Genomic DNA, 144,179 nt, shown 5'->3' with positions numbered 1-144,179 from the left:
AAGCATCCTTAAATCTCAATGTGGATTATTATGTTTGAAAATAATAAAATCTAATTTAGTTATAGAAATATGGTTGAAGTATAGACTGCAGGCTGAGCAGTGTGCAAGATGCCCCCATGAAGCCAGAGGCTCAGAACACACTTCCACCTAGAGGATCCAAGAGGGAGTGACAGCTGTCCCAGCCTCCTACAGGTAAGGGGTATTTGGTCCCCAGGACAGAGCTGCTTTGTGGGCTCTGCCATCCAGAAATTCTATGAGGAGGACCTTAGCTGTCTCCTGTCTGTCAGTGGGCCCAGAAAGCTACCCAAGCTTGTCTGGTCCCCTTCCAGGGGCCCTTGCCTTGGTCTACATCCACAAAGAGGGTGTTTCCTTGTTCCCCTGGCTTGTTTTGCTTCTAAGAGCAATTGAGGCAAGGTGTTAGGCAGAAATAACTAACACAGTTTTAAAGAAGCCACCAGCCTGTCTTCATACTTGATCCACTTTTTAAGTTACATTGGAGTAAAACTGCCAACTGCAGAGGAAGGCTAAGAAACTTCAGTTAGAAGTATTTTGTTCTGTTTTAAGATTTATTTATTTTTATTAGAAAGGGAGATCTACAGAGAGAAAGAGAGACAGAAAAATCTCCCATCCATTGATTCACTGACCAAACAGTCCCAATGGCTAGAGCTGAGCTGATTTGAAGCCAAGCGCCAGGAGCCCACGGTCTCACGCACACAGGTGCAGGGACCCAAGGCTTAGGCCATCCTCCATTGCTTTCTTAGGCCATAAGCAGGGAGCTGGATGGGAAGTGGAGCAGTAGGATGTGAATCAATGCCCAAATGGGATCCCAGCATTTGCAGACAGATTAGTCAATTGAGCCATCATGCTGCCCTCAAGTAAGAGTTTTGAATTTAAACCTAAAATTACATGACTACACTGGCCATCCAACGTAGGTGGAATAAGATGAAATGGATTACAAAACACTTCAATAATATTTGGGAGATTTGCTAATAATGTCTATGATCTTGTATTTCAAAGCATCCCTGTTCCAAAAAAAAAATCACTTCCAATGATGTCTGCAGTGAAAAACTAATGTTTACACACACCCCATACATACATATATATTTTTAAGCCCTAGTAGTAACACTGGTTAAAACATGTTATAAGTAAAATGTATACAAATACTACTATGTAACTCACATACACGGCTCTTTTCTGGTAGATGCTGAATAGAGGCCAACTCATGTTTAATATTTTGCTTAAATTAAAACAAATCACCATTTGGCACCTGTCTAAAACTGCTGTGGGAGATGTAGGTAGAACCATTCCAGCTGGAAATGCTGGAGTAATTTGTTATGTACAGCAGGATGGAACGAGACACAACAAGACAGAACAAGTTAAAGTCAGCTAGGCTCTCACAGAGGCTGAGGAGAAGCACAGACTGGAAGGAACTGTCCCTCCTGAGCCCCAGGATTCTTAGCAAGTAGGCTCTTTCATTCCCTTTGGCAGCTAAACCAAACCACCACCAGGATTGTTACCAATATGCGACAGGGTGCATATACTCAGAATTCCTGGCACTCACACACACACACAGACACACACCCAAAGACATGCACACATGCACTCACACACATGCTTCAGTTTAGGAGTGCTGAGTTAAAAAAAAAAAAAACACAAAAAGGAAGAAGCCTCAACCACAGACAGCATGCCAAATGCATGCAGAAGAAAATACACGCCTACACTTCATATGGCTAGCTATTGATGTAAGCATATTACACAATGGAAACTAAGGGAAAGGGAAAAAAATACAGGAAAGTGGAGGGAAACATGACTGCAAGAATGGGGAGAGAGGGGGCCCGGCGTGGTGGCGCAGTGGTTAAGGTCCTCGCCTTGCACGCCCAGGATCCCATATGGGCACCGGTTCTAATCCCGACAGCCCCGCTTCCCTTCCAGCTCCCTGCCTGTGGCCTGGGAAAGCAGTCGAGGATGGCCCAAAGCTTTGGGACCCTGCACCCATGTGGGAGACCCAGAAGAGGCTCCTGGCTTCGGACCAGCATAGCATCGGCCAGACGGAAGATCTTCCTCTCTGTCTCTCTTCTCTGTATATCCGCCTTTCCAATAAAAAAAAATAAAAATAAATCTTTAAAAAAAAAAAAAGAATGGAGAGAGAGCACGAGAGAGCCTGTTGTCCCACAGGTTGGAGCCTCCTGCCAGGACTTCCGGCTGCCTACCTGCTCCCCACCGAGTACCTCTGGCCATTCCCTGTGGTCTCAGGTGATGATGCAAAATGATTTTTACTGCTACCATTACAACTATTACCATGATTTGCCACTGTTGATACAATGCACACTGGGCTATAAGAGCTTTTTATATCCTGCTCCCAACCCCATTTTTCAGATAAGGAAACACCTCCCCAGAAGGATAAGGGACTTGGCCAAAGACTCAGCAAGTAACTAAAATAGTCGCACTGAATACTGAACTCTGGCTCAAGACCACAGAGGACATCAGATGGTGTTTAATGGCAGAACAATGTAAGCATGCGTAAGTACTTAATTTATGCCTGTCAGGTAGTCCTCACAACAATCCTGCAAGGTAGGCTTCAGTGTTCCTGTTGTAGGAAGCTTAGAGAAGTTAGATAAAGTATCCAAAGTTGTACCTTCTAGTTTAAAAAGTGCCTGGGGGGCCTCGGGATACAAGAATTAATGTACAATGAAAAGTTATTCTCCTACAAGGCTGGGAGACACTCTAGAGGAAGAAAGATGGACTTGAGAAAATTCATGATGGACACACATTATGAACCTAGAGGGGAGAACAGAGTGAAGGGGAGGCAATTTGGGGGAAGGCGAGGGGAGAACCCACTGCCAACTAAATTGTATCAAAAAACAATAATAAATAAATAAATAGAATTTTTAAAGTACCTAGGTCTGGGGTTGGTGTTTGGCCTAGCAGTTAATACACTAGCTGTGATTTCTGCTTTCTATATCAGAGGTCCTAGGTTTGAGTCCTGGCTCTGATCTCATTCCCCATTCTAGCTTCCTACTGATGCTCACCGTGGGAGACACTAGGTGATGGCTCAAGGAGTTGTGTTCCTGTCACTCACATGCGAGACCCAGATTGAGTTATGGGCTCCTGGTATCAGCCTGGTCCCAGCCCTGCTTGTTGCAGGAATTTGGAATATGAAACGGAAAATGGATGCTCTTGGTCTGTTGATTTCTCTTTTTTCAAATAAATAACTTAAAAAAAAAAAACAAACCTCAAAACTCATGCTCTTTCTTATTTTTTCTTCCAAATTCAATTCCCAAGCAATTTCATGGGTTGGACAAAATAGCTTAAAGGTCTCTCCAATGGCTATTTTTACTTCTGCACATCCAAACAGGTATTATAATACCACAAGGGTATTATAAAGACAAACACCTGGAGAGCTTATCAGAATTTGAAAGAAGTCCATTAAAGACTGCCTGCAAGGTAACCACTGCATACATGTTGTTTTGTAAATTCTTCTGTTTTAGCTAATTATATTCTCTAAAGTTCAAAGAAAAAGACAGGCGGCAGAAACCACTTGTTAATGGCTTAAAAGTAGGATTTGCAAGCATGATGGGTTTTTTTTTGAGGGGTTGGTGTTCTTTGTAAAGTCCCTTCAATCATAACTTGTCCTTCAGGTATGAAGGGAGGAGTGAGCATAGCATACAAACCTAAGTGGCTCTGTAGGTCCAGACTTTAGCCTGGAATGCACTTGAAAGCTGTAATAAGTGGTGGGCATTTGTGGCAGATGTTGCTTGGGCTGCCTTTATCCATATCAAAGGGCCTGGGTTTGCATCCTGGCTTTCCTCCCATTTCCAGCTTCCTGCTATGCACACTGGGAGGCAGTCGTGATGGCTCACGTGGTTGGATTTCAGTCACTTACACAGAAAACCCAGCTTGAATTCTGAGCTTCTGGGTTTAACCTGGCCCAGCGCTGGCCCTTGCAGATAGAGTGAAAACAGAAGGAAGATCTTTTTCTGTCTCATGGCCTTTCATTAATGAAATGAAAATAAGTATTTAAAGACATTGACCTGTACAATTCTTTAAAAACGTAACGAAGGGCTTGGCATGATGGTTCAATTGGCTAAATTCTCATCTTGTGAGTGCTAGGATCCCACATAGGTGCCGTTCATGTTGCAGCTGATTCAGTTCCCATACACTCCCTGCTTGTGGTCTGGAAAAGCAGTCAAGAACAGCCCAAAGCCTTGAGACCCTGCACTGTGAGGGAGACCTGCAAGAAACTCCTGGATCCTGGTGTCAGATTGGCTCAGGTTTGGCCATTGCAGGCACTTGGGGAGTGAACTAGCAGATGAAAGATCTTTTGTATCTCCTTCTCCCTGCAAATTTGCCTTTTCAACTTTACAATAAAAATGTTTGAAAAAACAATGCCATGATGGGTCAGCAATGTGGCACAGCAGGCAAAGTCCTCACCTATGACATGGGTGTCTTATATGGGTACTTGCCAACCATGTAGGAGACTCAGATGAAGCCTCTGGCTCCCGGCTTTGTTTTGGCCTAGCCACTGCAGCTATCTGGGGAGTGAAGCAGCAGATGGAAGATTTCTGTCTCTCCCTCTTTTCTAACTCTGTGATGCAAATAAATCTTTTTTTAAAGATATAACAAAAATTCCAAAAGGTTGAATGATGGCTAAGTCACAGAAGAGAGGAAACTGAAATATGCATTTTCTGATTCTTTCCACATCGTAACATGTGCAAGAATCATGTGAGAGTCTATTCTGGTCTCCTTTTTTGAGTCAGTGTGGCAGAAAAATGTGAAAAAGCTTAAAGAAGCATTTTTTAAAAATCAAAAAAGAAAAACTACAGCACACTAAGAGTGAAGTTACTCTAGAAAGAAATGGAAAAGTTAATTTCAGAGGCTAGCATTAGTAGCGCACAGGAAAAGATAAGGACTTATCAAGGGCAATCAAGTAAGCAGGTAATTAAGGGCTTTTGTTACTGGTGCTTAAGTAAACCCTGTGAAATGTGTGTCCAAAAATCAGAACCTAGAAAGTGAGAAGCATCTAACTCACAAGTGGAAGTTCAATGTGGGGCAAAAGGAATTGGTGTTAATACTTCAACTTGGTTAGGAAAGTAAGCCAAAAGTAGTAGGTCAATTGGTGTTCTCTTAGGGTCTGGACATACAGAGTCCACTTCCTTGTTTTGTAAACATTATCTTGGCCTCAGTCTAGGCTTCTGCACTCTTGCTTCCATATGTGAACTGGGTTATTTAGCCACCAAGATGAGAGGAGGGGCTTACAGCCCAGGAATAGCAAACAAATCCCACTGGAATAGGTTGCATCACAACAACATTGTTCTGACATCTCCCTGACCTAGTCTCAGCTTCTCTTCTTTCTTTCCTCTCATCTCTTTTCTCCCTCTTGCTCTCTCTTCCTCCTCTCCCACTTCCCTGCCAGGATCAGGAACAAGGAAAACTCTTGCTCTGATCTCAAGCAGAACAGAGTTTTCCCCTCCTCTGAAGTCCCAGTCCTAATCCCCAAGCCCTCAAGGTCTCACCCTTCTGCAGTAGGCGGCTCCCTCCTTCTCGAAGAGGAATTGTAGGGCCAGCTGGTAAGATTTTTTTCCCCAAATATGTATGCATCTTTACACAAGATGGAATGTCTTTGAAGTTTAAAGATGATCATAGCTAACTGCACTGTGTTTATATTTTCCATTGCTTTGTTCTATATGTAATCTTATCACAACTGATAGTAATTGGGATTTCTCCAATTTAAGTCATTTTTTTTGTAAGAAGTCTTGGAAATTGCAAAGCGTTAACATCAAATTTAACCTTTATTATCATCTTCTGTCAATCATTCACACCCACAAGTAGTTAGATTGAGCAGTCTCTACTAAGGCAGCCCTGGGGCGGAGGGGAGGGGACAGAGTGGGGAAGGGGGAGTTCTCCTTCAGAACTGAAAGCCAAAGGGTGGGGTACAGGTTTGAGTTTTGGCTCTGTTTCCAATCCCACTTTCCTGCTAGGAGGCAATGATGATGGTCCCCACCATCGACGTGCGAGACTATCCAGCTCCAGATGGTACAGCCTGCGGGGGCATGAGCCAATGAATGGAACATTTCTCACTGCTCTTCAAAATAAAAATTTTGAAAATTAAAAATAAATAAAGAATTAAAAGCAGAAGAGGAAGTACTCTTTCAAACAGTAAAGCTTTGCATATTCAAAGCTATAGAATTATTACACTTGATTTTAGCTAAAAGGCCAAAGAGATGAAAGCTATAAAACTATTGAAAAACATGGCCAGTTTACTGTGAAGATGTGAAATGTTCCCCGAAGGAAGCCAGCTACAAGGCTGACAACAATAGACCTGGAGAGATGGCCTAAAGGACATTCTCATGGTGTTGGACTTTTTTTCTGCTCTTTTTAAAAGATTGATTTATTTTTATTGGAAATAAAGATTTACAGAGAGAAGAAATGAACGTGAAAAATATTCTCCATCTGCTGGCTCACTGCTCAAGTGGCCACAATGGCCAGAACTGAGCCAATCCAAAGCCAGGAGTCAGGAGCTTCTTCCCAGTCTCCCACACTGGTGCAGGGTCCCAAGACCTCAGGACAACCTCTACTGCTTTCCCAGACACAAGTGGGAGCTGGATGGGAAGTGGAGTAGCCAGGACATGAACTGGTGCCCATACGGGCTCCTAGTGCATGCAAAGAGATGATTAAAAAATAGCCATTAGTCTCCCGTGCCAGGTCCTCATGGTATTTTTTTATGCTCCTGTGATTTTTTTTTTCCCTCTCCCCTGGGAGAAAGCTTGAGATTCTCCAAGCATCGCCCAGTCCCTTTTCCAAAGGCTCCTGATGTTCAGGTCTCAGACCGTCTCCTTGTCACAGTTTAGTGCTGTCTCTTCCATTCTTGTTCTCCACATTGACTCCCCTCCAATTCACCTGCTTACCTGTTCCTCTGGTTCCTCCTGAAATACTCCTTCATAGAGCTGTCAAAATGATGTGGTAACTTTCTCTCCAATGAATCAAGATGTTCTCTGTGATTGGAATCACACCTGGGCTGTGTCTCCCCTTACCTATTACCTCCACCATGACTAATTATCTCTAGCACTGCAGTTATGAACATTGTACTCCCACTCTCTTTAGGTCTCCTAATTGGAGCTTCCCAATCCTCTCTTCTCCTGGGCTTTGCATTCAGCACATCTTTGTGCTCACAATCCTCTTGCATCACTTGGATTGCATATTTCCTCTGGAGTATCATGGAGGGCATACTGCCAGTCCTCGGAGAGGCGACTTGAACCCCAAACAGCCCCAAAGCCCAAGAAGCCAGGTTTGCCATAAGCAGCCAAGTCACAAGTGTGAGTCAAGAATCACAGCACACTCTTTGGGGGATTTAATGGAATCTTCTCTTAGTGAAAATGACTTAATATTAATAGTGACTATAATTGGCATGTTTACCAAAACAATACAAGTAGATCCATTCGTGTGCATCATTTGCTAATAGCTACTTGTTCTTTGTCATGGTTTAATTTACCCTGGCTTCTCATTCAGATTTAATTAGCACAACTTGTTATCAATTTTTAATTTATAATGCCTATTTTCATTCTAGCAATCCCTTCTAAATGTTAGACAGATGGTTAATGTCAAAAGCCTATGGCATGGCTTCTGGGCAACCTTTGGTGGTGTTTGTTCTTTGGTTGATTGGTTAGTTGATTTTTCATCTTGTTTTAAAGCAGGAGAACTCTGGCTGGGCTGATAATTTTTAAACACATATCACCATCAACTTCTACTATCCTTCAAATTCCTTGTTGTCTCTGTACTTCTATTCCTTGCCTAGCAGGGGCTGAAAACCAGGTAGAATCATGTCATGGGGTCTGGTGACAAGCCGTACAGTTATTGTCCTCAGTTCATGTGTTCACTGACAATGTTACTGTTTTGCTCCAGGCTTCCCTATTCCCTTGGGCAGCCTTACACACGTCCATGATAAGCCTCACCCAGTCCAAGGAAACCGGCCCTTCAGCATATGGACTTGTTGTGTTTTAAGAAGCTCCTCTCTTGCTCATTCTCTTCGTTTTAGAACATAGCACTTGAAAATACATCTAAACACAAAGCATTAGGCCTTTAAAGCACAGCTACAAAAGTGATTTATTTGTGAGTACATACTGATTCGTCTCCCAATTGGCATTCACTTTATATTAATTTTCCTTGAGTGTGTGTCCTAACCAAATTCTCTTGTATGTTGCTCTAAAAACTCACCATGCATTACTGAAAGGGATCCACTGGGGTTCGGAGATACGATTTGGGAAATTCTGTGAGAAAACGATAATCGTCCCTAATCACAGTTACTGACTTGACTGGGGAGTCAATTAGCTGTTTTCTAATTAGGGAGAGAAAAGTTTTTAATTCGCTTTCCTGGAATTACGTTTAGTGCAGTTTTACAATCATGTTTTGCTGGCGGCAGGAGAGCATGCCTTTCTCTTAGGTCTGTGGTGCTTGCACTCTAGAGAGAAGTGATTTCTGGTAGCTTCTACCTTAAAGCAACCAATGATAATAATACTCCCTTCATACTGCAGGGTTTTTAAGGTCATTTCATATCAGTTCATAGCCTTTAAAAAAAGGCAACTCAGAAAGGTTAAAAGACCGGTATCTTTAAAGTCACACAGCCCATCTGTAGGTCAATGTCAGAGCCTAGGATTTAAATGATCACTTGAGGATTCAAATAAAAACAGATTTGATTTTGCAAATAGCATTGAAGATGCAACAATTTTCATTAATCTTACGGTGGTGAATCTCTTATGAGCAATACTTACCAGTGACTGTGCTGTTTTTAGCCTGGCTCTGTCCTGTAACTTATTTTTCTTATCATGTGACTGTCGGCTGAATTCTGGGATCATTTCATTTCTTTTCCTCCTTCTGTAAATTGCAAGAAAGTAGGAAAATCACAAATGATCACTTTATCAATTTTGGTGGTTGACCTAGCCCTACGTGTATCTCACTTTGTTGCTCTTATGACTTAAAATACAGGTTTCACTGGAAATAAGCCAAATGTCTATCAATGGAGAGTTAGTTGAAAGTACTTTGGTCTATCCAACCAATTGCATACTCTGAACTGTGAAAAGGAAGGTGGATATTTCCAGATACAACAGTGGGATGATCTCCAGGATACACTGGCACATGAAGAAAGAAAAGTGGGAAAAGCGGTATGTATTGTGTGCTACTATTCATTTCAGAAAGGAGCTGTTAAAAATGTGTGTGTGTGTGTCCAGAAGAGGAATTACCAGAATTTACCAGCCTCTCCCCACCCCCTCCAAGATTTATTTTAAATGAAAAGGCAAAATGACAGAGAGAGATAGAGGGAGATACAGAAAGAGAAAGAAGTCTTCCATTCAGTAGTCCACTTTCCAAATGGCCACAACAGCTAGGGCCAGGGCAATCTGAATCCAAGAGCCTGGAATTCCATCTGGGTCCCCCATGTTACAGGCAAGAGCCCAAGTACTTGGGTCATCCTCCACTGCCTTCCTAGGTGCATTAACAGGAAACTGGATGGGACACAGAACAGCCAGGACTCAGACTCACACTCTAACATGGGATGTCGGTGTCACAAGCAGCAACTTATTTCACTGTACTACAACACTGACCCCTAAATGAACGTGTTGATATCTTGATACATTACAATCCAAATGTTAGAAGCTAAATCAAACTCTGTAAATATATATTACTATATTACTATCCTTCTTTTCCTTTTTAATCCAGGCTCCTCATTTTAGATGACTTTGAACATTGATTTTTTTGTTGTTGTTGTTTAAATAAACAACCTCTCCTATACAGTAAATGGTGAACAAATCTAGACCAAGAATAGAAAGAACACTATGGCTTTCATTTTCAGCCCTTTTCTGTTCAGGTCCAATAATTAACAGCTTTTGAATATGATTCTCAAAATAAATTAATAACACCATAGTCCATGTTTCATCACTTAGGATTTAATCATATCTTAAGAAACTGTTCAATATTGCACTAAGCCTGTGTGAACCACAGGTGTTCTCCGTTAGGTGTGTGCCAACATGTAGCCCCACCAGCAGTGCATGAAGGTGCCTGCTTGCCCCATAGTCTCACCAACAGAAAATAATGCCAAGTTTTAAGGTTTTTGCCAATTGGATTGTTGGAAAATGGTACCTCAATGTAACTCTACTCAAAAGGCAGCACAGAAAGGGTAAGTCACAGACAACAGAATGTTGTTAAGGTGAATGGGGTGGAAAAGATGATGGGGGTTGGAGTGGGGTGGAAGAGATGGGAAGAGTGATGTAATACTTTCCTTCCTGTGTACTTTAAATTTAAAAGCTATTGGAGGGCCCAGCGTGGTGGCGCAAGTGGTTAAGGTCCTTGCCTTACACACCCGGAATCCCATATGGGTGCCGGTTCTAATCCTGGTAGCCCCGCTTCCCTTCCAGCTCCCTGCCTGTGGCCCAGGAAGGCAGCAGAGGACGGCCCAAAGCTTTGGGACCCTGCACCCTTGTGGGAGACCCAGAAGAGGCTCCTGGCTTCAGATCGGCATATTATCGGCCGTTGCGCTCACTTGGGGAGTGAATCATCGGATGGAAGATCTTCCTCTCTGTCTCTCCTCTCTGTATATCCGCCTTTCCAATAAAAAAATAATAAAAATAAATCTTTAAAAAAAAAGCTATTGGAACATAAACACCCTGAAGAACACTTAAAAAAAAAAAGAACCCAGGAGCTTCCATTGCGGTTTAGCAAGTTAAGCTGCCAGATAAGTCTGGTTCGTGTCCCAGCTGCTCCACTTCCCATCCAGCTTCCTGCTAAAGCACCTGAGAAAGCAACAAAAGATGGTCCAAGTGCTTGGGTTCCTGCCTCACACATGGGAGACCCAGATGAAGCTCCTGGCTCCTGGCTTCAGTTTGGCCCAACTGAGTCACTGCAACCACTTAGGTAGTGAGCCTGTGGATGAACTCTCTCTAACTGTTTCACATAGATAGATAGATTGATTGATAGATAGATAGATAGATAGATAAACAGATCTTTTTTAAAAAGTTATAGCCACATAACTTTTGGACACAGTGTACAAGTTATAGCCACATAACTTTTGGACACAGTGTTACGAATATGTACTGTCAGAAATCATAATTAATATTGGATTCTTGTTAAAAGGTTTATTTCCATACTTCTATGGATTATTAATTCTGAAATTAATTATGGAATTTATACATAAATATCAATATAATAAACATATTACACATATGCATAAGTACACACACTACAGTATATATAATGCAGCAAATAAATATAATGGGAGCCAATTTTCTCACAGAGAAGAGAGATACAATTACAGAAAGGAGAAAGCCTAGAATGAACCCTATGTTGCTGGATTGGAATCTTAAGATACTAAAGGATGTAAAGTGTTAAATCATTATAGCTTAAGGCTCATCATTCCAATTTTAGTATATGTGCCGCTGAAGCGAGCACCACCAGTTTGAGGTTCAAACAAATCATAATGATCAGGATGAATTTGCCAACCCAGGTAGCAATTACTTTTGCTTCCATGCAGTGAAGTTTGTATATTTGACAGTAAATTTTATTTCCTACATTGAGGTAGCAACAACAACAACAAAACTGTTTCAAAAAACAAAGAAGTTGAGAGGAAGGAGGAGCTTCTTACCCCTGCCAGACTCTCTGGATGGGTTCACAGTTGTCAAGGTAATTGAAACGAATGATATCAGTTGGATGCTTATCAGAAGATCGCCAAGGTGGGAGTTCTTTCTCCCCTGCGGTCTTCTTTCTTGAAGAGGACCTAAAAGCTGATGAAGGTGACTGCTTTTGTTCTGGAGAACTGCTTGTAACTGGTTTAACATCAGCAATTACAAATCCATTTTTTGGAGGCGTCTAAAAGAAGAAAATGAATAAGCCTTCTTCTTACAACACTGCAGCTGGGGCCAGTGACATCCCATTGCATCCCATGGCATCCCATTTTGGCACCTGTTCAGGACCTGGCTGCTCCGCTTCTGATCTAGCTCCCTGCTTATGTCCCAGGAAGGCAGTGGAGGATGGCTCAAGCTCTTGGGCCCTTGTACCTATATGAGAGACAGGGAAGAAGTACCTGGCTCATGCCTTTGGATTGGTTCAGCTCTGGCCATTCAAGCCATTTGGGGAGTAAACTAGCAGATTCCTTTCTATCTCTCCTCTCTACAACTCTGCCTTTCAAATACAAATAAAATAAATCTTAAAAAAAAAAAACAAACCACCCACGTTAACAGTAATAAAAAATGTCAGCACTACCACCACTATCATCATCATGGCAATAATAATAGGGGATGATGACCACGGCAGCCATCCTCCTGGAATGTTTGCAATATAGCAGGCATTGCCTTGAGAATTTTTGGTGCATTATCTTATTTAGCCCTCACAATGTCACTGGTGGGAATAATAATCACTATCTCTGTTATATGGAGGAGGAAAATGAAGATAGTAGAAATCAGATCATTTGTCCACCTTCACATATATATAGATCTTGAATTTGAATCTAGAATTTGTGCCATCTCTGTCTTGCTTCAAGTACACCCACCTAGCCTCCTTACAACTGCAATGAATTTAGTCTTAAAAAGGATACATTTTAATGAAAGGACTTTGATCTTAGTGACCTGTAACATGCAGTTACAATTCTAAGTTGTATAAAGGTGGTTTATAGATTTTATCAAGAATCCAAATCTCAACTACTTTCAAAGAATACATCTGCTTAATTTCTCAGACTGAGTCTGTCTTTTGTGTGTGCAATTCATAAAGTTTTATGTGGTTGTTGCCTAAGGGAAGTGGTCCTGGTATGTTGAGAAGCAATTAAGGGCATAATTTTTGTTCATTAAGAGATTAGGGAAGCTTTTCTTGGTAAATTGGTTTGCTTCAAATGTTTGTGAAAAGTCAAGAATTCACCAGTCTCCCCAAGCATAATCAGTTAGTTTCTCATTTTTGTTTCAACTCTTTTAGTATATATTTTTACTGCAGGATGCCATTTAGTACTTAAGTCTTAAAATGATTTGTCTACTTGTCTATCTCCCAGGGTACTAAACCAGGCTTTGTAAAAGCAGGGTTAGGACCCTTGTACTCTTAGCAGGTAATGCACAACAATATTCAATCTATATTTACTCATTATGTATTTTTTAAAACTTTAAAATAATAATTTTTATTGTTTGAAAGGAAGAGTGACAGAGAGAGAAAAAGAAATCTCCCATTCACTAGTTCACTCCCCCAGATGACAGGCTGAAGCCAGTAGCCAGGGTCCATCTGGATCTCCCACAAGGGTGGCAGGGGCCCATGTCCTTGAACCATCACAAGCTGGTTCACAGGATGTCCATTGGCAGGGGTTGCATTAAAAGTGAAGCTGGGACTTGAATCCAGGACTCTGACATCAGAATTGGGCATCCCAAGTTATACTTTAACGTGCTATGCTATAACGCCTGCCCATGTATTTCCTTGTGGGCTAGTAGCAAATTAAGAAGGTATTTTATATTTATATAATTGGCATCTCTTTACAGTTGCAGTGTTCAGTGTTCTGTGAAGATTTCATTTAGAAGGACCATTCATTTCATTTCTCTGAGCTTATATAGAATTAAATGCTTTTGCTGGAGGAAGATTAGTTAACACTATTCAGTACAAATACACACAATAATAAAAACAAATTTGGGGGAAACACGAATTTGAAAAGTACAAAATGTCCAACACTTCCACAAAATAGATAATAATGAAATTATGACAACTTTTCTATATTGAGTAAACAATCTATTGTTCATATTATCTCAAGTATTTCTGAGAATTTTAAAATCATGAATGGGTGTTGGTGTAGGCTAAGTGCTTTTGTTGGCATACACATATTAAAATGCCTACTTTTTTTCTCTTTTATTAAGTGAATTATATTGATTGGGCTGACAATCTAAAAAATATATTTGAGAGGAAGGAAAATGTGGTAGAGAAAGAGTTCTTACTCATGAACTACAACCTCATGGTCCACTCCCTGGGTACCCATAACAGCCCCGAAGAACAGAAGCTAGGAAGTAGGGATTCAATCCAAGTCTCCCACGTGGGTGGAAGAAACCCACTTATTTGTACTGCTTCCTCCCAGAGTGTACATTAGCAGGAAGCTGGAGTCAGGAGCTAGAAGGGAATCAAATCCAAGTTACCTGATCTGGGGCTCTGAAGTGCCAGAACCACCAGTTTAACCATCAGGATAAATGCCCACCCCTGGACTGGTGTTCAACTGTTACGCCAATCTGACTTTCCTTGGATCCCATTAGGTCAGCATTATCATTCTTTTTATGTATTACTGGATTTAATTTGTTGATACCTTTAAAGGATTTTTGCATTCTATATTCATGAGGGATATTGGTCTATGGTTTTGTTTCCTTTCTTACAAAGTTTTGTTTTGTTTGATATAAGAATAATGGGTTGGGAATTAGTTCCCCTTCTGCCTTCTGCAAGAAGTTACATAGAAGTGCTATTATGCCTTCTGTAAGTATGTGGGAGAATTTGCCAATAAAGTGCTGGAATCTGGAGCCTTGTAGTAAGTTTTAAAAGTATGAATTCAATTTTAAATCAAAATAGATTTCTTCATTTAAAAAAAAAAGAGATGAATTAACTAATTTGAAAGGTAGTGTGACACAGAGAAAGACAGAGAGAAAGAGAGAGAGAGAGAGACAGATCTTCTGTCTGCCAATTCACTCCTCAAATGACCTCAACAGTAGGATCTGAAGCCAGGAACCAGGAACTGCATCTTGGTCTCTCACTATGGGCTGCACGAGCCCAGGTATTAGGGCCATCCTCCACTGCCCTCTCAGGAACATTAGCAGATAGTTGGATTGGAAGTGGAGCAGCCAGGATTTGAACGAATACTCTGATATGGGATGCCAGTATCATGGGCAGTAGCTTAAGCAGCTGAGCCATGCCAGGCTCTATTCATATTTTATATTACATACTGAGTCGGTTTCCGTAAATTGTATTTTTCAAGACTCTTGTCCATTTATGTCACTTAATTTAGTCATATAATTGTGTACAATTTTCTTTCATTTTTTTTAAGATTTAATTTTATCTGAAAGACAAATTTTTAGAGAAAAGGAGAGACAGAGAGGGAGAGATTTTTCCATCTGCTAGATAACTCCCCAAATGGTTGCAATGGCTGGAACCAAGCCAATCTGAAGCCAGGAGCCAGGAATTTTCTCCAGGTCTCCCATGTAGGTGCAGGGGCCCATGACTTAAGCCATCCTCTGCTGCCTTTCCATGCCATAAGCCAGGAGTTGGATCAGAAATGAGGCAGCCAGGGACATGAACTGATGCCCATATGGGATGCTGGCACTGCATGTGGAGGGTTAGTTGAAGTACCACCTCACGAGCCCTTCAGGATTTTTCTCATCCCTGATATTAGCATTTTGTGCTTTTGTGAAATATTTATATATTTATGTACTTATCTACCTATTTGAAAGGCAAATTAACAGAGACAGAGAGATCTTCAGCCCACTAGTTCATTCCCCCAAATGGTCACACTAGTCACATCTGAGCTAAACTGAAGTTGGGAATCAGGAATTCCTTCTGGCTCTCCCAGGTGAGTGGTAGGAGCCAAGCACTTGAGGCTTCTTCTGTTGCCTCCCAGCATGCACATTAGCAGGAAGCTGAGTCAAAAGTGGAGGGAGGACTTGAACTCTGGCACTGTGATCTGGGATACAGGTATTTCAGGCAGCAGCTTTACTCATGGCAGCACAACAACCCCTAGGGTCTTGTTGAAATCATGATTTCTGGCATAGGTAGAGTAGAGCATGCATATATCATCCTGTTTGGAGGCTGGGTACTAGTATTAGCCATTCCCATTTGTTCATAACATTTTTTAAACTATGTTGAAACACACATTGGGGTAATGAGGGTTAATTGTGCTGTATTCCTGTAGTTGCCTGTGTTCACATCATTGGAGTCATCCCAGGGACTTACACATCTTCCACAACTATGTCTAGTGCTGACAACTGACTTGATTAATCTTTGTCAGATGACTTCATTAACTTCTGTCTTTCTGACTTGGGTCTGTTTTTTTAACAAAAAAATAAGTTTCATATGATAAAGTATTTCACACAGAAATTTCATGCCAAACAAAAAGATGATATTTTTTATTACCCAAATTATTTATCATTTTAACACAGAATTATACACAAATGTTTTATAGGAAAGATAAAGCATTAATGTCACAGTTCAATGTGTAATACTCAAAACCTCTTTTGATTCTACTTGATTGATCAACTTTTTCTCTTCTGCCCCATAATAACTTGAACTTCAGCTATTGAAGGTTATTTCTTACTCCTCAACTTCAATCAAGATTCAAGAAGTTTTATGAAAGAGTCATAATTATTATAATTAAAAAATTTTTTTCAGGCCAGCATGGTACCCTAGTGGCTAAAGTCTTTGCCTTGCATGTGCCGGGATCCCATATAGGCACCAGTTCTAATCCCAGCAGCCCCACTTCCCTGTCCAGCTCCCTGCTTGTGGCCTGGGAAAGTAGTTGAGGACAGCCCAAAGCCTTGGCATCGTGAACCTGTGTGGGAGACTTGAGAGAAGCTCATAACACCTGGCTTCAGATGGGCTCAGCTCCTGCCTCTATGGACATTTGCCGAGTGAACCAGTGGATGGAAGCTCTTTCTCTCCTTCTTTCTGTAAACATCTGCCTTTCCAATAAAATAAATCTTAAAAAAAAATACAGAAGGGGAGAGGAGTAGATGGAAGAGGTTAATCAGTTGGCAGCTAAAGGCAGGAAAATACCAAAGGAGCATGTCACATTCCTGAAAGCAGCTTCCTATTAGGTGTCTTCATGTCTGAAGAGGCAGCTTCTACAGTGCAGCCTCCTGTTTCCAGGATTAGCCCTCCTGTTCTGTCCTCCTGAGCCAGGCAATCTCACAAGAACATGCCTTTTGGAGGGAGTGATTCTTTTTTTTTTTTAAATAATTATCTTTATTTGAATGACAAAGGGACTGAGAGACAAAAAAAAAAAAAAAAAGAAAGAAAGAAAAAAGAAAAACAAAGAGAAAGATCATCTCCCCTCACTGGTTCAGTCCCCAAATGCTCCAACAGCTGAGCTGGGTCAGACTGAAGCCGGGAACCCAAAACTCAATCCAGGTCCACTCAACATGGGTGGTAGGGACTCAATTACTTGAACCATCACTACTGCTTCCCAGGGTGCACATGAACAAGAAGCAAGGATAAAAAAGAGAACCATGATTCAAACCCAGGCACTCCAATAAGGGACACAGGTATCTTATTAACTGTGCCAAACACTCATTCCAGAAGTGTTGAGATTCTAACCAAACAAAGAACAGGGATTTGAACTCTGGTAAAGTAGATATTCTTCCAACTGTTACCTAGCCTTGCTGCTGAAAATTACAGAAACTTGTCCCCGGGTCCATCATTTGCAATAGCGCAACAGATTCTTTTAATTTCAGAGACCCCTAAGTTAAAGGAATCTTGGTTTTACAACTTGAAAAAAAAACACAATAAAATCTCAACCTGAATGAGCAGGTTAGAGTGGACTACTTGTGATTCCAAAAAATTCTTCATTTTTACAAGAATTCATTCTTTTTTTTTTAGTCAGTAATAACTCAGTGGTTTTAAAAATCATCTTAAAATTTTAATTTGCATATCATTTTTCAGGAACGTATCTATTATCCAAAATCATGCTCAAGACTGCATGTGTATATATATCATGCCTTGAACAAAGGGCTCATAAAAATTTTCCATAAATTATCTCACCAACAGTATCTATGAGAACGAACAGAGTGAGGGGGCTGGTGCTGTGACATATCTGTAAAGCTGCCATCTGTGATACTGGCACCCCATATGGGTGCCAGTTTCTGTCCCAGAGGCACCATTTCTAATCCAGCTCCCTGCTAACAGCCTGGGAAAAGCATTGGAGAACAGTCCATGTGCTTGGTTCCCAACACCCATCACAGAGACCTAGATGAAGCTCCTGACTCTTGGCTTCAGCTTAGTTCAGCCCTGACCACTGCAGTCACTCAGGGAGTGAACATACTAATGGAAAACCTCTCTCTCTGTAATTCTGCCTTTCAATTGGAAAAGTAGATTTACAGGGAGAAGAGACAAAGATCTTCCAACCACTGGTTCATTTCAGCCAGAGCTAAGCTGAAGCCAGGAGCCAAGGAGTCTCCTTGGGTCTTCCACATTGGTGCAGGGTCCCAAGGATTTAAGCTATCTTCCACTGCCTTCCCAGGCCACAGGCAGGGAGCTGAATAGGAAGTGGAGCAGCCAGGACACGAAAAGCATTTGCAGATGGAGGATTAGCCTGTCAAGCCACAATAAAAGCCTCAAATAATAAGGGCTCTCAAGGGAAAGCACTTCTCAAAAAGAGAATTTTGAAATCATGGTGTATTTCCTTTGAACTACTTCACTTCTATTTTGATCATTTATTTTTAGTTCTAGAATTTATAAATAGCTGGGCCCGGCGCGGTGGCGCAGGTGGTTAAGGTCCTCGCCTTGCACGCCCAGGATCCCATATGGGAGCCGGTTCTATCCCGGCTGCCCTGCTTCCCTTCCAGCTCCCCGCCTGTGGCCCGGGAAGGCAGTCGAGGATGACCCAAAGCTTTGGGACCCTGAACCTGCGTGGGAGACCCAGAAGAGGCTTCTGGCTTTGGATCAGCATATTATCGGCCATTGTGCTCACTTGGGGAGTGAATCATCGGACGGAAGATCTTCCTCTCTGTCTCTCCTCTCTGTATATCTGCCTTTCCAATAAAAAAAAAATAATAATAAAAATAAATCTTTAAAAAAAAGAATTTATAAATAGCTAATGTGTATAAGTCTGCTATTTTTTGTCCCAAACTTACTTTTGGCTTGGTAATATGAAGTTCTTTCACCATTTGAATGTAGTGCTTTTTCCATATGCCCTGCTCAAAGGGAGTTGGAGAGAAATTGATGTACCAGTTAAAGCGTAAGCATTTGAGCATCCAGATCTGGTCCAGCTCAGCCAAATTCTTCCAATGCCAGCTCACCTGAAAAAACAAGGACAATTAACAAAAACCAACAATAAAAAAACCTATTTAGTGCACATGTCCCTTTCCTTGTCACCTTTTTTTTTTTTTTTATCATTTTCCTTCAGTTCACAGCTCAGTTAACTCTGGCCTAAGGTGCTTTTTATCTAGGCAAGATATTTTATTTTAATTGCTATTCAGAATTAGAATGGTAGCCAAATAATGCTTATTGAATGCCTATTTACCAAGCTCATGGCAAACCTTGAGAAGTACACATAATTATTAGCTTTACATTGCATATTACAAGATGGAGGCTCAAACATTGGAGTTTCCTAAAAGTTCCTTGAATGTCATTTGAAAGTTATATATGAAGGTTATGTAAACTCAGATCTGTACTTCTGAAAATTCTTTGTGTGATATGCTTCCTTTTTTCTCCATTCCTTTACTAAATATAAATTTTAATTAAATACAACATAATTACTGCTGCTATCTGGAGTGTCATATGCAGCATTCAGGATTCTATAACACATAAAGATCTTGTTCTTGGGGCTGGCACAGTGGCTCAATTGGCCAATTCTCAGCCTGTAAGTGCCAGCATCCCATATGGGCATCAGTTTGTATCCTGAAGGCGCCACTTCCCATGCAGCTACCTGCTTATGGCTTGGGAAAAGCTTTGGGATCCTGTACCCATGTGAGAGAACCAGAAGAGGTTTCTGACTTCAGATTGCCGCAACGCTGGTTGTTGTGGCCAGTTGGAGAATGAACCAGCATATAGAAGGCCTTTCTGTCTCTCTTCCTCTCTGTTAATCTTTATTTCCAATAAAAATAAACAGCTCCTTAAAAAATAACTTGCTCTATACCTTCTATTTCCATTGTATTATGACCAACTCCACACATCTAGCCAACAGTGAAGGTGGCCCTACCATATGTAATGGTAGTTCTAGTAATTTGCCCCAAGTGGCCATGATATCTGAAGCAGAGCTGAACCGAAGTCAAGAGCCAGGAGCTTCTGCTGGGTCTCCCAAGTGGATGCAGGGATGCATGGTTTTGAGCCATCCTCAACTGCTTCCCCAGGCCACAAGCAGCAAGCTGGATAGGAAGTGGAGCAGCCAGATGGAAAAGTGGCACCTACATGGAGTCCTGGCACATGCAAGGCAAGGACTTCAGCCACCAGCCTATGGCACAGAACCCAAGGAATTCTCTTAATCATAAGCATTACAAACCCGGTTTCAATGTTAATTACATAATTGATAATTTTTGAGTGCCAAAATAACAAAAAGCCAACCCTTTAATGGTCTTTCTACCCACACATATCCATTAATCCATCCCTTTCTTTCTCCTTCCCATTCACTGTTTATCAAGTTTCTCCTGTGTTCGGGACTGTTTATGTGCTGAAGACAAGCCATCAAGGACATGGGGAGCTATTAGAAGAAATGAAAGGGTCATGAGCTGGAAGGAGAAAAAAGGTTAAAGGATTTGGCAGAACCCAACAGGCAGAAACAGAACTCACACCCAGTTTGTTCAACCCAGAAATGAAACAGCACTTGCCTTTATCTCCAAGTGGCAGCCTAACTGAAAGTTCAACAGAGATGGAGTTGGGGATGGGAGAGGGATAGATAAGGATGCGAACAATGTCTCTCAGTTCTCAGTCCTGTCCTCCTTTCCATTAGACCTTGTTATTTATTTATTTATTCAAAGTCAGATATACAGAGAGGAGGAGAGACAGAGAGGAAGATCTTCCATCCGATGATTCACTCCCCAAGTGAGCCACAATGGTCGGTACCACGCAGATCCGAAGCTGGGTACCAGGAACCTCCTCCGGGTCTCCTACGTGGGTGCAGAGTCTCAAAGCCTTGGGCCGTCCTTGACTGCTTTCCCAGGCCACAAGCAGGCAGCTGGATGGGAAGTGGGGCCGCGGGGATCAGAACCGGCACCCATATGGGATCCCGGGTTGTTCAAAGCGAGGACTCTAGCGGCTAGGCCATGCTGCCGGGCCCTAGACCTTGTTTTGACCTAAAGACTGAAGTTGCTTTTTTCCTCAAAGGCACATGAGGTTTTTGTTTTGTGTGTGTGTTTATGTGCACACGCACACACAGTTAAGACAGACAAAAGAGCTTTGAAAGGTAGCAGGAGCTTTCAAAACTGAGACAGATCTCCCTGGATTACCCATCTCATCTCTTTCCATCATTTACAAACAGCTCCCAGCTGTTACAGTGCCATGACTTTACTATTTACTCTAAATCGAGCTGAAGATCAAGGGGCTGTATCTTCCTCACTGGAAATGATGGGAATAAGACATGCTGTGTTCTTACAAGATAGGACATACAGGACACACAGCTGATTTAACTAGTGATTTTGAATTTCTAATGCTAACATTCTCATTATGAAAAATTGGGGAAATTCTGAAAAGTTTAAAGAAAAACAATAAGTATAACTTCATCTAGCAAAGATGACATGATTAAAGAAATAGAGATTCCTTTTTTTTTGTTTCAAGTCGTGGTAAGGAATAAAACTAGTTTTTTCTCTGTTCTTTCAAAACATGATTTTTAATTGCTGCTTAGTAATTTATAACAGAGCTATAAGATATCATAACTGTAGATTGCTGTTTGAAAAATTATTTCATTTTTTAAATAGGTCACATGAGTACATTAATACCAAATACAAAGGGGCACACAATTAAAAATATGTAGTTTATTTTGCATCTCCACCCCGTAGCCACCCATTCTCCTTCCTGGAAGTAATGCCTGCCACCAGTTTCTTCTGCGTTATTCCAGAAATATTTGAGCAGCTTATTAATGAATAAGTATGTATTCTTTTTCCAAAATAGTAGGCCAGTATTGCACATCTGCTTGAAAGGAAGAGAGACACAACACAAATCTTCTATCTGCTAGTTTGCTTCCTAACAACAGCCAGGGCTGAGTTGAAGTTAGGAGCCTAAAGCCAACTGGAAGTCTATCATGTGGGTGACAAGGAACTCACATGCTTGGGCCACGACTGATGCCACCAAGCTGTATTTTAGCAGGAAGCTGAGTTGGAAGTGGGGCCAGAACTCAAACCCCAGCACTCTGATATATGAGATATGGGGTTCCCAAATGCCTGCTACTATTTGCCCTTTTCACTGTAACACATGTTCGACTTTTTTTTTTTAATTGTTTATCTCATCCCCTCCTGGCGGACATTTCTGTTGTTTCCAACCTATTGCTATTACAAACAATGCTACAGTATTCTTACACAGTTATCAGACAAACCAAGCAGTGAAACTACTGGGTCAAAAGAATTTTTATCTAAAATATTACTACTACTGAGTAATTCTGCATAGCTGTTGCACCAGTTTACCTACCAACAATTTTTGTTTCCTTATGCTACTTCTAATATAGAATACTCATTGACTTCACAATGAGCCAGGGAAAGGGACAGGTAGTTTACAGAAACAGAAATGCAAATGTCTCTAAAATATGTAGGAAACTTAGTATCATCGTGGCATATATCTTCCATAACTCTGATTGAGATGCTATTTACAAAGCAGAGAGAATCTTCCATCCTCTGGTCCATTCCCCAAACGTCTGCAGTAGTTGCAGCTTGGTCAGGCCAAAGCCAGAATCAGGAAGTTCATCTGAGTTTCCCATGTGAGCAGCAGGGGCCCAGGTACTTAAGTCATCACCTGCTGGTTCCATGAGCTGGAAATTGGATCAGGAGTGAGAGCAGGACTCCATCCCAGGAACTCCAATATGGAATGCTGGCATCTAAGTGCTGGCTTAACCCACTGTGCCACCTCACTTGCTCCTAAACTTGTCACTTTTTAAACATTTATTTTTTTGAGCTACAGTTCCACACACTCAGGGATTCCCCCTTAAACTTACCTTTTAATTTTATTCTCCATGAAGTTTCTGCAGCACCTTCATATATGTGGGTTCTCCCACACCCTTTTCATTGCATTTCAGAGTGTCTTAAGGCTCCCCTTACAAAACGTCTTACCACTACATATAGGGCTTTACCTGTGCACAACGACAAAGGCTGCGGGGGTCCAGGAAAGAAAAGATGTATAACGATAACACCCTTGGAAGCTTGGTGGTAAAATCCAGAGCTTCTGCTGGGATTTTTTCCTGCAGCTTTCGACAGCAGAATTTCTGCTGTGACAGGGAGCAGCGCTCCAACAAGCCAGTGAGGATTCTTCTCCTTTGAGAGTCTGTCCACTTGTCAAACTGGAGAAACACAACACAACACAAAGAGCTCCAGGTGCAGTCTAATACCAGAGACTTGCTGCGAAGAAGTGACAAGAATGGCATCCAAAGCAAGTTTGGTCATTTGGTTCTAACACATATTATCCCTTTCTTTCCCCCATCAATGCATTCCAGGTTTTGCCACCTACCTGTCCTCTCTAGATTTACATGTTGGAGCAACTGCACAACCTGAATGTGTACATGGAGGTGCACTTGATGTCAGAACTTGCAGTTACATAAGAATGGTAAGTTGGGAGCTGGCCACGGGTGTAAACGAAGAAAATATGCACTTGTAAAATAGTTTTAAGAGAAAGCACCTGGGCAGCACCTCTCCCTTTGAATAGTTTCTCCATTAGCTCATTCTACTCAAAACTCAAGGCTAGATGTGAACTCCTGCATTTGTAATTGGATTTAAGGGATAAGACGGGGTTAAATATTTATAGGAATGGGTAATGACTGATATGATAGGAGAGGAAGTGTGGGTGGAGGAGAACTTGGAACAGAGAGTACAAAGGGGGGAATAGATGCCAAAAGAATCCAAGGCACCTCCAACAACAGCTCTGGCCTGCTGCACAGTTTTATCCAGAGGCTACTAACATCAGGGAACAGCTGACCAGCCAAAGTAAAAGAAAGGCTTTTAAGGGAACAGTTCCTACCTGCTGAGCCAGCCACTTCACCAGCATTCACATCTCTCTCTCTCCTTCCTCTCAGCCCATTAGGGAAGAAAAAGCAGAGAAGTTTGGGCTGGCTATATTTTCATGTATGAGTATTGCATCTCTGTATAGATACTTAGGATAATTACATTACAGTAAGCAGAATTTTATAGTAACTTTTATTTGAATCATGAAATATGCTGACTACCTGAACAGGTACAGAAAACAAAAACTATTTTTCAAATCTTATGACTTACCAGCTTTGTTATAGTTATATAATTCACTAAAAAACTTTTTAAATGTGTCTGAAGGAGATAGACATGGAGAGATTTTTTTCATCTGCTGGCTTATTCTCCAAGTGCCCAGAACAGCCATGGCTAGACTAGGCCTAGCCTGGAACCAGGAACTTCTTCTTGGCCTCTCATGTGGATGAAAGGGACCCAAGTCCTTGGGAGAGCATCTCCTGCTTCCCAGAGTGCACGTGAGCAGGAAGGTGGAAGCAGAGGCAGAACTCCATCCCAGGATCTCTGAGATCTGGGTAGAACGCCCCTTCCCTTCTAAATTAAAGCTATTCACTATTACTCATCTCTTCAGTGACCCACAAACCTCTCCTTAGAAATTTTCCTGAAATGGAAAAAAAAGAAAACTTGTACTACAAATACTACAGGAATAAAATCAATATATGCTTCCTGATTTATTTTTTCTTGGTTTTTGCACAATCCAGAGGTCCAACTTGTACAAAAGGTGACTTCTTTCCAAGTTTTTTTTTTGGGGGGGGGGGCATGTATTCTTAGGAAAACAAGTAAAGAGAAAGTAGATCAAAATGGCTGGGGGTAAGAGAAGGATCAAGTCCAACAAGCCAAATTGATCTATAAAGTGAAGAGCTAAGGGGCAGGTGTGAGGCTTTGGCTTAATGGCACTTAGGGGGGTTCACAGTCACTATGATTGCCTCTCTAATAGTTACAATGAGAGAAGCAGAATGAAGCAAAGGGATTTCGGGAGTACAGCTATAAGTTCAGATAGGACCTCCTGTGATTTTCTTCGAGAGATAAAATGAAGATAGGAATTAGTTTTTTAAATTACTTGGGGCAGTGCAATGTGACTCTGTAGAGACTAGTCTATGTGAGAACACAGGATGATAACAATTACAAAGGTTTTTATGAGCTAATTATTTTCCCTGTGAGAAATCAGAGATAACACAAAACACTTAACAGTAGGGGATCAACTAATCAAAATGTAAGGGTGGGTCTAAGAGTGGGCGATGGGAGCTTGGAATGAATATTAGGGGTCTTATTTCTAATTTCTATTATGTCTAATACTCACCGGAACTATTTCAGCTTCATCTTCTATTTATACATTTCCTATTTGAGGGCCAGTGTTGTATACTGAGTTAAGTCATAGCCTGCAATGCTGGTATCCCGTATCAGCAACCCAGGTCAAGTCCCAGCTGCTTTGCTTCATCTCCTCATCCCTACGAATGTGCTTGACAAAGCAGCAGCAGATGGTAGAAGGGCTTGGGCTTTACCATCCCATGGGAGACATGGATGGAGTTCCTGGCTCCTGGCTTCAGCCTGTTATTGATATTTAGAGAGTGAACTAACAAATGGACAGCTTCTGTCTCTCTCTTCTCCCTGTCATTCTGCTTTTCAAATAAATAAATTTTGAAAAAGAATCATATCAACATTGTAGTGAAAATCACACAACATAGCCAGCTGACTACTGCAGGCTAGATATCGGTTTGGATGTCGACTGTTCCTCCAAAGGCCCGGTTGTTAAAAATCTGATCCCCGCAGTTCTATGTTAACAGCTCTAAGCAGGGGGAGGTTGGAAACTGGATCCAATCATGGTGCCTGAAGGTGGGGCCTTTGGGAAGTGACTTGATTTGCTTGGGTTGTGAGGGGAGAGCCCCTGAGATTAAATCCTGGTGGCTGTAAGAGACCACATTGACATCAACACACACATGTGCTCCCTCGCCATCATCAGAAGGCCCACACCAGATGCCCTGCTAATACAACAGCCCCATCTTGGACTGTGAAACTGCAGAAAATTGAGGCAAAATAAGCCTTTTCTCTTCATATGGCTAGTTTTCAGTGCAGTGGCAAAAAGCTAATACATGGATCAAATTCCTGAGTGTATGACTTGCTGTAGAAATGGTACCAGCATTGTGATAGGTGGGCAAAGCCACTGCCTGTGACGTCAGCATACCATGTATCTGCCGGGTTGCGTCCCAGCCTCTCCACGCCTGATCCCCCAGCTCCCTGCTAAAGGTCTGGGAAAAACAGTAAAAGATGGGCCAAGTGTTTGGAGTCTTGCACCATGTGGCAGACCTAGATGAAGCTCCTGACTTTGGTCTAACCCAGCTTTGGCCATTGTGGCTATCTGGGGAGTGAACTAGCAAATAAATTTCTCCTTCTCTCTGTGACTTTAACTTTCAAATAAGTAGATAAATCTTTTTCTTTTTAAAAAGGTGGTTAGGGCCCCGGTGCGGTGGCGCAGGTGGTTAAGGTCCTCGCCTTGCACACCCGGGATCCCATATGGGTGCCGGTTCTATCCCAGCAGCCCCGCTTCCCTTCCAGCTCCCTGCCTGTGGCCCGGGAAAGCAGTTGAGGATGACCCAAAGCTTTGGGACCCTGCACCCGTGTGGGAGACCCAGAAGAGGCTCCTGGCTTCGGATCAGCATATTATCGGCCATTGCGCTCACTTGGGGAGTGAATCATCAGATGGAAGATCTTCCTCTCTGTCTCTCCTCTCTGTATATCCGCCTTTCCAATAAAAACATAATAAAAATAAATCTTTAAAAAAAAAAAGGTGGTTAATAAAATGCAACCACAATGTTAAATGTCATATGCATGTGGGTTAAATCAATGCAAAAAAGAAAAGATATGTGCAAAAACTTAGGATAGAAAATACCCAGTTGCTATGTTTGTGTGTTGTCAGGGATGGGAAGTACACTCACGATATCTGAGGCTAGCCAATCTTTCCTTGACACCTAAGAGAATGGGTACAGATTACAGAATGAGCGATTTAAAATGAATGTAAAAGAATATGAGGATTATAAAATACTCAGGGAGTCTATAAAATAAAACATTAAAACACTTTCCTCTAGAGATTAAAAAGATAATTACATTGGTTCCTCATTTCTTTCTCTGATTACAATGGTCAAAGGTAATTTATATTTGGCTTTGAGAGGTGTTCCTTGCCTCAAGGGATTCTCCTTTCTAACTGTGTTTGTTTAAGCTAATAGCAAACGAATTTGCATTCATTGAACTCCTACCAATTCAAGGCTGGTAGATGATTCAGAATCTTCAACAGCAGGGGGAATCCCTTTGGAATTCAGACAGTGTCTGGAATAATCCAGAGTGGATAACTCAGGGAAGAGTTAACTGCTGGAATCCAACAGTCTCCGACATTTCTTGCACCATGTTTCAAGTAAAAACATGCATAACATGGTAGCCAGGGTTTCCTCATGTGGGACTGGAGAGTGTCTGAGAACCATCATTCTGTCCTGGTATTAGTCACAACACCTGACTTCACAATTTGGTCCTGAAGGAGACTTTTGGCTCAAAATAACTGTGAACATCCTTTTTTTAGAGAAGCTGTTAACAGGTTTCTCTCTGTGGCATCAGGAAGTGAGGAGGATTACTGGAGCTGCCTGGTTCCACCCACTGAGAGTGGGCGAGAGACAAGAGAAAGGCTACTTTTTTTTTCTTTGCTTGTTGGTCATATTATCTTAACCTAGTTCAATTTCCAAGTCCTATTATCAAAAATTTCATCTCACAAAGTATGAATATGTCTGTGTTTACAAAGTTGCCAACAGATACATATAGAACTGAAACATGAAATTCCTCTTTTAGAGACAGGCTTTTGACATAGCTGTTAGAGCTCTCCAATTAGGTTTCCTGCTCATGCATATCCAGTGTAGGAGCAGATGATGGCTCAAAGGGTTGGGCTCTGACACCTGTGTGGGAGACTTGTACTGAGTTCCAGGCTCCTGACTTCAGACTTTCTCTTCTCTCTCTCAAACAAAAATGTAAAAAGGAAAAAAAAAATGTAAAAAGGAATCAGTTTTTAAAATGCCATCAACTTTTACTAAATTTCTTAAGACAGTATTGTTTTGATTAACAACATTAACAGTGGCTGAAAGTTTGAGGTGCTTTCTATTATTCATATTTTCAAAATTAGTTCTTGGTTTGAAAGACAGAATGATGGCTGGGTCAGTGCCTGGGGTGGGAAGACAGAAAGAGAGAGAGAGAGAATTCACTTTCCAAATACCCACCATTCAGGGCAGGGCCAGGCTAAAGCCAGGTGCCAAGTCCTGCCTAGGGGCTCCATGGACATGAAAGAAGAGATATCCTGCTCCCTGTGTGTGTGCTGTCAGGAGCAGGGGCAGGATCACCCTGGAGGCAGCAGTTCGTTTTCAGTCCAGCTTTTCCTCAAATACCATGCTTCCTAATTAGAAATGGCCGGCTGTGATGTCATCGCGCCCTTTTTCCTTGGCTGCCTGACTCCTCCATGGGACTGGAGGTCCTCCTCTGAGCTCCTCAGGTCCCAAGAAAGCTGGTAATGGCTACTTCCTGCAGTTCTAGCTCAGTATAGCTCCCTTTTTGCCTTTTCTGTTTTCTGTTGCTCATTTAGATGAGTCATTTCATTAAATGACACCTGTATGATGACGTAGGATTTTGTTTTCCTGACTGCACCTTAACAAAGACTTTCAGAAAGCACCAGCCCTGCTTCTCAGGAAATGAGCAGGTCACTCCCTAAAGTTCAAGTGGAATTCTTTGGGCTCTGTGATGGTGCTACGGACAGTGTTTGTCTCTCCTCCACCCACGGCCTCTACCCCAGACAGTGTGAAAATCTTTGAACCGATGGTGTGAACAGTAAGAGGTGAGGCCTTTGGGAGGTTGTTAGTTGAAGCCCCAGAGACCCCTTTCTTCTCTTCTGCCATCTGAGGGCACAGCAAGAAGATGACTGCCCACACCAGATGCTGACTCTGGTGGCAATTTGCTCATGGACTTCACAGCCTCCAGATGGTGTGAATTAAAAAACGTCTGTTGTTCCTAAGCTGCTGAATCCATAATTTTGCTACAGCAGCATGAACAGACTGAAACACACAGCATAATTCAGAAACAGGCATGTTTTAAATGTTTACCCATTTTCCTAGCAGAACTCTTCTTTCTTCAAATACCTACAGTGAGGGGAAAAAAAGAATAGGGTAATTTCACATAGCATGGTTCAAATACCCATTACAAGAAAGACATCATTAAAGGATTAGTAAATAAATATTCACTCTGTCAACTGAATATAAAAAGACCATTCCTGAGAGGGTGCTTTATGCATTGTTAACTTGTGCGAAATTTTAAAATGTTTTATTTACTTGAAAGGTGGAGAGAAAGAGAGCAAGAGCGTAAGTGCATGAAAGAAATCTTCCATTTGCTGATTCACTAATCGAATGTCCACTGAGCCAGGCCAAATCCAGGAGCCAGGAATCCAACTCATGCTTCCCATATGGCTGGCAGGCACCCAAATATCTGAGCTATCACTTGCTGCCTCCCACAGTGCTCAGTATCAGAAAACTGGGTCAGAAATGAAGCCAGAACTTGAGCCCCAGGAATCAGACATGGGACTTGAACACCCCAAGAGGCATCTTCATCACTGAGCCAAACACTCATTTCCCCCATTCTGCCATGACTTCTCTTCTATATTTCTCAGTCTTTCCATGTGGAATAATTAATGTAAAAAAAAAAAGAACAGTTCTTTAGAAGATGGCTAACATGAAAGATGAGGTGGGTATTAAGCACAGTGGTTAAGATGCTATTGGGATTCTTTACTGCAGTTCCTGGGCTTGAGTCCCTGATCCACTGTGAATCCAGATCTCTGCTAATGTGCCCCTTTGGAGGCAGAATTTGATAACTCTAGTACTGGGGTCCCTGCCATAAAGGAAATCAGGAGTGAGTTCTGAGCACCTTGACTTTGCCTAGCCTAATCCCAGCCATTGAGCTATTGTGGACATTTGGAGAATGAACCAATGGATGAAATATTCTCCTCTGTCTCTCTCATTCCTCTCTGATTTTCAAATAAACATTTTGCAAAAATGAAAGAAGGAAACAACACAACTGTTAGGAGAACTCAATTTTAGAATCTGAAAGGAGAGAAAAACACAGGAAAAGACTGCTTCTCTGAATTATCTAAGACTTTACATAAATTATGTAAGAATTTACAAAATGTACGACTGAACAGCTCTGTCTATTCTTCAGTGTGTACTAATATCTGTGGTGTCTAGGTACTTCCACGCTTTACTTGCAGGATCAAAAGTAGGTATCTGTCCTTCTGGGCTTGCCACTGAGTGTTTTTCTGGAAATGTTTATGATTATATACTATCTGGGCCAGAAATCATTTGTGTTCATCTTGATATCGTCAGTGTGGGATTCCATGGATGGCTCATGGTGTACTCATGCTTGTTAAATCAAGAGGCTATGGTTGTGGAGATTGTGTATCCTCATTAGTAGAGCAATACAGTGTCCAGATTTTGATACCATTAATTTCCAGGTAGTTTTCTTTGTATAGAGAGTGGAGAAGGGGATGCTTATGAAGACAGGAAGGGCTAGAGTGTAACAAACAAATATTCTCGCTGCAATGCATACACCTTCTTGTTGGCTTTAAAAATCAAAGATGTTTTTCTGTTCCTCTTGGCACTGCCTATATGCTTAAGCATTGCAAGAGAGGTGGTGCAGGTTTATTTCTTCCCTTTTTGTGGAGGAGGATGAGGAGCTGTTTTTATGCTTCCACCCGATAATGCTTTCCTTCCCTTTTTAGAGTCTCAAACTCTAGTTGCCAAGTGGCTACAAAATGGAAGTTGAAGTAATTGCTTCAACAACTGCCTGAAGGACAGTGAAATACAAATTTTGTTCTTGGTTGGGGAATCTTGTCTTACAGGGAGACACTTTTTGCACATTAGCGAAAAAATAACAGAACCTCACTGTCCTCTACCCTTTTCAAATTAACTGCCACCTGGACTATAAGAACATTCAAGTAATGCAGAATTTCCATCTGAAAACAGAAGATAGCCTATAGAACACACAAGATGCAAATATTTCCTAAGCCCTTCCTCTCCCTTAATCAGCTATGATCTAATCCTCCTCACCAGGGTTGTCATTTTTCAGATTTGTCTCCTCCCAACTGCTCCTTCACTCATAGCTCATGTACTGCTTTTGGACGTTTTAGCTTCGTTTTTCTCTCTGTTGCTTTCTGTTAGTTTTGTCTTCCTAAGTGGATGAAAGCACTCCTTTCTCAATTTTCCTTAGAACCAATGAGAACAGGCTGCAAGGTAGGCCCTGAGAAAACACCAGCTAATTGAACAATCACAGCAAAAAATCCTTGAAAGTCATGGAATTTCAGAACTAAAACAAAAATAAAATGTCTTTTTGTTCATTCTCTTAATGAGGACAAACCGATCCCCAAAAAGGTTAATTACATTTATATACATATATGTACATATATATTTTATAAAGACTTACTTATTTGAAAGGTAGGGAGAGACACACAGAGACAGCAACAGAGAGGATCTTTTATCCAGTGGTTTGCTACCCTCAGCTATTAGGAGCTGGGAGCCAGGAATTTCATCTGTATCTTCTGAATAGGTGATAGGGGCCCAAACACATGAGCTACTATTCTCTACCTAACAGGTGTGTTAGCAGGAATATGAGTAGAAGCAGAATAGTAGGGATCTGAACTAAGTACTACCATATGAGACATGGGCGCCTGAATCCAGTGAGTCATATTGACTGCTCTTACAGATTTTTAATTGTTTTATTTTTCATTTCTTCATTGACACATTGGTCATTCAGTAGCACGTTCTTTAACTCTATGGTGTTGTAAATTTTTTTAGCTTTATTCCTGTTGCTGATTTTGTCTTAATGATTTTTCATTTAAAGGAATGTATAATAAACTATGTAATAGTGACTATCATACCCAGGTTTGAAGATACAATGTAGCATGCATCTCTACTTCCAAATCAAAGATGGATTCCCCCCCCCCCAATGAAACTGTTCAATATATCTTGACAATAGGATGCTGGACTCTATGTCATTGTTCATACCCACAATGTCAGGATACATTTAAATGGCAGAATGATGGACTTATGACTGTTTATGAAGGATTATCTTTGTCATAATATAGAGGAAATCAGGATGGGTAGGGAACTTGGGGAGGAGTAAGGAAAATTCTGCAGCGAATGGAATTGTATCATTAAATCTGAAAGAAAAATCACTGGTTTGAAAATCTGTTCAGCTCAACTCTGCACTCAGTTCCTCACTGGAAATTTTGTCTTCCCTGTACTGACTTCTTGCCCCATGTTTTCCATGAACTGCTGTCTGCCCATGCCTTGACCACAGTAGAAAGGAAAAAAAAAATGTTGGGACCTGAAACCACAGCTGAGCCTTTTGAAAGGCTGTGTTGTCCAATGATGGTTCAGCTCATGGGAAACAGAGGGCCAGCCGCTTGAAGGGAAGGAACAGGCAGCAAGAACACAGCAGAAAAGACATGGAACAGGAAGTGGGAAGTGTTATGCAGCCTATAACTAAGACAAAGTCTAAAAGCAAGAGTCCAAGCAAATCCAACTCTTTACCAGAATAGGCCTAAACCCAAAGAAGAAACATGGGAGTGCAGGCGCTGATAAGAAACACTACAGGAACACCAGGAAAACCCCTGGATTTTACCTTACCCTACACAATTTGAGACAAATAATTTCATTGTCAAATCCTCAGAGAGAGCTATTGTCTTATATCTCCTGGTTTGGAACACATCTTCATTTCAAAGATTTATAATCAATTTCTTCAATTCCAAGAGCTAGAAGACAAAGTTAACTATCCAAATTGGGAATATTAAAGTGGCTCTTCTTTTCTTGCAGAATGTCACAGTCTGTTTACATCACAGTTTACTCAGAGCCTGCTGTTAAGTCAAAATCCCATGGTTGTTATTTTAGTCTGTTAACACTACAGTTGTGTGTTTACCATGTGACATCATTACAGCGTAGGAGTAAGATATTTCAGGGTTCCCAAATTAGGATTGATTGTTGGCAACTAAGTGATTTGTCTCAGAATATATACTTTTGCTTATTTGAAAGACAGAGTAACAAAAAGGGAGAGAAAAAGATCTTCCATCCACATTGACTGGGGCTAGACCAAATTGAATCCAGGAGCCCAAAACTCCAACTGGGTCTCTGATTTAGATGGCAAGGACCCAAGCACATGCGTCATCTACAACTGCCTTTCCAGGGAGTGGAGGATCCAGCAGGAAGTTGGATCAGAAATGGAGTGACCAGAATTTGGACATATAGTCCAATACGGAATGCCAATATTGCAAGCAGAGGTTTATAACCTGCTATGCCACAACACTGGCCCTAGAATATCATTTTAAATTGTATTATACTACATATGTGAAATCTACTCTAAAAGAAATGTGTTTCAATGTATTTAAAATTATTTGTTTATTTGTATAGTTTTTCTTACAACAGAGAGAAAGAGAAATCTCCTATCCATTGGCTTATTCCATAATGCCTGAGTCAGTCTGAAACCAAGAGCCAGATATGGGTCTCCTGCATGGATAAGAGGGACCCAAGTACTTGAGTTATCACCTCCTGCCTCCCAGAGCAAGCATTAGTAGAAAGCTGGAATCAGAAGTGAGGCTGGGACTTGAACCTGACAACAGGACACAGGCATCCCAAGCAGCATCTTAACTGTTTGGTCAAGCATCCTCCCTTTTCAACTTCCTTTAAAATTGCATATACTGGCTCAATTGGCTAATCCTCTACCTGCTCTGCTTCTGATCTAGTTCCCGGCTTACGGCCTGGGAAAGCAGCAGAGGATGGCTCAAGTCTTTGGGCCTCTGCACACACATGGGAGAATCAGAGGAGGATCCTGGCTCGTGGCTGCAGACTGGCTCAGCTGTAGTTGCTGTGGCCATTTGGAGAGTGAACCAGTGAATGAAATAGCTCTTTCTGTCTCTCCTTCTCTCTTCAATTCTGTCTTTCAAATAAAAAAATAAATATTTTTAAAAATTTCTATATATTCAATGTGTATTACATGATATTTTAATATATACATACACAGAGAAATTATTGCTGAAGTCAAACATTATTATTATAATCATTATTTCTCATTTTCCATAATTGATTTTTATATGCTGGCCAGTGGGGGAAGATGTGCTAAAGATCCTTTTCTCTCTCTCTCTCTTTTTTTAAATTTGTTTATTTATTTGAAAACCAGAGTTACCCAGAGAGATCTTCTATCCCCTGGTTCACTTGCCAGATGACTATCATGGCCAGAGCTGGGCCAGGTCAAAATCAGAAGCCAGAATTTCTTCTGAGTCTCCCAGGTGCCCAACCACTTGGGCCATTTTCAACATTTTTCCCAGGTCATTAACGGGAAACTAGATTGCAAGTGGAGCAGATAAGATTCAAACCAGAGCCCATATGAATGCCAGCCAGGCCGCAGCCTAGCCCTCTATGCTACGATGCCAGCCTCATGGATCACTTTCAACTAAACATTCAATGGCAAAGAGATACACAATTGTAAAATATACTCCACCCAAAATTTACGATGTCTGAATTATTTTTTGATTTGTTACATATGCCTATGCTGATGTACTGTTTTTTAATGCACATAAATTTGAATTCACTTGCAGCCAAGTGGGCTGAGGCGGCTCTTTTTTTCCTCACAGGGACTCAGCATGCAACTGGCTGCAATCAGCAGCCTCCTTGATAGTGCATGCAGCCTGCTACTTGTACAGGTTGCCCTCAGGGAGCTCGGAGCCTCTTCCAATGGCCCTTTATGTCTCTGACCTGGCTCTGCTCCCAGTTTAGGCCCCAGACAGGTATGTGGGGTGACTTTCAAAGGCCCCAGGGCATAGTGGTGAGGGTTCACATGGGCTGAACAATAAGTATGTGATTGAAGCCCAATGCAGGGTCAAGTTCAAGTTTAATGGATGCATTTGATGACATGGTGACTAAGAAGTGGCTCATCACAGAATGACTGTGTGGGGTCAGATACATCCCCACTTGTGATTCCCTGGACAAAGCCATAACCTTAAAATTGTACTTATCTTTGATGACAAAGGCCCTGATTTAGAAGGATGAAAATCCCTTGAAGTTATTGTATGGACTCCCCGCAGTCAGCTCTTTCCTTGGACATCTATTTTTAATCCCTTTTCTATAGCCAAATTGTTATATTTGGAAGGGATCTCTCAGGTCATTTGATCCAATGCACTCATTTTACAAAGGAGGACAAAGCCCGGAGAAAGGAAGTGACTTACTCAACTTATGCAGGAGATTGTTGGGACAGCTGACCTGGAACCAAAGTTTTCAGCTCCCAGAGACATTATTCTTTGTTTTTAGCTCTACTTATTTTGAGTATGTCTTAAATGTGAGATGTTATTATATTGCACAATGTAAAAAAAAGTATGGCTCTCATCACAGATCTCCCTCTGGCTACCAATGCCCATCTAATTTTGGGGGTGAGGAAGTGAGTAGTAAGAGTATGCTATAGTCACATGCAACATACACACACACTCATTTTAAAACTAGATTTTACTTTTAATTTGAAAAGCAGAGGGAAAGAAAAAGATAGATTTCCCACTTGCTGGCTTATTCTCTAAATTCCCTGGTCAGGGCTATGTCAGGCCAAGTCAGGAGCCTGGAACTTTTTTTTAAAGATTTATTTATTTATTTATTTATTATTTTTACATAGCTAATTATGGTGATAAGGGTCAAGGGCTACTGAAAAATGGATGAGATCATTATTTCCACATTCTCTTTTTTTTCCTTCCTGTGTCTGGGGGATGGGAGAAATAAGGGAAGAAGCCACACCCAGCCTCCCAAATGCCTCTGTATGCTGGGATGGAGGACAGCCACCCGATACCACCCGGGGTCCCTGATGTGGGGCATGCTCTGAGGTTCCTGTTCAATAGGCTTTTACAGTTCAACAGTTTTGAATTACTGCCAATCTCACCACTCCAATAACGATGAAATCTTTCCAGAATCCACTGGTTGATATAGTCCACTTTAGAGTCTCTGTTTGCCCAGATATTCACACTGCCAACACTTGACTGGTTAAGTTCATCAGTTTGCTTTGGCCTCCATCCTCTATCATGGTAGCAGGTATCCTCTGCAGACTTCAATGTACTGCCATATCCTCCATGTGCACCTGGATATCCTGTCCACACTTCGTCTAGGCTATTGAGGAGGCCCAGCTCTGATACATACACTCCAAGGTCACACCATGAAACCCCATGATTGGGGTTCTGAGTCCAGCAGTTCAGTTAGGGGGATCTCCAAAGAAACTTATCTGAGGTGATGCCAGCCCCGATTCTTCTATGTGATTGCCAATACAGAGTTTAGCACAATCTGTCACCCCAATCAGCTTATGCACATGCTGGTAGTTGCAATTGTTGGGTCAATTCTGTCTCTCCAGCCCTGACTTTTACACCAGACAATGGATGTTACACCCCAACCCAATCCTGCATTCCACACACTCAATCCTCACAGACACCAGTAGGAGCTGAAGCCTAGCCAGAATGACCCACAGTAACCCTCATCAGGTCTGCTTCCTGCCCTGGCTCCTGTGCTTGCCAGTATGTATAGCTGACTGCTCCAGTCTGTGCCACATCCCATTCAGCTCTCATACATGTCAATGGGCACTGAAATCTAGTTCAACCAAACCAGCCCCACTATCCAACCCACACATGTGCCAGCGGATGCTACTCTCTGTCTAGCCATGCCTGTCCATCCTAGTTCTCATGCTCACCAGTTGGAGTGACAATCCAAGAGGGAGGTACCCATTGTTTCCCTACTGGTCTCACTCCCACTCCCAGATCTTGCACTCTCCAGGTAGTTCTACAGAATTTGATCCCCATGCCAGCATCTGCCAGCTGATACTGTGGCAAAACCCTACCAAACCACACCCACTCTGGCTTATGCAAGCACCAAGTAAGAACAGTCAACCCAGCCTGGCTTTCCCCTGATCCAGCTCACATGAGGCCAACAGGTGTTATACTCTACCGAGCCTGGTCTGCCCCCCATTTCAACCCTCATGCTCACCAGTGGGAATGGTGGTCCAGACGGGAAGCCCCAAGCAGCCCCCCCTACCGGGTTTGCCCCCTCTCCTCCAGGTCTCACATGTGCAGGCTGGGTGCTGTGGCCCAGTCTGGCATGGCCCGTCTCATCTCAGCATTTGCCATTGGGTGCTATAGCCTGGCTGGGCCCTGCCCACCCTCAGTTTTAGCTCATGCTGGTAGCCTATCCCAGCCCTGACAGGTCCAAGTCCCAGCCTTCAGGTGAATAGGCTTATGTGCGATACAACCCGACCCAACCCACACTCCATTCTAGTGCTCAGATTTGTCTGTGGGTGATATGAACTGGCCCAGCTTGGCTCAATCCACACCTGAGTCAAATGTGTGTTGGTGGGTACCATTACCTGGCTTACTCTGGGCTTCTCTCTATCGTCGTTCTTGCGCTCACCTGCAGGGATTGTGTCCCAACAGAGAAGTTTGCCAAGCTCTTTCATCTGAACCTCTCCCAATGCCAGATCTCACACCCATGGTCCATGGTCCCTGTCTTGATTCTTGCACTCACTTGCAGGGAGTGTGTCCCGACAGAGGAATTGCTGAGCTTCTCTATCAGAACCTCCCCCAATGCCAGATCTTACGCACACTGGTAGGTCCATGGGCCAGCCCTACTGTCCTAGCAGGACAGTCCACCTCCTGTCCTAGCAGGAACAGTGGCTTTTCCTAACTAGCCTTCACCCATTCCAGTTTTTTCTGTTGGTTGTTACAGCCCAACCAAGTATAATCCATACCCAGACAAGGAGCCTGGAACTTAATCTAGGTCTCCCACCAGTATGGCAAGAACTCAAGTACTTGGGCCACTATCTGCTTCCTTTAGTGGTATGCAACAGCAGGGAGCTGGAATTAGAAGTGACTTTGGGACTTGAATCACAGCATCTGTCCCAAGGTGTCCTCTATTGCCAATGTCTATTGCTCTGGTTACCCAACCTGTGATAGGCACAGGCCATTTTAAGACACCCTTTCCTCTCCAAAGCTGCTATTGTTCAAGGCTCTTAATTTCTTTGACAAAATTTCTAAAAATAAAGTCATCTAACAAATATGTATATTTTAATTCAGATCACTTTTTCACTGTGCTTAAGATCTTTTACAATTTTATGGAAAAACAGATTTCAAAAGCAAACACTTCCATGTTTTTGGGGAAAAGCAGATAGAGTGTTACATAAACTGTTGGAGAGCTAAGAGCATCACAAGTAGGTATTCAATAAATAATCGTTGAGATGAAGAAAAATATTTCAATAAACTTGTTTGGTGTTCATGGCTAGATGAGTGCTCAATTTCTCGCGCTCATTGTGTATCTTTCATTTTTTTCTGATCCTTCCTTTCTCCTCTTCCCCATTTATTATTTCCTTTTCCTCATTCTTTTATATTTTTTTCTTTCTTAGAATTCATCTTACTTCTCACTAGTCCAAACCCTACCCTGGCTCTTTTATTGCTCTCTGAGATTGTTCATGTCTCACATCAGAGGAGTAGAAATAAGGAGGGCTCAGGTGTGACAATCAGGCTTGGCAAGAGAGAAGAGATGAATGTATCTTTCAGTTGCAGAGAGACAAAAGGTCGAATCCAGGCTAAGAAAGGAGACAAGTCACAAGAAGATGACAGTCGATGGAAGAGGTGCCGGGGAGCAGAATGAACTCCGGTTCCATTTCTTGGACTTTGGGAACCGTATCAAACACTGACAACAGAGGATCTTGATTTGGAATGCATTATAATTTGGGGTGCTGGGGAGGAGTACTTAAACAGAATGGCAGTAAAGAAAAGGAGGCAGAAAGCAGGGCAGAGGTGTCACAGAGGAAAGGACCAGTGAATTACTCTGATAGAAGGAATGGAGCTGTGGCAGAGTAAGGTTTCCTGGAAGAACCCCAAAATGCCCTAGGCATCAGGTGGGAGGGGACAGTGGCATGCATGGGAGCAGGAGGTTGGTGTATGTCAGATGCTGTTTGTGGGAGGGCTGGAATCTACCACTTGGAGTAGGCCTCATTATCAGTTTCTCATAACAGGACTGGTATTTTAGAAAGATCATTCTAATACCAAAACGGAGAGTATGGACAGAGGTCAAGAAGCCAGTTAAGGGGTTATTGCTAGGCACCAAGTGATGAGGATGTGGCTAGAGAATGCAGAACTGGGAAAACATAGGTAGAGGAAGAGAAAGGGGACCTGAATGACAATCTGGGAGGAAGAATTAGAGAACTCAGTGACAAATGGAATGTGGGAATATGGGTATGTTGGTAGACATTCTTGCATGGACCTCTCTTGCTCCTAGATAGGTTGGCATGCCAAAAGTGCAAGGCCCTTCTCCAGGTTATATTAGTAGCATACCAACTTTGATAAATGATACAATATCTCCTCTTGGGACCAAGAACAGGCTTATTTACTGCTTACTATAAAAGCAGTGGAGAATTGGGTATACTTTGGGATTGAGAGCCATCTCTGCCTCCTAATCTACTCCTGTTAATGAGCTCAGGAGGCTCAGGCACTAGATTGCTTGCCACACACATGGTAGATACACATGGAATTCCTGGCTCTTGGCTTTCATCTATTCCAGCTTCGGCTGTGGCAGGTATTTGGGGGGGGGAGGGGTGAACAAGTAGTTAGGAGACCTCTCTCTCTTACTTTCCTTTGGCACGTGGCCTTTTTAAAAAAATAAATAAAATTAGTGGATTCCCCCAACATACTATTTCTCAGCTGGGAAGCAAGCCCATCGTATGAGGGGCAGTCACCCTGGTCTGTGTGTCTCTGCAGTGGGAAAATGTGAGTAAAGAGAATCAACACAAATGACGCTCATGCTTCTTACAAAGCTGTGAGTGAAAGTTCTTTGTCTTTAACCTAAGAACCTTGAGTCTTTTGCTGCAAAGTAGCATTACCTTCTATTTCATCAGTCACAGGTAAATTTATCAGCTTATAAATTGCACAAAATCAAATTCCAGATCTGACAGTGAGAATGAACTTTTCTGACTTGAACAACTTGGTGTAAAGTGGTACCTTTTACCAGAGGGAGGGACTTGTGTGAAGAGTAAGGAAGGAATCGCTGATGTGCAATTCGTGTTCTTGATCTTGTGGCCATTAGGTCTAGGGGCTACCTGGACCTATGAGTGGAACCTGTAGGATGCCACGTCATTACAATTCACTAAGTCCAAAATGAGTTCACTTCCAGCATCATACATACTGATTATATTTTACTGTCAGCTAGGACACAAGGATTCCAAATAAGAGTCAGCAGATCTATTACAGGTCTAAACTATACCCTTAACCTTTCCTGCTTTATAAAAATCCCCAGAGGTCAATGCCACACAGCAGCAATCCACCACTGTCCTTGGGTGGATTTTCTGCTAGTGCCCCCTCAGAATGTTAGTGGGAAATAAATTGCTCTAATGTTCACTGAATCATGTGGCTATTTAGCTAAAGATTTATTCACTTAATGTTGTTGATTAAATGTACAGCATTACCAGAGTGACCTTAACTGTAACAAGAAAAACCTACTTTCTGAGAAGTCCTTGCAGACCACTTTCTCCTCTCAGTTCTGGTGGTTTCACAGAACCAGTGATGGAAGACAAAAAAAGCAAGTAGGGCAATGAGAGTAGAACAAAAAACAAACCTAATATGCTTTCTTACCAGGCAGGGATTGTATGTCACCAGCCATGACCACATAGTAAGGGCTCACTAAAAGGTTTTAAAATAAATCCTTCATTTTTGTCTGTTTTCATCCATTACATTCCATACTGTGATAAGCAAAATTTCCATATGCTTCTCTTTAAAGTATGGCTCCAGGTGATAGAACACTATCAACTCTGGCCACTTACCTGGTTATTCAAGAGTTGATGATTCAGGGGTGTCCAGGTACTCATCTTTGTCTGCATTTTGTAATCATTGATGCCTTTTGGAGGTGCCAATGGCATCATGAAATAGCAAAGTATTCCTTCGTAAGGAAGATCACACCTATCAGAAGAAGTGAATGATATAAATTTCAGAATAGTAAAAACACAAATAAATGTTTTTAGCATTTTGGGGGAAAGAATGAGAGGAAAAACTTTGTGCAGGCATCTTTATGTCAACAATTTTATGCAATAAAAGCTCTGAATGAACTTGTGAGATGGTATCTTTTTCTCATTTTATGGATGAAGAAATGGAGCTGATGGAACAAAATGGCAGAACAGGTTGAGGACATGTTTAAACAGATGGAGAAACATTAGCAGGTTGAAGCAGAGAGGGCACATTCCAGGAAATAGGAGAGGACAGACTGATGGCAGAGGGGCACCTGAAGACTAGTAGACATAGGAAGGCAGTGGAGACAATGGTGTGGTACTGCAGTGACCTGATAATCCAGCAGCATTCAGCAAGTGGCAATCTGGACTCCACCAGTGGCCGGAGCTCCACCAACAATCAAGTGAGAAGGGGAGTTCACTGGGTGCTCAGAAGGTGAACTGAGACAAAGAACTGCCTGTTTTGCTAATTCGTTGGACTTGACTAGGAGCAGAAACAGAGCAGAAGATCCCAAACAGGTGGTACAAGAACGGGGTGGATTTCACAACTCAAACCCCCAGTAGAGCCAAATTGAGCACCATCTTGTGTAGGGAAGCAATAGCTATGAGACAGGACTCAACATGCACTAAGCTGGGAGTGAACTCATTTCTGACTCAATGAATTGTAATGATGTGACATCCTACAGGTCCCACCCAAAATAGGTCCGGGTAGTCCCCAGACCTAATGGCCAGAAGCTCAGAACTCCATGAGTTGCACATCAGGTGCCATTTTGTACAGTGTGGCAAAGGCTGCAGGGACAACAGTGAGCTGTACATGCTCTGAGCTTTAAGCAAACTTACTGAGCTCAATATAGTCCACTGGTCCCACATCAAAAACAATACTGACTTTGGCATCGTACAGGTCAAAATAGGTCCAGTGACCCTCAGACCTAATGGCCGGCAGGTTCTGACAAGATCAGCACCACTTGCAACCTAGCTATATAGGATACCGAATGTCTCCCTAGTCCTGGGAATTGTGTGAACCACAACTGGGAGAAACATTGTACAGACAATGGTGCAACAACAGCACAAGATCACAGGAGGCAGACAGAGTGCTGAGCCAAGAGCTGGAGACCACGGTAGAAGTCTAACATAAGAACCCAGATCTGGGGGCCTGGCAATGTGGCCTAGCCGCTAAAGTCCTCGCCTTGAATGCACCAGGATCCCATGTGGGCACCGGTTCTAATCAAAGCTTTGGAACCCTGCACCCACGTGGGAGACCTGGAAGAAGTTCCTGGATCCTGGCTGAGGATCAGCCGTTGCGGTCAGTTGGGGAGTGAATCATTGGACGGAAGATCTTCCTCTCTGTCTCTCCTCCTCTCTGTATATCTGACTTTGCAATAAAGATAAACAAATCTTTTTTAAAAAAGATCCTTAACATTTTACGGTCTTATGCACATAAATCTGTATACTTTATATTTTTTCATGAATTTTTTTATCATAGTAAGTCATTCACAAATCTTTTGTCTTTCTTTCCATCACCTGTACCCTTCTGAATAATTCTTGTGTCATCGTCATCCCCTCTTCTCCTAGCTTTAGAGTTGGTCTGAGGCTGGGATGGGCTAGTGAGATTAAGGATATGGCCCCACTAAGAATATTCTCCATGCAAATCCTCTCTTCTTTAGTGTTTTGTGCGTGCTTCTTCCTGGCCTATGTTTCATTTAGTTTTTTCTTATCAACATTTTTTTTTACAGTTCTTCAAAGCAGCTGCAGTGTCATCATCATCGTTCTGCTCTTCAAAATCTCCATCTTCTTCATCTGTTAGAGGATCATTTATGTAGAGGTTGGCAGCAGGAATGTGGGTCTGGCTGAGGTTCCTTTGTTGCTGAAGAGGAGGTTGTACGTTCTTGGGTTGGATGACCTCTTTCTTCTCTTGCAGCAGCCTTCTACCAACTCTTCCAACTCTTCTAGCAAGCGCTACTGTGAACCTTTGCAGGCCATTCAGAGTGGTTGGTCTGTATTTTATCTTTCTAGGATAAGGTTAGTCTCTGCTTCTATACTGCTTGGAGAGTAGGCTCAAGACACCTTTTCTTCTACACCTTGCAGGTTCAGAAGTTGGTTGACTGCTCAAAGTCTGATGTTGCAACTTCTGAAACTCACAGTCCCTCAGATACAGTTCTAGTTTCAAGTTCAAGAGCAAGAGTGGGTCTTCAGATATTCCAGTGTCCACACACTTCCAATCTAGCTTCTAAGCCATTCTTCACACTATCATCATTAATCCATGATTTTATTAAGGACACACTGGACCTGTGTTAGAGGTACAAAGAGTCTGTAATGGACCTCACAATCTACTGATAGTTTTTTTTTTTTAAGACAAAATGCTTATATATTTTTTCAGCTCATAAACCTTCATAGGCTCTCTAATGGTTATAGAGTCCGTGTTTCTTAGCATGAAAATTTTGGTCCATTTTGATTTCATCACTGACTATTTCAGCCTCATTGCCCCCATCCCTTTTCATTTACTCTCTGCCCAGAAACACTAAATTCCTGACTACTCTGGGAACATGGCATAAAACTCTGATGCTCCTTTGCTTAGGTGGTTTTTTTGGTGTTCACCTGAATTCTAATCACATAAATATTTCTAAATCAATGGAAGCAATGACTACAACAGTGGAGGGGGAGAAGTCTAAGGATTAAAACTAGTAGAAATGCATAGTGAAATTCAAAACATTGTGAACCGGACACTTTGTTAATACTTGAGATTATCAGATTTTTATTTGGAGTTTACAGAGCTGAATAGGGCTTAGTCTCTCTGCCAACACAGTCTACCCACTGTATACATTAACGTCATCAGACAAGAGTACTTCAAATTCTACCAAGAAACAGGATGAGGGGCAGGTTTAGATACACATGCATTTCATATTGCATTAGTTAAAAACAAAGAACCAAGATAAATTGCAACGAATGTGTACTTGATAGGCACAGAAATTATTTGTTGTTTGTTCATTTCATGAGTATGAAGCATCTGATACTTGACCTGCAGCTGAAATGGGAAAGCAAAATAGCATACCGATGCTCACTGGCAAGGTTTGTGGGAGGTCCCGAGCTCTCCAAGGAGTCTCCCTCCACTGCTCTCACCTCTTTTAGCGTCTTCCTCTTCAAGCCTCCGACACTGTTGTTGCCATAGCTGCACTAGGACAGCTTTCTCTGTGACTCCTTCCAGCCCCTCCCTGCTTCCAAGCAGTCCAATCACTATTTGTAAATCCTGTCGCTGGCATCCAGGGTCTCTTAGGCAACAATGTGTGGTCTTTTGATTGGCTGGAAGATCCTGGAGGCTGGCTCCAAATTAGGCAGCAGGGTCAAATGAAGAAATGTGGGCGTCAGGAGCATGGGAAGGACTGCAAGAAATCCGATACAATGCCAGGATTAATGTACATCCAATCCTAAAAGCAAGCAGCATTGCAAACCTTTATTCTAGTCATCTTGTGTTCCAAAGTGGCCAATACCTACTGAGCATGCCCAGTCATATTGGTCTAGTCATTCCAGAGCTCCGAAATGCAAATTCCACTTTGCCAGATATTAGGAATGGCCAGCTAACAGGTAAAAGAAGGTTGGAGGAGATGAATTCAAGACTGGATTCACTGAAAGAATAGCACCTGCAAAGGAGCTGGAAGGATGTAGGGACACTGCCAAACACACAAACGCTCCAACAGGAATTTCAGTGTCTTGGCTCACGAATTCAGGCAGATATACCAGGGAACCAGCAGTTGGTATGCCCCATTAAGAATCACTCTAAATTTGGGAATGCTTAAAATCCAGTCTAATTAATGAAATAAATTGACATGCCCATCTTTTAATAAGGAGTACAGTTGGGCACACAAAAAGAAAAAATAAATCTGATGAAGAAGACTGGCAAATGCAAGGATAATTAATTACTGGGAAGTTCACAGTCCTGACAGATATGATAAAGCTAAAATGGGCTGGAGAACACCAAACAGTTCAAAATTCCAGGACAGAACCTCTCAGTTTCTTAATGATGTATAAGAGTTCTTATGGGCACCAGCCAACAAAACAACAATCAAAGAAAAGAAAGAAAAAAAGAAAAACTTAAACAAATGTACAAATCCTGTTTTTTTTTTCTGTTAGTTTTCAGATAGGCAGCATTTGTGTTTCTCAAATTAAAATAAATAAATAAAGGCTACTACTTTCTTTACCAAAGACTCAGCAAGTAGCTAAACTGAAATTAGAACCTAGGCTGTCTTGAATTCCAGCCTAGTGGTTTTTCCACATGACCAGGTTATGTGTAAATGAATAAACAATGCCTTTGGGGCTTGAGAGGGCGGCCAAGGGTGGGGGTGTGGGGGGTAGCACATAGATGCAATACTAAATTACCATGCATTAGCAGTTAACATTTACAGCTTCCAAACGGGTTCAGCCAGAAAAAGACCAGTTTCAACAAAGTCAAGAGTGCAGTGCTTTCTGTGAAGTTCCTACTCATTAAATCCTTCCATTGGAGGTTACAACATGGAAGGAAAGAGAGATGGGATTATAGAGAGGCTCTTCACTTATCCCTGTTGGACTTGAATATATTTTTTTAAAGATTTATTTATTTTTATTGGAAAGTCAGATATACAGAGAGGAGGAGAGAGAGAGAGGAAGATCTGTCTGATGATTCACTCCCCAAGTGACTGCAACGGCCGGTGCTGTGCCGATCCGAAGCCAGGATCCAGGAACCTCTTCTGGGTATCCCACATGGGTACAGGGTCCCAAATTTTGGGGCCATCCTCAACTGTTTTCCCAGGCCACAAGCAGGGAGCTGGACAGGAAGTGGAGCTGCCAGGATTAGAACCGGCGCCCATATGGGATCCTGGCAAGTTCAAGGTGAGGACTTTAGCGGCTAGGCCACACTGCTGGGCCCTGTACTTGAATATTTTTATCCCTGAAAAAGAGGGTCCCTTCTGTCTCTCCTTTCAAGCAGCGCCTTCTCTGTACCTCCTGTCATTTGCACCTCTGACTACTGTTCTCACCAGAAGAATGAGTCACACCATTCCCACTTATTTAAGAAGCACATTTCCACAGCTGAAAGTCTGGTCTTCCACAGTACTCTCAAATGGGACATTGCAAACACAAAGCAACATTTACAGACATTCAAAAGCAAAGACACTGAGTCTCCACTTTTTAAGATTTATCTTACTTGAAAGTCAGCATTTAGAGCCCAGTAAGTAGCCTAGTGGCTCAAGTCCTCGCCTCGCACGCGCCAGGATCCTATATGGGCACTGGTTCTAAACCTGGTGGCCTGCTTCCCATGCAGCTCTCTGCTTGAGGCCTAGGAAAGCAGTTGAGGATGACCCAAAGCCTTGGGACCCTGCCCCTGTGTGGGAGACCTGGAAGAAGCTCCTGGCTCCTGGCTTTGGATCGGTGCATCTCCAGCAGTAGTGACTGCTTGGGGAGTGAATCAGCAGACAGAAGATCTTCATCTCTGTCTCTCCTCCTCTCTGTATATCTGACTTTGCAATAAAAATAAATAAATCTTCTTTAAAAAGTCAGCATTTAGAGACAGAAGGTGAGAGAAAAGAGGAGAGAGGAGAGAGAGAGAGACCGTCCATCTGCTGATTCATTCCCCAATTGCCTACAATGGCTAAGTTTGGTTGGTCCAAACTTAAGAGCCAGGAACTTCTTCCAGGTCTTCCAGGTCTTCCAGGTGGGTGCAGGGGTCTCAAGACTTCAGCCATCCTCTGCTCTTCTCCCAGGACATAAGCTGGAAGCTGGAAGTTGAATAGCCAGGATTTGAACCAGTGCCCACATGGTACGCCAGTACTACAGGCAGAGGATTAGCATGTTAAGCAACCAAGCCAGCCCCTCCATGATTTTTTTTTAAATGATTCAATTTTGTTTTTGGATAGTAGAGGACTCTTTTGAAAGCCAGATTTGGGGAGGGAAAGAAAAATTTTCCATCAGCTGGTTTGCTCTCTAAATGGATCTAAGAGCCAGGGTTAGGTCAGGAGGAAGTCAAAAGCGTAAACACCAACGTCTTTCATGTGGGTGTCAGGGACCCAAGTATCAGAGCCATCTTCTGAGGCTTTCCGAAGCGCGTCAGCAGGGAGCTAGATTAGAAGTGGAGCAGCTAATTGTCCACGTTGAAGGTAGCTGCTTAACTGGAAGTACAACATAGCTCCATTGCTCACTTTCTTATAATCTGAATACCCTTCAATATCAATTTATGAAGCGTCTTCTAAAGAACTTGAAAAACACATAACAAAATGTATCATCTTTACCTTTGTTGTGCTTTTCCTTCTAGAGGCCCTGCTCCTATGGTAATCTTTTTAAAGCGTGGTTCTGGGGCTGGCACTAAGACATAGTGTTAGGCTGCCATGGCCAATTTTTCCACTTTCCATCGCGCTCCCTAATACACTTGGGAAAGTAGCAGAGGACTTGACCCATCAAGTCCTTGGGTTCCTGCACCCATGTGGGAGACCAGAGTAAAGCTCCTGGCTCCTGGCTTCTGCCTGGCCTACCTCCAAACTTTGTAGCCATTTGAGGAGTGAATCAACAGATGGAAGATTGGTCCCACCCTTTCTCTTTCTATAACCCTTTTAGAGAAATAAATCTTTAAAAAATAAGCATGTAGTTCCATAGTATTAAGTTCATTCACATCATTGTGCAACATGATCAACATTAAAAGCCTGGTGAGCCACTAATGGCACAAAATAATGTTCATGAAGTCTAGATAGAAGAAGGACTAGCAGGAAGAGAAAAACAGGTAAAATGGTCAGCAAAAACTGTCAGGACTTTGAATGACTCCAAACTGTCATTAAAACTCTGTATGGTTTTGGGGATGTCAAATAACTTCTGGGTTCGACTTAAAGGATTTCTTCCAGCTTTCCAACGGTTCCTATGAGAGAAAGAAAGTGGAGGCGGGAGGGGGATGGAAACGGGGGTTCCTAAGGATCAAGATACAGGGTAGGGCACTTGGAACCACAAGCCTCACCTGCTCACTGAGGTTTTGGCAGTGAGGATATAAACTGCTCCTGGGAGAGCCGCCCATTCCCAGCTGCTTTGCAGCAGCCCAGGTGCCGGACTCCACCTGTACTCAGCTCACCCTGGGCCCAGGCGTCTCCCCCAGACCACTTCTCACTCCAAAAGGCCTGAGGTCTACACCAGTCCTCAGGTTAGGATTTGGTGGTCTTGTCCTAACAGTATCCCAGGTTAGGGTGAGCACAGCACCGGAATGGCCAAATGCCTTTCAGTTGGATGCTTCTAGAACTGGAAACAAGCACGCAGGAACCGAACAGCTCAAGGAGTCCTCACCTTCTCCACGGCTCGAGCAAACCAGCCCACTACGAAGCCCCCAAGGCTGGCACCACACGCTCAAAATGGGAGCGCTTGGCCCAGGGTGCGCTGCGCGCCTGCGCCGTGCGTGCGCGCGCACTCGCTCCCCGGGGCCGCGCGTCCTGGCGCTCGCGGAAAGCTCGCGGTTGCTCCCCAGCGCGCGCAAGCGGTCCTCGGCCGCTCGGTGTACCTGAGGGACGCGCGGGCGCCGGCGCCGGCTCTGCATCCACCGCCCCAATCCTGGAACCCGGCACCGAGGTCTAAGGTGAGCCCCGAGGCGGACGTTCCCCCGGGCCAGGTGCAGGGGAGAGAAAGGCAGCGGCGAGTATGGAGAATGAGCCGCCGCGGCTGCCTGCCGCTCTGCCTTAACCCTTCGCGGAGGAGCCACCGCCAGCGGCGGCGGAGGCAGTCGGCACCTCCTCCTCAGGGATCGTTATTCTCCGTCGCGGCCAAAACAAAAGCCTTGGACGCTTGGGTTGTTGCGGGGGGCTCGTGGAGAGCAGGGGCCCGGGCTCCTGGTGGTGGGGTTTCGGGGGTCGGGGCCGCCGGGTTTGGGGCTGGTGGAGGGGTCGGGGGGTGGTGGAGGCTGAGGCGGGGAGGTGCCCTGAGGGACGCTTAACCCCGTCGGTCCTGAGCCTGCGCTGGGCAACCTGTGCGAGTGTGGCCGCCGCGTCCTTGTCTCCGCGCCCCTTACCTCCTACGACCCCGACCCCGGTGGCGGAGGGCAGGAGCCGGGCGAGAGCGGCCCCTGCGCCCGGCGCCGCGGGGGCGTGAGTGGAAGGACAATGCACCCGCGCGGCTCCCGCGCCTCCCGCACTCGGGCAAGTCTCAGACGCGCGGCGGCAAGAGTCGCCCCTGGCCAGGACCCGTTTTGGCACGGTTCCGACCTTTCCAGTCCAGTGCCCAAAAGTTGTCTCCTCCAGCCGGTCCGTTGGCAAAGTCTGTTGCTCCTGTCCCCACCGCCTGCCCTCCCACCCCCCGCCCGCCACGTTTATGGTGGTCGTGTTTGCCACGGGGTGGGTCTGTTGGTTCATCAGTAGACGCTGGCCTTTGAAATAAAGGCGCTGCGCCGAGGTCAGGCTACGTGAAGTCATCCTGTGTCATCTTCCTAGGGTCTTTCTGCATGCTTGGAGTATTGAGTTAAGTGTTTCTCCTGTAAGAGAAAGACGCGTCCCCCCCACCCCAAAAGCGTGTGTCATTCATTAAGGCGGAGGAGTGTACTTAAAGTTGAAAGATACCCATCCCGTCAAAGAGGTCCTATGTTTTGCTCCTTTTCAGTTTAGATAAATGCAGCAATGGGGCAGACAGGCTGCAGCAGTAAGTGCGATGTGAAAGAATGCAAACGAAATCCTGGTTTAGAAAAGTAGTTTGGCTAGACCTGGAATATTTATTCGTGGGAGTTGGGTTCCTCTGCAAAGCCAATACCGGAGGAGCAAGGAAACAAAGACCTGACTGACATTGAGGATATAACCTCCCTTCCTCCTCAGCCTTCTTTTTCTCCCTGGGTGATGTGCTGGTAGCCGGGTTTTTGTTTTGATGTTTTTGTGCATTGTGGGCTGGGAAAAGAGCAGAGAAATCCTTAGTTCTGGTGTGAAGAAGCGGTTTTTTCCGAAGAGACCACGATTTTGACTTTAAAACAAATCAACCTCCCCCCAAACCATTTACTTGACCTGCCGAAGTGCAGATTCAGAGTAACGCAGCCTAGGAAAGCGGAGTGGGAAAGCTTGATTGGGTGGGCTTGGCAGGGCAGAGCTTGGGAGATCAGAGATCCGGCTGAGACTCTAGGGAAGGCATCATGAAGGGGCAGCCCTTTCTTCTTGCCCCTTGCCCCATGGAGTATTCAGGAAGACAATGTGTCTCCCACCTCCCAAATGCTTTGAAACTATTAGGAAAGGAAATAAATTTTTTCCAAGCCTACCATTCTATCTTGTCTTTGCTCTCACTTTTTTTTTTAGCTTAGTTGTTGTGAATATTCTCCATCTTTATCACTCTTGCTGAATCTGTAACAGTGTCCCTTCCATGAAGGAAGACGAAATGACCAGACTTTTTTTTTTTAGGCATTCCTCAGCTTTGCTACTGTATTTCTTTTGAGCTTTATTTGTACTTTGAGGTGATTTTTTTTTTCTTTCAGGTTTCATGATGGAGATACGAAGTAGAGAAAGTTGAGGAGAATTTAATAGCAAAGTGTACATTCTCTATATAGTGCAATGTGGAAGCTTTATCATAGAGGGAGACTAGAGGGGTGTTTTATTTTTCCTCCACAATAAGTTGTCTGTTTTCCGCTTGACCCCAAGAAAAAAAATCTACCCAATTTCTAATAGTTTGTTAGTAATATGCCAAGATTTTAGGCTCTGGTGAACATATTAGTTTGTTAATGTTAGGCTGACAATGACTTTATTTTTCATAAGGACTAAGGTGATAGGAAACAGTTGCCCGCACATCTCTGTTTTCTTACCCAAAAAGAGCTTTTGGATTCATGTATTCTTCTCCCTGCCCCCACACACACCAGACTCTAGAATTCTGCCACTTAAAAGCCTCAAAAAGAACACCAAAACAAAAACTTCTAATTAAAGCTTCTAATTTCATTTTCAGGTTAATTTTAAATGACGATCTGATTTCTTTTGGCTTAATTAGTAATTTGTAAATTGGGCCAGGTTTTGATGCCTATCATTACTTCAATTTTGAACCTAATATTTTTGTTCCTCTTTTTTAAAAAAATCCTATCAAAGATTACTGAAAGATTAGATTATTTATTGTTATTAGCAGGTGGCTAGATGGGCTTTAAAACCTGGATAGGTGAGATAGGAAAGTTAAGAAAGGAGATATCTGACCTTTGAGATTAAAAGTTTCAATCCCATGAAATTACATTTGAAAATATATGAGCTTTTTTTCTGAAAACCAAAAATTACTATCCCGAGAATGAATATATTATAAACAGAACACCACCTGTTCTTTAGGAAAAGTGACGCTTGAGTAGTGAATATATTCTCTATATTTTGCCTAAGAAGTCAGTAGCCTATAGAGAAGAAATAGCTATTTAGAAAGTCATTGTTACTCCTTTCAATAAAGTCTTGGAAAAGGGAGTCTGAAAGCTGGGTATTGTTTCTCTTCTCATTGTTGCTCCTGTGTATTCAGCATTTGCTTTGAGACAAACTTCAGATGTATTTCTGAATTGGAAATACAGTATGTTACCTATATTTATAAAATGTCCAGCATATTAAACTGGGAGAGGTGGAAATGGATCCTTATCTGTAAAAAAAAAAAAAAATAAAACTCAACATCTTTTGTTTTCAGGACCGTCTTGACAAGTCCTTAGGATCTGCTTTTCTATTTTTTTCTGGAATTCGGCCTGCTTTCCTGTTGCTATCTTGCTTGCCCTCCTGAATTATTTGAGTCTAATTTGGTGCCAGCTTAGGAAGACAGTCTTCCAAGATTGCATCTCCCCCTTTTAGGCAGAATATCTTCCCCTTTTGGGCACATATTCAGCTGATTTTATTTCAAGGGCTTTTTTCCCCCCCTTTTTAAATCATCAGCAAAGTGATATGTAACAATTGGGGCTATCAGAGTACTGATGTTATAATTGATAAAAATGGAAATGTGAAGGTATCAAGGTCTTTGTTTTCTGATGGAATGGTAACCTAGTAATTTAATCTATTGTGTCCCATCATCTTATTATATATAGCACTCCTATGAAGACATAAATTGAGCGATAAGTATAATACTTATGATAACTTTGAAACCTTATGTCCTGAAATTTTGCAGAATTGTCAAGTTGGGACTTCATGGGTTAGTGTGAAATCAATTTCCAAATGTTTGTATTGTTCTGTGAAGTGAATTATTCTTTTCCCACAGATAATTCATGAAGAGTTGTGGCCATAGCATTTACACTGAGCTGGCTCCTGGTCCCTGAAGTTGTCCATTCTAGTTATGTTAACCCATAGGTTTCTTTGAGTTGAATACTGTGTATTCTTAAAATAGAATATAGTGATAGTGTCGGTAAGAATGCCAACGCAAATGTTCTTTAGTGAATTGCTGCCTTTGGCAGAATTTCTGTAGTTCCAGATTCTTATTTATGTCCTAGAACTTTGAGTTTTTCCACAGTTCTTTAGTGAAGAGATACAGATAAATGAATCTGGAGAAGCAGATATTTTGTTAATGAAGAGTGATTTGAAATATGTTTTAAAAGCTTTTAAAAATGTGTAACTCTTGATTCAGATTTTTTTTCAGTGTTGAAATCAGTTTTTTACTTCTACTAAATTTTGATCATTTTTTTTCTTGTTAGTGTGTGTCTTTGCTTGTTGCTTAGTTAGTAGCCATAAACCAGTCATCTTTAGAAATTTTTTATTGATATAAAGGTGAGAGATTTTATGTGTTCCCTAGGTTCAGTTCCAAGAAGCCTGCACACCTCCCTCGTTCGCTTGCTCACTCCCAATACCCTGCCCTCCCTTCTCCTCCTGAGCAGTTTTTGCGAAGACTCTGGCATTAATCTGCTCTGTATTCACGTGCTCAATTAGCCACTACTCATGATATCCAACAACTAAAAAGTAGGGAGACTGTGTTTCCATTGGAGTATAAATACAAGCTAAAATGGCAATCATATTTCAAAATGACCATTTCATTCCCATACTTTTTCTGTTTTGTGTTCTATATAAGCTACCACACAAAGAAAAAAAATAGGATATTTATTTTTATGATACTGGCTTATCTTACTAAGTATATTATTCCTGTCATCTATCTAGGCAGTATACATCTATAGCTTTAGTTAATTTTTCTATACATAAAATAACAAAGTTTCTGTAAAATTATATAAAGCACTTATAACATTTCATCTTTAAACAAATTAAGATGTTTTTATTCTGTGTATATCAGTTTTTCAAAACACTGAGGAAATAATTTTCAAAAAATGGGGGTGCAAGCATATATGTTTAGAAACATTTTAAGATTTATTTATTTGGAAGGGAGAATTAGAGAAATCTCTCCGGTGGGTCACTTGCTAGATGGCTGTAGCAGGCTGAGCCAAGCCAAACCTGACAGTCAGGAGCTTCAGCTGCGTCTCCCCCAGAGGTGGCCGAGGCCCAAAACCTTGTCTCCCTCCACTGCTTGTCTCTGTCCATTAGCAAGGAGCTGGAGCAGAAGTAGAAGTACCAGAACATAAAGCAGCATCCTTGTGGGATGATGCCAGTATTTGCTGTTTTATAATGCCCTATAAGCTTTTAGAATTTTGTATCTACTAATTATATCATTATTGTCATAGCCTGCCACTATAGGTTCCTGATCGTTATTTTTGGTGACTATATAATATTCCATCATGTAGTTGTCCCTTATTGATAGGCTTTTAGATTGTTTTTAGTTATTTATTTGAAAGGCAGAAAAACAGTGAGAGAGAGCATCCATCTGATGGTTCACTTTCCAAATGCCTGCAACATCTAAGGTTGGGCCAGGCCAAAGCCAGGAGCCCTAACTCCATCTTGGTTTTGCTTGTGTGGCAAGTGCCTAAGTACTGAGGCCGTCATCCCAGCCTTGCCAAGCATATTAGCAGGGAGCTGCATCAGAAGTGAGGAGCTGAGGCTCAGACTGCAGCATTCTGTTAAGGCTCATAGCCCAGTTTTCTTATTTTTGCAAATAATACTGAGAGTTTGATTATGCATCATGTGTACCTGTGTTTGCCGTCTTAAAAAAGTTATAAAGTGGGCCTGCTGAATCCAGTTGTAGATATTTTAAGGGCTTGTGGTATAAGTAACTGTTCTTTAAAAGTATTATCTAGTTTACATTTCTACACGAAGTATCTGAAAATGTTGATTTTGTTCTTTTTCCCCAACCCATTCCTATACTGTTTTCCATCATTATTTTTGCCCAACTAGTTGGTAAAAATGTCATTGCATATTTACATTCATTGTTAGTGATAGAGTTAAATATGTTCTTATGTGCTTACTGGCTATTTGTATTTTTTAAAAAGATTTATTTTTATTGCAAAGTCAGGTATACAAAGAGGAGAGACAGAGATGAAGATCTTCTGTCTGATGATTCACTCCCCAAATGACTGCAACAGCTGGAACTGTGCTGATTGGAAGCCAGGAGCCCAGAACCCCTTCTTGGTCTCCCATGCGGGTGCAGGGTCCCAAGGTTTGGGGCTGTTCTCAACTGTTTTCCCAGGCCGCAAGCAGGGAGCTGCAAGGGAAGTGGTGCCCCCTGGATTAGAACTAGCACCCATATGGGATCACAGGGTATGCAAGGAGAGGACCTTAGCTACTAGGCCACCGTGCTGGGCCCGTTGCTTTTTTGTTTGTTTTGATTTTTTAAAGATATTTCTTTTGTGCTCTTACTGTAAAAATTCTTTTGTCATATATTATGCACAGTATATCTTGGCTCTTTCTAATTATTCTGTTTCAGAATAGCATTTCTCAGACCTGAATAACAAATACTTGTAACCTGAGGTACTCATCAGAATGCGTGTCATTCTTCAGGATTCGGCTTTTGTAGACCTGTGGTAGCGGATTCATGCATCTGCTGTACTTCAAAATTAGAGCACTGTTGGGCCCGGCGGTGTGGCCTAGCTGCTAAAGTCCTCGCCTTGAACGTGCCAGGATCCCATATGGGCACAGGTTCTAATCCCAGCAGCTCCACTTCCCATCCAGCTCCCTGCTTGTGGCCTGGGAAAGCAGTGGAGGATGGCCCAAAGCTTTGGGATCCTGCACCCGTGTGGGAGACCTGGAAGAAGTTCCTGGATCCTGGCTTCGGATCGGCATAGCATCAGCCGTTGCGGTCACTTGGGGAGTGAATCATCAGACGGAAGATCTTTCTGTCTCTCCTCCTCTCTGTATATCTGACTTTGCAATAAAGATAAATAAATCTTTAAAAAAAATTAGAGCACTGTTTTAGGGAATATGAAATTCCATAAGCTCTTCTCATTGCCCCCCTGCCCTTTTTAATTTTTCATTGCACAATTACTTAGGCTTAGTGATTTCCCCTTCTTCCCCTCCTCCTCTGCACTTCCCCAATTGTCCCCCCCCCCATATTGTAATAATAGTTGCTTTCAACAATAGTCACAAGTCCATCATTCTCTTATTTAAGTGTATCCTAACATTGTAGGTGTAGAGAATGGTATACATATAAAAAAAAAAAAACCCTCACCCTCACCTCACTGTTTTTTAAAGATTCATTTGTTTACTTGAAAGTAAGAGAGAGAGATCTTCTATATGCTGGTTCACTTCCCAGATGGCCTCAATGGCCTGGCCTGGGCCAAGCTAAAGTGAGGGGTCAGGAGCTTCATTGTGTCTCCCATGTGGCAGGGGCCCAAGAACTTGGGACATACTCTGCTGCTTTTCCCAAGGCATTAGCAGAGAGCTGACTGGTGAGTGGAGCAGCCAGGACACAAACTAGTACCCTTGTGGGATGCTGGCAGTACAGGTGGAAGATTTATCCATTGCACAACACCAGCCCCATTTTCTTCTCCATGTGAGTAATTGTAAGTCAGTGTTTTACCATTTTAAGATTATTGTCTTTCTGCTGTTGATAGATTTTGCAAAATGTTTTGATATATGGAATTTTGGATGTTATAGTCTGTAAAGAAAAACCTTTATCTTACAGATGGAAAGCATCCTTTGCAAACAAAGCCAAAAGGAATATTTAATAGAAAATCATGAAAAATAGATGGGAGTAGGCAGGAAGTAGAAGAAGAGTTTTATCAGATTTCTGTTATAATAAATTATTAGCTTTCAAGATGCTTTGATTCTATGCTGAATTTATTCCTGATCCACAGGTTTTTCTTCCATTTCTTCTGGGAGATCTTTTTCATCTGTGCTGCCACTTCTGGTTTGGAAACAGTTTGTTGTTTCTTTTCAGTAAGAACCATCTCAGTGTAGCACAGGAAGCGCCTGTTAGTCCTGCCATGAATTCTCTGAGTGCATTATTTTAGCAAGAGAGTGTTACAGATTGCTTCTTATGCAGTCTTTCAAATACTTACTGGCTTTTCACATATGTATTCCCTTGTTGGCCTAGAAGTTTCTTGCACACTCGTAAAGTGAATATAAAGATTTGAACCTCTTGATTGCATGATTCCCTGGGATTTTCTGAATGAAGTGATTAGTGAACCCCATTTTCACAGATCACCTGAGATCACCTACAAGGAAAAGAAGAGCCTTTCAAGTTTTTAAACCAAGGGAGGTGTTGCTCGGTTACTTCTTCAAATTCCATATGGTAGTAGTCTTTGGACCATAAGTTTGAAGCTGCCTAAGTACTTCAAAAACAGATTAGTCTAAATGAAATTTTTGGAAACCTTGGTATTATTAAATACATATCCATTTGAGAGCAGGGTTCCCTTTAATTATTTTAGTTGCAAGCAGATGAACATGTTATATAAGCAATAAACTACAAAGACTGAACTTACCTGGATATCTTAGCACTATAATCAAAGAAAGCTTTTAACAGTTACTTGACACATGTTTAATGATATGCATAATTGTTACCATGCTGCATGGTAGTTAGCTTAATAGGTTTTTAACTGTGGTTGATATCGGTTTCTGTCGCTAGACGTCAACATTTGTGGGACTAACCTAAATGGGGAAAAATATGGCAGACCAAGAAGCTGTCACAAATCTTATTGTTTCTAATTCTAGACTTCCATTTTCCATTCTGCCATTCAAGACCATCTATAAGAGGGATAGATTGGTAAATTTTGGTCAGATTTTACTTCTTCTAAATGGTTTTCTGCGTAATGAATGAAACATGGAGTGCAGAGGTCTCAATCATTGATATCATCCAGAAATGGAAGGACAGTTTCTTTTCTTGCTTAATCCAAATCAGATCTCAAGGTCTCAGCTGTCTTGGGTGCTAGTATCGGAGTTGTCCTGTTAATCTGGATCTCTGAAAATTTATTTGTTTTTCCCATATTGTCAGTGTTGGGGCACACATAAATAACAGACTGATAGAATTATAACTCCTCATGAAAAACTATGCTATCATCATGATCTGAGAATCTCTGAACCTGGATTTCTTACCTTTTGGCAACCTGGACCCTTCACAGCACACATAGGAATATCTAATACATGTGGAAAAATGAAATAGAAGCAAAGTTAATATCATTACTAAATCAAATCGCTATGATAGCTGAGATTATGCTTTTTTTTAATACTAGACCTGCCTTCTGTTGCACACATACTGAGAATCACATGTGATTGAGAATCACATGTGTTTTTGCCCCTAGAAAGCCCGAGATTCTGAAACTTGTGGAAATAACAAGTAATCATTCCTATTACTGTTGTGGCTTTCTAGAAATGTTATGATTCTCTGAGCAGCCTAGCTATGTGTAATGGCTCTCTGTTGGCTAAATGTTTCTGATTCAAGGGCTATGTCTACAGTATTAATTTTTTTGTACTATCTAAAAAGATGGTGTAGTATTAAAAAAAAATTCAGCTATATTTTCAGAACCTTCTGTTTGTCACTCCCTGTAATGGTTAGTAAAGTCACCACTTCTAATTCTGTAATAAAACTACTTAATGTTTGATACTGCTTCAGCATTTATAAAGTACTTTTGAATATATTATTTCATAATTCATTCATTCATCCTCCTTATTAGAGGTAGCATTGGAATATTCAAGAAGAAAAATTTTGGTTTACAGAAGTAAAGTGATATATGTTTACCATCGCATAACTTGTAATAAGAGGCTTGAATCTGTAACTTTCTTTGGCAGATGCCTTCTGCCAAGTCAGCTAGTGCTGATTATAGCATCAATGATTAAATCACATGCCATACATTTTAAGTTTGATGTCTTGGGTTATGCTATTTAAATAAATTTTAGACCAATAACTCGTTTAGAATGGGCCAGATATAATTTGTGACGAATGAAGAGTTGTTACCATAGACAAGAAGATAAGCCATGTGTTACTTAAGAAACTAGGGAAAGAAAATTAAAAATTTTTATAGGCTGTGTAAGTGGGACCAGAAGGCTCCAAACATAAAGAAATAAATGTGTTGACTCCCTGATTTTATTAGTTCACAATGTTATTTGTTGAAATATTCTATTGTACCTCACAAAAATATGAAATTTTTACATTAATCAAATTTTAATGCAGTTTAAGGATTCCTTCAGTATATCTAGAGAATAAATAATAAACAGGAAAACTATGTCTCAATGATATGTCCATGTATTTAGTTTTAGATCAGTATGATATTTCTTATCAAAGATTTTAATGCCTATTTCATAATATTTTGATAATAAATGACTAATTTCTCCTATTTTCAAAATAATCTCTTTCAGATAATCCAGTCAAAGGAAGAAATAGCTCTTCTCCTAAGATGGAATCTGTAGTATGGGAATGTGGTTGATGAACTTGATATGTTGATCAGATGTGCCCTATGTAATAAAATGAAAAGAAGAGACAAGATGATGTCATTTTCCCAGATTGTGAAACCAACAACAAATGCCTTTTGTGAGATAAAGCTAACAAATCTCTGACGGTGCACGAGTATTTAACTGTTGAAGAACTTTACAGCGAGATATTAGAAGAAGTATTTTCAGGCTGAGACCTGCAGGTGCATAAAGATCTAAAATTTGTGTTGAGTAGGCTGATCATCCAAAATCTCACTCAGATCGAGCAAAGATGGCTTTTCGTTGGATCGTCTTCTGTCTTTGGCCCTTGACCATGTTTGTGGGGCATATAAATGGACACAGTTTGTTTTCTTGTGAACCTATTACCTTGAGGATGTGCCAAGATTTGCCTTATAATACTACCTTCATGCCTAATCTTCTGAATCATTATGACCAACAAACAGCAGCTTTAGCAATGGAGGTAAGGCTTCATCTCTTCTTCGATACATCTTCAATAATGGCTCTTATTTTGCTTTGATAAATAACTGTAAAAGAATATTACTTTAACTTACACTTAAAATTTGTATGTTTTGCTTCATGCTTTAATAGATGAAGGATTCTTATTTGGGGAATGCTGCATTTATTTTTTATTTGACTTCTTAATTTTCATTATAGAGGTGAAGGGATGGGGATTGCAGACGCATGTGGACCACTGGTAGGGATGAAGAGGATGTGGAGGGGGAGAAATAGGTGTAAAATATTCCTTGTTTAGATACTCTTACAAAGCAAAAATTTAAGCACTGAAATGTAAGAGATTGGTCATTCAGAAATTAAATATCTCCTGGGTTTTTTTTGCCTAGTAGATAAAATAATATGAATCAATTATTTTATTGAGTTCTAAATATGTGTTTTAAAAAATGAGTTTTTTCTTCAACCTTTAAGCTTGTACTATGTGAATTTTCTTGAATACTTAGGATGACTTCCTGGTTGTCTTGTGTTCATATCAACTTATGAATAATAACTCCCAAAGAATTATCCTGTGCCTGTATATACATTCTGTGCCTGAAGTATGTGTGTGTGTGTGTGTGTGTGTGTGCATATGTAGGAACTAGAAGGCAGTAAGCATTGATTGTATGGAGCACACATTTGAGAGCTGAACAGCCTGGGTTTCAATTCCAGCTCCAGCAGAAGCTGTCTTACTCTGGACAAGTTATGTAAACTTTTTCACTGTAGTTTCTTTGCTTGTAAAGTAGAGCCAGTAATCACACAGGGTTTTGCAAGTACAAAATGAAAGCACGAGCATATGTACTTGATACATAGTAAGCATTCTATAAGTGATAACTTACGCTGTTTACATCTCATCTTCCTATCAGTGTAATTTTATGATATGGTAGAATGGTTTGTACTTTAATCCATTTTTACAGTGCTTTCAGCAAATGGAAACATGCGTGCTTTAGAATGCTGCTTTTGAGAATAAAATTCAAAGGCTCATTGCTCTGAAGTTAAAGCCTTCAGTCTAGGGAATTTGTATAAGAGTGTTTTACATTTATTTTGAAACATTGAGGTAGCAGCTTATATGCAAAAATATTTGAAAATGCTATTGAGATTGAACAAGGAGTTTTTCTGCTCTGCCTTTAACAATACAAGGTCTGCCTGGTAAAGAGGCAAATTTAGCATAGACTCTATATTAGGATATATGAAAATGAGAATTAGTTTAGTGAGTTGGTTTTAAACATAATAGCTTTTGTTATGTACTGAAGTTACTGACTTTCTCAAAAAATTGAACTAGAAATAGAATTATTTCTATTATTATAATTTGTAATTCCTTTGGAAAGCAAATAGGGTTTAAGAAACTAGTCCTTAAGATCTTTGTACTGACTTGCTTTATGTTTTTTTTTTGAGATTTTTTTTTTTACTGGAAAAAGTCAGATTTACAGAGGAAGCAATTCATACCCCAAGTGGCCACAACGACACTAATATATCAGGGCTAGTTTAAGTTCTGATAGCTCCACTTCAAATCTGGTTCCCTGTCAATGCACCTGGGAAGGCAGCAAGAAGATGGGTCAAGTCCCTGGGCTCTGTACCCACAGAGATCTCGAGGGAATCCTAGGGTTCTGGCTTTGAACTTGTCTAGCTTGGGACGCTGTAGTCATTAAGGAGTGAACCTACGGATGGAAGATCTTCGTCCTCCGTCTCTGTATACGTATGCAGAAAGTGGAGAGTGAGAGACAGAGAGAGAGAGAAAAGGAAGGAGAGAAGCAGGGCAGAGAGAGAGAAAGAAAAGAAGGAAGAAAGGAAAAGAAGGAACTTTTACAAAACAAGCTTTGGTCAGTCTTCTTAACATTCCTGAGCCTTGTTTTCCTTCGTTTGTGAAAAGACAATAATTGTGAAAATACCTCACAGGGTAGGAAAGAGATTCACATAATGGATAGTTCAGAGTAGCTGAAGCACAAATGCTAATTTCATCTCCAATTGGACTTTATCTAGAGAGACATACTAACAAGATGATATATTAACTTCAAATGAACTTGTATCCTTAGTTGTATTATCCTGGTGGGCTCTCTCTGATAACCAACCCCAAAGAGGTTTTTGTTTTTTTTGTTTTTTTTTTTTTGTAATGTGATATTTGTTGCAATCTTTTGAGTTTAAGACTTTCTGAGGAGATCATCTAAGTGGGAAATAGTTTTTGGAGAAGGCTCTAGTGACTTAATGTAATGTTGTGGGTGGCTGGTTATTGCCTTGTTGAAATATCAGGATGCCGATGCCACTGACAAATTCATCAGATAATAAGTACAAGGGTGTAAAACTCCTGTAGTAGCAAAGGACACAAAAGCTCCTTAGACAATATAACATGGTCAAAACTGCTAGTGGCACTTCCACTTTCACACTTCTGTCCCTCTGCTGATCCAGGAACTTTGAATACATGTGCCAGCTTTTACCAGGAAGAAGTAATTGGAGTAGACAATCCTGGTACATTCAGGAGTGTTCAGTGTGAGACTAAATAAGAAACCATTGAAAGATGATTTCCTGGATGTAGCCTCTTCGGGAGGCGCAGACTTTTGAGCCCACCTAGAGTCCTTTCCTCCACTGATGCTTGTTGAGTTAAAACGAGTCCTTGAAACGGAATGGTTTATGACAGTAAGCTAGAGATGCCAAGGATGAGAGAAATGCAGATTCTGAACTATATGATGTATTAATTTTCATTTTATTTGGAAAGTAGAGATCTTCCTTTGTTGATTGACTCCCTAAATGCTCACATGTGGGAGTGGGCCAGGCTGACACAAGAAACCTGAAACTCAATCCAGAAGTCTGAAACTCAATCAGGCAGTGGATATTCCACTACTTGAGCTGTGTCAACTGCTGTCTCCCAGATGTGCATTGTCAAGAGGCTGCAATTGGAAATGTAGCTGGGACTCAAACTCAAGCACTTGTTTATGCGTTATGGGATATGGAGGTTTTAAGCAAAGTCTTAGCTGCTGTGCCAAACACTCCAGGCTACTTTAAATTGGATTATTCATAATCAAAAAATTGAATATCTCTTATGTAGAGAGGACTCTAATTAAGCGCTTTCATTGAAACTGGGACATGTTTAAATAAAGTGTAAACCCATTGAGTTAGGAAAGAAAAAGAAAGACCATGTTACCATGTTAATTTTTGTGTCCTTGCTTTCCAAAGCACACATATCGATACACCAGCTGACGTGCTAAATATTTTGAAGTTCTCAACTTGATATTTCTGTTTTTATGCTGGATATGGGTAAGTTTAGATAGAGAAAAAAATTCCTCATTTCTGAGACTTTGAAAAAGTTACTTATTTGAGAGAGTAAGAATAAGCTCACATCCCTGATCGTTTCCTAAACGTCTACAGTGGCTGCCCAGGACTGGGGCCAGGCCAGTCAGTAGCTTGTGCCAGGAACTCAATCCAAGTCTCTCTTGTAGGCGACAGGAATCCAATTACTCAAGCTATTGTCACTGTTTTTCAGAATCTGCTGTAAAGGGAAGTTGTCGTCAGGAGCTAGAGGCTACTATTAAACTGGGGTGCTGCGATACAGATTGTGAACATCTTAAACAATAGGTTAAATTCCTGCCTCACATTTCTGAATTTTCCAAACCATTTTTAGCAAAGTTGGAAATGGTCCAAGATGGGGATGATAGTAAGTTGTCAGTAACCGTTTTTTACTGAGCCACCTACAATGTAGGTAATAAAAGAGATGCGGTATATACCTGAGCCGTCACCTTCTGTTTGCCAGAATGTGCATTATCAGGAAGCTGGCATTAGATATGGCAACTGTGACACAAACTCACGCACTCTGGTGTGAAACTCAGGTGCCCAAAATGCCTGTCTCCTCTCTCTTTCACATGCTGTAGCCAGTAAGATTAAAGCTGATTAGGGGCCCGGTGTCGTGGCCTAGTGGCTAAATTCCTTGCCTTGAACACGCCGGGATCCCATATGGGCGTGGGTTCTAATCCTGGTGCCTCCACTTCCCATCCAGCTCCCTGCTTGTGGCCTGGAAAAGCAGTCAAGGACAGTCCAAAGCTTTGGGACCCTGCACTTGCACGGGAGACCTGGAAGAAGTTCCTGGATCCTGGCTTTGGCATAGCATTGGCCGTTACGTCGGATGGAAGATCTTCCTCTCTGTCTCTCCTCCTCTCTGTATAACTGACTTTTCAATTAAAAAAAAAAAGATTAAAGTTGATTAAATTCAGTTTCGATTTGGAGTAGAAACAGTAGGATAGGTGTCTCATAGGTGGTGTAACCTATTCCTGCTAAAAACCAAAAACCATATATCTGATTGTTAATTTTGCTTGTAGTGTTAACAGCCATTGATCTTTTATTTTAAAGATTTTTTTAAAATTGCAAAGTTGGATATACAAAGAGGAGGCAAAACAGAGGAAGATCTTCCATCCGATCACTCACTCCCCAAGTGGCCGCAATGGCCAGAACTGTGCCGATCTGAAGCCAGGAGCCAGGAGCTTCTTCCAGGTCTCCCAAGTGGGTGCAGAGTCTCAAGTCTTTGGGCTGTTCTCTACTGCTCTCCCAGGCCACAAGCTCGAAGCTGGATGGGAAGCAGGGCTTCTGGGATTAGAACCATAGCACATATGGGATCCTGGTGTGTGGAAGGCGAGGACTTTAGCTGCTAGGCTACCACGCTGGTCTCCACTGATCATTTTTTAGCTCAGTAACTTTATTAGCGGTTTGCAGAATGGTCATATTCTATCACTTCTCTAGAATGTTCTAATTAGTTATTGGATTACTCTCATGTACAGTTGATACTCATTTAAAAAAAGAGAATATGGGGCAGACATGTGTTGCAGCAGCTTAGGTCACTGGTTGGGAATCTTGCATCCCTATCAGAGGGTCTGGCTCGAGTTCTGGATGCCCTGTTTCCCACCTGTCTTCTTCCTTATGCACATCCTGGAAGGTAGCAGAGGATGACCCATGCATGTGTTGGTCCTTGCCACCCACGGTGGTAGACTCAGATGGACATTCACGTGCCTGGCTTAGGCCTGATCCAGCTCTAGCCATTGTGGGCATTTATGGAGTAAACCAAAGGGAAAGAAATCTTCTTCCTCTCTCCCTGTTTAAGTAAGCAAAAAATATTTTGAAAAAGTCAATTTCTATTCATTGTCAGAATAAGGCACTAATACCCAAGCATTTTCCAAAGGCAGCCAGTGACTTCAAAGTTTCATTATAAACTCAAATTTCTCACATATTTACTGAGCTTTTAATTTATTGTAGTCATTATTGTTTTGCGGGCTCAAAATGTAGTGAGAACCTTTGCATCATAGTTTCTGATTAAGTTTTATCCACTTCGTAATACTTTGAATCATCAATTTATTTAGGTTTCTTTTTGTTGGAAGTGATAATTTGAGATTCTTATCTGGGAGCCAGGTTTAGTCATTTTTAGGCCTTTTTGTGGTTATAGCTAGAAAAAAAGTTTTCTTTTTCTTTCTTTTCTTTTCTCTCTTTCTTTTTTCTTTTTTTTTTTTTTTTTTTAAGAGAAAAACCATTGAGGCTAGCATTGTGGTATAGCAGATGAAGCTGCTGCCTGTGACACCACCACCCTGTAGGGGCACTGATTCAAGTCTGATTGTACCCTTTCCTATCAAGCACCCCGCTCGTGTGCCTGAGAAGACCATGTACGCATGTGGGGGACTCAGATTTAGTTCCTGAATGCTGGCTTTAGCCTGGCCCAAACCCAGCCTTTGTGGACAGTTGAGTAGTGATGCAAAGAGTGGGAGGTATCTTTTCCTTTGGCTCTTTCAAATAATTTCTTTCTTTCTTTCTTTCTTTCTTCCTTCCTTTCTTTCCTTCTTTCTTTCTTTCTTTCTTTCTTTCTTTCTTTCTATGATGGGTTTATATTGATGCACTCAATTTGAATATATTGTTTGGACTGGCTTGTGGCATAGTGGTTAAAGCTGCCTAGATTGCCAGTGTCCCATATGGATGCTGATTGGAGTTATGGCTGTTCCACTTCCAATACAGCTCTCTGCTAGTGGCCTGGAAAAGCAGCAGAAAATGGCTCAAGGGTTTGGGCCTTTGCAACCATGCAGGAGACTGGATGACACTCCTGATTTTTACTTGGTCCAGTCTCAGATGTTGGCAGCCATCTGGGGAATTAACCAGCAGATGAAAAAAAATCTCTTACTCTAATTTTCAAATACATAGATTTTTTTAAACAAAATATTACTAGGTTTTTATTAACATGTAAATCTGTATTTTTTCTCAAAATTACCTGTGTACTATATAATACACATAAAATAATCTTATAATTGCCTATGAATGACGATTACAACACCAACCAAAGATTTTTTTTTCTTGGCTACATAAAATATAATCGAAAGATGTAAATCAAACCACATTTTTTTCTTTCTAGAAAAAAATTGTATCGCTTCTTGGGCTTTTGGCTAAGATCAAGTGAAAAAAATTGTGTTTTGACATTGAAAAAATTTTGAACTAAACCTAATAACATTGACTTGTGTTATTTATTCCAAAAATGCTATTTGTAACTCAGTGTTCCAGTTGTGTCTTTACTAATAAAAATGTTTAACTCACCATGGCAGTAATAATTTATAGTAAGTCTGATACCAACAGTGGAAAGAATTTGTTTGAAAAATGATACAAAAATCTTTTTGGATTTAGTACAGTACATTTTGCAATTTATTACATTACAGAAAAGAATATACACACAGATTTATCATTCTGTATATACACACTCCAGAGAGTCTGCAAGTACCCGTAGTGTTTCTTCTCTTACACTGAAACTTTATCATACAATACATTGTAAAGTTTTAGAATAATGATAGCAGTATTAATGCCAATATGACAGTTGAAAACCATATATGATTTCTTTGCACTTTTTATGTCCTCTAGGGAATGAAATTATTGTGGTATACAGATTGGGTTGAAGGCCAGTCAGGAAAAGCCACTGTTCCTGCTAGGACAGGAGGTGAACTGAGTAGGGCTGGCTCATGGACCCACTGGTATGCACAAAATCTGGCGTTGGGAGAGGTTCTGATGAAGGAGCCTGGGCAACTCCTCTGGCAGGACACAGACCCTGCAGCTAAGCGCAAGAAGCATGGTAGGAAACAGCCCAGAACAGGCCATGTAAAGTTTCCCACTGGCATACAATTGGCATGGGTCGGGGGAAGACCAGGCTAAATCTGTCCACATCATCCACTGGCAAATCCGAGCACCAGAACAGAGTATGGGTTGAGCTGGGTTGGGTCACAACAAAAACCAGTGCACAATACGGAATGCCAAGGTGAGGTTGCCTGTACCAGATGTGACCGCAGCACCCAACCAGCACACATGAGAACCAGGAAAGGAGGGAATGGAGCCGGCAGGGGATTATGGGGGGGGGGGGTTTCCCTTGCTGGACAGCTACTCCCAATGGAGAGCGTGGGCTGGGATGGGGGCCGACCAGACTAGGCAGGGCTACAATCCCTTGGGCCTCATGTGAACTAGATCAGGGAAAAGCCAGGCTGGGCTGATTGTTCCTACTGGTGCAAACTACAGTTAGAGTGGGTGAGGGCTGTTTGGGCTTAGCTGCAGCATCAGCTGGCAGAAGCTGGCACTGGGGGCCAGTTCTGTCAAGTCAAACCACAGAACTATCTGGAGAGTGCATAATCCGGGGGTGGGAGAGGCCTGGGAGGGAAATAGTGGGCTCCTCCCTCTTGGGTTACCACTTCCAAAGGAGGGCATGAAAACTAGGACAGGGGCTGGGGTGGCTAGAGAGAGAGGCACCCAACATCATCTGTGAGGGCTGGATAGTTGAACTGGTTAGATGGAACTAAGCTTTAATACCCATTGACATGTATGAGAGCCAAATGGGGTATGGGACAGACTGGACTACTGCTACACATACTGGTAAACCACGGTAGAGGGCGGGCTTGGTGGGGGTTATTGTGGGTCACTCCAACTAGGCTGCAGCTCCCACTGGTTTATGCGAGGGCTAAGTGTGTGCTGGGAAGAACCAGGCTAGACTGCAACACCTATTGGTTCCAGTGGAAGATAGCGCTGGAAACAGAACCAACCCAGCAATTGCAACCAGCAGCTGATCAGGGCGATGGACTGTGCCGGGACCTGTACTTGCTAGTACATACAAGAGTCTGGTCTGGGAACACCTCAGACAAAGTTTCTTTGGAGATCTCCCCAATCAAAATGCTGGACTCAGAATCCTAACCAAGAAAAGACAGAGGGCAGAACAAGTCAATTTACCAACTCAGCTATGTTTGCAGTGAAAAACTGGGCAAAAGGAGACTCTATGACGGACTGTGTTAATCAGTGGATTCTTCAAAGACCTCATCGTGCTTGGAGTGGTGAGATTGGCAGCGATTCATAACTGTTGCAATATCAAAACCACTTGAGCAAGACCCTCGGAGCATGCCCCACATCCGGGACCTGGGGAAGGTGGAAGACTGGGCTGGGCTTCTCCCTTAATATCCCCCTTTACCTCAGATATATGAAGGAAACACTATGGAAGTACTAGTCTTACCCACTTTCCTATAGTCTTGAACCTTTTTACCCTAATTAACTATGTAAAGGTTGTAAAAAATATAATAAAAAAATTATTGTGGTATAAAGTCAGTTAACTGCTATTTTTCTGTATGATTAAACTCATTGCACATTTAAGTTTATATGTTTCATTTAGGTTTTTAGGAGTGACATTTTTATTTAAACTTATAGTGTAATTGTGTTTTTAAGCTTACATTAATAAAAAAAAAGGTACAGTTAAGAGTTTTTGGTTTCTATCCTTCTCACTTTTACCTTTGTTCTTTCCTTTCCTTTAAAAGTAACAATAATTAAGATTTGTTTATTTGAAAGATGGAGATGGAGAGAGAAAGCGAGAGCTCTCATTTGTAGGTTCATTCTCCAAATGCCTAGAACAACCAGAGCAGGGCTGGCCAGGCCAAAGCTGGAAGGCAGGAAGTTAGTCAGGATTTCCTAGCTGGTGGTAGAGCCCCAACCCTGTGAGCCTCCACCTGCTGCCTGCTAGGATGCGTCAGGAGTGGAGACACAGCTCAAACCCATGAGAAATATTCGTGGAAATACATGGTAGGAAAGGTTTATGCGTGGGTTTCAATTTTTTTTCATTAAAATAAACCTATCTTTCAATTGCATTTTTTTCCACATACTTTTTGGGTGAAAATGAAATTTGGAAGAGGAAGACTTCAAGCCCACTTTGTAAGATTAATGAAACAGATGTTAGCTGTCCTGTTTTATCCAGCCACCAATGCAAAACCTAAGGCTTAGTATTTATTGCATATATTCTGGTTGAAAGACTACACTGTAAACAAGAAGTTGGTGATGTTTCCACAAGAAAGGATGTTCTAAGATGATGGGAAGGGCATCAAGGAAGATTTGTAGTTGCAGGTGGTATTTGAATGGACCGTGAGAGACAATTTTAGGTAGTGGTTGAAGCTTTAAGACAATAAAATAACATGTACGCAGTAATTATTAGCATTTTGTGGGCAGCTCTTTAAGAAAATGAAATTTATTATGTTTGTACTTTGAATGTTTTTGTCTTTCAAATTTGTGCATTTTATAGCAGATTTGCTTTCCTTTTTGTTCAGGGTAATAATAAGGTGGCTTTGCCTAAATCAACATTCTAGTGAAGCAGCTTGAGAAGGCTGTGAGTGGGGAAACCAGCCAGGCACTAAGAAACTTCTAAATTGAAAAATGTACATACACATGGTGGAGAATATATGACACTTAGTCATTTCTGACTTCAGAAACTTTTGGAGTGTTTAGTTTCTTTGTGTAACAGATTGCGTCAGAGGAATACCTTAAAACGCTTTAGATTATTAAATATAGTAGAATTTTATTTCTAAAGACAGACCATAACTTAGTACTATTCACGATATTGAAAATATTACGAGTTTACTTCCGAAAGAAAAGTCAGGTTTACCGGCGGCTCTGGGAACTCCAGTTTGACTTGAGGATGAAGATGTTCCTGTGACAATGACAGATTTCTGTAACAAACTTACTGAAAGTCTCATATTCTGTTATAGGGCATTTTTTTAAAAAATTAATTAAGATTTGCAAAAAGAAATAAATCTGTTTCATGTTATTACAGATCTAAAGATCATTTTTTAAAAATACAAAATCTTAAACTTTTAAGCCTTATCTCACTAGGAATTTTATTGTTACAGAAATGAGATATTTAGAGGATCTTATTTTTAATAACTTAAAATCTTCTAAGAAGTTGTTTTGGGGAAGTTTCTTATTCAAACTTGTACCTGAGATAGCTATGAATACTGTTCCTTAGTTTTCAAAACAATTTTACATGTAGTTTCACATTTAGTGAATATAATCATAATATTCCCAAACTCCTTAGGTGCAGTTTCTATGGTTACCAGATCCTTTGTAGAGGGACAAAGGTTGGAATTCTGATTCTCTTGAGTCAGATTTTGGCCTTTGACTCTGTCCTCTTTTTCACATCCCTTGCTCAGCTTGGGCTGTTGCTATGCTTGGAGGCTTGTCAGCTAGCAGGTTCCTATGGTAACGGGAATGGAAATTTGAAAGAAGAGAGGGAATGAGAATACAAAGGCTTGGTTGATTTGAATTTGAACAAAGAATGGAAGGTTCCATGTTGTGCACCTTTGTTGCAGAAACCAGAAATTTAATTTTAGAAAGTTGTCTTCTAGTTTGTAAACTTCCTGTACACTGCTCTTGATTTAGTCAATGGAAGTTTAATGTTTAGGGAGTACTAACAATGTTTTAAAATTCAATCAGCTAAAGCTCTTTTTTTCTGCTTCACAGATCTTTAATAGTACCCCCTGTCTTATACTCGGCTTTTCAGTTTTTTTCAAGCTCTCTGACTTAATTCTGATTTTGCCAACACTAAAAAAATTGTTAAGGTTAAAAATCAAAGCAGTTTGATTTGTTTTGTATAAGTTTATTGAGATGTAGTATGTATGCAAAAAAGTACACATGGTTGAAGTTTTCAGTTTGATGAATTGACAGATATTATGATACCACCACCATACAACCAACATATAAAAGATTACTGCTATCTGAACAGCTTTGTTTCTCTTTGTAACCCAAACCCCTTCCTATTCTCTGTACTAAATGATCAGTCATCTAGCATTAGGGATTACTTTTCATTTTCTGGAGTTTTATGTCAACAGAATCTTAACTTGTAATTTTAGATTTCTGATTTTCACCAAGCATGGTGGTTTCACTTCTTAAAAATGTCAAGCCAGTTGACTTTGTTAAGACAGTTGAGAACAGGGAATTTTTGCAGGTTCCTCATGCCCACCAAATGGACCTGTAACAGCTCTGTTGTCTTTTGTCCATTATTTGGTCCCATTAAACCATCAATTAGCAGTGCTGTATATGATGTGCCTTTTTATTTATATGCTATTAAGACAGTTTTGCAGAAGCTTAGACGTCAAGGAAAACAGATTGGTTAAGTATAAGGCCCTAGATAGGCACGGCAACATTTGAGCAATCCCTGAGTCTCATTCCCTCTCCCCCCAAAGTATATATAATAGAATTAATAGTACCTACCTTATAAAATTTTTGTGAGTTAAATGAGATGATGTGTGTAAGGCACCTTGAAAAATGCCTAGTCTTTAGCCCTGAAATGAAAGTATTAGGATGTGGCATTTCAAACAAGTCTTACTGATTTAAAGCAAGGTTAGAAGCAAGGAGTTGCATGCTCAGTGCAAGCAGCATAGAATAGTCATTCAAATCAGTTTTGTAGTTTACAGTGGGGTTCACAGATGGGGGTTTTAGCAACATTGTTGCATAACAGTATCTGCTTGTTTGATATTTTATAGTTTGCTTATAATATTGCCTAGCAAATTTGAAACTTTGGAACTTAAGTCGTACATAGGCATCTGCTAATGATGTGTGAACATATCAACATATGTTGTAATCTTTTAACTTTTAAAATAATTTTTATGTGCAACTCATTGTGTATGTTTATTGTTACATATGTGAATATGCATATGTGTTTAGTCCTTGCAATTTAAACCCTTGTACAGATTTGCGTTACCTGCATGTGGTCAAGATACAGAGCACCACCACAATGTTCTCTCATTATTCATCTCTCCCTCATCACCTGTCCCGAGCCCAGAAAAGCATGACTCTTTCCCACAGTGTGATTTTGTCACTTTGAGAGTATTGTATGCTAACCTTTTCGGGTGCTTTGGCAGAATACCACAGATTGGGAAGCTTATAGAGAAATTTACAGAGAATTTTCTGATAATTTTGAAAGTAGGAACATCCAAGATAAAGGTGCTGAGCAGGAGGCAGAGTGTGATTGCCCACTAATAGAAGGCTGAGGGAGCCAAATTTGTCTTTTAAATAGGAGAGACTTCTAGAGAATGTACATAAATGTGGAGAGGAAATTGGTTATATAACTTGCTGTGGGAACGAAGTCTAAAAAGCTGTTATATAGACTTAAATAGTGTTAAATTTTTTTAAAGAAATTGAATGTTTCTTAATGGCAGGACTTGGTTATGAAAATACCTGTAGCTAGGTCAGAATCATTATTGACTTTTATATAAACTGTTACATGAACAAGAAAATATTCAGTAGTCAATTTTTGTCTATTCCTGTGTTTTTAAATAATTATCTTAATATGGTTTTATGTTTGACACGATAATTTTTCCTTTTGTATTTTTTTAAAGTTTTATTTATTTTAAAGGAAAGTCAGATTTACAGAGAGAAAGAGAGAGAAAGATCTTCCATCTGCTGATTCACTCCCCAAGTGGCTGCAACAGCCAGGGCTGAGCCAATCTGAAGCCAGGAGCTTCTTCAGGTCTCCCACATGGGTACAGGTCTTCCTGCTCCCTATTTTTGGCCTGACAAGGCAGCAGAGGAAAGCCTTGGGACCCTGCACTCATGTGGGAGACCCAGAAGAGGCTCCTGGCTCCTGGCTTAGGATCTGCTCAGCTCTTGCTGTTGCGGCCACTTAGGGAGTGAACCAGTAGATGGAAGGTCTTTCCCTCTTTTTCTTTCCTTCTCAGTATATCTGCCTTTCCAGTAAAAATTAATAAATCTTTTAAAAAAAATGAATTGTGTTACTGTTAGTGATTCTCAATCCTGCCTCTTTACTAATCCTACCTATAACATTTGTAACATACATACAGATTATGGTATCTACCTCAGACATAGCCAAATCAGATTCATTAGAGACAGAGCTAGGATTTTTAAAAATAAGAACTCTTCATAAATGTTTTTTTTCCTTAAATGTTTTAATAACCTTCTGAAACTTTGAAAAAATAAATGTTGCAATGTATAAAGCCTTAACCCTTTTAAAGCCCTGTGTTTAATTATTCAATCTTAACTTTTCCCCAGCCATTCCATCCTATGGTGAATTTGGATTGTTCTCGAGATTTCCGGCCATTTCTTTGTGCACTGTATGCCCCTATTTGCATGGAATATGGTCGTGTCACACTTCCCTGCCGAAGGCTGTGTCAGCGAGCTTACAGTGAATGTTCAAAGCTCATGGAGATGTTTGGTGTTCCTTGGCCTGAAGACATGGAATGCAGTAGGTATGAAAATTTTTATTGACATTGTGGCAGTTTAAATACCTTTACAATGTATATATGTTAATGATTAAGGTACTTCTGTTAGTTATTTGCGTGTGTGTGTCACAAAATAATGTACCAAATCCAGGAAATATCGCATGCTTTTCAAATTATACTCAATTTGCAAGACTTACTAATTGAGGATTTGTTTACCTGGCATCTTTATAGTTTTGTATGAACACCATTAGTAATAGTATACTACACATGCACTCATCATATAATGTACTTTTTGTGTTTCTCACGGAGAAGGAAAATGAATGCTCACTTACCAATAATTATCTAGTTTTGTCCAGTTTTAATTTTTTTTAATGGTTGCTTCAGACTTTTGTAAGAAATAAAATAATGCAGCTGCAATTAAAGGACCTTCTTTGATACTCATCTTGATCCTTTGCTGCCCTGGGGTGAGGTAATCATGATGGATTTGTTGTTAACCATTTTCATGTTTTTCCCTTAATTCATTTATCAGTAAGGCAAAGAGGAAGAGACAGAGAGCTCCTGCTCTCTGGTTCCTTACCCCTCGTGCCGGTGTTTGGCCACAAGTGGGCTAGAGCTGGGCATTCAGATGATGGTGGCAGGAAGCCTGTTGTTTGAGCCATCACTCCTGCTTCCTGAAGTGTGCACGAGTGGGAAGAAGCAGTCAGGAATCAGCTCAGTGTGCAAGCCCTACACTTGGATGTGGGGGTGCAGAAGTCCTAATCACCGTCTTCCCTGTTTGTTAGGAATTTTTACTACATAGATGCATATTTATAAACCACAATTTTTTGCATGTTTATGTTTTAGGTCCGGCCTATTCCTTTTCATTTCTGTATAGTGGCCAGCTATATTGCCTTATAGTTTTTTAGCTGTTTCCTACTCAGCATCATTCTGGTTATTTCTACATTGTTGTGAACATTAATTTTTTCCTTTAGAAAAATTTTTTATCTTATAATAACCCTTGGAGAAATATAAAGCAGATATTACTATTGACAGATGGAGACGCTTGGGAAATAAAGCATGTGTTGCTTTTTTGGAGTCAATTCAGTGATGTTTTCTTTTTTCCTTTTTGTGTCTCACCTATTTGACTTATTCTCTTATCCCCCCAGCTAAGCATTCATCACTCTCCAGACACTTGGGAGTGTTTATAGTTCTCTTTTAGAAGTCTGTAAATTTCTTGATCTTTACAACAATGGTGGTGAATTGCTTGGGCAGAAATTCTACTTTAAACCCCTTGTATTTTTTTTATTTATTTTTTTAATATTTTGACAATCTTTACATAGTAAATTAGGGTAAAAAGGTTCAAGACTATAGGAAAGTGGGTAAGACTAGTATTTTTTCCAAATTGTTTCCTTCATGTTTAAAAGGGGGTATTAAGGGAGAAGGCCCACCCAATTTCCCACCCTCCCCAGGTCCCGGATGTAGGGTATGCTCTGAGGTTCTTGCTCAAGTGGATTTGATATTGCAACAGTTATGAATCGCTGCCAATCTCACCACTCCAAGCACGATGAGGTCTTTGAAGAATCCACTGATTAACATAGTCCATCATAGAGTCTCTGTTTGCCCCGTATTTCGTTGCCAAGATATAGCTGAGATGGTTGGTTGAACTGTTCTGTCTTCTCTGTTTTCTTGGTTAGGGTTCTGAGTCCAGCATTTTGATTGGGGAGATCTCCAAAGAAACTTTGTCTGAGGTGTTCCCAGACCAGATTCTAGTGTGTACTAGCAAGTACAGGTCCCAGCACAGTCCATCGCCCTGATCAGCTGGTGGTTGCAATTGCTGGGTTGGTTCTGTTTCCAGCGCTATCTTCCACTGGAACCAATGGGTGTTGCAGTCCAGCCTGGTGCTGCCCAGCACATACTTGGCCCTCACATAAACCAGTGGGAGCTGCAGCCTAGTCAGAGCGCCCCACAATGACCCCCACCAAGCCCGCCCTCTACCGTGGTTTGCCAGTATGTGTAGCAGTAGTCCAGTCTGTCCCACACCCCATTCCACCCCAGCCCCTGTCCTAGTTTTCATGCCCTCCCATGGAAGTGGTAACCCAAGAGGGAGGAGCCCACTATTTCCCTCCCAGGCCTCTCCCACCCCCGGATTATGCACTCTCCAGATAGTTCTGTGGTTTGACTTGACAGAACTAGCCCCCAGTGCCAGCTTCTGCCAGCTGATGCTGCAGCTAAGCCCAAACAGCCCTCACCCACTCTAATTGTAGTTTGCACCAGTAGGAATAATCACCCTCTACCGACTTTTCCCTGATCTAGTCCACATGAGGCCCACAGGTGTTGTAGCCCTGCCTAGTCTGGTCTGCCCCCATCCCAGCCCACGCTCTCCATTGGGAGTAGCTGTCCAGCAGGGGTACCCCCCATACTCCCCTGCCGGCTCCATCCCCTCCTTTCCTGGTTCTCATGTGTGCTGGTTGGGTGCTGCGGTCACATCTGGTACAGGCAACCTCACCTTGACATTCCATATGGTGCACTGGTTTTTGTTGTGACCCAACCCAGCTCCACCCACACTCTGTTCTGGTCTTTGGATTTGCCAGTGGATGATGTGGACAGATTCAGCCTGGTCTTCCCCCGACCCATGCCAATTGTATGCCAGTGGGAAACTTTACATGGCCTGTTCTGGGCTGTTTCCTACCATGCTTCTTGCGCTTAGCTGCAGGGTCTGTGTCCTGCCAGAGGAGTTGCCCAGGCTCCTCCATCAGAACCTTTCCCAATGCCAGGTTTCACGCTTACCAGTGGGTCCATGAGCCAGCCCTACTCAGTTCACCTCCTGTCCTAGCAGGAACAGTGGCTTTTCCTGACCGGCCTTCAACCCAAAACCCCTTGTATTTAATTTCTGTTGTTTGAAATTGATAGTTATTTGTAATTATCAATAATTATAATTATGAAAACCTCACTGTAATCTTTATTTTAAGGGGATTAAATATATTTGATTTCCTCTTTATGGCCTAGAATTCACAATTGTGAAATTGTAAATTCTGGTAAATTGATATTTTTTTGGCTTTTTTTTTATTATCATTGGAAAGTCAGATATACAGAGAGGAGGAGAGACAGAGAGGAAGATCTTCCGTCTGATGGTTCACTCCCCAAGCGGCCACAACAGCCAGAGCTGAGCTGATCCGAAGCCAGAAGCCTGGAGCTCCTTCCAGGTCTCCCACATGAGTGCAGGGTCCCATGGCTTTGGGCCGTCCTTGACTGCTTTCCCAGGTCACAAGCAGGGAGTTGGGTGGGAAGCTGGGCCACCAGAACAGAACCAGCGCCCATAGGGATCCTGGCCCATGCAAGACAAGGACTTTAGCCTCTAGGCTACTGTGCCAGGTCTGCAAATTGGTCTTTTATAACAACATTTTATTCCTCCTTCTCTTATACCCTTGTTCCTAGCATACTCATTGTCTTATTTGTCCTACTGTAATACCACAGAGTGAGTTATTTATAAACAGTAGAACGTAAATTTTTTAGCCTTGTAGAGTCTGGGATGGCCCACGATGAGAGCTCTGAGAGGTTGTTTCTGGAAGGGCTGTTCTCAGTTTCCAAAGTGGCACCTGGTTGCTTTGTCTCCCGAGAAGAAACAGATTGTTTCTACAGTGAGAGGGCAAGAGAGTGAGAGGACTGAACTCCCTCTGAAGCTTCTTTTGTAAGGGTGGTAATCTGTTTCTGTGAGCAGAGCCCTCCTGAGTTCATCACTTCCCTGAAGGCCTCACCTTTGAATACCGTCACACTAACAATTATGCTTCAGTGCCTAATTTGGGGGGCAACGTTTTGTCAGTAGCATCCCTTTAGACCATGTACATCTGCACAAATTTTGATTTTTATGCTCACCCCCTTTCTGATTTCATTTATGTTATTTAGCTTAAGTGTTTCGATCTCTTACTTGAGATAACATACTTATTAGCAGTTTTACCTCATTCCTGTGCTTATTTAGGACTCCAAATGGACTACTTTAACCAATATCTCACCAATTAATTGAGTTATATATTTCAGAATTCCCAAACCACGGGAACTCTATCTGTGGCTAATTGTTTTTATCAGGAAATTTTTTGTTAAGTCTCCTTAACACTAATGTCCAATCTGTATCATTCGCTCATCTTGTTAAATCCATATCTCACCTTTTTCACTGCAACCTCAGTTTGTCCTCGTTTCCCCAAATCAGAGGTGAAATCACTCCTTTCTTCTTAGTTTCCTCCTTTGAAACTGTTTTGCTTCTGTCTCTTGATTAATGCTTCTTCCCCAAGTTCAGCTTCTCTTATTCTATAGCTTTCTTTGGATAATCTCATCTCACCGATTTAAAACTCTGTATACTAATGATGTCTAAATCTAAATTTGTAGCCTTTTTTTAAATCTCCTTGCTAAACTCTAACTGGGAATGAATCTTAGCCAGAATCTATCTCAAATACTTCAACTTAAGCATATCCAAAATTGGCTTTATTTCTCTGCTCATTGATGCATATTCCTTGGTTGTCATCTTCTGATGCTCCTTCCTTGACCCCAACAGCCACTTCCAATCACTTATACATTCTGTTATTTTTTAAAAAGATGTATTATTTTTATTGGAAAGGCAGATATACAGAGAGGAGGATCTTCCGTCCTATGGTTGACTCTCCAAGTGAGTACAACGGCCGGAGCTGATTGTATATGTGTCTCATTCTCTCTGCTTGTCTGTCTGGCTGGCTTGCTTTATTTATTTATTTATCTATTTCGTTAGTTGGTTAGTTATTTTGGCATCTCTTTAATTTGTTCTGTCCCCGCGGATAACTTTATTCTCATTTTTGCCTACTTCAGGTCTGACTTGTGCACAGCTCCTAGTTATGTTTCATATTACTTGGATTAGGGTCACATGAGTATTAATTTAACGTTCATTGGTTCAACACGTATTAGTTGAATGCCTTTAGTGTTAGTCACTGTTGTGCATGGGCAGTGTGTAGCTCTCAAGGAAGTAAAATGCTAATGGTGATAGTGGTGAGAGATAACAGCTAAATAGATGATGTCAAAATCATAAAGAATACCACAAAGAAAGAATAGGGTATGGTGATAGTGATACCATAGTGGGGAGCAGGGAAAATGTTTGTTAGTGTTACTGGAGAAATCCTTTCTGATGAGGAGCTGAACAAACTGAGGAAATAAATGATGCAAATATCCAGGGAAGAGCAATGCAGGCAGAGGATGCAGTGGAGTGTGTACAGAGGCCCTGAAGACAGAGCATACAGCGTGGATTCAAAGAGCTAGGGACTGGATCTTGGTGCAGCTGGTTGTGTTACTGCCTGTGATGCCAGCATCCCGTACAAGCTTTGGTTTAAGTTTCAGCTGCTCCACTTCCTATCTACCTCCCTGCTGGTGCTCATGGGCAGGCAGCCACAGATGGCACAAGTATTTGTGCCCTTCCCTGCCACCCAGAATTCTGCACTCTTGGCTTCTGCCTAGCCCAGCCTCAGCCGTTTTAGCCATTTGGAGAATCAACTGGCAGATGGAAAGATACTTTTCTCTTTCCCTGTTTCTCTGTCTCTGACTCTTCCTCCCTCTGTAACTCTCTGACTTTCAAAAAAACAATTCTCTTTTTAAAGGTTTGCTTTTTTAAATTTTAATTTGAAAGAATTATACAGAGAAGGGGATGTAGAGAGAGATCTTTCATCCATTGGTTTACTCCCCAAATAGCTGTAACAGCTAGAGCTGAGCCAGTTAGAAGCCAGAAGCTTCTTAGAGATATCCTGTGCAGGTGCAGGGACCCAAGGACTTGGGCCATCCTCCATTGCTTTCCCAGGCCATAACAGGGAGCCGGATGGGAAGTGGAGAAGCTGAGATGTGAACCAGAGTCTATATGGACTGCTGGCCACAGACAGAAGCTTAGCTTACTATACTATGGTACCAGCCCCAAATAAATAACTCTTTAAACAATAACAACTAAAACTAGAGAAGCAATGCCAAGTGAATGAGAAGGAATGGAAAGTAGTAAGATCAGAAAAGTACTGGAACTGGAATCTCTGTGGCTCTGATACAATTTAGATTTGATTCTGAATGAGATGGGGAGCCAGTTGACTGACTGGTTTTAAGCAGAACAAACATGATCATGAATACATTTGCTATGTGTCTGCAGAAGACAGTTGGAGGCCCCCAGAGAATTAAGCCATTTAGGAGAGTTTGTATGTTAAATCACACATCATCTTGAACCATGTGTTTAGGGAAGATTTTTTTTTTTTTTTTTTTAGCTCTCATGCTTAGATAAGTTCTGAGTCTAGGCTAAATTCAGAACTGTGTTACAGTTTAAAGGTTAGGAAAAGAGTAATTTAGCTACTGTTCTGGTGGAGCTATATAATTGTATCTATATATGTTGACACTAAAATCTTACTCCAAACAATATGTCCTTTATATTTTTTTCATATACTGTCACTAATTGATGGCTATGCTTTATTATTTTAATGACAAATACTGGTTTTGATGACAAAGCAAAATTATATAGAGAACATTGTCATTTTCACCCTAGCTATTAGAAATTTAGTTGTAGGACCCACACACAAGAAAATAACATTTACTTTTTTCCTGGTTGTTGCAATTACCATCCACAGACTTGGAAAAAATAGGTCTTAGGGGCTAAATTTAAAAATCCAAATTGTTCTGTTGCAGTAGATTTCCCATGAGTAAAAATCGCTCCCGTCTTGTGTTTTTCAGGTTTCCAGATTGCGATGAGCCGTATCCTCGACTTGTGGATCTGAATGTAGTTGGAGATCCAACTGAAGGAGCCCCAGTGGCAGTGCAGAGGGACTATGGTTTTTGGTGTCCCCGAGAGTTGAAAATTGATCCTGATCTTGGTTATTCTTTTTTGCACGTGCGTGATTGTTCACCTCCTTGTCCAAATATGTATTTTAGGAGAGAAGAACTCTCATTTGCTCGCTATTTCATAGGATTGATTTCCATCATTTGCCTTTCTGCCACGTTGTTTACTTTTTTAACATTTTTGATTGATGTCACGAGATTCCGTTATCCTGAAAGGCCTATTATATTTTACGCAGTCTGCTATATGATGGTATCTTTGATTTTCTTCATTGGATTTTTGCTTGAGGACCGAGTAGCCTGCAATGCATCCAGCCCTGCACAATATAAAGCCTCTACAGTGACACAAGGATCTCATAATAAGGCTTGCACCATGCTTTTTATGGTACTCTATTTTTTCACCATGGCTGGCAGTGTATGGTGGGTAATTCTTACCATCACATGGTTCTTAGCAGCTGTGCCAAAGTGGGGGAGTGAAGCTATTGAGAAGAAAGCATTGCTATTTCACGCCAGTGCATGGGGCATCCCCGGAACTCTAACTATCATCCTTTTAGCGATGAATAAAATTGAAGGTGACAACATTAGTGGCGTGTGTTTTGTTGGCCTCTACGATGTTGACGCACTGAGATACTTTGTTCTTGCTCCCCTCTGCCTGTATGTGGTAGTCGGGGTTTCTCTCCTGTTAGCCGGCATTATATCACTGAACAGAGTTCGAATTGAAATTCCATTAGAAAAGGAGAATCAAGATAAATTAGTGAAGTTTATGATCCGGATTGGTGTTTTCAGCATTCTTTATCTCGTACCACTCTTGGTTGTAATTGGATGCTACTTTTATGAACAAGCGTACCGTGGCATCTGGGAAACCACATGGATCCAAGAGCGCTGCAGGGAGTATCACATTCCATGTCCATATCAGGTAAGGGAAACCTTCTTGCCAATTTCAGAATGTGTGACAGTGAAAAGCAGATGTGTGACTATTTGGAGGTAATGTAAACTGTTTGCAAACACTTTTTCATGAACCTTCCATTTGTGCATTAAAATTTTAAAGTGAAGATAATTAACATACATGGTAGTAAGCATGTAATAGACATATTTGTATGAACATCTAAAAAGGTGACTTATAAGTCTAAGATACTGACCTAATCAGTTTACCTTTGTTACCACAAAACAATTGTTTGTTGATTCTTCAAAAATCCCAAATTGGTAGAACTCTGATAAAAAGAGCACTGTCATTTTCTGGAAATCTTACTGATGACCAGAATAGAAATTGTTTTAAGGGTTTTGCAAAAATAACAGAATGCAATTATACAAACTCTTATGTCTTCGTTTTCTTTGTCTACTGCTAATAGTTTACAGTTTAAAGACTTCCAAGTGTCTCCTAGTCACAGAATCATAGAATTTTAGATTCCCTCTTTAATATAGAGTTTTTAAAGATGTGCTATGTATACATACACACATACACATGGAGGGAAATTTGAAGTTTAGAAACATTAAGTGATTATGCTGCTGCATAATGAATAATGTTAAGAGGGAAATGGAGCAGAGTAATTCAGAGGAGTTGATACTAGGTATTGGTCTGTCCTATCTTAAATCTTCCTCACAAGTCTACACCCTAGTTACTGCATTCTCTACTTCCTTTTACAACAACTTAAAGGAGTATACTAGTGTCTCTTCTTCATTATGTTCCAGATTTCCTGTTTTCAAAATGTACCATCCAACTTTCCATCTCCCCTGACCTTTACATTCCCTAATATGTTCTAAATACCTTTATTAAAGTGCTTATGTTATATAACTTTTGTTTACTTATCTCTTTCCCTTGCTATGCCATGAATGCTTAGCAAGCTAAATTTTTTAATTGTTTTAATACATTATCTGTAGGTTGGTGGCTGATGGCAATGAAAATGTGGAAATATAGATTGAGAAATTTGAAGAAATTACGGTGGCGGTACTAAATAAAGGGAGTCTGGGATTAGCCAGAGCTAATGCTTGTTAATATTTGTTGAGTAAGAATACCAGTTTCCCTTTGTAGTGTAACTAGTCCTATAAATTTTTTTTAATTGTCAGTATGTAATTATTAGCTAATTATTTTTTAAGTCAAGTCAGATCAGAAAAAATGAATAATTGAAAGTCTACTAAATTTCTTATCAATTTGCTAACTGAAAATTTTTATTGTGAGTTTTCAAACATGAAGGTAGGTAAGCAGATTTTACCTCAGCTAGGAGAGAATGAAAAATGGTTAAAATACATCATGTGCCTCCCCAAATAAATTATCTAGGATTCCAAATAAATGTTATTTTAGGGCTATTGAAAAAAAATTGCCTCTGAGAGAATTGTCTTAAAAAATACCAAATCTCAAATAGGTAAATTAGTAAATTAGAATAATTGGGCTGCTGTTTTCAAACCATTCATAATATTTAAGTTTATTTTCCCTATTCATTTGAAAGGGAACTTGCATCCTATAGTTCACTCCCTGAATGCCTGTAACAGCCAGGGTTGGGCTAGGCTGATACCATGAGCCAGGAGCTCAGTCTCCGTGTCCTAGATGTGTGCCAGGGGTTCTAGGACCTGAGCCATCTTTTGCTGCTTCTAGGGTGTGCATTATCAAGAAGCTGGGTCAGAAGTGGAGCTAGGAGTCAAGCAAAGCACTCCACTATGGCATGCAAGTGTCCCAAGTATTGACATAATGTCTCTGCACCCACTGTAAGATCTGATTCTCCAGCACCTTCAGAACCTGGTACAACTAGGAGAAAGGAGGTATTTCTGACAGGGCTGTAGAAGACAGGAGTTCCATCAGGTCCAGTCCTTCTTTGGCCTTCAGCTATTTGCCCATATCTACCAAGGGTTCATCAGCCAAAGAGGACTAGATCAAAAAAGTTCATTTTATAATAAAATATGAACCAGATTAAAGGGGAGATGTGGCACTGATGGTGGAGTAACAGATTGTACCAAAAATACCAATGTTGCATCCAGATGATGTGGCTATTTCTGCAACCATATAAAGTAGTCGGGCTGGCATTAGGCTAGGCTAAGATGAATGTGGTATTAGTTTCTAGTGTTAACTCTTAAGGGTGTAACAAAGTATTCTGCCATCAAAATGAGTAATAACAGCTTTTTAAAAAGATTAATTTACTTGAACAAGAGATAGAGAAGGAGATCTTCCATCTGCTGGTTTACTCCCCTCAATGGCTGTAGTTTTGGGGACTGGGCTGACACAAGCCAGGAACCTGGAACTCCTTCCAGGTCTCCCATGTGGGTACAGAGGTCCAAGTACTTGGACTGTCTTCTACTGCTTTCCCAGACATATTAGCAAGGAGCTGGATCAGAAGCTAAGCAGCTGGGCTCCAGCCAGTAGTCTGATACGAGATAGTGGCATCACTAGTGGTACCTTAACCCCTGAACCACAAAGGACCCCTCTTAACTTTTTTTTTTTTTTACTAGTTAACTACAGCCAGTGATAATCACCCAGTTTTGTTTATGATGTTTTATTGGAACCTGAGCCAGGGTTATGGTGAAGCAAGTGGGACAACGTCATGAAAGTGCAATAGAATCTTGTCTGTATCTAAAATTGGATATTTTATTCATTGTACAGTTGTTGGACTCCTTTTGATTTTTTTATTTAGATTGCCCTTAGTTCTTGTTTACCTTGTTTACCTTGATTACCTTGATTACTTGATTCCTCAAGTTCTTTACCAGAGATCAGTCTTATAAGCCTATCCAGCATCTACCTTAAACCTGAGACTACTGCCCTGAAAATTATTTCAGCATCTTTAGAATCAGGTTAACCCTATGTAGTCATAAATATATGATTTTTTTTAGTCATAGGCTTAAAGTGTTTTCATGAAATAGTTCCAATATGCAGATAATAATACAGAATAATACTGTAATAGACTTATGAAGTTGTAAGCTCTGGAACAAGAATCCCATTTTCCTGCTGTTAGGAGCTTTATAACATTGGACCAATTTCACCTTTCCTTCTTCAGTTCTTCATGTTTAATACAAGGATAATAAAATAATATACCTCCTAGATATTCCCCCCCATGGGTAAGGTTAATTTTAATATTGTGTACATGTTTAGTAGTGTATTTATTGCACCATAGATACTCAAATGTTCACTTTATTACTCTCTTCTACTTCATGATGTTGTTGTTGTTACTTGTTTACATATCTAAACACACATATTCCAATACTTAATCTGAGAAAATTTTGCATTTGCTTCAAGAGGTTTGATGGAAATCATATTTTGGATATCGCTAAAGCTCCTTGTATACCCTTCCCTAATTCTGTTCTTTTTATTCCCTACCCTGAGGAATTCATCATCCTGAATTTGGAATATATCATTCTCAACAAAAGTCTATACAGTCACTGATGTGCATGTATCTATAATCTTTTTTAATTTTTATGTAGTATTAAAACAATATACTGTGATAGTGTCTTGGTGTATTTTAACTCAGCATTTTGTTTTCAAGGTGTATTTATGTTCATACTGCAGCTCTAGTTTTTGTTTTTTAAGATTTTTTTTCAAGTATTGTGAAGAGGGAGAGACAGAGGTCTTCCATTCTCTGGTTGACTTCCCAAATGGCTGCAATGGCCAGTGCTGGACTGTTTGAAGCTGGGAGCCAGGAGATTCTTCCAGGTCTCCCATGAGGATGCAGGGGTCCAACCACTTGGACCATCTTCTGCTGCTTTTCCAGGCTCATTAGCAGGTAACTGGATTGGAAGTGGGACAATGAGACTGGAATCTCATATAGGATGCTGGCCTGCTTTACCAACTATGCCACAATGTTGGCCCCTTTAGTTTTTTTTTTTTAATGCTTTATTTAGATGTTCACAAATATTATAAAATATTTCTTGAAATATTCAACATCTGTGTACTTAAACTCAACTTAATATTGAGGTCTTACATCTGTATCTGTTCATCTGTCTAATAGTAAAAATGAAGTTGATTATTCCTCTGTTCTCTTCCATATCCTGCTCCCCTTTTATTTCCCTCCTCAGTGATGGCCTTTCTCATAAACATGGTGTGTTTCATTCTCTTAAACATTTTAAAACTGTTGCTGCAATTTACGTATTAATAAAACCTACTGTTATACAGTTTTAGAAAACTGTAAATAGGATCATTCCATAACTTGCTTTTTTCTTCAATTTTACAATTTTCAGAATACATGTATTGGTATGAGAGCTGCTAATAGAGATAGTAGACTGTGTTAAATCATATCTTCCTTACACATTAACAAGAGTTTCTGTGTTTTGTAGGCCAAGCAATGTTATTGTTGCATTACAGAATATAAGCATCTTAGACTGGAGAATTCTTAGACCAGGAAATGAATTTCTCATTTTCTAAATCTTGGTATTCTCAATGTTTTAAATTTTTGTCAGCCTTTGAAGTGATATCTCAATTCTTTAGTAATTTGTTTTCCTTGTTTACTGTAGGGTTCTTTGTGTTTTCATGTGTTTCTCCATTGCTCTAATGTTATTCATTTTTTGTAGTTAAAATGTGCTTTGTAATTTTTTTTAAGATTTATTTATTTAGAGCCCGGCGCGGTGGCGCAAGTGGTTAAAGGTCCTCGCCTTTCACGCCCGGGATCCCATATGGGCACAGGTTCTAATCCCAGCAGCCCCGCTTCCCTTCCAGCTCCCTGCCTGTGGCCTGGGAAGGCAGTCGAGGATGGCCCAAAGCTTTGGGAACCTGCACCCGCGTGGGAGACCCGAAGAGGCTCCTGGCTTCGGATTGGCATAGTATTGACCCATTGCGCTCACTTGGGGAGTGAATCATCGGATGGAAGATCTTCCTCTCTGTCTCTCCTCTCTGTACATCCGCCTTTCCAATAAAAAATAATAATAATAATAATAAATCTTTTAAAAAAAAGATTTATTTATTTATTTATTGGAAAGTCAGATATACAGAGAGGAGGAGAGACAGAAAGGAAGATCTTCCATCTGATGATTCACTCCCCAAGTGAACGCAACGACCAGTGCTGTGCCAATCCAAAGCCAGGAGCCAGGAACTTCTTCCTGGTCTCCCACACGGGCGCAGGGTCCCAAAGCTTTGGACTGTCCTCGGCTGCTTTCCCAGGGCACAAGCAGGGAGCTGAATGGGAAGTGGAGCTGCCAGGATTAGGACCGGAGCCCATATGGGATCCCGGCACGTTCAAGGCGAGGACTTTAGCCGCTAGGCCATGCTGCCAGGCCCAAAATGTGCTTTGTATTTGTATTTTCATTTTATATTTTAAAAATTATAATGGACAGATAAATTGTACGAATATATGGCATGCCATATTATGTTCTCATATATATGCACATTGTGTAATGTTCAAGTTAGGGTAAATACATGTGTCCCCAAATATTTATTTCTTTATGGTAAAAACATTCAAAATCCTTTTTTCTAACAAAAAAATCATTCCATTATTATCTATGGTTACTATATTGTGCTGTAGAATACCAGAGTATCTTCCTTCTATCCAGCTGTAATCTACTACTCAGCAAAGCATTCCTTATCCCTCCATCCCACTATTCTCCATTCTCTAATAGCAATACTTCTACTCTTGTGTTTTAAAGATTTTTGTGTATTTATTTGAGAAGCACAGCTACAAGGAAAGGAGTGCGGGGACCAGAGAAAGAGAGAGAGATGTTAAAAGATTGACCTTTCATCCTCTGGTTCACTTCACAGTTGGCTACAACATCCAGGACTGGACCAGGCCAGGGCACACCAAAGCCAGGGGCTTTTTCAGGTCTCCCATGTGGGTTACAGGGACGCCAAATGCTCAGACCACTTTCCACTGCTTTCCCAGGCACATTAGCTGGACTGGTTTTACTGATTTTTTAAAAAGATTTATTTATTTTTATTGGAAAAACAGATTTATAGTGAAAAGGAGATACAAAGATCTTCTGTCTGCTGGTTCACCTTCAAGTGACTGCAATAGCCAAAGCTGAGCCTATCCAAAGCCAGGAGCTTCCTCCCCCCGGGTCTCCCACCTGGGTTCAGGGTCCCAAAAAATTAGGCCATCCTCTGCTGCCTTCCCAGGCCAAAAGCAGGGAGCTAGATAGGAAATAAAGCAACTAGGACAGGTACTGACACCAATATGGAATCCTGGTGCTTGTAAGGCTAGGATTTAGCCCTGAATCATTGCACCAGGCCCAGGGAACTGATTGGAACCAGAGCTTCTAGGTGCCCACATGGAATGCTGGCATCACAAACTATGGCTTTACCCGCTATACCACAATGCCAGTCCCAACTACTTTCAAATTTTCTGGGATCAACTTCTTTAGATTATTCATGTGTGTGTCATCCTGTAGCAGTTTTTCTTTGCCTGGCTTGTTTCACTTAAAATGATGATTTGCAGTTTCGTAGGTATTGTTGCAAATAACAGAATTTTGTCTTTTTATGGCTGAACAGTATTTCATTGTATATTTGTATTGTGTTTTCTTTATGCAGTCATTAATTGATAGACACTTAGGTTGTTTTGGTTTTTAGCTATTTTGAATAGTGTTGTAATAAAAATAGAAGTGTAGAGGTCTCTTCTACAGACTGCTTTCATTTCCTTTGAATATTTGCCCAATGATTTGCTGGAGCATGTGGTAGTTCTATATTTAATTTCTTTGGGAACTTAATTTTTTTTAGAGATGCTTAAATTTTTATTGGAAAGGCAGATTTACAGAGAGGAGAGACAGAAAGATCTCCCATCTGCTGACTCATTCTCCCCCAGAGCTGTGCCAATCCAATGCCAAGAGGCAGGAATTTGTTGAGTCTCCCATGTGGATGCAGGGGCCCAAAGCTTTGAGCTATCCTCCACTGCTTCCCCATCCCAGGCTATAAACAAGGAGCTGGGTCAGAAGTGAAGTGCCTAGGACACAAACCAGTGTCCATTTAGGATGCCATTGCTTGCAAGTGAAGAACTAACCAATTAAGCTATTGTACTGGCTCGTTTTTAGGATCTTCTGTACTGTTTCCCACAATGGCTATACTGATCTGCCTTCCCACCAATAGTGCACAAGGATCTCCTTTTCTCCATTTTTCAGCAGTGCATGTCAGCTGTTGCCTTTTTGAAAATAGTCATGCTAACTGGAGTAAAATGATAGCTCCCTTGTCTTCCCCTGATTATTAATGATGCTAAACAGTTTTCCTTATGGCCATTTGTTTTGTCTTTATTTGAGAAGTGTCTTTTTGCATCCACTACCCATTTTTAAATTGGATTATTTGGTCTTTTGTTGTTGTTTTTAAGCTGTTCGAATTCATTATATATTCTGGTTGTTAACCTTGTCAGATGTGTATCTTTCAAATATTTTCCCTCATTCTGTAGGTTGTCATGTCACTCTCTTAATTATTTTCTTTGTTGGGCAGAAACTTTCTAATGTGAGGAAATCTCATTTATCTTTTTTTGCTATTACCTCCTGTGCTTCTGTGATTTAATCCAAAAAATCCTTGCCCTTTCCAGTGTTCTGAAACACCTCCCTTTTTATTTTTTAAGTAATTTGTTTTCAGGGTTTATATTTAGGTCTAATTAATTTTTTAAAAAAGATTTATTTGTTTATTAGAGAGTCAGATATACAGAGAGGAGGAGAAACAAAGAGGAAGATCTTCCCTCCGATGGTTCATTCCCCGAGTGACCACAATGGCTGGTGCTGTACCGATCCGAAGCCAGGAGCCAGGAACTTCTTCCGGGTCTCCCACGTGGGTACAGGGTCCAATGGCTTTGGGCCGTCCTCGACTGCTTTCCCAGGCCACAAGCAGGGAGCTGGATGGGAAGTGGGGCTGCCGGGATTAGAACCGGCATCCATATGGGATCCCAGCACGTTCGAGGTGAGGACTTTAGCTGCTAGGCCATGCTACTGGACAGGTCTAATTAATTTTAAGTTGATTTTTGGTACATTATGAGAGATGCTGGTACCCAATGCTAGCACCCATACAATTATTTAAAATACTGTGTTTTTAATGGTTACATCTATTCTATTTGAAAAGGAAAGAGAAAGCTTCCATCCACTGATTGGAATGGCCACTTTCCCAAATGGCCATAGGAAAAATGGAGTATGCTTTTCCTGTATGAAATGAGCATCATTGCACTATGCATGAACATCAGCTTCCTTAAGCATAATAGTTTAACCTCACGCTTAGGATACACACATCCCACAGGACAATGGCTGGTTTCGGTTTCTAGCTCCAGTTTATGATTCCTGTTTTCCATTGATGCCAGTCCCTGGGAGGCAGCAGTGATGGCTCAGCTCCCTGGGATCCTTCTGTTTTGTGGACCTGGATTTCATTCCTGGCTCTAACCTGAGCTGTTTTGACCTCTGTGGACTTTGGGGAGAGTGCGCCCACTGGTAGAAGTGCTCATATACACACACTCTACCTCTCAAAAGAGAAGATGAAATATACATGCTATAGTTTGTTGTTTCCTATATATGTTTCATTTATAATTGTATCGTATATTCATATAAACAGCTTTTCTATTTCCTAGTTATTTCTAGTTTAAATGCTGAAGTGAAATCATTGTGATGAGCATTTCTCTCTCTTTCTGTCTCTCTCATACATGCAGAGGGTTAATTTAGATAAACCTCTTAAGCAAATATAGCCCAAGCAGAAATGCAACTGATGCATGAGTTTTTTGATCCAGTCCCCTAACCTAAAATATTTGATTGATGAGTTTAAGCTATTTACATTCAGGGTTGATATTGATAAATAGTAACTTGGTCCTGTCATTTTAGCCATGGGTTGTTCATTGTTTGATTTAGTTTTCTTTTATTGTTTTTTTGGGACATTCTTCACATTTGCCTTTGGTTTTGATAGATGCTATTCCTCTTCTCTATCAAGAGAACATCTTTAAGTATCATTTGTATGGCAGGTCTGTAAGAACAAGTTCTTTGAGCTTTACTGTGGAAGAATTTTATTTCATTTTCAAAGACAAAGAAAAGTTTTGCTGGGTATGACCACTTTGTGGACTACAGTTTTTTCCTATTAGAATATGGAATATGTCACTCCATTTTCTTATGGCCTGTAGAGTTTCCTCTGAGAGGTCAGCTGTGAATCTGATTGGGGTTCCTCTATACGTTAACTGATTTCTTTCATGTGCATATTTAAGGATCTTTTCCCTGTGTTCAACTGAAGGGAGCTTAATTATCATGTGTTGTGGCAAAGATCGTTTTTGATCAACACTATTGGGAGTTCCATGCCCTTCCTGTATTTTGTTTCCCAATTCTTTCTCTAAATTAGGCAAGTCTTTGTTTATTATTTTGTTAAATACACTTTTAAATCCAGATTCTCTTTCTGTGCCTTCTGGAACTTCCAACCTTTTAATAATGTCCATTAATTCTTGAATACTTTTCTTAGTTTGACTTAATTCCTCTTCCAGCTTTTTGATTGTTTCACCATTGTTGAAGGAAATATCTTCCAATTCTGAGATTCTTTCTTCTGCCTCACTTGTTCTATTATTGAGGCTTTCCACTGAATTTTGAACTTGCTCCATTTTGTCCTTCATTTCTAACAGTTTGACTCGATTTTGTTTCAGTGTTGCTATTTCTTATATTCCTTAAATTCCTTGAACTCCTGTATGTGCTTCTTGTTGTTAAGAAGCTTTATAACAAGTTTTTGAAAGTCTTTATCCCCCATTTCCTCAGTGTTTTCCTCAGTTAGCTCTGAGGTTGACAAATTCTTTTGTCCTTTTGAGGGGGAGGTGTCAGTAATGTTCATTGTGCCTCTGTCTCCTCTTTTGCTCATGGTCATTGCTGTTCTGGTTAACAGATTCCTCTCCTTAGGGCAGCTTTCTAGGCTGTGTTGCCCACTGGACTACAGGTCAAGTTTTCTGATTGCTTTAAGAACCTGGTTCTTTGCATTCACTTTTGCCACTTCCTCCCAGGGAATCTCCCTCCCAGGCTTTTGTGCTAGGCTTCCACCACAGTCTCCACAGGCCCTGCTCCTGGCTCACCACTTTCCACCCACTGTGATCCTGTGCTGTGGCCACAACATTGCCTGCTCAGCTTTCTCCCACTCCTAATTCAAGCAATGCCTAAGATTATGGAGACACCAGCTGTTCTAACCCTAAATCATTAGGTTGCCAGCAATGCTTGTCTTGCCGGAACTTGCTGGCTGTTAGGTTAGAAGGCCACATGGACTTATTTTGGGTGGAACCTGTAGGGTGCCAAGTTGGTGCCTTTTTTCTTGTGAGAACAGTACAATGTATTGAGTTGGAAGAGAGTTTGCTTCCAACTCAGCTCCTGTTCAGCTTGCTGTTGTTTCTTCAGCTCCACAACCTTTTCCTCAGTACACAAAATGGTACCCAGTGTGGCACTGATGGAAGTCTGGGCCTGTAGCCCATTAGGTCCAGAGGCCACTTAAGCCATTTTGAGTGGAACCTATAGGAATCCAAGTGGTACTGTTTTCCCTGTCAGACCAGCACAATATGTTGAGCTGGACATGGTTTCTCTCCAAGCTTATCGCATATACAGCTCACTGTTATCCCTCCAACCCCACAGCCTTTTCCTCAGTACATGAAATCACAGCTGATGTGGCACTGGTGGGGGTATGAGCTGTGAAATTCACCCTGTTCCTACACTTTCCTCCTTGGACTCTGCCACTCTGCTTCTGCTCTTGGTTGAATCAAGCAAATCATCAGGACAGGCAGTTCTCTGCCTGGGTTCACCTCCTGAGCTCCCAGTGAACTTTCCTTCCCATCTGGCCGCTGGTGGAGCTCTGATGGCCAATTGCTGACCATCGTTGGAGTATCTGATCACTGTAGCACTGTTCCACTGTTTCCCCATGTCCACAGGTCTCCAGGTGACCCTCTGCTATTTCCCTGTCCTCTCCTATCTCTCTGGATTGCGGCCTCTGCTTCATCTTAGCTCATCATTCTCCAACTGGTTAAACGTGTTCTTGCCCTATTCCACCATCTTGTTTCTACATATGGAGAAACAATTAGAGACCAAAAACAAACACATCTCTCCTTGAACTAGGATGATCACAGTCAATGCAGAGTTTGTGGTGTTGAGAAAAAAGCTGGATATAACTATGACATTGAATTTACTGCCAACCCTGGGTGGTTTGAACAGTTCAAGGATCATTATTCATCATAGCATGTGGAAGTGAATAGTGAGTCTGCAAGTACTGATGGGAAGGAAGCTGGGGGTATCTGGAGACTAAACTGATTGTAGAGGAAAATTGAATGACCTGAAAATTCAGGAAATATGCCACAAAGGACTTTCATCTTTTTTCTCAAAAAGAAGAAAAGATTATTTGTTTGAAAGGCAGAATTACAGAGAGAGAGGGACAAGCAAAGAGAAATCTTCCATCCACTGGCTCATTCCTCAAATGTCTGCCATGACAGAGTTTAGGCCAGGCTGAAACTAAGAACCTATATCCTAATTTTCCATGTGGTATGCAGACCCAGTCACTCAGACCTTCTTCTGCTCCTTTCCCAGGCTCATTAAAAAGGAGCTGGATTGGAAGTGAAGTAACCATATGTTGAACCAGCACTCATATGAGAGGCTAGCCTTGCTGGCAATAGCTTAACTCAATGTGCTATTGCACCAGCCCCAGGCTTTTATCCTTAAAAAAGCCATGGGTAATGCCAGGTTTAAGAGCTTATAGGGACAGGATCACAGTTTTACTTCAGTACAATGTTGTCTGCTATAAGTTGAAACCAATTGTGAGCTGACAGTGAGGAGACCAGGGTACATAAGGCCAGTGTATTCCTGGAGCATTAAGAAGTCATGTACGACTCAGTTCTTCTTCCAGTATGGCCTCAGAATTGCTATGCCAATGAGTTGTACTGTTTGAAGAATAATACACCTTTCATGATTCTGCTTATTGCTGATAATGCTTCCATATGTCTGCATTTAAAAAATAGTTTGAGAGACCCAGAAATCTCCCCATCCACTAACCCATTCCCCTAAATACCCACAACTGCCGGGACTGGGCTGAACTAAAGCCAGGAACAAGGAGGTCAATACAGGACTCTAGTATGGGTGGCAGGAACCCAGTTACTTAAACCATCACCACTAACTTCAAGGGTTAATATGTTGTAAGAAAGTTGCTCATGAGCTCAAGCCAGGTAGCAAACCCAGGCGCACTAGGTGAGACCTAACTCCCATATTTCCCACAGTTCCATATGGGACCTACAGATTAAGACATTAAGAAATCTGTGTCTTAACCTGTAGGTCCCGTATGGTCATCCTAACTTCACAATGGAATTTCTCCCTGGAAACATCTGTGGATCAGAGAGCTCTAGAAAGTCAACTACCTGAGGAGAATCTTTGACTAGGCCATTGTTAAAACTGAAAAAACAAAAACAAAAACAAAACACCAACAAGATGTGCAATTATGGAAGGATTACAAAATATTTGACTATATCAAAAATCTTGCTTGGGCTTGTAATTAACCAAGGAGTGTATAAATGGCATCTGGAAGAAGATGCTCAAGAAATTTTGACTTCTAGAGCAGTCACAAAGGATGCAGAAGTTGCAGAAATCAACAAGGCTGATGGCAAGCAGCTTTAACATGAATGTGATGAGGATGGAAGGAGCTTTTAGTGGTGGAATTGATTAATGAGAAATTATTGGGACTGGAGCAAGAGCACGTAACTGAAGGAGAGGTGAAGAATTTCCAAGAAAATCTAGTGAAGGGTTCAGCAGAAAGTTTTACAGATCTCATCAAGTTCATTTAAAAGTTTAAAAAAATGTACCCCTATGCCAAAAATATTTAATAGAGAAGATTGTTTATGATTTATTTTCTGTTTATAAGCAACTTTATAATGAGAAAAAAAGAGAAATGAAACTCACACGGTGGGAGTTGCTCGAGACTCACTGAGCCAAGTGGCCAGTGAATGTGAAGACACAGGATATTATCCTGCACTACTGTAGACTTATAAATACCATACATGTAGACTGCAATAAGCTTTATAAAATACATTTTCAGTAAGCCCACCTGAACTGTAACTTTCTAAACTTTTTGATTTTTAAAACTTTGTGACTCTGCAATCATGCAGAGTAGTAGTGATCATACTTGGCACACGAGTTTACACCTGGCTGTATGCAAGAGCTGGCTCACACAGGTTCAAAAGAGTCCACTACCTGGAGCGCTCCATGAGTCCATATTTAGTGATGTCACATTGGTAGCTTGAAAATGGCCACAGACATTGGCACATTCTGCAAACAATGGCTGCTCTCCACACAGAGACAGCCGTTAAGCATATACTAACACATCTCTATTTTTTTTTCCTCATTCCACCTAATGATTGGGATTCAGTCTCCAAAGAGAGGGCCATGATCCAAAGGGACTAGAGCAGCTGAGACAACTGTATATTGCTGGTCTGAAACTACTGATGATAGTTTGAGAGAGCATTTTGAGAAATGGGGGCGTGCTCACAGACTGTAAGGTAATAAGAGACTCCCCAAAATGAAGCATTGCAAGGGCTTTGGTTTTGTAACTTGTTCTTGTAATAAAGGGTAGCAATGCATACTGAACCACACAAAGTTGATGGCTGTGTGGTGGAACCACAAGAGTTCTTTCTAGAGAGGATTCAGTAAAGCGTGGTGCCACCTAACGGTGAGGGAGGTCTTTGCTGGTAGTCTTAAAGCAGATATGGAATATAATTTGAGTGACTACTTTGAGAAGAACAGCAAGGTTGAAACCTTAGAAGTTATAAGACAGAGCAGAAGTTATATTTGCAGAGGACACTGGTGGTGATAGACCAGGCTGTGGAAACCAGGGGAGTGGATTTAGTGGAATGGGAGAGTTATAGTGAAGGAGAAAATTTTATTATGGTAGTAATGGAAACGAAAGTGATTTTGAAAATTATAATGGACAGCAATAAAGAAATTATGAACCCCTTAAAGAGAGAAATTTTGATGAAAGAATCTCGGGCAAACCTTGTGGTGTTATAAATCTGGTTCTGGAAGTGGTAGATACAGTAAAAGAAGGTTCTGAAAACAGTAGAAAAAAACTACAGTTTTTAATAGGCAGAGAGCAAGGAGAGGTCGGGAAAGCTTCGGATTACCTTGAGAAAGTTATCCCCAAATGCATTTAGGGGAACTGAAAGTCTGCCTCAGAAGAACAGTGGTTTATAGACAGAAAGTCACTGCACCTTAAACAGAAAACCATACTTACTACAGTTTGCAAAAACTACAGCTATTGATTATTGCAACATGTCAATTAGATGTATATTTCTGTGCCAGCCTGGAAAGTGTTTCCTAATAACCTTCCAATCACTTGCTTTTATGTTTAGAATGCCCATGCTTTTAAAATAATTAAATCCTCTATTTTTTTCACAATCTTTTAAGAATTTTAAAATGCATAATATTGACCTTATTCAAAGCCCAAATCTACAAAAAGTGTACAGGCAAGGTCCTTCTGTCCTTCACTGTATTATCTAATTTCTAAACAGCCCTCCGCAAGGATACCTTGGAGTATTATAAAAAATTTGTATATATCCGTTCAGAGTTATCTAAGTACAAATGACGGTATTCAGTTATAGCCAGTTACAGCAACAGAAAATTTACTATAATACCAGTATATGAAAGTATCTATTTCTCCACAGTATACTATTAGACATTTGCCTCTTATTGATAGGTTAAGAGATAGAGGGTTTGTATAATTTTAACTGACTCTGAACTCTTGTATTTTTTTCTGTAAATAATGCATCTTTTGACCTTTTTTTTTTTTTTTTTACGAATTGTAGGCTTTACTCTGTTAGCCCTATCTTCAGACTAGAGAAGGTCTCCCCAAGAGGCCACTGAACTTATCTGGACAATAAGACGCTGGACTTTATGCTAGATATGTGTTTGCAAGGAACGAATCTCAACTGAACTTGAACTGTGGTTATGCAACAAGGTGGAGGAATCCACCATGGGGGGAGGGGTATGGGAGGGGTAGGGGGAATCCCCAGTGCCTATAAAACTGTATCACATAATACAATGTTAACAACAACAACAACAACAAAAAAAGTGAAAGCAAAAAAAAAAAACAAATTGTAGGCTTTTAGTTAATTATACTTTTTAAAGATTTATTTATCTTTATTGTAAAGTCAGATATACAGAGAGAAGGAGAGACAGAGAGGAAGATCTTCCATCCATTGATTCACTCCCCAGGCAGCTACAATGGCCAGAGCTGCACTGATCGGAAACCAGGAGCCACATGGGTGCAGGGGCCTGAGTCTTTGGGCTGCTTTCTAATGTTCATTAGCAGGGTAGTTGATCAGAAGTGGAGCCGCCAGAACTCAGACTCGTGCGTTGGAGGATGCTAGCATCACAGGCAGTGGCTTTACCCTTTGTACCACAATGCCAGATTTGTTTTTTAAAGTTTTTAAAAGGTTATCTTACTACAAACTATAAAAGGGACTTTCTCAAAAGCTCACTTTTATGAAGAGGAAGCATAAAAATAGAATAGATGAATGAAGGTCATAGTAAACCCAAGAACAAAATTAATAGAAGGAAGAGATTAATACTTCCTCATTGTGAAATTAACCAAGAGGAATTTAGATATGATCTGAGCCTTTCTTTCTATACGTGGTTTATTTTCTAAGATAATAATCTTTTTCTTTAGAAGATGTCTAATGTTAGCTAATAAAACAATATGTAGTCCAGTATAGAGAATATGAATTTTCTGTTTAACAAGAAAATTACCTATAGACTTGTAAGTGAAAAATCAAATATTTAGAATATTTTACTATTTATTTTAAATGTTTTTATAAGACCTTTTAGTAGAAAGTTTTTTATAGGCTTAAGATATTTTTCTTTACTTTCTTGTAGGTGACTCAAATGAGTCGTCCAGACCTGATTCTATTCCTCATGAAATACCTGATGGCTCTCATAGTTGGCATTCCATCTGTATTTTGGGTTGGAAGCAAAAAGACATGTTTTGAATGGGCCAGTTTCTTCCATGGTCGTCGGAAAAAAGAGTAAGTTTTAATGTCACAATATTCACACATCTCACCTTTATGAAAGTTTTTTGCAGTGCTTACGTCAAAGGCTTATTTATGATTCATGTTGTGTATAGAGAAATATTAACTCGTGACTATACCCTTGCCAGAAGTGACCAGTTACAATTGGTACAATAGCATGTTTTAATTAAAACATTTATTTTGAGAAAAACAGCCAGGTAACACTAAGCTTGAGGTATGTTCCTGAAATAATTCATACTATTTAGAGGATGAAGAATATTTATGGGGAAAAAAATCCCAATTATGGGACAAGTGTAGTATCACCCCATGTAAAACCAGTGCCACCTGCAACACTGGCATCCCACAGGCCTAGCCCGATCCTGGCCGTTGTGGCCGTTTGGGACTGAACCAGTGGAAGGAAGAAATATTTATATATATATCTGCCCTTTTCTCTGTAACTGTCTTTTAAATAAATTATTAGCTATAACAAAAATGGTGATTTTCTTAAGAAAAAAAGTTTGAAAGGCAAAAAAATTTTGTGAGAGAGAGAGATTAATTCTCCTCCCCCCCCCCCCCCCCGCCAGATGCCAGTACCCACAGTAACCAGGTCTGGGCTAGGCTGAAGCCAGAAGCCTAGATCTCTAAACAAGTCTACCACCTGGGTGACAGGGTGTCAACATTTGAGCCCAAGGTTGTATCAGCAGGAAGCTGGAGTCTGCAGCAGAGCCAGGTCTCGAACCCAACCAGTCCAATCTAAGGATATGGCCATCCCAACTGGCATCTTTACTGCCATGCCAGATGCCCATAGTTTTCTTAAAAAAACAAGTGAATGTTTTTTATACATTCTTTCATAATCCTCCTGATACTCCTGCAAAGGTTTGTGTGGGTTTTCATTTGTGTTTTACAGACCATAAAGCTAAGACAAAAAGAGGTTAAGCTCTTGGCCAAAGTCACGAGGTATTTAAAGAGTTAAGCTTCCATTTCTGATTGTTCATTGCTCTTCTAGTATACAAGCAGTGATAAAGAGATAAGCTGTTACTTTATTCTGATGCAGTAGATGCTAAAAGTTTTATAACTGATTTTTTGGGGGAGGAGGTGTAATTGCAGCCTAGAGCTATTGAAATAAAATTAATCAAGAGTGACAGCGGTATTCTTGTATTCGTGACTTTAATGCAAATATCCTGGTGGCTTCTGGTGTGCCTGGTAGCATGATCCTGAATTTTGGATTGTGATAGATGCATTTTGTTTCTTCACAGAGTTATTCCTCATCTCTCTGTATATTCCATACTTTAAAAAATTATGAATATCACTAAAAGCATTAAATGAGCATGTGTATATAAAATACTCAACAAATAATTCATTCTCCTCAGCCCTTCTACCTCAGCATGAAAAATAACAGCAAATAATAAAAATTCTTATGTAATTTTTAATTTATTTACTTTTATTGGCAAGGCAGATTTATAGAGAGAATGAGAGACAGTGAGAAAGACCTTTCATCCTTTGGTTCACTCCCCAAGTAGGCACAGTGCCTGGAGCTGAGCTGATTCAAAGCCAAGAGCTAGGAGCTTCTTTCAGGTCTCCCACATAGGTACAGGATCCAAAGGCCTTCGGCCATCCTCTGCTGATTTCTCAGAGCACAAACTGGGATCTGCATGGGAAGTGAAACATTCAGGACACAAAGCAGCACCTGTATGGGATGCCAGCACTTGGAGGTAGAGGTTAAGCTACCATACCATTATATTAAGTTAGCCAGTTAAGCCACCATGTCGGGCCCAGTTCTCACGTAATTTAAAAACTTAGACTATACTATTCAGGTTCTTTATGAATATATGACCTAATCTTGTTTTTTTTTAAATGAAATTATACATCTTATTTTTAACTTTAGAAGAAAAAGTATTTAGTCTAGCAGTTAAAGTGCCTGCCCATGTCCCCCATCCAAGTACTTGGATTTGATTCCTGGCTCTGGCTCCTAACTTCGGCTTGCTGCCCGTGCAGACCTTGAGAGTCAGAGATGGTCTAGGAACTGCGGCTCCTGTCACCCACATGGGAAACCTAGACTGTATTCCCAGTCCCTGGGTTCTGCCCAGCCCCCAGTCCCTGCTTTAGGGCATTTGGGGAGTGGACCAGTAAATGGAATTGTCTGTCTCTCAAATGTGTAAATAAGTTTTTTTAATGTAACTTTAAAATCTGATTCTCATATTTAAATAAATTAAGACACTTATAAATATAGCTCCTCAATTAGATTTTGTTCATTATTATTTTACTTGTTATCATGTAAAAGATAATATAGCAACTTGCCTAAGATTATGTTTATTGGTAAAGTTGGAACTAAAAACCTGATTTCTTCTTCTTTTTTTTTTTTTTTTTTTTTTAGTTTTAACGCAAGATTTATTAGAAAAGCTGAGGAGACTCCCATCCTAGCGACGGGAGGGGGTTTTGAGATAGAAAGGCCCCTTACCCCCTGCCATAGTGGCAGGAGGAAAAGTAAAAAGAAGACCCTAGTGCTCTGCCATAGTGGCAGGAGGACAAGAAGAACCCGTATTAAAAAACCTGATTTCTTTCTTCTAACATAGGCCTCTTTCCATCATACCGCTTTAGGAGACTGATATGGGGTGGGGAGAAGTTATATTCTTCCATGTGCTGACATTATTACCTTACATTGGTCCCAAAGACATATTTTGTAGAGTAATTAATTTCAGGTAATAATGTCAGTTTTGCACAGTACTTTGTTTATTGGATAACAGAGATTTTTACATCTTAAACTTCCTATTTTGTTGTCCAGGATAGTGAATGAGAGCCGACAGGTCCTCCAGGAACCCGATTTTGCCCAGTCACTCCTTAGGGATCCCAACACTCCTATTATAAGAAAATCAAGAGGAACTTCCACTCAAGGAACATCCACACATGCCTCTTCCACTCAGCTGGCTATGGTGGATGATCAGAGAAGCAAAGCAGGGAGCGTCCACAGCAAAGTGAGCAGCTACCATGGCAGCCTGCACAGGTCGCGTGATGGCAGGTGAGTTTTGTTAATAAAAGCTTATTTCAGATGTTGAATTATTTTTATGCTTAAAAACCATAAGAGTAACCAGTTCTAAAATAGAAATTAAACATGATGGAACATTTTTTTAAAGGATTTTTTTAATTGGAAAGGCAGATATACAGAGAGCAGGAGATACATAGAGAAAGATCTTCTATCCACTGATTCATTCCCCAAGTGGCCACAACAGCTGGAGCTGAGCTACTCTGAAGCTAGGAGCCAGGAGCTTCTTGTCTCCCACATGGGTACAGGGTCCCAAATCCTTGGGCCTTCCTCTGCTGCTTTCCGAGGACACAAGCAGGGAGTTGGATGGGGAATGGAACAGCCAGGATACAAATCAGTGCCCATGTGGGATCCCAGCAGATGCAAGGCAAGAATTTACCCACTAGGCTATTGCGCCAGGCCCATGATGAAATCTTTTAAACTTTGCCAGGTAGAATTGCCCTATATTGTGGTCAGATATTTTTAAAAAATTAATTCCGGTAACATACCTAATTACTTGGAACAGCACCAATTCAATAAGTTCCTGATGTCACCTTCTATTATTACTTGTTTTGAACGAGGTGAAATGTAACTACAATGGTATAGTTCAGAATTTGGCAGACGTCTTCTATGAAGATTTTAGGCTTATTTAGTGACCTGGTCTGTATCACGACTCTGCAGTCCTCTATTATGGTGTGAAAGCAGTTTTGGGCAATATGTAGCAAGTGCAAATACCTGTATCCCAATAAAACTTTATTTGCAAAAACAAGAGAAGGCCAGATTTGTTCATCAGCTGTTTACCATCCCTTGTGTAGCAGATAAGGTAGCATGAAGAGGGCGTGACTAACTACTGTGTTGCTAGGAGCTGGATTTCAAACTTCACAGAGAAGAGATTTAGAAATATCTGACTCAATTTCTTTTTAAATTTGAAAGCTTAGACAATATGATTAGGAACTTCTTGGGCACTTTGCAGTAATTTAGTTAAGCGATGTTGGAACCTTAGAGTAGAGTGGAAGTGGTGAAATTTGACCTGCAGAATATTTAGGGGGAAAAAGATAGGAACTGATAATGGATTAACAAGAGAAATTAGAAAAAAATACACCAAAGATATTCTGTATTTTTTTTTCTTCTAGATTTCTAGTTTTGGAAATGGAAAGAATGAAATTTCTCATCTTTAAAATCAAGAGCATTGCATTTACTTAAACATGTCTTTCATTCAGCTATTTTGCAGCCTATCAATCTTAGTCTATTGCATCATTTTTCTCCTTGTGTGCTGGTGTGGAATATGATTTCAATATATATATTTTTTGATGCATTGTTTTTCTTCTTAATTTGCTTTCTTTTGCCTTCCAACTTTGTCTCCTGCTTTTTGTGTTTTAAAATCAGTCTTTCCTGGGCCTGGCAGCATGGCCTAGCGGCTAAAGTTCTTGCTTTGAACGCTCCAGGATCCCATATGGGTGCCAGTTCTAATCCCGGCAGCTCCACTTCCCATCCAGCTCCCTGCTTGTGGCCTAGGAAAGCAGTCGAGGACGGCCCAAAGTTTTGGGACTCTGTGCCCATGTGGAAGACCTGGAAGAAGTTCCTGAATCCTAGCTTCAGATCAGCGCAGCACTGGCCGTTTGCGGCCACTTGGGGAGTGAATCATTGGACAGAAGATCTTCCTCTCTCTCTCTCCTCCTCTCTGTATATCTGACTTTGCAATAAAAATAAATAAATCTTCAAAATAAATAAATAAAAATATAGGAAAAGTAAAGTATAACTTCTTTAATTTTTGTTTCTTTATTTGAAAGGCAGAGTGGAGAGTCAAAGAGAGATCTTCCATTCACTGGCTCACCCTCTAACTGGCCACAATGACAGGAGCTGAGCCAATTCAAAGCCATGAGCCAGGAGCTTCTTCTGAGTCTCCTACAAAGGTGACACAAGGACTTGAGCCGTCCTCTGACACCCTCTCAGGTCCTAAGCATAGAGCTGGATTGGAAGTAGAACAGCTAAGATTAGAATCAGTGCCTATATGGGATGTCGGTGCTTGCAGGTGGAGGATTAACCTGTGAGCCCAGCCCCAGAGTGTAACTTCTGTATTGTAAAAGCATATAACGTTATGTTAAAGACAGGATATATATATCTCCCAAAGTTTACATATATATGTATAAATACACACACACGTATACATATAACCTACTGCAATCTAAGATGTGATTAAATCTGTGTTAGAGGTGATGGATATTGTAGAACTTCAATAACAAAAAATATCAGATTGGTCCATAATAATATCTTAAAGGAGAGCAATAGGGAAAATGAAGAATAAAAAATATATTCATATTGAGTAGAGAATTTCCGAGTATAAGTTAAAGACCGGAGGTATCAGCCACTGTAATCTGAATGGAACTGGAAATTAATAAGAAAGTTTATAATTATCTGTATAAGATAATTGGTCATTAGAATTGTGAGATAGGATCCCTTGAATCATAATTTTTAAAAAAGAGCAAAGGACAGGACTTAATAAATGATTACAATAATAATACTTGAAGAACAGTGGCCATGGGATTCAGAGATAGTGTTTATAGGCATATAAGTCTATAAAAAGTATGTTGACAGGATCAGTGCTATGGCATGGTCGGCTAAGCCTCTGCCTTTGGTGCTAGCATCTTATGTGAACACTGGTTCAAGTCCCGATCCACTTCTAATCCAATTCCCTGTTAATGGCCTGGGAAAGCAGTGAAGATTAGCTCGATTGTTTGGGCCCCTGCACCCACATGGAGACCCAGAGGAAGCTCCTGGCTCTTGGCTTCAAATCAGCCGAGCTCTGGCTTGGCTGTTGCAGCCACTTGAAGAGTGAACCAGCAGATGGAAGATGTCTCTGTCTCTCTCTGTCTCTCTCTCTCCCCCCCCCCATCTCTCTCTCCCCCTCTCCGTCCCTCTCCCTCCCTTCCTCCTTCCCTCCCTTTCAGTCTCTGTTTCTCTCTATAACTCTGTATTTCAAATAAAAAGTATATTGTCATGAAAATCAGAGGACAGATTATGACTTCCAGTTTTTCCTTTTTTTCCACCACTGTGTTTAATCTGAATCGTCCATCAACAGGAGTGGGGATCATCTAGCCCACAGGCCATACAAATAAATCATCTGGTCCAACCCTGCCAACACAATGGCAGGTGGTACTTGAAATGGCCTGTGGCAGAAAATTTCTCTACTCCTGCTTTAAATCCTGTGTAGTTCTAATTGCCATGGCAGTAAGCCTACTGCTTTTTTTTTTTTTAACCTTTGTCATTCTTTTGGTTTTAGTCAATTTTCAACGTTGTTTTCTTCAGTTAGGCTTATAGCTTAAGGAGAATAGGAAATAGGAGGCATACATGTTTATATTCCTCCACAGTACCCAGCACAACATCAGGCGTATGTGTGGTAGCAGGTTAACAAGACCGTCAACTAATTAGTGATTTGAGAAATAATGTGGATGTTTCCCAGAAATTCAGAGCCCAAGGGCTCCAGTGGCAGCCAGATAAAGGTATTCAGTATTGTGAGATGTGAATACTTACATTGCAAGACTGTCATACTTAGAACTTAAAGAGCAAATTTGAGAGATTACAAGACTACATTGAACAGACAAATGAACAAGAATTTTTTTTAAGATTTATTTATTTTTTATTGGAAAGGCAGCTTTACAGAGAGAAAGAGAGACAGAAGAAAAGATCTGTCCTCTGGTTCACTCCCCCAAATGGCCGCACAGCCAGAGCTGAGCCAATCCAAAATCAGGAGCCAGGAGTTTCTTCCAGGTCTCCTACACAGGTGCAGGGTTCCAAAGACTTGTGCCACCCTCTGCTGCTTTCCCCGGGCCGTAAGCGGGGAGCTGGGTGTAAAGTAGAGCATCTGCGACTTGAACTAAAGTATATGTGATCCCAGTGCGTGCAAGGCTAGGATTAGGCTCTGACCCTTTGTGCTGGGCCCAAACAAGAATTTTCATAATTCCAAAAGTTGTACTATGAAGATTTCTTTTCACTTCAGTTAGTTTTTAACTTTATGTGTTAACACTGTCTGTTGGCCATCTTCTCATCATGTCATGGTATCTTGGCTGGGGGATCACACACATACCCAGCACTCACTCTGTTCCAGACTCCTTAAGGGGTATTTATTGATCTCTGCACTGTGTAATATAAAAAAAAGGCTTACGTAAATATGCCTACACATATATGTCAACTTTAAAGAGTCAGTAATTGCTACTTCGATGATGAAAGGGTGGATAGAAAATAAAGTGGATGAGTAGGTAGGCAAAGTTATGGGATTGAATTATTAGGTTAGTAAGTAGGTGACAGTAACATGGCAAGCTTGAGCATGAGTAATGAGGTACTGGTGAAAGTATAATTAATTATTTAGATTAATTGTAGCAGATACAAGTAGTATAGAACATCTGAAACAGTAACTTCAAGCTTTTCTACTTTTGACTTTGGAATGCATTTCCTCTTTTTAACAATAGCAACAAGTTAAACATCCTAATGATTTTACCTAAGCTTCTAGGTAATTAATGCACATTTTCATATTGTATATTAGAGTGAGTGGTTACAGTGATTTAAATTAATGTCATGAGATAAATAAACTTGGTAATTTGCACATAAAATATTGAACTTAAGTAATATAATTAAATGTATTTTTCTCTCTGTAGTTAATTTTTAGTTATCCATGGGCAGATTTTTCATATTTTAGAAAATCTTGTGTATAGTCATACTTGTCACTTAAATAATTAGATGTGATTACTTAGTAATTTTTTATGAAAAATGTGTTTTTATTTTTAACTGAAAGGTTGCGATTTCATTTTAGAAAACATCCAATTCTTACTTTGTAAGTTTCATTTATTTGAGAGGCAGAGAGAGGTCTCATCAGCTGGCTCCCTGCCAGTTGGCTACAGTGGTTGATACTGGACATCAAAGCTGGGACTCGGGAATTCAATCCAGGCCTCCCATTACAGAGCAGGAACCAAGCGACACCTTTGCTGCCGGGGACCAGAGAACTGCCGAACAGCAGGAGTGACTCCATTTTGTTATTTCCTCATTTTGTAATGGTCTTGGAATGCTAGATCCAGTTATCTTTCACCCAGATTCCTCGTAATCTTTCACCTGTAATTGTTCACCCAAGATAACGGTTGTCCTGGTGACCTCTGCCCTATCTGGCCCACATCCTGCTGTAAAACTCCCCCCACCCAGCCTTTACCTGCGGCTTAAATACTGCCTGAGAAAATAAAGTTTTCGGAGCTTGATCAGACCTCCTGTCTTGCTCCCATTCTTCGTGTCTCCTGTTCCCCCCCAATCGTCGGTTCTCTCCCCAGGTCTCCGTTGAAGACCCCGCGGGCCGGGGCACTTGGCGCCCAACGTGGGGCCTGGGGAACGGGCCCCCCGACGATCGTCCGCCTTCCCACGGCCGTGGACACTTGAACCGCCGCGAGAGTAAATCGTGAGTGAAGGTTCGCGTAGAGCCGCCGCGGGAGCGCCTAGCGAGTGAAGGTTCGGATAGAGCCGCCGCGAAAGCGTCTCGTGAGTGAAGGCTCGCATTGTGATTGCCGCAGGAGCACCCGACCTGAAGGCTGATCCGGAGGTAAATTGGCGTGACGCAATGGGACAGGCATTAAATAAGCATGACTTATTTAGGGCCTCAAGGAGGCCATCAAGGCACGAAGAATTAGGGTTAAGAGAAAAGAAACTTGGCTGGTAAACAGCTTCAGCGCAGCATCTTCCAAGAGAAGCACATTGTCAGAGAAGTGGTGGCTCTAGGTGAGCCTCAAAGAAAAGAAGATGACATTAGGTACAGTATTCCTCCTCTCGAACGGGAGTGTACCCTGCGGAAGTGACCCTTGGCACCCCGCAGCTCTGCACGAACGTGGGGACCCCCCGGCCACGGCGTAGCTACGGTCGAATCCCCTGAGAGGTTGTAAGGGAAGGGAGGTGTTAGGTGTCCAATTGGCTTCTTTACTATCCTCTCATCTTCTGCCTTGAGAGACGGCCGTGGATGCGTGGCTCTGGGGTGAACCTGTCTGAGGACTGACGGTTTCTGGCCGAGGCAACACTTCGGTGTCACCCGAAACTCTGCAGGGGATCCCCTGGGCCCGACAGCCCGACTGGGTATCCGAGTGCCACTCTCCTCTCTGCTGTCTTTCTTAAGCCATGGGCAATAATGGTGGGGAGATTGATGATCCCGCGCTTAAGGCGCTAACATACATTCTGAAGTTCTGAGGGTTAGAAATCTCAGATGCTCAGGCAGTCAAGGTCTGAGGGACTGTTGTCAGATTGGCACCGTGGTTGACATTGCTTAATTTATTTGCCTGTAATACTTTGAAACTAGAGAATAAAACTGGCCCTGAACCACCTTAGACACCCCAACAAGAGCTTCTGGGAAGCTCAGAGGGCGGGAAACCACCCCCAGTTCTAGGGGAGTCGAGAGCACAGCCCCAGGTGCAAGCCTTCTAGTGGGGTTCCTCCAGCCAGTCCAGGATTTTCCCATTGTTAACCATGAAGGGAACTGCCCAGCGGCGTGATATTCCTGGAATGCAGGAGATTTAAGAAAGCTGTGGCAGAAATGAGCCTAACTCACCCTGGGCCAAGACTAGTCTTTAGGGTCTTGCCCATTAAACCCTGTATCCCGGCAGTTTGGATAATATTTTAGGAGCCTGTACAACTCAGGAAGTGCAAGTATCCTGGGACAAGGTAAAAGAGCTTTTAGAGAGAGCTAACATGAATGTCTCCTCAGAGAAGGTGCAAATGATCCCCCTCTTTTTAAGATTTTAGGGACAGTATTCTAGCTAAGCGTTAAGGAATAATATTCACTAGTAGATTTTCAAAAGCTTCTTGGAAAGGTCAGTTGGCTATGCCATTGGCTACCCATGTATACAGGACAATTACTTTCATTATTTGAAAAGGCAAAATGCTAGGAGACTGAGTTTCCCTCATCTATAAGCCTTACAGGAGACTCGAGAGGCCCTGAACAAGGCTACTTGCTCATTATTACTCTAAGAAAGAGTTATAAGTGAGGACATTTTCAAATTCTTCCGTGCTTATGGCTGCCCTTGTCCAGGAGAGCAGTCCCTTCCAGTGGGTCCATTGATCCGTTGGAGAGGCGCCCAGAGTTAATACTTGTCCTATCTACTGGCAGATCCAATTCAGGAGGTCAGAGAGCTAGCCCTTAGGTGTTAAGACTTTGAACCAGCAAACCTTGTTGTCCCTTATCGAATGAGTGATTTTGTATGACAGACAGGCTGGCAGCCTCCCTTGAAGGTTATCTCGGCGCCATTGACTACCATTATGGGCCATATAAGTGGGTCACCTCCTTCAATCACTTAGATTGGGAAAATTCTGCCCTTTTACCAACAAACCATGAGGATGGAGGAAGGGAAGGGGCCACAGCAGAGGTTTTTCTGTCCAATCCTGTCTATTTGACCTATTTTGAGCCATGTCAAGGATCAGCACAGTATAAGGAACTATTTGTTGTAGTTTTAGCAGAACTTCTCTCAAAAGTTGAAGAATCCTTTAACCTGTTCTCCAACAGCCTTAATGTTGTAAATTTGCTCCCAGAATTGGCTCAGGAATACACAAGGTTGGAATATAATCCTATCATCCCTCATGATCTAGGCCCAAACATTGCTGTGAGGGCAAGCCCATCCCCCTTTGTCTGTAGGTCTCCATTTGCTCTCCTCACTGGGTAGCAGACAGAGATATCTTCTCCATTGTAGCTGCTTTAACCTTTGGCCTAACCTGCTCTCCCAGTCTCTCTGGACTTAACCACACCCAGTCACCTGCAGGATCTAAATTTCTCTAGCTCCACCTCATAGCCCTAAGCCCTAGCTGAGAGGAGCCAGGTAAGAGATAAACGATTAACATTCATTAAAAAAAAAAAAAAATCGGAAACTTGTTCTGTAACCTGATTTAACAGTTATATACAGAGTGGTCCAAATGCACTGTTAAATTAACCTAAAGCATGAGATGGACCTATGTACTTGTTTTATAAAATATGTCTAGGTTGAAGTATGTCGAAGAGGTTGGAAATCTCAAAAGGTTTAAGAGATGTATGTCTCTGTTTTGATGTGTTTAATGATTGTGTATATGTTTGTTTAGTCTTTATTTTTGGTGTTCTATTATTTTTGTCCGGACAAAAACTAGATTTTGTTTTAATACTCTTTAACCAGTTGTATCTTTGTCTTGAATTGTTAAGTTATTGTTCTTGTTGTGAATTGGGTAAGTGTGTGACTGACTGACAGACGAGATGGGACGGACCATGACTAACCCCCTTTTCTCTCTCCTGGTAAATAATTTTTTTTGAAAAAGGTCTAACTTATCTAACAGGACTTGACCAGACCAGACTCCCCACCTCCGCTGGAAAAAGGTTCTTATAACATTTTCTTGTTGCTTAGTCTTCAGCTTGCAGTGTTCTGGCACTTATCAGGTCTAAAATACAATATTCATTAACATGTTCAGTTAAATGTTAAATGTTAAGTGTACTTTTTGTATAACTAATTTACACCTCTAAATTCTTCAGTTTGAAACCAAGTCTCATGACTTTGAGGGTTCTAGTAGGATCCCTGGAACTCTCAAAGATTGAGACAAAAATTTGGATAATATAATTGTCATTTAAAATAATTTGGATTATAATCTCACAATATTAAAAATTATGCTAAATTTATTGCATCATATATGCTATTAAATAGATGAGTATTTATACTCATTGGTTGAAATGTTTCCTACTCATAAAATTAATCCAGTTTGTAAACTATTTGTGTTCTTACTTACAAGGAAGTATGTGAGATTTTGCCTTGCAGGAGAACAACGAATTCTTTAAAGATGTATAGTAAAATTGGTTATGATGTGTGTAATTTCTGAATTTTGCCTTTAAGACAATGAAGTTGGAGTCTGATCCCTTGTGAAGAACGACAGTGTTTTAACATCCTTATAATAACCTTTTAAGTTATTTTAACATTTAAGTTGTTTTAACATCTCCTTTTAAGTTATTTTCATCTTATTGATAACTAATAGATTCCTAAGTAGCCTCCCAAGACTACAGCCAAATTGAAGTTTTTCAGCTCTCTTGACTTCAAGAAAACAAACTATGAAGAAGCTCCAGGCCTACCACCCATAGAAAAGGGCTTAGAAGGACATGCTTGGAGTATGCCCTTTGTAAGGAATTTAGGACCTTGGCCTCCTTCAGGTCCTCATTGTGATTCTTATCTGCCTTCTTTTGAGAAGGGGAAATTCCCAAATCAGCTAGAAGAAGGTTATTTGAAAAACTTCTTTCCAGGTTTTAAGGCGGGTTTGTGTTAAAATCTGTTTCCATGAATTGGGAGAAATGGTTAAAACTGCTTAAAGCCATTGTATTTAAAAGTTAGTATACTTTTATTTAAAAAAATGTAGCATTGCTTGTAGAATATTTTGTCCTACAGGGAAATGGCTATCATACAATGAAGAGGGCAAACTAGGACAAAATATTTTAAAGGTTTAAGCATGTTAAAACAGAGGAAGTCAGAAAAGTTAAGAAATGAATCTTGTAAGCCTTATATATTATTGGCCATAATTTTAAAGATATTATTATAACATTGTTTAAGTTTTTAATGTTAATACTTAATACATGCTGATGTTAGAATTGATATCTGTTCAAAAAGTTTTTTGAAGTGTGTATACATAGAAATGCTAGTATATATCTAAAAATAAAAATACCTGTATCTTTAATTTTGAAAGCTGTTAAAAAATTGAAGCATTGAATTTTAGATAATCTCTGCTTAATTGGTAACTTTGTCAATTGTCTATCCACCTTCAGTAAGCTCTATTTTTGTTCCAACCACTGAATTTGTTACAATTCTTAAAAAGTTATATGATTTTATCAAGAGCTATATTTTCAAGGGTATTTTCTGATATGTATTTACTTTGAAATGTTTGGATGATCACTTCTAAGTGATAAAAATTTCTTAACATGTTAGCATTCAAATCAGTCTGACTAAATGAATGGACATTATAATGATGAATCTTCAATTAGATGCTTTAAGGCCTCTTGGCATATTAAATAGGTTTAATTCTTCTGGTTTTGGGATTTCTAGATGGGCCCCTAGCAGCCTCAAAGTCAGAAGAATGTGTTTCAAAGGTTGTATCTTTCAGTTGGTAAAGTTATTTAATGGTAGGACAGACAACTGATCTAAAAAAAAAAAAAAAAAAAAAGGGGGGGGGCATTGCTAAAGTTTGATAGTAAACTATAGGTATGGTTTATTCATATTATTAAAAGCAAAATGTAATTCTAAACGATTGGTAATGTTAACACACTCAAGAGAATTGTCAAGTAGCTGTTACAAAAGTTGTTTTGTTTTATGTGTTACCTGATACACATGTACATGTTTATGTGGCAAGCTATGTAGTCTATCTTAATTGGCTTATAGATGAAAATATTCATAAATGTGAATTGCTAAGTTGAATCATTTTGAGACTAATGTATGGATATGCTATTAAGCTTTTGGAAAAGCATGTCTTTTTATTTCTTTAAGACCTACAAGGCCTGTTCAGCTGAATAATTCTGAATGTATTCAAATGGACTTACTATTATGAGTACAGTTTCAAAACTGGCCATAGGACCCCAACTCCTCATGAACTAGATGGTAAAAGGAGCGATGCTGTTTCTACGCCAATAAGTCCGGGATTGTTCGAGACCGAATCCAAAAACATCAAGAAGAGCTCGAAGCAGTGCAGAGAACTGTTTCAGAACCCTGTATGGACAGCTTGGGGCGGGATATTGCCATATTTACTTCCCTTGTTGGGACCCCTGATCAGCATTTTGTGGATTGTTTCCTGTGGTGCTTGTATTGTAAATCGTATCACTCAGTTTGTTCGGCAGCAGGTCCACTCCCTGTTGGCTAAACCCATCCAAATTCATTATCATCAGCTCGATTTGGCAGATCAGGGCTACGATGAGCCCATAGCTGATTAAGCTCCAGCATGGAACTCAGACCCATGCACGCTTGCACAATGCAGCGTTGGGCACCGTAGCAGAGGTGCAGGCAGAGCACTGCAAGGGGAAGGCCGCAAGTCCTGCTTCTGAGTCCCCTGAGAGGTAAACCTGATTGCATAGGGGTTGGTGTCAGTGGTCCCAGGACCTTGCAACAAGATGGCTCTGCCCCTCCTCTCCAAAAGACACCAAGAGCCATTAGGTGGCGGGGTTGCTGACTCTTTATCCCCGCGAGAGGAATCAGGTCACTACCTCCCCTCTCCGGTCAAGGCCCACTGTCTCCTTGCTAGGAGCAGACCTGATACAATTCTGCCTGTTCAAAAAATATAGAAAGGGAGGAGATGCCGGGGACCAGAGAACTGCCGAACAGCAGGAGTGACTCCATTTTGTTATTTCCTCATTTTGTAATGGTCTTGGAATGCTAGATCCAGTTATCTTTCACCCAGATTCCTCGTAATCTTTCACCTGTAATTGTTCACCCAAGATAACGGTTGTCCTGGTGACCTCTGCCCTATCTGGCCCACATCCTGCTGTAAAACTCCCCCCACCCAGCCTTTACCTGCGGCTTAAATACTGCCTGAGAAAATAAAGTTTTCGGAGCTTGATCAGACCTCCTGTCTTGCTCCCATTCTTCGTGTCTCCTGTTCCCCCCCAATCGTCGGTTCTCTCCCCAGGTCTCCGTTGAAGACCCCGCGGGCCGGGGCACTTTGCATGAGCCAGGAGCCAGACACGACCTGCAGCCGAGTATCAAGCCCAGGAACTTGAGGGGAGGACTTGGCAGAACACCTGCCTCCTGCCTCACCCCCCACTGCAATATTTTTTAAAAAGATTTATTTATTTTTATTGGAAAGGTGGATATACAGAGAGGAGGAGAGGCAGAGAGGAAGATCTTCCATCTGGGGGTTAACTCCCAAAGTGGCCGCAATGGCTGGAGCTGAGTCAATCCGAAGCCAGGAGCCAGGAGCTTCTTCCAGGTCTCCCACATAGGTGCAGGGTCCCAAAGCTTTGGACCTTCCTCAACTGCATTCCCAGGGCACAGGCAGGGAGCTCCCACCACAGTATTTTAAAACAATGATTCATTTCCTGATTAGAATGCTGAAGATTATTTTACTGCCTTCATTTACCATGTTTATTTGAAAGAGATACTGTGAAGTCATTGAAATAAACTGGCAAATCATACAAAGTAGAAAGAGTTGTCTACTTCGTGGAAAGAATAAGAATGTTGATAATCCTCGGGTAATAATAATAATAATAATAGAGGAACAGCAATAATAATAATAGGGTAATAATTATAACAGTCCTTGAAGTAAACTAATAAGCTCATTCTGAAACATTTTTATCTGCAAAAATTATAAAAAAGTCATAATTTACCAAAACATGCAGTATAAGTTAAAAACTTTAGTTCCAAACTATGAAGTATCTTTTTCTCTGAAATATTTTCTTTGTCTTTAAATATGCACCCATCCAAGTATTTTTTTCTTAACATTTATTTATTTTTATTGGAAAGGCAGATATACAGAGAGGAGGAGAGACAGAGAGGAAGATTTTCTGACCGATGATTCACTCCCCAAGGAGCCACAATGGCTGGAGCTGAACCAATCCAAAGCCAGGATTCAGGAACTTCTTCCGGGTCTCCCACACGGTTGCAGGGTCCCAAAGCTTTGGGCCATCCTAGACTGCTTTGCCAGGCCACAAGCAGGAAGCTGGATGGGAAGCGGGGCCACCGGGATTAGAACTGGCGCCCATATGAGATCCCAGCATGTTCAAGGCGAGGACCACTACACTATTGCACCAGGCCCCATCCAAATCTTAAGTTTTCTTTTGTTTTACTCAAACTTGAAACAAAAATTACTAAAAGAATAAATTTCCAAAGGACATAAATTTGTAAACTCTGGATCTGTTGAAAATATGTAACAAGCAAAATCACCTCAGTAGGATATGAATCTGTCTTTATGATCTTTAAGTTTTATAAATGATTCATATTGAGTCATGAAATTTTGCATTATTATGATGGAATGGCAGATGAATGCCTTTTGACAGGCAATAGATCTTCAGCTGGTTATAATTAGGTTTTTGATGACTTAAAAAAATCCTGCTACACTCTGCTTACTTGTAGAAAAAACATTACTTAGAACTTACTGTATCAGTGTTACACTCAGCTTTCTTTGAACTTTATTTTTCTAAGTCAAGTCATCTTATAGATGGTATGTATGTATGTATGAATAACAAGTATCCTAGACAACTACTTCTTGAGGCACTAGGAATTAAAAGATAAGTAAAACTTGGTCCTTTACTATAAAGCCAGAAAGATCGATGAGCAAATTTCTAGCTTTATTAGGTGTAAGAACTAATTTTTAAAAAGCGACTGATTTTCGTGACTGGCCTAGAGCTAGTAGTCATCACTCCCTGTGACTGAGAATTTTTTTTCAGATATCCTTGCCTCTAATGTGATTCAATGAGTCAGGATTGCAACAACAAAAAAGTTTACCAGCTCCATCTGCTGCCTTTCAAGGTAAACCCAGTGGTAGACTAGACTACAAGCAGCAAGCAGTTGCTTCACTGACATACTCAGAGTGAGTTTTGAGTGAGAGCTACAGAAAATCTAATTCAGGAATCTTTTTTCAAAGACTTACCTGTATCTATGGGAAAGGCAGATTTACATAGAGGTGAGACAAAAAGATCTTTCATCCACTGATTCACTCTCCAAGTGGCTGCAACTGTTGGAGCTGAGCTGATCCAAAGCTAGCAGCCTGGAGCCTCTTCTGAGTCTCCCAGGCAGATGCAGGGTCCCAGGCTTTGGGCTATCTTCCACTGCTTTCCCGGAGCACAAGCAAGTAGCTGAACGGGAAGCGGGGCAGCCAGAACAAGAACTGACTCCCATATAGGATCCTAGGGTATCCATTAACCACTAGGCTACTGCTCTGGGACTCTAACAGAAATATTCTTACAGGATACAAAATGTTAGGATGTAACTTCCAAGTATAGATGTAGCTTCTATGAAAAACACATTCACAGCCTCAAGCCTAATGAAAACTAATTAAGATCATTTGTAGGTAGTTAATTCAGCTGTTAACCGAGTTTTCTGGAAAGAAACTGTCAGCACACACTGTCATCACTGCTTGCCAATTCATTCACCTTTTCTAAGGTTACAGTAATTTGTTTTCTCCGATTTCATGTTTCTCTTCCATTCCTAGCCTTCTAGTAAGATTTGAATTTGCTCTACTATTGATCCTAAGTAGTCATCTAAGCTCTAAGGAGCATTGCCACATTGTTCCTTTTACTGTGCCTTCTCTCCCTGAAAGTTACTCAAAACTTAGTTGAATGAAGAAGCTCTGCACAGTCAGTGTAGCTCCAGATTGGCCCATGTTGTGTAGCTTTTGCCTTTCACAGGAAATAGAACTTGAGTGGGTCATCTGCTGGTTTTGTTAGCTATGTTAATTCTACAGCATTTCAAAAATCACTCTCAATAATCAAGTCATATTCTCAGGTTTTCTTGAGTCTTTGATTTAATGAGCATTTTCAAGAAAATTATGAGTGATTTTCTAGTGTGTTCTCTCACCCCTCGACATAACCTCTGTTGTGTTAGGTTCACTCCCTGCAGCTACCGAGGAGTGGAGGAGAGACTACCTCACGGCAGCATGTCCCGGCTCACAGATCACTCCAGGCACAGCAGTTCCCATCGGCTCAACGAACAGTCACGACACAGCAGCATCAGAGACCTCAGTAACAACCCCATGACTCACATCACACACGGCACCAGCATGAATCGAGTTATTGAAGAAGATGGAACTAGCGCTTGATTGGTCTTGTCCTCAGTGGGAAACTTGTGCTGTTTAAAAAGCAGGTTTTCTTCTTTGCCTTTGCATGACTGATTGCTGAAACTCAGTTGACCGCGCTGCTTTCAGTCAGGTGCAGATTGTATCCGTTGGAAAGGTAAATGTTGCTTTTCTATTGCATCAAGCTTCAAACATCAAAGCCTCCAAAACACAAAGAATTATATAATCCTCAGTCCTCACAAGTAATCCTTTCTAGATGGTGAAGAGATAATTATTTGTCTGGTAAGCATTTTTATAAACCCACTTGATTTTATATTTAGAAAAATCCTCAATGTGTGGTGACTGCTTTGTAGTGAACTTTCATATAATATGAACTAGTTGTGAGATAACATTCTGGTAGTTCTGTTAATAACAAAATTTCAGAATTAAGGAAATTTTCTATGCAAGGTGTATTTCTCAGATGAATTGTAGGACTTTGTAGTTTTATTTCCAGGAAGTGAAGAAAAAAACTGTTTTTAAACTGTAGGAAAATTTGATAAATCAGCAAGTGTATTTTAGCTAATAGAATGTAAGTGCATCAGAAGAATCTGGTTAGTCTGTGGAAGGTTATGTCAAAATTCAGTCAAAATAAACTTTACCCAGAGATAAGATTTGGATTAGTAATGGAATAAAAGCAAAGGTGGGCATTTCCCCCCTATAATTGTGTTGTTTTTGTTTTGTAAATATTACTTTTATTGGCTGTATTTTTATAACTTAACCATATGCATGATAGAAAAATTTTAATTTGTACCCATCTCTTCTCATGTAATAGTATTGATTCATAGAGAACCTCATGTCCTGATGTGCTTTGAGAAAAATTTTAATTTGTACCCATCTCTTCTCATGTAATAGTATTGATTCATAGAGAACCTCATGTCCTGATGTGCTTTGTGGAGGCAGCTAATGAGATAAACATACATTGTAAGGTTTTTTTGTGGTAACCACAGTTACATAATGGCAAAATATTTTTTCCGTGTTTGTTGTTGTGTTTTTCTGCAGTGAATTGTGACCTTGCCCAAACCACCAGACTTTGGTATCCAGGCCCCTCCATAGTGAGTTGATTGTCTGCACTTGTGCTGTCCCAGTAGCCAGTAGGCCACAGCTTTTGTCCCACATTTTTATTTTCAGTTTCTGGATCATTCTTGTTTATAGCTGAAATATACCTATTAATCCAAGTCCAAAGTGATAAATAATTTGATATTTGAAAATCTTGTAGCTAAATGGAGCATGATTAGTCTTACTATGAATATCTTTTAATCTTAAAAATATCAAGAAATATTTGACATATTATCTTGTAATGTTTTAGTAATTTACAATATGAACTGTGAATGTTGTAATATGTGAAAAGTAATCAAAAGAGAAAATGAAAATGGCAAAAATTATAGAAAATGCTAGATGTCTTATGTAGAAAAGCATATTTGAACAAGTGGTTGTCAACCCTGACTATAGGTAAGAACCATCTGGAAAACTGCTGAGTTCCAACACTTTCCACCACTCAGTTGATAATTCTTAGCTTTTTGTTTTGTTCAAGACTTTCCAGATGTTTTAATCTACAGCCATGCTTGAAACCAACTGTTTAAAACTAACTTGTCCTAATGAATTGATGTTATCATGTTATATCAGAGGAAGATCTAGCTAGATTCAATGTTATGTTTTTATGACATTACCTAATATACAGTTGTTTTCCACTTTATTGTCCATTATGTAATACAGAATTTGGGGCTACCATTGCTAGAGATTCTTAACTCAAAGGTAGTAGGACTTTAAAAATCTGTATTTATATATAAAAAAAACCCCATAGGTGATCCAAAAATCACACTTTGAGCAACAATGTAGACTCTAGGGAGGCCAGGCTTTGCTGTATGTGTTTTTGACCTTGAACAAGTCATTCTCTGAGCTTTTGTTCCCTTACTTGTAAGATAAATGATTAAAAACCTTCTCTACCTACCTCAAAAAGCTGTCAAGTCAATATCAAATGGAACAAGTCATATGAAAGCTGTTTGAAAATTGTTGAGTATTGTGAAAACAGAAGAGGTTAAGATTATTGAGAATTTATTTGAGGAATTTCTTGACGTTTTTAATCTACGTTTACTTTCTCTCATCCTGTAAAACAAAAAAGTACCAAGAGTTTAGATAGTGAAAAAGCAGATTTCATCAGGCAGAAGAATCAGTTGTCTGACAAGTAACAGTGTGTTTGCATTTCATGTTTTTTTCCAAAATACATATTCAGATATCTTAATGAGTTATTATTCTTCATAAAATATCTAGCCATTTGGCCCAAAATATTTTTCTTCTGTCCTCTTTGTCTTTATCCTTAGATCTAGAATTGGCATTCAAGACAAGCAAGGTCTGAATTCCCTCACAGCTAACAGTTAGCAAACCTTTCTTTTAAGGCCAAACTTATAAGAGTTCATTTATAAATAAATAATTCTTTAAAGATTTTGTCTGAGAATCTCTCCTGAGAACAGCATGAAAGAACCAAAACAAACATACACAAACAAAAATATAGTTAAAATATAGAAGGTGTCAGTTTGAGCTCAAAGATGTTACCATCCATTGCCATCTGTATTATATAACCAACTGCCAAAATGTTAATTGATTTTCTTGTACCAGTGGGCCAAGTATAAACAGTGAAGTGAACATTCCCATGAAAATCTTAGCTTTGTGCTTCCAGATTTTTATGTATTTATTTGTATCTTCTCTGTAAGATGGTCCTGTATGTGTGATAGACTTTATTGATGCTTCCGTTACTTAACAGGAACTGTCTATATTTTGCTCCACAGAATCTAATTAGTGGTGTCGATCCATTGACTTAAAGAACAGAATTTAATTTGGGTCATGCCATTTAGCAAACTAGCATTTCAAATTAAGAATGTGTTCTTTTGGAAGAGACCATTGAAGGTCTAAAGCAAAAGCCTCAACTGGCTTAAACCACCTTTAAATAGGTCTGGATCACTCTTCCCATGTGTTTAGTTTGTGCTGTGATTGACAGATGCTAATGTTTGGTGTTTGTTCAGTTGACAACGGAAAAATAATACTCTAAGAAAAGGTTTTTATATAATCGAAAGGCTGTGAAAAGTATTTTATTTCAGCAGTATTTTATCTAGTCATGAAGCAAAAGATCCAAAATAACAAAACTCAGAGTTTCAAAGAACAATTTGTTAGTAATTCAGCAGCTAATACAGAACTGAGAACCTGGCAAGTTTCTCAATAAAGATTTAAACTAGTGAACAACTCATGTCATACAACGTGTGGGTCTTATTTCAAAAGAGATTTGGAAGATCTTAATCTAAAGCTAATTGAAGTAAGAAATATGCAGATTATACCAAATGAAACTTGTGTCTCTTGGCTAACAACCATGTTATATTTTTAATTGAAGAAATATACACATAAACACACATCAGCCTTTTTAACTGTTTAAAATGGTGAACATTGATTCTTGGAGGTGAGTAATCAGGTCCTGTTATTCTCATGCATAATTAAGTATTTGTGTACCAGTTAGGTGATCATCCAGGTAGACTTTTTTTTTCCCTATTGCTTCTTAAAATTAGGTTGCATAAAATTGTAAGAATCTCTTCAAATTAGAAAAAATCTACATTTTATCTTACCTGATTAGTTTCTTTATGCTGATACTGGAAATAACCGAAATTATACCCATCTTAGTTTACGGTGTGTGCCCATGAAATACAAGAAAATACTTAAGGTTTTAGGTTTTTGCTTTTGATAATTGAGTAGATCATTGGCTGAAACTTCTAAAGTACTAATTGTCCAAGTTTTGTTATGAATATGTAGCTTTTTGACATGCCAAAGTTGCAGTTCCATATTATCATATTTGGATGACTTACATAATCTTGTATTATGAAAATTCCACTGGCTTGGAATTCAGAAACCTGTAGTGATGTCTACTGAACTGCTGATTTAATTTCTTAGTGTCAGTTTTTGCAGTGTGAAATTGGGCTAAGATAATTTTTGGTCCCATTCTACTTCACTGAACATTGTAAGGATCAAATGACATAACGCATATTATAGAACTCTAGCCTGTGAATTGCTTTGCTGATGTTATTAGTTTCTGTTAGAACTTGAGAGTTATAGAAAACAACAATTTTATCACTGGTATATAATTTTATTAATAACAAAATAGGAATTAGGCCAGTGTTCCTTTAGTCCAATTGACTATTAAAAATGAGATTCTTGACTGTATGCTCTTCAATTATATGGGCTGTTAATATATATTATGCTAGAAGGTACACTCAAGTTAGTTGAATTTGTAAGTCATTTCTAAAGAAATTTAGGGACTTCCATTAAGTTTTTTCTTTCATATGAAACTGTAAGTTCATTAACTTGACTGAAATTTATAGAAAAAATATAAAGAAGAATGTAGATCATATAAATTTTTTCCTTTGGAGGTTTTTATGTACCTAGTTCTTTTCCATTTGAGAACAAGTTTTGAAAAAGTGATTGTTGTAACTCACTGTTTTTCTTCATAATGCCACAATAGAAATGATATATATAGATATGATTTTTTTAAACAATTGCTAAAGAATAATTTTCCCCCATTCTTCACTCACAAACAAATGGATGGCATTTTTATAAAACCTTACAAAGGAATTCATCATGATTCTTTTAAGCTCTTATGCCTTTTTTATAACATCATAATAAGAAAAGTGTTTACATTTAATTCAGCTTTGTCTCCTAGTATGTTTATTATTTTATACTTTATTACATAATTTTGATCCATTTTATTTGAAAAAGTCGTGTTGGCATGTCTTCATAGATTAATTCTGTTTGAGAAAAGCAAAGGAAGATTAAGCATCCTTGCTTTCTGACAAACTATCGTCAGTCTCTTGGGTTTTTATTTTTCTAATTTAATTTTAATCTTATACTTCTCTGATAAACCACTGTAGGATTTTAATTTGCTCTTAGGATCCAAATCTTTTAGGAAACCAGTAATGAGGGTTTGACCTAGTGGTAAAGACACCTGCATCCCCTTACCAGACTTCCTGAAGTTAATACCCAGCCCAGGCTTCTGATGCCAGCTTCCCACCAGTGTCGACTCTGGAAGGCAGCAGATGGTAGATCAGGTAGTTGGGAATCTGCCATGCACATGAGAGATCTGGATTCAGTTCCTGGCTCTGAGACCCCTCAAGGGCTTTAGGGGCCTGAGCTAACAAATGGAATCCATCTTTCTCTGTCTCTATTTCTTCTTCTTTCTCTCCCCTTCTCTCTCTGTCTCTGTCTTTCTGGGCCTTTCAAATTAAAACTTTGTTACTGTCAGAAGAAAGAATTTACATATGTTTTACTCATAACCCAAACCAACAGGTTGTTGCCTGTAAAATGAGTAATTCAGTCTACTTGAACGCAATAAAGAACAGTTTCCTTCAGATTTTTTTTTTAAATAATCACTTGTCTCAGGAAATCTATTATTTCCTTTCTTGGATATTTCCATTGATATAACATTGCTCATAATTTAGTTTTATTGGCCACTGTGACCAGTTTCCCTTGATTAAAAAAAAGTCATTACCTTGTAATAATTCAAAGATTGAAGATGTACTGTTCCATTATTTTGCTAAAGTTAGTATTATAGGCGCTTTTTTCATGCTTTTAATTTTACATTTATGGAGTAAGGTGAATCCCTTTATTAGGTAGCCTGTAAGGGTTTTGTTCTGTATCACCTTACTTATGTGTTTAGTTGCAAATAATTTCTTATGTGAACCATATTGACTTTTTTTTTTTAATAATTTAGAGCTTAATTTCTAAATTGAATTTTTTTTTTTGTGGTGACTAACAATGCACTGTTAGGTTAAAAATACAGGATTTTGAGTGAGGCTGCCTAACTTCTGATCTTGCCTCCCTTCAGTGAGCTGTGTAAGTTAGACAAGACATGTTTCCTCGACTTCCTCACCTGCTCTAATTTGATTCTTTCTTGGCCTTCTTATTATCATTACTTTGGACTTGTTATTCTTTCATGAACCATATTTATTCATAAACTTTCAATTTATACAGATTGATAAGATTCAGATATGAACTTATTATTGTTTAAAAAGTATTTATTTATCTGAAAGGCAGAGAGTGAGAACCAAATTTCTCATCATTCATTCGTTTTCTCCCAAAGTTGCGTAATAGATAGGGCTAGGTCAAGCCGGAGCCAAGAGCAGAGACTCCCATCTGGGTCATGTAACTCTGCTGCTGGCTTCTGGAATCAAATTAGATGGCCAGCTTGTCTCAGAGATGCCCATAACATGAAAACATTATCTTAATTGCCTACAAACAGAGCAATAACAACAACAAATTTATTTTCAGTCTTCTACTTCTGCAAACCTTTGTTGTCAGACTTGTTAAATTTGAATCTGAGATCTGATTTCATTGAATGTTTTCTGGATTTTGATAATAGACTATTCTCTGATACATGCCAAGTGATCCTAAAGTTAGTTTCTGTTTCTCCACCTACCGTTTTCCTTTTTCTCCTAACTGCTTAAATCCTGGTCTTTGAAAAGAAAATGTACAAATGCCTTGCCCCATGTAAGTTTATGTGAAGTAAATTATCAGCAGGACTATTTCAGTAATTTTCTCTTTCTGAAACAAAATCAGGACACTGTTCTTATGTGTTAAAATAATGTATTTTCTCATATATAAATTTTATTGTTTTTAATCATAAAAGGGACTCTGAAGTATAAAAATATTCATCTGGAAGTGCTCTTGTCATCATTTCTGCCATAGCTGTGATTTATCTGAATTATTCATCTTTTGATAATACATGACCTCTTTATAATTATCCAGCTTCATGTCTTTAATAGCAACTTCAAACCATTTCTCTGCTTTTATTTTCAAATGCCATTTTGGTTCTGAGTTTGTCCTCATTGAAGGCTAAAATTATTTCATGTATGAATGTGTGGCTATAGTTCAAATAATAGCTTTGGCATAATAAAGATATCACTGCCATCATTCCTTGCTCCCAGCTCCTGAAAGGAAAATTCACTTGACAGCTCAAAAGCTACTAAATGATTTGCTTTGATTTTTGAAAGAACTATGAAAGGAATTTCTTAAAAATTAAGTTTTAGATTAAAATATTTTCTACATTCTAGTATGGCAGTAAATTTGGGGGATTATTTATATAAATGTGTCTATAATTGTGATGTCCTGTAACATAATATGCAAGACCCAAAGTTCATATTTATGTAATCTGATCTATTTTTCATTTATCTCATATTCAGAATTACATTAATTTCTCATTTAAGCATTTCCTATCAAACTGTCAAAAGGCTTATGAAGAATAGTCTACAAATAACCATGAATCTTACCAAGAAGAGTTTTGGTTTTGTTGTTAAATTCCCTCGTTCTTGAAGACATGTTATCAAAGTGACTTTAATAAAGAAAGCAAATACCTTTTGGGAATGCATAAGCCTTTTATGACACCTATATAGTTTTTAAGTTTTTATAACTTATTTTAATTTTGTGTTGTTATTGTTGGAAAGTTAGATATATAGAGTGAAAGATCTTCCGTCCAATGATTCATTCCCTAAGTGGCCACAATAGCTGGCATTGAGCCAATCCAAAGCCAGGAGCTAGAAGCCCCTTCCAGGTCTCCCACATGGGTGCAGGGTCCCAAGGCTTTGGGCCATCCTTGACTGCTTTCCCAGGCCACAAGCAGAGAGCTGGATGGTAAGCAGGGCTGCAGGGATTCGAACCAGTGTCCAAAGGGGATCCCAGCATGTGAAAGGTGGCTAGCCATGCCTATAATACTATCATATATCAAAGGATTCCATTGTAAATATTATTTAGGGGCAAAATGATTTTTTTTTCCTTATTATCCAATAAGGACTCAGAGTTTGCTAGCTGTAGACTCTTGGAGTGAACTATTGGCCTACTGGTTAAAATACTACATGTGCTACCACATGCTATTACCAAAGTCTTTGGATTCTAGTTCCAGACATGCCTGGGATTCCAGCTTCCTAAAAATGCAGACCCTTAGAGGCAACAAGTGAGGGCTGAAGTCGTTAGGACCCTGCCACCAATATAGGAGACTCAGGTTGAGCGCCTGTCTCCCAGCTTTGAGCAGGTGCAGTTCTAGCCTTTGTAGCATTTGGGGAGCAGACAGATTAGAGCTCTCTTAACTTGTCTTTTACTTGTCTGTCTCTCTGCTTTCAAATAAATCAAATAAATAGATTTTAAAGTAGAATTTTATCTTCTTGGTAGGCATCCTAAAATAGTGAATACTATGAACACTACTGTATGACCTAGTAAACCACTTTGCCATAAAAGGCCATTTAAAATGTTGATAACTGTTTGAAATTGAAAGTGTAATATGTGATTATAAAAATATGAAGTTCCTATTCAGGGAATCCTCAAGTTGATAATCTAGAAAGTTGTGAATTGTGTTGCTCCAAATCCAGTCTGCATCTCGTTTATTATGGGTGATTAAGAAATATGTTAGCCAACGAAAGCCAATCTAGTACACTCTTGAATTTACTCTGGGTCTTGGTGTTGGATGCATTTTTTTTTATATAGTTGAGAAAAATTTGGATCTTTGGTTGGTATACTTCTACTTGTGAAATTCTGAGCTCTGTCCACATACATGCCCTTTGCATGTGATCTGTTCCTCAACTGCTACATTATCTAAAATCTTCCTTCCTGACTGCTTTTCTTAATCATTGTTTTCAATACCTCCAGAGTAGGACCTCAGTTATGCCAAGTAATATCTCATTCATTAATAAAGAGGAAGTTTGCATTAACCCATTCCTATTCAAGTATTAATGACTATAGCCTTTTTATCTCCTTTAAAGAGAAATCTGCGTTAAAAAGCACATTGCTGTTAACACAGGTCATTCGATGACTGGAACACTGATGTTTTAAAACAAAAGTAGAAATAATGTTATTAACGTTGTGGGACTGTCTTGAGGAAAGAGCTATCATGAAATGACCTGACTTGCAAATCTGCTCCTTTTCTCTGGAATCACATGAAGCCTCACAGTGCTGTATACCCTCAGTGACCTGAAGGAAGGGAACTGATTGTGGTGTAACGGGCCTTAGGAAGTCAAGACTGGTGAGCCTGTGTTGTTTTGTTTTCCTTTCAGTTCCAGGGTGCTGTCTGGGGCATCCTAGTCCTGTATCACTTGTACTTTTAAAAGTCCATTAGTGTTTCTGTCTTGATGAGCTACAGCTGGGCCTAACTGCTCATTGATGGGAAATTTCCAGATGAACACTGTTCATGATGGTAAAAACAAAAACAAACCACCTCTCCCCATTTTACAGTTATCAGCAATTTTTGAAACACATTAAGGAATATGTGTGGTTTTACTTTGTTCCAAAAAAATGACTGTTTTTAAATAGCTGGCACTTAGCATTTTTGTTTTCTCTGAATTGAATTGCTGGGGTGATCTTGGATTGATTATGTATATATATGTTTAATCTTTGTCACATAAACATCTAGTTAGAAAGTTTACAGACTGTTTTTTGCGGCATTAATTCTTCATGTTCCTGTTTTATACATGCATTAAAATTGTTCATTTCCAAATGAGTGGGAAAGATGCTGTTGCGCTCTGGATAGGGCAAGTGCACTGGGTTAGTGCATGTACTGTACCTTCACATCAGCTGGACGTGCTTTGCACTCTGCTCTTGTAGATTTATTTTGTTTACAGTAGACTGATGTCGTCAGTTTTTGTAAATGTTTTTTCTTAGCACTTTAACTGTGAGTGTACAAACTGATTTAAAATGTAGTGGTTGTATATTTTGGTTATAAATTGGAAATTTTTAATAAAATTGAATAATTTATTCTCTTTTCGTCATTACTATCTGACTATAATTTTCTATATCATCTTCCAGCTTTTGTGTTTAAACAGCCTGTGCAGCATATTGCACTGCTATTTTTAAATTAGGTTTCACATGCCATATTTTTATAATATCATTAAGTTTTCTTACTCATAATACAGGACTCAGTAATCTGATTCATGGAAATGTATAAACACATTATTATATATCATACTTCTCTCTTGGACTTATTTTGTCACTATAGTAAAAGGCATTATTATGTTCATTATTATATTCTTACTACATAACAACACTTACAAGCACATAAATAGAGGCTTGGTAAATATCTGTTAAGAATAAACACATTAGAATATATCAGTTTTCCACTGAGAAATCTAACCCATATAGGCAAATGGCAGGTGATTTTTTTTTCATGCACAGGAAGGCTAGCTAGGAGTTAGAGTATTATTTTTGTACTAAGGAGCCTTTATTAACTAAGCTCTGTAATAGCATGAATACAGTTCCTTCACCTGTAACATCAAAGTATTGGGCCAAGTCAATGGCTTTTTGTACGAGATTGTTTCTCAATAGATAAATGAAAGCAAATTTTTCTCGAAAGGGAAGGCAGAGTGCCAGGAATACCGCTTTTACTTGGCCAGCCTTGCATGACCCTTATCTTCTGCAGCATTCCTTGAAACACTTAGATAGAACTCTGACAGCTCAAGGAAGCCACTTTTAAAAACTGATATTTTCCTGTGCTTTAGCCATGTTGGTGGTTACACAAATCTACATGTGCTAAAAGTGCATGGAACTCACATACATGTTAAATGGAAGTCTGAATAGAAAAATTAGCATAGTCTATGCTAATTTTCAGGTTCCTATGTTATAGTTATTCCAAAAAGTTATCATTAAGAGAAACTAGGTGTGAATATTATTTAAGACAATATGTAAATTACAATTATCTCAAAAAAAGTTTTTAATTGGAAAGTCAGATATACAAAGAGGAGGAGAGACAGAGAGGAAGATCTTCCATCCATTGATTGATTTCCCAAGCAGCTACAATGGCTGGAGCTGATTCAAAGCCAGGAGCCTGGGGTTTCTTCCTGGTCTCTCACGTGGGTGCAGGGTCCCAAGGCTTTGTGCTGTCCTCGACTGCTTTCCCTGGCCACAAGCAGGGAGCAGGATGGGAAGTGGGGCTGCTGGGATTAGAACCGGTACCTGCATGGGATCTCTGTGTGTTCAAGGCAAGGACTTTAGCCACTAGGCCACTGCGCTGAGCCCCTCTCAAAAAGTTTGTACAAATTTTTAAGTGACCAAACTATTTCCAAATTTCTTCTACCATTCTGATTAATGATCAGTTTATGTTCTAGCTACCTTTTCCTTTCTCTTTTTAAGAACTTGTTAAGTAACTGTGTTGAAGAGATTCTTGCTAAGACTTTCTTACCTAGTAATCTTTCTGTTCTTATGTGACCCTTCTCATTTTCTCAACTGAAAGCATAAGCCAACTAGAGTGGAAATGGGAGCACCAGCAAACAGATCTCACCTTACAACTGCAAGAAATTCTGACAACAACCAGAATAAGCAGAAGAAGTAAATTCCTCCTCCTCGGAGTCCCGAAAGGAACTCATGGTTTCTTGCTGTCAGGTCATTGAAGCCCACCTCAGACTTCGGAGCTGCCAAACTGTGTTGCTTAAACCCCTGAGCCTGGCGTAACTCATTACAACACCAACAAAAAACCAGTATACTAAGCCTCACACCTCCGTATCTGCAGAATGTAGGCAATAAACAAATGAGTAATGGAAAACAGCCCAAGGAGTGCATTAAGAATTAGCAGCATTTCAGAGTCCTGGCCAGTTACAACAATGTGGATGTGGGTGACGGGAGATAGGAGGTGTCTTGGAGATAGGAGGTGTCGAGATTAATAAGAGAACAGTCCCTGCTGACTCTTTTGATTCCTTCTCTTTTCTTCCAGCTGTTAATTTTTCAGTTTTCTTATCATTTATTCTCTTATCTTCTTTATTTCTCGTCTCTCTAATCTTATTTTCCTCCTGTTTAAAATTCTGTATATTTTTCTGTATGTTATTCTAAGTGAATCCTGCTTTTGTCTCATCCCCACACTCCCAACCAGCAAAACTGTTTTGTCAGAAGGAGACAAGAAGTGGGGTTGGCCATGGGATAAGGGAGATTTTCAAGTATGCCAAGTATTAAAAGAGTTAGGGAGCATAGGTTTATTTGCTGGTGCCTGGGTACTCCCGAGCAGGGCACACCTACACAAAGGAGAATCACATACAGATAGCCTTACTGTTAAAATCAACCAGCCAAACTATGACATCAAGCACTTAAAAATATTTTTTAAATAAAAGGTTTTTGCTAAAGGACTCCTGGGTCATTATCGTCTATTCTGCAGTTGAGGAATTATACTGACCCTTTTTACTGTATCTTCGCAGACAGCTTAAGACTAAAGGTCCTGCAGTTTGTTTTTTTTTTTTTAAGATTTATTGTATTGTATTGTATTACAATGTCAGTTATACAGAGAGGAGGAGAGACAGAGAGGAAGATCTTCCGTCCGATGATTCACTCCACAGGTGACCGCTACAGTTGGAGCTGCACCAATCTGAATCTAGGAGCCAGGAGCTCTTCCGGGTCTCCCATGCAATCCAGGGTGCGAAGGCTTTGTGCTGTCCTCGACTGCTTTCCCAGGCTACAAGCAGGAAGCTGGATGGAAAGCAGGGCTACTGTGATCAGAACCAGTGCCCAGATGTGAACCTGACACATTCAAGATGAGGACTTTAGCTGCTAGGCCACTGCACCAGGCCCAAGGTCCTGCAGTTCTAAGAGAAACCTCAGCAACCTAAAATAATATTCAGTGTGCACCTGTACAATAACAACTGCAATATTCAAACACTTCACATGAAATTAATCAACAAGATATATGTTTATTTGGGGAATGTTTTTGACGCTAGACTTATTACAAATTTGCTGAAGACAGGAAATAAAATCTCATGCTGTATTTATATGCAGGTTTCTGATTTCCCATAAGGGGAGGTGGCCAGCAGGGCAGAGGAAAGGAAGTTGCTCTCTAGAAAGAAACTGAGCACAGCTTTGCTTGCCAAGGGAATGTGTAATAGTCCCGAGGGCAGAAATCATCTATGTGCCAATTAGCCATCATTTAGAGAATCTTTGCCATATGACAAGGATAAGTCCCTTGCAGTTCTCAATGTGATGATACCTGTTGCAGAAAATCCTAGATTGTGTGGGTCATGTGACTTCCAGGATGTTTTTTTTCCGGAGCCATTGCTATAGTACCAATATTTATTAGTAAATGCAGATATTAAGTGGAAAACAAACTAAATCCTAGTCTAATAATCTTTTCTTCTCCTGTCCTGTTGATTGGTAGGACTACTTTTGCAGAAAATATATATTTATTATTTTATCATTATTTTCAATGATGTATTTGATAATAAGGCTGTTTGGCTTCTGGGTGTTTTTTTTTCCCCAGCATCAGGCATTATATATATATTTTTTCTGTCTGTTATATAAATCACTTTAAGGGATACTGTCTCAAGTCCCTGTGACCAATCAGCAGCATTCATTCATGCATTAACTACCCATTTGTTTGCTTCCTCCTTATACCAAATAGTGATACCTTAAACATTCAAAGAAAATGACAAGGTTTCTAGCCTTGTGAAGTTGACACTGAAGTGAGGAGGTAACTGGGAAGCACTGACTCCTGCAGTGTGGAGTGCTCTATGTAGTGTGGCAGCACGAGCAGGGAAGAAGCGTGGAGATACAGGAAGCATCGCAGAGTACGACAGATTCAGGGCCAGCATTGTGGCATATCACATAAAGTCACTGCCTGCAACACTGGTTCCATCAGGGGACCAGTTTCAGTCTCAGCTGCCCTGCTTCCAATCCAGCTCCTTGCTAAAGTGACTGAAAGAGCAGCAGAAGATGGCCAAAGTCCTTAGGCTCTTGTGCTCACAAGGGAGACCCAGATGAGGATGCTGGCTTCAACCTGGCCTGGTCCTGGCTGTTGTGCCATTTGGGGAGTGAACCAGCAAATCTCTGTACTTCTCTCTGACTCTCCCCACCCCTTTGTAAACTTCATAAATAAATCTTTAAAAAAACATGAAAGACACAAATAATAATTATTAATTGGGCACATCAATTGCTGAGATCGTGTTAGGGAAAAAAATGGAGACTAAATGAAAAGCAGAAATGATAAGTAAACATTTAAAGGCCTAATTTTGGGTTATGAAGTAACATTGTCCTGCAATAAGGTCCTTAAAGGTATTTGTCGGGCCTGGCAGTGTGATCTAGCGGCTAAAGTCTTCACCTTGAATGCTCCGGGATCCCATATGGGTGCCGGTTCTAATCCCAGCAGCTCTGTTTCCCATCTAACTCCCTGCTTGTGGCCTGGGAAAGCAGTCGAGGATGGCCCAAAGCTTTGGGACCCTGCGCCCATGTGGGAGACCTGGAAAGAAGTTCCTGGATCCTGGCTTCAGATCGGTATAGCACCGGCTGTTGCAGTCACTTGGGGAGTGAACCATCGGACAGAAGATCTTCCTCTCTGTCTCTCCTCCTCTCTGTATATCTGATTTTGTAATAAAAATAAATAAATCTTTGAACAAAAAAGGTATTTGTGAAGAATGTATTATTTAAAGCATAAAAGTTTATTGTTTAAAGCATAAAAGAGTGATACTAAAGCATTTTAACCAAGGGAGTAACATGGAATAAAAAAACTAAAAACGTGATTTTTAAAAATTGATTTATTTATTGATTTTAAAGAGTTATAGAGAGTGGGAGAAACAGAGATCTTTCATCCACAAGTTCACCTCTCGGATGGCCCCAGTAGCCAGGGCTGTGCCAGACCAAGCCAGGAGGGGCATCATCAGGCCCTTCGTTTAGGTGACAGGGGCCCAGACATTTGGGGCATCTTCCACTGCTTTTTTTTCAAGTCACCAGCAGGGAGCTGAATCAAAAGTGAGCAGCCAGGACAAATACCAGTGCCCATTTGGGATGCCAGTGCTGCAGGTTGTAGCTTTAACCACTATACCACAATACCAGCTCCTAAAAAAAAAAACATTTAAAAGCATAAGCAGTCAAAGAAATTGTGAAGGGCTAATGGCTGAATTTGACACTGCCAACTACATGGAGCTTAAAGCACCGTAAGAAACATTTGTTTGGTTCCAGCATGATAGCCTAGTGTACGCTAGGAACCCATATGAACACTGATTCATGTCCTGGCTGTTCCACCTTCTGACCAGCTCCCTGCTTGTGGTCCAGGGAAGTAGCCTTAAGACCCTGCACTCATGTGGGAGACCCAGACAAAGCTCCTGGCACCTGGCTTCAGATTGACAGCTCCCGCCATTGTGGCTGCTTGGGGAGTAAACCAGCAGATGGAAAATCTTTATGTCGCTATCTCCTTCTCTGTGTATATCTGCCTTTCCAATAAAAATAAATTAGATTCATTCTTAAAATTGCATTTAAATATCTTGTAGGAAAGTGGAACACAAAAAGAGAAAAAATAAGACAGAGCAGAAATAGATCAATCACAAAGAAGGAGCAAAGACAGTGAAGGGTGATTTCTCATTAGCAGTAGTAGGAAATCAGAAGACAGAAATGTATCTCAACTCACCCAGAAGAAAACAACTAAAAAGCAGATTCTAACCCAGTGAACACTCTAGTGAGGGCCGAGGGGCAAGCATGGTGGTACAGTGGCTGCTGTTTGCAATTACTGCCGGTTCATTTCTCAGCTACTCTGCTTCCAAACCAGCTCCCTGCTAAAGCATCATGGGAGACAGCAGATAATAGTTCAAATACCTCCTTCTCAGGTGAGGAGACTTGGATGGAGTTCTGGACATCAGATTTTGGCCAAGCCAGACCTGGATATTGCAGCATTTGAGGGGTAAACCAATGGGTGAAAAACCTTTATCTGTCTCTATTCCTCCCTCCATCCCTTCCTCCTCTTTCTTTCTGCCTTTCAAATAGATTTTACTTAAAAAAAAAAAACTAAAATTAATGTCTGGGTAGCCAAGGTAACAGTGGCCACCTACTCTAAATCCCTCCATGATTACCTCTTACTATTTAACAGGAAGAATTAAATTACACAAAGTATACATTTCAGGTAACACAAACACTACAGACTTCAAATTACCTAAAGTAGAAAAGTAAACACTTTTTCACAGTAGATATTTCTTTTCTCATCCCATTGTCAGACTGCAGAGACCCAGAAGTCTAGAGAAACTACACTTAAGGGAGAAAAGGAGATTGGATTAAAGGCAGTTCAATTACCTCTCTAACCAGTAAATACTTGGAAAGATTCCGGTCAGGTTAGAGGTCAAAGGGGTGGAAAAATACATGAAGACTGAGGAAACAGTCATCTTGGGGGTAGAAAAAGTGAAAATGTAGAGAGACAGAAGAACCTTTGGGAACCTGCAAATGCCAGACAGGATAACCTCAAAGAGACCCTAGGACAATTATAGTCACAATTACAGTCAAACTGACAAAACACAGATCCGAGAGAAGCAACTTGCCACGGGATTTCCCAGGAAGAGTATCAGCAGGGAGCTACACTGCGGCCCGGCCCTTCGACGTTCCTGCTGCTCCACTTCCAATCCAGCTCCCTGCTAATGTGCCTGAGAGAGCAGTGAACAATGACCCAACTGCTTGGAGCCCGATACCTACAGGAAGTTCTGGGCTCCCGGCTTCTGCCTGGCTCATCCTTGACTGTTACAGCTACCTTGGAACCGAACCAGCAGATGGAAAAATCACTCCCTCTGTAACTCTACCCTCCATATAAATAAATCACATAAAATACATATATTTATAGATATGTAAGAATAGCAGATTTGTCATCAGAAATTTTGGAGACCAAAGGCAATAGGACAACATATTCCAAATGTTGAAGGAAGAAAGCTGTTTGTATTCAGCAGAACTGTCCTTCAAAAGTGAGAAAGGGAGGCCAGCATACTGGCACAGCCAGTTAGACCACCACTTAGTAGCATATCCCAGCACCTGGAATCCAGTTTTGCTTCCACTTCCAATCCAGCTTTCCGCTAAGCAAGTCAGGCAGGTAACATGATTGTTGGAGTGTTTGAATCTGTCACTCGTGTGGGAGACCCGGATAGAGTTCTTGGCTTTAGCTTCATCTAGTCCCAGCTGTTGCAGGCATTTTGGAAAGTGAAGCAATGGAATAAAGATTTTCTCTCTGTGTGTATCTCTGTCTCTCTTTCCCTTGATCTCACACCACCTTTCCAATAAAGTTTCAATGGAAAAAATGAGAAAACGCCCAAGGACATTAACATTGATCAAGAGCAGAACAATGGGAAAAACAAACATCTCAATTGATCTGGAAAAAGCATTGGACAAAATTTAACATACTTTCATGATACAAATGTTCAACAATCAGAGAGGGATACAAAGAAATTACTTAAGCATGATGAAAACCATATAGGTAAAACATGACATGATCAATGGGAAAAGACAAAGCTTCCCCTCTAAGATCATGAGGAAGACATGGATGTCTCCTTTTACCACTTCTTCAACACAGTACTGGATGTTCTGCCCTGAACAACAGCCAAATGGTATCGAAATAGGAAAGGGAGAAGGAAGCTAGCTCTATCTAAAGATGATACAAACTTACATATAGAAAACTCTGAAAATTCTATTTTAAAATGTAAGAATAAAGAAATGAATTCAGCAAAGTAGTACAGAATCAGCACACACACAAAATTCTGGATAACTGGAGTGGGCGTTGGGACCAACAGTTGAGATGGTCAGCACTCCGGGCACTCCAGAGAGATGGAGATCTGGACACCTATAATTGGCCCTGCACTGTTGGGCGTTGTTTCTGGACTATTTGTAAAAGCCACAATAAGAATATTGAGGGGAGGGGCATCGAGTTACCTAACCAGGTTCTCAGTTCCCAAATCTTCGAGGAAGCTAAATGAGATCCAATCTTCATGTAAATTAAATGTTCAGTAAATGCGATTTCATCTCACTGTCTCATCATCCCATTCCATGCCTCTTAAAAACTTGAAATGTTGGGCCCAGCACGATGGCTCAGTGGCTAAATTCTCACCTTTGCACATGCTGGGATCCTGTATGTGTGCCAATTCGAGTCCCAGCTGCTCCACTTCCCATCCAGCTCTCTGCTTGCGGCCTGGGAAAGCAGTAGAGGATGGCCCAAAGCCTTGGGACCCTGCACCCTCATGGGAGACCCAGAGGAAGCTCCTGTCTTCTGACTTTAGATCAGCTCAGCTCCAGCCGTTGTGGCCACGTGGCGAGTGAACCAGTAGATGAAATTTAGTTCTGTGTGTAGATCTGCCTCTCCAATAAAAATACAAATAAATCTTGTTTCAAAAGAGTTGAAATGTTTTCAGAGAAATCAACAAATCTTTAAATAAGTTGGGCTGAGGGAGCAGCCTTCTGTGTAGTTGTTAAGATGTTCCTTTGGACACCCACAGGTGATACAGCTCCTCCAAAATAACAATGGGAAAGTAGCACCCAAGGGGGTGGTAAGTGCTAGGGGGGCCCTGGTGGCAATCTGTCCAGTCATAGCAAGTAAGGGCACTTAGCATAGGGATGGAGCAGATGTTGGAAGCATAAGGGGCTGGGGAGAAGTATGACGCAATCCCTATGAGAGCAGCAGAAAGAAGGGCCTGGGGAAATACAGGATGCCTTCCGCACGGATGCCTCACCGGGGATCTTAAATCCAGTCTGGCAAAGCAGTGCTGGACTTATTCTAGCTTGTTCGGTGAGGGTACCGGTGCCATTACTGTTCCTTCCAGGTGACTAGCCTGAGACTCATTAGTGACTAAAGTGATGCCAAGAATGTTTGTACCTTCTATTTTCTGTTCTGCCTGATAATGTTCTGCCTTAGAATTGATGTTAAATTGATCTGTAATGTGTTTTTCACAGATTGCTTAGTCTACTTATTTCAAAAATGTTATTTAGGTTTAAGCATTCATGTATTCTATTGCTAATGATATGTATCATTTGTGCCCAGCCATCTCTTTTTGTAGCAGCTTTGGGGGGAGGGAAGCAGGGGATGGCCCTTAAGACCCCTTCTCTAAAATGGCTTCTTATATTGCTGATTCAACTGCTTCCCCTCTTGGCAGCATGGGGGATATCTCAGATTCTATCGTCAGCTAGTGGTGATGAGGTTGATACTGCTTGATACTGTTGGGACCCGAAGCTGATAGTTTTCAACATATAATCCTAGCAGAGGTTAATGAAAGTTTTTTTTTTTTTTTTAAGTACATGATATACGCTGGAAGAGGGACCAGTAAAAGATCTCTCCTGGCTTTGCATGAATTTGGATCCCATTTCTGGAGATAAGGAGTTCAGGGTACAACTGTGGGAGCAGATGACAGGATGAAACAGAGATGATGGACACTGGCTATGAGGCTGTCAGGTACCCAAGGACCTATTGCCAGTCATTGGGGTCATAGGCCTGGAAGTTTCTGAGGATGGGTCAGGAGGAAACTGGGATCAGGTGATTTCAGCGAATGATGGAGTGAGAATGACTCAGAAGGCAGGAGATGTGGTGGCAATAAGGAACAGAGAATGAGAGAGCTGTATAGTGTGTTCCTCATTAGAGCAGAGCATGCAATTCAAGAGCCTGGTAGGTCATTAGTCCACTTATTAAACAGATTCTTAATGTTAAAGAGAATGACAGGTGAGCGTCTAACCATTAGATAAAATAGATGCAATGAATATGTCCTTTTCCTACTGAAGAGTGGGCTTATTTTACTGTTCTCTGTTATCAACATGGATTAATGTATGGATTAACATCTTTATTACTAGATGGGAGAGAAAAGGGATTTGATAAGATGGAAGGTGAGATAATGGTCCAATCTGGGATTATAAGCTGGGAAAGGATTTTTAATGTGGATAGGCAACAAGTTGTAGGTACAACAACCAGTTGTCCCTACTTCAGTTTTAGGCCAAAACACACTTTAATAGCTTAAAAGAAACTCTGAGCAAGATTTCCTGCCTTCTCTTAAATTCCCCTGTTTTTTTCAAGTGCGGCCAATCACCCAATTCTGTCTCCAAATGCCCTCTTCTTTCTCCTCTATCCTTGACTTTCCTTACTTTCCCTGGCCATGTAGAAAAATCATTATTGATATAGAGGCAATATAAATGCATATATGAAAGGTGCAATGAATTCCATTTTAAAAGACTCCTAGAGTTGGAAAATTTCTTAAATATATCATCTTACCAAGAGACTGGCAGAATTTTTCTACAAAGAGCCACACAATAAATAATTGAAGCTCTCTAATTACAACAATCACTGTTGTAACTCCAAACACAAAAGCAGACATAAACAACACATGAACAAATGAGCAGGGCTGTGCTCTCATAAAACTCTAAAGGCAAAGGCGTTGGGCCAGATTTGGTCTAAGGGTTATAGTTTGCTGACCTCTAATCCAACCCAACAGATAGTAACATTGGCCTAGTCAGCCTGAAGGGAAAACCAGCACCAGAAACCCAGTCTGTTGACAGAGACTGGACAGAAAGTCTCCCATGTTCTTTGCATAAAAATCATCAGGGATGAACAGGTTATGAAAAAACAGATAACTGAGTTCTGATTCAGTAGGCCTGAGGTCAGACCCAGGACTCTTGGAATTTTATTTATTTTTGATTTATCGATTGATTTGAAAGATAGAGTGACAGAAAGGGAGATACAGAGGCTGAGAGAGAGAGAATAAGAGAGATCTTTTGGTTCACTCCCTAAATGGCTGAAATGACCAGGGCTGGACCAGGCCAAAGTCAGGAACCTGGAACGCTACCCCTGTCACACATGGATACAAGGCCCAAATACTTGGGGTCTTCTTCCAGTGCTTTCTCAAGTGTACCAGCAGGGATGAGAAATGGAGCAGCTGGGACTTGATACCCATATGGGATGTTAGTCACTCCAGTGACAGCTTAATGCACTGAATCACAGTGCCTGTCCTAGATTCTGTTTAAAAGCAAAGCTGACTTGCTGCTACAACCCAAGGCACACACTTCAGAAACAGGCCTGTTGTTCTGAGTGGTTCAAGGCAAGAAGTGAAAGAAACCCCTCCCTGAATCAGATGGAGACAAACATGCAGGTGGTAAGAAGTGCTCAGGGTGCTTCTCAGATCTGTTTGCCCTTTGTCTTTTACCTGAGAAGCCCTTGCTGCACAGTGGTTGACTGTGCCATGTGGTAGGCAAGCAGGAAGAGTACAGACATCTGACAGGCCTGTGGGCACAGCAGTGCACCAGGGAGCATCTTAATGAGCACCACTTGTTGACTGACTGGAAGGGAGGGCCTCATTATTCACCTTTGGCCCAGAGCCTTCTCTTGTAGGCTTGTAAATGAGTGGGTGCCATATGGCTTCCATGTTCACCTCAGTGGAAAAAAAAAGTGGAAAGATCATCAAAGCAACAGCTTAGTTCACACATCTCATTGAAAAGGGTCAGATTAGGTGGAAGGAAGCTTGGGGAAGTTGTTTGGCACAGAATTTTCACACTTGATCTCTTCCTTTCTTCCTCAATCCATTACCCCTGGCCAACCCACCTTGATCCCTTGAATGGGGACATTGTCTGCTCCAAGGGATCCAAAACAAAGCCTCGGTTCTTTTGAGCAATACTTACCCTCCACCCCCAGATGCTTAGGAAATATAACCCCTAAGAAAACAACATGAGGTTCTGAATATTGTGTCAGTAGTCCTTACTCCATGAAAAGCGGCTGGCCTAATCCAGAAATGTCAAATGTCATCATTATTATTTTATTCCTGCTTCAAATCCCCAATGGAAACTTTCTCTTGTAGTTTTTAGCTCTTGGTAAGGACACTAGAATTATAGTCCAAGTTAAAGGTTACCTTGGAGGATAAGCTGGAATTTATGCAGCCCACTTCCCTGATGTCCTCCTAGGCCATATTCAGTTGGTACTCCAAGGAAGGGAAGAAGTCTAGGACAGAGGTCAGGTTCAGGGCTCTGGGTTGATGATTTTAACCATGGTCACAATATGCACAAACACAAGGAAAGTAACTTCATTCCCAGTCACCTATTCCTGTAGTCCCAGGCACACACGGCTGGAGAAGCCTCAGTTTGTCTAACAGCCTTTGCTCCTGTTCTCTGTCCATGACACTTGGGTCCTCTGTAGGGCCCCAGACAACTTCTGAGGTGACATTGCATTGATTCAAAGTTATTCCATTTCATCTGAGCCCCCATCATTGTGCAAATGAGAAATGGAGACCTAGAGAGGGAGATGGCAGCCCAGGTGACAGGACTAAAGGTACATGGCAGCAGCGCAGGCTCCCTTTTCCGGAGGCTTTAGAATGGCTCACAAGGATCAGGACCACAGTGGGAAGAAGCTTTGAGGAGAGAGAAGACAGGGTGGGGAGCAAGGGACACGGAGGAAGGGCCCTCGGCAAGCTTTGCCCAGGGTTGCTCTCGGAATGGGCTGATGCTTTTGAGAGAAGAGTTGGACCTGCTGCCTGCTTTGTTCTCCCTGTGGCTCTTTCTAACCCTCCTTCTTTCCATTGTTCTACTTCTTGTTCCCTTTGTTGCTTCTGCCTCTCCGCTGCCAAGGAATTCTTAGCCCTGGATAGAAACACATGGCCAGTGTAGGAGAGGTCCATACCTCCTCATGTCCCAGAGCAGATGGTTTCTTATGCTGCGTGCTGACCTCCTCACTGACCCTTTAGGATTCTGCCTCATCAGACCCTTACCCCCTCTCCTTTCTTATCTCTCCTGCCTTTATCCTTCCATCTTTGGTTTCTTGGCCATTGCCATCTTTTTCTTTCCATGAATTGGTCATGATAAGAAACTGAATAGTAATAATTAGTGTATTGAACAGTTTTCAGTAAAGATTTAGGATCCCTAGTTATGTTCTTAATTTTAAAAGTCACTGTGTTGGATATACCTTTACCTTTAAACAATGTTCATGTGAGACGGTCATACGGTGCTTATGTTTGTGACAATTGACTTTGGCCTGTGTGATCTGGCCTGCATGAATGTTTCCTGAGGCCTAGTTGGGCAACTGGAGTGTAACGGCTCCCCCTAGTGGATTCTATTCGTCTTGCATGAGGAAGCACCTCAATAGGTCTGGCAAAAACAAAACAACCAGGAGATTGCTTTTTGCAGGTTGCGAGGCTGGTCAGGACTGGTGGCTGCAGAGAAGGGAACAAGAAAGGATTGGACACTGCTTGTCTGAACAACACGAGGCTCTCTGTGAGTTAGCTCAACAATTACACAGAATGGAACATGTGGAGACTCCACATACAGACTGTAACTTCACTTTTTCTGATGCTTTGGTATATTGGTATTTCAGCGCTGTCTTATTTTCGCAGCATTAAAACACTTGCATTGTTATTGGCATAATGCTGCCAACATACCTTTAAAATATAAAATATTTGTATTGAAATATGTAGAAAGTTCAGGACAGCTTAATTTTCTTTAAAAAAAAAAAAGATGTTTATTTCTTTGAAAGTTGGAGTTACAGAGAGAGGGGGAGACACAAATCTTCTATCCACTGATTAGCTTCCCAAATGGCCACAATGGCCAGGGCTGGGCCAGGCTGAAGTCGGCTGGGTTTCCCACATGGGTGCAAGGGTCCAAACATCATCTTCTGTTTTCCCAGGCACATTAGCAGGTAGCTAGAAGGGAAGTGGAGCAACCAAGACTCAAACTAGTGATCCTATGGGGTGCTGGCACTGCAGATGGTAGCTTAAACCCATTGCACCACAGTGCAAGCCCACGGCTCAATTTTTAAAGAGAGTAGAGCATACTGAGCTGGGAAGTGTTCACATACGTCTCTGTAATTCTGTAATGTCTCACGAGAGAAAGACAAACAATTGATAAAGGACCCATTGCAAGAATGAGTCTTAATTATCAAGAGTTTTTAAAGTAGATTATTTACTTGAAAGAACAACAGAGAAAGGTAGATTCAGATACACACAGAGACAGAGGCAAACATGGGGAGATCTTCTGTCCACTGGATCACTCCATAAAAGATAGCAGGAACTCAACCATCCAGGTCTCCTTCACAGGTAGCAGGGCCCCAAGCACTTGGGTCACTTTCCATTGACCCCCAGGTATATTAACAGGGAGCTAGATTGGAAGCAGAGCACCTGAATTCTAGGACTCAGGGTGGCACCTCAGTATGGGATACTGGTGTCATAAGCTTAAACTGCTGTGCTGTTGAAGTTAATTTAAATGTTTCTGTCTTTAAAGTCCCATATTATGCAGTGGCATAATGACTTAATTGGCTAATCCTCTGCCGCAAGTGCTGGCATTCAATATGGGTGCTGTTTCCTGGTTGCTCCACTTTCCATTCAGCTCCTTGTTTATGGCCTGGGAAAGCAATGGAGAATAACCGGGAGCCTTGGGACTTTGCATCTTCATGGGAGACCCAGAGAAGGCCACAATGGCTAGAGCTAAGCTGATTCAAAGTCAGGAACTTCTCTCAAGTCTCCCACACAGGTGCAGGGTCCCAAAGCTTTGGGCCATCCTTGACTGCTTTCCCAGGCCACAAGAAGAGAGCTGGATGGGAAATGGAGCAGCCAGAACACAAACTGGTGCCCAATTGGGATCCTGGCACATGCAAGGCGAGGACTTTAACCACTAGGCTACCGTGCTGGGCCCTGGTTCACTTCTTAAATGGCTACAACAGACAGGGTTGGCACTGACCTGAGCAAAGAAAGAAGAAATCAGTTAAGATTCCTAGATGAGTGGCAAGACTACTTGAGCCATGACTGCTGTTTCCCAGGATAAATGCTGTGCAATTATCAGGAAGCTGGAGTCAGAAACCGGAAGTAGCAATCAAATACAAGTACTTCAATGTAGAACACAGGCTTTTAACTACCAAGTAAACTTCTAGACAAAGTTATCTTTGTACAGCAGGTGGGTCTTGGTGCCCATAGCGCATATTGGAATGCTTGGTTTCAACTCTCAGCTCTTTGTCCAATTCCAAATTCCTGTTACTTGGAAGGCAGCAGATGACGCCTCAAGGCCGTAGGTCCTTGCCACACAGGTGGGAGACCAGAATTAAGTTCTAGGCTCCTGGATTCAGCCTGGCTCAGCCCAGACTGTTCAAGTGTAAGAGGAATGAATTAGCAGGTGGAAACCTCTCTTTTTCTCTGTGTGTGTGTGTGTGTGTGTGTGTGTGTGTCTCCACAAGACCTCTTTCTGCCTTCCAATAACACTGAGTTTTTAAATGAAATTTTAAAAAATAAAACAAAAAGGAGATACAGAGAGGAAGATCTTCCGTCCAGTGATTCACTTCCCATGTGACCGCAGTGGTCGGAACTGTGCCAATCCAAAGCCAGGATCCAGGAGCCTCTTCTAGATCTCCCACATGCGTACAGGGTCCCAAGGCTTTCCCAGGCCACAAGCAGGGAGCTGGATGGGAAGCAGGGCTGCCAGGATTAGAACCAGCGCCCATATAGGATCCTGGCGCATACAAGGTGAGGACTTTAGCTACTAGGTTACCATGCTGGGCCCCATTTGTAAATTTTAATGTAAAATGTACTAAAGTTTTTATTTCACTGATGATGTAATATATTCTGAAGTTTCAGAAGTTAGCATATGCTAGGTAAGTACTATTCTGAATGCTTTTCATTGATTAATTCATTGAATCCTCACAATAATTCTAATACATTTCCATTTCACAGATGTGCAAAATAGAGGAACTTTAAATAACTTTCTCAAGGTTATACAGGTAAGATATGGCTGAGATTTTTGTATCTTTCAATCTGCCTCCAAATCTATCATCTTAAAGAAAAGATTTAGGGCCTGGCACCGTAGCCTAGGGCCTTTTTGAAATAAGTTTTTTTTAAAAGATTTATCCATTCTTGTTGCAAAGTAAGATATATAAATGGGACAGACAGAGAGGAAGATCTTCCATCTGATGATTCATTCCCCAAGTGACTGCAACGGTTGGAGGCGCACCTATCTGAAGCCAAGAGCCAGGAGCTTCTTCCAGGTCTCCCACACAAGGCTTTGGGCCACCCTCCACTGCTTTCCCAGGCCACAAGCAGGGATCTGGATGGGAAGTGGGGCCTCTGAGATAAGAACCAGCACCCACATGGGATCCCAGCACATTCAAGGCGAGGACTTTAGCCGCTAGACCACTGCACCTGGCCCAAAATAAGATTTATTTTTGTTGGAAAGACAGATTTACAGAGAGAAGAGATAAAAAGATCTTCCACCCACTGGTTCATTCCCCAAGTGGCCACAATTGCCAGAGCTGAGCTGACTCTAAGCCAGGAGCCAGGAGCTTATTCTGGGTTTCCCACACGGTTGCAGGGTCCCAAGGCTTTGGACCAACTTCTGCTGCTTCCCTAGGCCATAAGCAGGGAGCTGATGGGAAGTAGAGTAGCCAGGACATGAACAAGTGTCCATGTGGGAATCAGGCACATGCAAAGCAAGAATTTAACCACTGATTCATTGCACCAGACCACAAATCTATCATCTTACACATCACTCTATGTATTTTTTATTACTCTACATTTAATACCTTCAAACATTAAAATTTATTACTTTTAAATTATATGAAATGAAAATCCATATTTTGCTTTACACCAACATTGTAATCAGCCATTCAAGGAAAACACATTCCAAGTGCTTCACAAATTAATTTAACATACACTTTATAGATCATCAGCTCAAAATTTAAGAAACTTGCTTCCAGATTTTACATATAAGTAACAATCCTCTCATTTACCGTTCATTTACCTTGTGAGGACAGTTGCATTAGGCCGTGTTCTGTTCCTGTGCTGAAATACCTTCATCTGAGCACTCCATAATGCAATGTTCTGGAGGTTCCTGGACGTGGTACAAGGCGCTGGCTGAGCTCAGGTGAAGGCCTTGAAGCCAGTGGTGTTACCAGGCAGAAGTGACAGCAGAGAGGGATCATGTGGCCAAGAGACAAGAGAAAGGCTGGGGAGGGGTCAAGCTTGCTCTTCTATAAAAACTCTCTTCCAAGGACCAATGAGGAACCCAGGAGAACTGCAGAAATCCCTTCCAAGGGCAGCAAGGGACATGATCATCTTCCAGCATGGCCCCACAGAGGTTCACTGTCCCCACAGCTAATTCCTTGGGTGACATCTCAAATCACATCCTTAACTTGTTGCCTATAGTCACTCTTGATTATTTTTAGAGATTTATTTAATTTGGACCAGGCATAGTAGCCTAGTTGCTAAAGTGCCCGTTCATGTCCCAGTAACCCACTTCCCATTCAGCTCCATGCTTGTGGCCTGGGAAAGCAGTTGAGAATGTCGCAAAGCCTTGGAATCCTGCACTCACATGAGAGACCAGGGGAAGGCTCCTGGCTCCTGGCCCCTGGCTCCTGGTTTTGGATTGACTCAGCTTCACTGTTGCGGCCACTTGGGGATGGATCAGTGGATGGAAGATTTTTGTCTCTGTCTATCCTCCTCTCTGTATATCTGACATTAACATTTTTTTGAATTTATTTTTCTTTAAAAGGTAGATTTTACAGAGTGAGGAAGAGAGAATGAGAGGTATATCTCCTGGTTTACTACCCAAATGGCTTCAATGGCCAGAACTGAGCCAATCCAAATTAAGAAGAGTGCAGAGTCCCAAGAACTTGGACCACTCTCCATTGCTTTCTCAGGCCACAAGCCAGGAGCTAGATGGGACATGAGCTGGCACCAATATATGATGCCAGCACCACAGGCAGGGTACTAGCTGGCTACATCATCACACTATTCCCTGGTTACTTATTTTGTTTCCTTACTCATTTGTTTTGTTTGAAAGGGGAAGAGTGATGGCTACCACGGTAACTGGAGAAGGGTGGAGTTTGCCTCTAGCCAAACCCAAAAAGGATGGTGGATGGCGGAATTCTGACGGGCCCCTCAGGCTGTGAAACCACTGTTGCACCAATGAGGAGCACAGACCCATATCCCCCACACCCCACCAATAAGGGCCTAGGCGACCCCCTTTTCGTGTCAAGGAGAGTTTAAAAAGGCCCCTTCCCATCTCTTCCATGCCCTTCTTCCTCTGCAGCCCACTACTTTGTGTCTGTCCTTTCTGCTGCATGGGGAAGGGAAGCCCGTGACCGTGGTTCCCTGAAATAAAGGCCATCTAAATTCTTTATATATATTTGACTGAGTTATTTTTTCCCTGGTGGTCAGCGAATCTAACATTTTGGCCAGCAGCAAAACTAACAAAGGGGAGAGAGATTTCCCCATATGCTTGTTAACTTCCCATATACCTGCAACAGTCAAGACTTGTACCCAATCTGGGTCTCTAACGTGGGTGGAAAAGACCCAACTATTTCAGCTGTCAGCCACCACTTCCCAGGGTACACATTAGCAGGAAATGGCCATTGCCAGCACAGCCAGGATTTGAACCATGGTCTCTGATGTATCATGGAATATCCAACGTGGCATTTTAACCACTATACCACGTGCCCTCCCTCACTCTTTAAAAAAAAAGATTTACTTATATATTTATTTGAAAGTCAAAATTGAGAGAGAAAGAAAGAGAAAGATCTTTCAACTGCTGGATCATTTCCCATATAATTGCAATATCCAGGGATGGGCCAGGCTGAAGCCAGGAACCAGGCTAAGGAGCTTAATCTGTGTCTCCCACATAGAAGACAGAGAACTCAATCCTTGGGCCATCTCCTGCTGCTTTTCCCAGGCCATTAGCGGGGGACTCAATCAGAAGTAGAGGAGCCAGGTCATTAACCACACTCATATGGGATGCTGGCATTGCAGGTAGTGGCTTTTTATGTCATAATGCTGCCCCCATACCCTCTCTTTCTCTCGATTCATCTTCCTGAGATTCTAACAGCTCGTATCTTACTCTTCCTTTCCCTATCTCTCCTCAATTTCTTTACTGGTTATGCTTAAGAATGTCACATTTCTTTCTCTGTAGATTACAGAGTAATTCATCATTCTTGTCTACTGCTTCTCAAAGAGTGTCATAGTCCATTGGTGGGTACTAGATGCAATTTAGTGAGTCACAGATTTCCTTTGACTGAAATAGAATAGAGTAAGAATAGAATGGAATAGAATAGAATAGAATAGAATAGAATAGAATAGAATAGAATAGAATAGAATAGAATAGAATAGAATAGAATATGTAACTGAGTAACAAGTAAAACTACTTCTTACGATGCCTACAGCACGGTATCCTATTATTTTGGCACCAATTCAAGTCCCAACTGCTCATTTTCTGATCCAGCTCCCTGCTAATGGCCTGGGAAAGCAGCAGAAGATGACCCAGTGCTTGGGCCTTGTAGCCATATGGGAGACCCAGAAAGGAGACCTGTTTTTCTAAATATTTATTTATTTTTATTGCAAAGGCAGATTTACAGAGAGAAGAAAAGATAGAGAAAAAGATCTTCCACCTACTGGTTAACTCCCCAAGTAGCCACAATGGCCAGAGCTGAGCCAATCTGAAACCAGGAGCCAGGAGCTTCTTCCGGGTCTCCCATGTGGATATAGGGTCCCGAGGCTTTGGGCTGTCTTTGACTGCTTTCCCAGGGTATAAGCAGGAAGCTAGATGAGAAATGGAGAAGCCAGGACATGAACAGGTGTCCATATGGGGTCCCAATGTGTACAAGGCGAGGATTTTAGCCACTGAGCCATCGCACAGGACCCAATCCCTGCTTTAGCTGAGTCGTACAGGAGCCAGGATTTTAATCTGAGTCTCCCATGTTAGTAGGAAAGACCCAAATGTTTGAGCCATCGTCTGCTGCTTCCTAGAGTGCACATTAGCAGGAATCTGGAATTAAGAACAGAGCCAGGACTCAGACCCAGGCACTCTCCTATGAGATGCAGGCATCCAAAGTGATGTCCTAACCACTCTGTCAAATGCCAGCCTTTCAACTCAGTTTTTTCAAGAGATAAGAAATGGAGAGGAGTTGAACAGTAACAGCATTTCCCAGATACCTACTACCTGAGCTATTGAATTTCATTGAGCCTCACAGCAACCCTGTGCTTATCCTAACTTTGAAGATTTGGAAGCTGAGAATCGTGTTAAATGACCATATTCCTGCCCATATTCTTACTGTAGATTTTATAAATTGTCTAGCTAACTCCATGTAGAGCTGAATTATAATCTGGGCCAATGGCAAGTGCACAGAGAAAAATCTCTCAAAAGCTGCTGAGACCTTACTGGAAATATAATGGGGTGGAGACTGGTTCATTTCCAGCGTTTCTCTTGGAGAAGGTCAAGTTGTTAGCTGTGAGAAATGGTTGATGATCCCATGAGTGGGAGAGGGTAATAACCCCTTGTTACTAGAAACCGTTGAGAATGGCACAAGAGGGTCAGGCTCCTGCAGTTTTTTTGCTCTGCTGAATTGGCGCGCAAGGTTAGGGAGCTGAATGCTTCAAGACAATGGAGGAGACACTTGCACTGGACGCTCCTCTCCACGCCACACAGCACTAGGCTCCCTTCCAGATATTGCTTATGAGCCTCCTGAGGCATTACCATTAGCCCTGGCTGAGCCTGCC

At 40.8% G+C, this 144,179-nt stretch overlaps 1 protein-coding gene and 1 non-coding gene across 2 annotated transcripts; both read left to right on the top strand.

The window, feature by feature from the left end:
- The first annotated feature begins 34,515 nt into the window (after positions 1-34,515).
- LOC121146915 lies at positions 34,516-34,654 on the top strand. Its single transcript, XR_005882289.1, has one exon. It is a non-coding gene; the product is annotated as a small nucleolar RNA SNORA70 (small nucleolar RNA).
- A 13,722-nt stretch (positions 34,655-48,376) lies between these two features.
- FZD3 (frizzled class receptor 3) lies at positions 48,377-114,584 on the top strand. Its single transcript, XM_040965984.1, has 7 exons — positions 48,377-48,507; positions 58,499-59,030; positions 72,362-72,558; positions 79,225-80,242; positions 96,058-96,206; positions 98,971-99,204; positions 113,748-114,584. Exons 2-7 carry the CDS (start codon positions 58,842-58,844, stop codon positions 113,959-113,961), a joined length of 2,001 nt encoding a protein of 666 aa, XP_040821918.1. The 5' UTR covers positions 48,377-48,507; positions 58,499-58,841; the 3' UTR covers positions 113,962-114,584.
- Positions 114,585-144,179: the final 29,595 nt, after the last annotated feature.

The sequence above is a fragment of the Ochotona curzoniae genome, unplaced genomic scaffold (assembly GCF_017591425.1).
Source record: "Ochotona curzoniae isolate NIBS_2020 unplaced genomic scaffold, NIBS_Ocur_1.0 scaffold_4505, whole genome shotgun sequence".
NCBI classification, from domain to species: domain Eukaryota; kingdom Metazoa; phylum Chordata; class Mammalia; order Lagomorpha; family Ochotonidae; genus Ochotona; species Ochotona curzoniae.
Note: the sequence above shows the minus strand (reverse complement) of the source record. Positions and strands in the feature narration are given on the sequence as shown.

Excerpts from the sequence above, each read along its gene's own strand:
- FZD3 (XM_040965984.1), top strand. The coding sequence starts at position 58,842 with ATGGCTTTTCGTTGGATCGTCTTCTGTCTTTGGCCCTTGACCATGTTT. Across the intron at positions 80,243-96,057 it reads ACATTCCATGTCCATATCAG|GTGACTCAAATGAGTCGTCC; the intron begins GTAAGGGAAACC and ends ACTTTCTTGTAG. Across the intron at positions 99,205-113,747 it reads CACAGGTCGCGTGATGGCAG|GTTCACTCCCTGCAGCTACC; the intron begins GTGAGTTTTGTT and ends CTGTTGTGTTAG.